A 144,179-nucleotide genomic window follows, 5' to 3' on the forward strand; every position below is an offset into this window, starting at 1 on the left:
AGACTCTCCCCCAGAGGAGGAGGAATTTTCCCATCAGCCTTAGTGGAAGGATGAAGTAAGCAGGAATGTGCAGAGGAGGCTCAGCTGCGATGTCTCACTCACCTCCTCACGGAACCCTGGGCAGTGTGGAGAGAGGGAAGGAACGTCAGTTATGGTTCACCTTGAAGAAAGGAGCTAGGCCTTCACTCTTGCAACTACGCTCCTGTGTGTTTGCGTTAAGGCCCGATTCATTTTTCTAGGCTAAGCTCAAATGTTCCCATATAAGTGAACGCTTGCTTAAGACCCTCATCTCCAGTCAGTGTCAATTTTTTCCTCCATTCTCCTTCCTCTACGAAGCAAAGAAGGACCTTGGAACAGTGAATACTCACAGCTCTCCTGGGTCCTCTGAGTGTTGTGGTTTCTGTCGATTCACAACACACCTATCTGGAAGGCACTGTCATTCTTCCGATTTTCAGATGAGAAAACTGAGCTTAGGGAAATCAAGGAATTTGCCCAAGTAGTGTTTTTGAGCTAGGGGTGGAGCTCAGCGATCTTGATCACAATTATACTATACTGCCCCCTAGCTACGGCTTTTATTTTTGTAGTATCCTAACTTTTTGAGGGCACTGTAAATAAAACAGGTTGAGTCTTCCTGCTTTTGGAGAGGACACATCCACAGGATTGGACAGGTTTAGTCTGCAGTGTTCTGCTCAATGGTTGCATCAAGAATATTCCCGTGGAGAGACTGTTTTCCTCCACCCTACGTCGGTCCTAGGGAGCCTCACACATTGTAGGCTACAGGTTAGCCTACCACGATGGTCTTTAACTCACTGCTCTTTACTCTTTGAAGCTGCCTAGAAGATGTTAAGCCTTGGGTCTCTCTGCCCTGATGTTCGTCTGAGCTTAGTGTTAACCTACATGTTTTCTTTCTCTAGTCCGTTATCAACTTGACTAGGCTAAATGTCCACTTATCAAGTCGTCTGGAACCTTCCATGGTTTTCACAGCTCTGTAGTGCCGCAGGAGGGTGTGTGTGTGCACCTTAGGGGAACCCCTCTTTCCCTCCAGGTCCATAGAGCCCACGTCCCATTCTTCATTTGTAGGACTTCTCAATAAAACAACAGATATGACATAAAAATAAGCAATAATCCCCTAACCCAAGCTGGCCACAAACTGTAGTATAGCAAGAGCCATAGTGCTGAGGTAGGAGATCCAAGCTACAGTTCTAGATCACTATACAACATTAGTTTGACAAAAATATAGAGAACACCTAGCGGATGCCAGGCCCAGTGATGGCACCGTGCTTAGAAACAAACGGGCACGGTCTGTCTCAAAAACACAGACTGAATTCTAACCTCCTTCAGTACTTCCCGAGGCCCTGGCCAAGGCTTAAAGAGGCCTGCCTATGTCCCCAGATCAAAACTGAATTGAATTTTGCTATGTTCTCTTTCTTTTCCTCTTTCATCCTTCCCATGCAATCTCTTTCCAGAAAAGGTGTCAGTCAGCCAGTTTAAGCTCTGTTATGCTGCCGTAATAATCCTCAGATCTCAGTGGTCCGATGGGTTGAGGTTGTCTTTCTCATTTCCTGGGTCCTTCCCTGGTCGGCTGTGGCTTTGCTGTACGTGGTGGTTTCCGTTCTGGGTCTGCAGCAGAGGGAACAAACAGCCTTTGGCCTGAGCAGCGATGGTCATTGGGATGGCAGGAAAGGGACAGCATGATGTGGCAAGCTGCCCAGAGGCGTGGCTCACACTGTCACTCCCATTCTATGGGGTTGTGTGGTCAATTCTGCTCTCAGTAGGAAGGTCTAACCCAACCTCAAGAGGCACTGTAAACACCTGGGAAGGGAAATATAGCCAGCCAGACCTTCTCTGTGGTACTCGGATGCTAAGACATCACCTTGCAGTGGCTTGCCACAGGAGGTCGCAATTTTCACATCAATAGAGACAATGATTGGGGGTTTGGAGAAGCAGAAAGTGGTCAGAATAAATGCTAAGAAGCAGATGGTTCTGGGTTCAAACCCAGATTCCGCCTGCACTTCTTCAAAGTTGAGAAGAACATTTCCAGGTTTTGTGTAAAGATTAAATAAGAACACACAGAGGATTGATTATGCCGTCCACAAAGAATGTTCAATAGGTGTTAACTGCTCCTTCATCCCAGCATCCACCTCCCAGCACTGGTTCCTATTTATTTCACATAAAGCACAAAACCGGCTAATAATGTCATACCTCAAAAGCTAATAATTTCCAAGTTTGCACCCAGAGGGTCAAGTTACATTGAGCTGCAAACCTTGTTGCCATTTCTCTGCTATCCAGGTCCCATTCGTGCTAACATTCCCTAAAATATCCCCGGTGGAGAGGAGATCTCCCGCGCGGCCACTCTATTTGAACGTCCATGGACTCACTCTTCCAAGAGGCACCATTTCATTTATGCAATTGCTTACATCTAATGTAAACACTTCATTCAATCTACCCATTTGCTCATGTTTGCTCAGCTGTCTTGGTGCCTTTGTGTCTCTCATTATGTTTTTAATTAGCTCAGTTGATTCTGAGAGCGGAGAGGTAAGCCAAGGTTTGAGGCAGGTTACAAGGAACAGAGGAGTGTGTGTGTGTGTGTGTGTGTGTGTGTGTGTGTGTGTGTGTGTGTGTGTGTAATATGTACCAGGTCAAATTTGGTATCAGATTAGCAAATAAATTATTTTGTTTTTTACTGGTGGTGATGGTGGTGGTAGACTTGAGTCTAAGCTGGACATTTCTGCAGAAAATGCTTGAGGAAACTACCTTTTGACGGTACTTACTGATAGCCAGAAGCCACAGCCACGCTACCAGAGGGCAGATCTCATTTGAAGGGTAGTTTAAAGAGAGCAATGTGGTCTAGCTCCAGGAAATAGTTATTGCCTTCAGCCATGAGTATTTAGTGACCATTTATGAAACTCCTATTTCTCTGGCTCGGCTCTTCTTGTTTCCACCCAACCTCCCCCACTTTGTATAAACTGTTCCCCCCTCACTTCAGTGTTTCTCTATTCCCAAGCTCGCTGCTGTCTCTAGATAGTGAGCTTCTGCTCATTTATCGACTTAGCCCCACCCTTACCTCTTAAGGGGGAAGCTTTGTCTCCCCAGGCTTACAGCTTCCTGCACCAAGCCGAACAGTTTGCCTTGCCTCTTCCCCGTTTCCATGGCACAAATGCACGTCTCTGCCGACTTGCATTGAAATGAATCGTTTATCTATTCATGTTAACTCCTTGATATTTCGCACAATGCCTGGAGTGAGCAGGCACTTTGTGATCGTTGACCGCTCCTTAAGTATGCGCGGTGACTAATACTTAAGTGTTGTCATTAAGTAGCTCTAAGCCGTACTAAGAGCTTCCAATGCCTAAGTGTAACTTTTTTTTTTTTTTTTTAATTCTTTTGCATCTAAAACAAGAAATGGTGTATAATACTGAGATCCCCAGGGAATCGGATTGGAAGGCTCTTCAAGGGCTGGGAACGAGAAGGCCCTGCCCCATGCTTCCCTCTTCTCCATCCTACAAATCTTGCCTCATTTTCAATTCATTTCCATTTTTCCCTTTTCTTTGGCAACAGATACAGAGAAAAGGACCAGAAGGTATCTTGTTTGTCTAAGGGGGTCACACTTGTCAAACACCCTGCCACTAGTACTCCCTGTGCCCAATCTTTGATTTGTAGGGTTCTTACAGCTCCACACTGGACTGTGTCCTTTCCAGGGAATTTACAATCCACGGGAAGCAGGGGAAAGACTGCAAACAGACTGCAAACAATGAAGGACCGGAACACCTTCATCTCTCTGCTTTGCGAAATCTGTCCCCAGACTTAACCATCTCCTCTTTAATGGCTAGCCTGCTCCAACCTTCCCTGCTAACCTAGCTGCATCTCCCACGACAGCAAACCATTCTTTCCCCTAGGCTGACTCTCCACTGCGTAACAGCTGCCTTTGGGGGCTTTGACTTGATAGCCTGTGAACAATCTCTTTGACTCTGTGATTAAAATCTCTAGTTTGTAGACACAGGAACGGAGATGGAGAGAAACTAAATTTAATATAGGCAACATAGGAAGTTAAGGAACATTATATCTGTACCCAGGTCTGTCCTTCCAACCTTGGTTTTAAAGTTTTCTTCCTTGCAAGGTCCTGGAACCTTTCTTGTTGCTATGGCCATTGCAATTTTGTGTGTGTGAGTTTGTGTATGTGTGTGTGTACTTTTCCATGTTAAAAATTTTAAATTAACTTTATTGTGTATGTTTAAGGTGTACAGTGAAAAATTATGAGATGAAAATCCATGATGAATAGCAAACTGGCACATCTGCCGTCTTGCCACTATTAATTTTTTTTTTGTTTCTGTTGCCAAACCAGCTACAATCTACTCATGAAGCAGGAATCCAATATGAAGCACAATTTTATCGGGTCATCTACCTTTTGAATCTCTGTGGCTTCTGGTTCTGTTCCTCAAAGGCAGCGGCTCCCCACCCCATCCCAGCAGGTATGTACGCATGTTCTTTCCCCAGTATCTTAGAATTCCAGGCCAGTGAGAAGTGTCCTGTCCGTGACTTGCCGAGGAGGTAGTGATGGGTCTGGAGCAAAATCCATGTGTGTTCTTTGTACTCTTTGCTCCGTCGCTGGCTGACTCTACTCACGTGTCTCCTCAGAGATACTCCACACTGTGGTCTTTCATGATCCTGATCCCAGCTTCAGGTTAAACCCTGGGGAGTCCTGACCTCAGTTTACCCCACCTACAAATGGCTGGCTGTACCCACCTCTTTAAATGCCTGACCCAGACTGCTCTTTAGTATTCTTCTGTCTGTAGCCTGTGTGGAGGAAGGTGGCCTTTGAGATCTCAGAGGCTGGGAAGGCTAGTGTTAATTATGTCCAATTGAGGATCCACCCAACAGACCAGCAAACCAGGCAGTTCCGACTCCCTTCATGAACTGGAGCTCTGGGACAGTCTACCCTTTCTCAGGAAGGCTGGCAAGGTGTAGGGGGCCATCTCCTGTGGGACTATGTTTTCCTTATCCACTCACTTATTTCCCAGTAGACTATGCGTTCTTGTTGTTGAGACAGGGTCCATGTGGCTCAGGGTGGCCTCAAACTTATGGTCCTCCTGCCAGAGCCTCCCCAGGGCTTAATTTATATATAAACATGCATCTAGATGAATTATTTTTAAAATTACCTATTGTGGCATGCACATGTGTGGTGTTGGCTCTTTTCTTCCACCTCTACATGGGTTCCAGGGCGTGAGTTCTGGTCACCAGGCTTGTGCAGTAATCGCCTTTACCTGTTGAGCCATCTTGCTAGCCCCTAGACTGAGTGCTTAAAAATATGGAGCCTGTACCTTATTTTCCAGCATCTTGTTCCTGGGTAATGTTACCTCTGACTTCCTACAGTGGGCTCTCAGCCCTCACTTCCGTTTAAAGCTCTCTAGCCTCTCTGTACTGACAAGATCCCCCTCTGTCACCTCTCCTGGCCTTGCTGCTACTTCTAACACTCACAGGGACGTTTTGACCTTTCACTTCTTTCAAGTCTCTGATTCAAGTTGCCTTTATTAAGGCTCACCCAGGCAGCTCTCTTTATTTTTTTATACGTATTTATTTATTATTTATACAGTATTCTGCCTGCATGTGAGCCAGCAGGCCAGAAGAGGGCACCAGATCTCATTAGAGAGTGTTGTGAGCTATACCATGGGAATTGAACTCAGGACCTCTGGAAAACAGACAGTGCTCTTAACCTCTGAGCCATCTCTCCAGCCCTAGGGCAGCTCTCTTTAAAGGACTATCCTTCTAGTGTTCCACGCAGCTCTGTCCTGACCAGTTTCCTGTGCCCCCCCCCCCATCATTCATCATTTTCTAATGTATTAAATAATTCTTTTTGTCTTTATCACCTTTCTCTCTGTCCAAGAGGGAACGGTAGTTTCTTCTCCTCTCTTCTGTTCACCGATTTATCTTAAGCACTGAAGTAGTGCCTGGTACAGTGACTGCTAAGTCTTTGTTGGACAAATGACTTGATAAACCCTCAGAATCTTACTGGAGTATCATGGAGAGAAGTGAATACTTTGAATTCCCATTGCCAGGAGATGCTTGGCAGACTGAAGTGTTCAAAGCTTGCTGAAGGAATGGAGGGAGGGAGGGGCTCACACTGTCTTAGCTCAGCAAAGTTGCCAGGGCCAGTTCTCTCCAGCCAAACTCTCTCTGTCATCCACCTAACAATCGAATGCCCAAATACTGAGCACCCGCTGTGAGTTAGTTCACAGCTGTTTTTGGTGCTGCAGGGAGAGTTCGTGACTTAATGCACTTTCTGCATGACTTAATGGCTTTCTGCAACAGCATATACCTCCCAAGGTAATTAAGTATAAAAGGACTGGGTTAGCTTGTCAATGATAACAGTTCAGAGGCAGGATCAGTGAAGACTGAAGGAAAGTCCAAAGTTTACCAGAAGTCTGAACAACCCTGCTAACCGCTCCACCTGTTGATAGCAAGGCCACGACCTGGCCAGCGAACTTGAGATGCACGGGATGACGCAGCAGGGGTAATGACAAGTTGACATGCCTTGGCAGGGAGGGGCCTCGAACCCGGGTTTCTGACGTTCCGAAGTACGCGTGTCCCCAAAGCAAGGTCCAAAGCGCCCCGGTGGCGGCCGGGAAAACCCGCTGGGTGCGCTTGTCGCAGCCGTGCAGTGGCAGAGGTTGGAAGGCGGGGAGGTCACGAGGTGCATTCCTCGGGAGATGGAATCCCGGGAGAGGGCCCGGGGCTGCCCCCGCCCTCAAGTCTGAGGCGCAAGCAAGGCAAGGCGCTCCTCCCAGCCTACAGCTGGTTCCCGCCGGCCGCAGGGAAGCAGAACCGCGGGAGCCCGGAGGTACTACTTGTCCCCGCGGAGGGATCCCTCGCACATCGCGGCAGCAGCTGCAAGCAGCGACAGCAGCGACGGGGCGGACCGTGGCGCGGAGGACGCCGGGCCGGCAGCGCTGAGACGTCGCGGGAGGCGAGGGTGGGAGGGAGCGGGCCGGGAAGTAGTTCCGGGTGCGCGGCCCCGGATGTTGGCTGCTCCCGCCGCCGCCGCCGCCGCTGCCGCCGCCGCCACTCTGGGCGCCGCTCCGGGCCTGGGCCGCTCTCCGAGGGCGCCGTTGAGACCTTTCGCGGGGAACGGAGACGCACGCAGCGGCCGGGGGCTCGGCCGGGCCGTCCCGGCCTGCGCAGCCTGAGGTGAGCACCCGTCGCCAGGGGCTTGTCCGGGCTGGGGCGGCGGGCGGGGAGGCGGGGCTGGGGCATCTCCCCGGACGCGGGCGGGGGCTGCCCTGGGCGAGTGGCGCTCGCACTGCTCAGCGCACGCTCCCGGTGGCCCGCGGTGGGCGCCGGGCTGGGCCGGGCCGGTGGCCGCCCTCCCTGGCCCGCGCGGCGCCGCTCCTCAGCTGCCGCTGCCCCTCAGCCCGACGCCGCTCGCGCCCGCCCCTCCCCCAGGTGGGCCCGCGCCGCGGATGCCGGAGCCGCGGAGGACCGCGACAGTCGCGCCCTCGTCGCGCCGTGACCTGCGCCTGGCCCGGGCTCGTCCCGTTCCCGGCGCGATGGGGCGGTTCTCCCTTCGCATTCCGGGCGCTTTTCTGCCGGGACAGCGGCCAGTGTCTCGCTGCTCGCGCGTGCCCTGCGGGGGTGAGGAGGCCCGGGCGAGGAGGGTCCCACCTTCTCTCCCGTTCTGTCGCCGCGTCCTTCTCTGGCATTGGGGCAAAGGCAGCCTTCGCATGCGGACGTGTTGCTTGCTGTCCTGCGTGTGTTGCATCCTGCCCACGTGGTAGTGTCCCGTCCCTCCCACCCCCTCCATTTTTGCAGTTGGTCAAGAGGGAGTTTAGCAGGATGGTTTGTTTTTTGTTTTTGTTTTTGTTTTTTAACTCCCTTGCCCCCGCCCCGTGATTTCTTCCGAGCAGCGTGGAGGGTGTTAAGGTCATTTTGTTTTGCCCAGGATGACTCTTGTTTGATGGAAGAACCAAGAGTTGTACTCTTACGAAATTGAGACTAGTAGGGGGACATACCAGACCTTAGTTCACTGACAATCTTTTCAACCCCGGTGGCTCTTGTTCTTTTCTCTCTACCGCTTAATCCTCTAGAGAGCAAGTGCTTGCTACTGATGTGTTGGTGTGCACGGTTTTCCTTTCTCTATTCTACCTTCTGTGTCTCTGTGGCCTAGTCCTAGTCTGTGTTGCTACAGGGCATTCTGGTTGTTAGATTCCTGAATGAGTCATGTCAGGGAGTTTGAGATTGGTGGGCTTCTTATCGCCTTCCACTGTTTGTCTTTATTTTATTTTATTATTTTTTTCTGTTTTGTTCCCTAGTGAAAAGCATGTGTATTCTATTGGGCATTAGTTATCCTCATAGCTTTTCTCTGGCAGGAGGACTAGGCAGTTGTGCTTGCTGTTCTGAAAGTTATTTTATTTAACTTTTCTGAAATGCACCAGGTACCATTGGGACGTTTTTTTAACACTATTTTGAAACGTTGTGCGCCCCCCCCCCCCCCAAATCTCTTTCAGGTTGCTTCTATCTTGCTTTGTCTTTTATTATTTTTTTAAAAAGGGTTAAGTGGTCCCCATATTTATGTTAGGAAGGAGTATGTAGATAGAATTTAATTTTTTAGGGTTTTGTTTTGTCTTTTTAGATAATCTTGAAGCTCTTTCCTCTTTGGTGTTGTATTGGACTTGAAGTGACTCTTGTCCTCTGCTTTGTGTTGCTGGGAGTTTCTCTTGTCTGTGGATGAGGTCAAGAATATTTATTTTGGCTTTCAGTTTATTAGTTTGGGTGAAATAAAACTTACTGTTTTGAAGTCACTCTAGATGTGAAAATTTTCAGTATTCTTTTGTTTTTCACACTGAAGTTTTTCCTTTTTTATTTTTATTTTAGACAGTCTTAAGTAGATCATGCTGACCTCTAACTCAGTGTGGTGAGGGCTGGCCCCGAACTCTTGGTCTTTTTTTTTCTTTTTTCCTTTTTTTTCTTTTTTTGGTTTTTCAAGACAGGGTCTCTCTATGTCCTTAGCTGTCCCGGACTCACTTTGTAGACCAGGCTGGCCTCGACCGAACTCTCAGAGATCTGCTGCCTCTGCCTACTGAGTGCTGGGATTAAAGGCCTGCGCCACCACCACCCGGCTTGGACTCTTGATCTTACCTTTACCTCCCAAGTACTGGAATTACAGGCCTGTGTTATTACTACATTGTAGCCTTAAAATGTATTTTTGATACTACCTTTTCCCTTTTTATCTGATACAAATGTCAGCATATTCTTCCTTTTCCTTCTATGTAGAGTAAAAGTATTTAAATATAGATTGTATCTGTATGCTAAATATGGGTGGGGCTGTGAAAAATAGAATGCTGTTCTGATATATTCTGAGGCACATTTTATAGTAAGGCAGTCAGCATTTGAATACTTTTGTATGTGCTGTGAGGTGAGATACAAAGGAACACAAGGACTGAAATGGGTGCCTGAAAGCTTCAACTTCCATTGAAAAAGGAGTAGAAATTATCTTTACTCTTGGAGAAGCAGCTTTATGCATCATTCATTCATGTGTACTAAATAACAGCACACTCACATTTGAAATAATGCAAGTAATTTCCAATGGTGAAAAGGCAGGTGTGTTCAGGAGATTAAAGGGACTTTTAAAGGCAGAAAAGTGGCTGGTTATGTGAGATCCCAAGTAGCTTGACCACCACAGAGCATTATACTGGTGAATAAGTATGCAACTTGGAAGATTGGCTAGGGCCCATTGGTTGAGGATCTGTTAAGGATAGAGGATTTGGTTTGGTAGGGAGCCATAGTGCTTTAAGACAGTAAAATGGTGCATATTGTATCAGAGGAAGGTTTCTGTGTCAGCTGAATGCAGGAAATGGGGAAGTGACTAGAATATTCTTGGAGAATTATAGGAATAAGATGATCTGACATAAGAAACTGGTTGTTGTTGTTGTTTTTTCTCGTGACAGGGTTTCTCTGTGTAGCCTTGGCTCTCCTGGACTCACTGTGTAGACCAGGCTGATCTCGAACTCACAAAGATCCACTTGCTTATGCTTCCCCGGCCTGTGCCACCACACTGGGCAAAGATGCTGGTGTGAAAATAAAATAATCGTATTTAGATTTACTGAATGCTTTATAATAGTCTGAGAATTTTTGTAAGCTCTTTATAAGTATATTTAATTTACTAAGTCTTCATCTTAAGGTCTGGTAATCATGAAGTGACTTAGGGCAGGTTCTTAATTGAATGCAGGTGAGGTGTAGATTTGCAGTGATGGTCTGTAAGTGGTGGGAAAGCACTTGACTAGATGTTTGTCAGGAGGGATGTAGTATAGTGGGGGAAACCTGAGGAATCTGGGATCTTACAGCAGGCTAATAGGAAAACAAAGCATTCTGAGAAGAACCAGGAAGTAATTTATGCCACAGAAGCTAAGACTAGGAAGATTGAGGTGGGGAGGGGGGTTGCGTTCCCACCACTCTAAAATGATTCCTGTGTAAATTCCTGGAGAATCAAGGGGACTGGGAAATCCATATTACTTGAAATAGCTGTGTGTGTGTGTGTGTGTGTGTGTGTGTGTGTGTGTGTGTGTGTCTGGCGAGACTTGAAGTTCTCTTCTGCCTCTCTGCCTTGTTGGTGGTGGGATGTGTTATAATTACAGGCATGAACCACCACACCCACCCTAGGAATCACTGAATTTTTATGACGACTCTTCGGGGCTTAGAGCAAACACTTAGCAGAATTTTGTTATCTTATTTTAACAAAGTGTGTAGAGTACATTCATTATATGATCCTTTTAAAAAAATAGTTTATTAATTTATTCATATTATATCTCAAATGTTATCCCATCCCGTGTATCCTCCCATTCCTCCCTCCCTCCCACTTCCCCTTACTCCCTTCCTCTATGACTGTGACTGAGGGGGACCTCTTCCCCCTGTATATGCTCATAGGGTATCAAGTCTCTTCTTGGTCATTATATGATCCTTACAACAATTCCTAAATAGTAGATTTTATTATCAGATTTTCACAGAGGAGGAAATAACTTGGGTACATTGCGAGCAATGGAAAGAACCAAGTTTTGAAGTTTCCTAGTCTGTTTTCAGACTTACTGATTTATTACTTCATGTTAATAAAAGGTAACATTTCAAGGAAGAACATGACCAGAATATGAAGATTGGATTTTTAATATACTTGGAGAAACAGTGAAAAATTATTTGGCATTGCATGGGCATTTCTTTTAATGTGGACCTAAAACAAGATAGATGCTTAGATGTCAGTGTTTTGTTTTGCTCATCCTAACAGCTTAGATAAAAACTACACACTTTGAGTGCTCTCCACTCTTAGCTTTTTCAGTCCGGTAGCTTCCTTCAATGACACTATTTAGAAATGTCAGCTGGAAAGCTAAAGCTCATTTGTACTTTTCTCTGCAGTTTTCTCCTAATTCAGATTTTGCTTCTATTTTGAACAGTTAGCTTTTCAGTCTAAGAGGGAGGTACTCTACCTCTTCTTCCTCAAAACTCAGGAAAACATCACAGTGGCATTTCATAATAACTTTGAAAATTCTTGACCATTTTAATTGGCATAACTATTTCAGTGTACAAAAAGAATCAAAGTACAGTGTTTTTGCTAAAGAGATTGACTTATACTGAAATTGGGAAAGGCATCCGCTGTACAGAATTTTTGATATAATAGAATTTGTTATAACCAGATCAGCAAAGCATTATTACTGTGGGCCATCTGTTGGGATATGGAAATAGCTTTGTTGCGAGGAACCAGATGTTGTACTTATATTTATAACAGTGGCACTCTATTTAAGTAACCTTTTGCTGATAGGTACCTTTAGCTTCTATTCTATTTGATATATGAGAATTGAGTGTTTTCAAACTGATGACTACTCTTGTACAATCAGGTCAAAAGAAATGACTTATGATGCCAAACTCTAATACTACAGTAAGAACTTTTCCTCTGATTTATTTTACCATAAATCTAACATTTTGTTTTGGTGTGATTGGACCTATATTATCACCACACTGTCTTTATTTTTCCATCTTCAGTGAGTAAAGTACTCTATGGCAGATTCAGGCTTAGGAAGAGGACTGTTAGAGTATAGCCTTAGCTGGCAAATAGCTCAGCGATTAAGAGTGCTTGCTGTGCAGTTATGAGGACTGGGGTTTGCATTACAGCACCCATGTAACCAGCCCAGTGTCCTGCATAGGCCTTTATGCCAACTCCAAGGGATCTAACACCCTCTTCTGACATCTGTTGAGCTTAAATCACAAACTTATGCACACGTTTTCCCACACACCCACACAGACAACATGAATAAACAACATGAATAAAATAAATCTGAAGAAAGGGCGTGTGAGGTAGCTTAGTCAGTAAAGGTACTAGCTTGAATTTGATCCCCAGAATGCACATGGTAAAAAGAGAGAACTGACTTCCACAAATTGTCCTTAGACTATCATATAGGCACCATGGCATGCCCATACTCTACTCCACATCCACATAAAATATGTAATAGAATATAGTCCAAGGGACTTGTTAGAGTTAACCACAAACTGCCTGTGCTGTGTTTCATTATTTTCAAGTCCTGTGTAGTGGAGAGTCTTGAGCTCAGCAGAAGAGCTGGCCATCATTTCTTGATTACTGTGTCTAGTGGAGACTTAGTCAACTGACTTCCAGTCAAAATATTCATCTGGAGTACAGCTAAGAGCTGTAACTGAATGCTTTCCAGCCAGTAAGAGTCCTACTTGGTAGAATAGGATCAATTAGAATTGGAGTATGGTGGCAGTGCATATGTATTAATCCTCCCTCCATTGGAATCTACTTTTGTCTAAGGTTGAGATCTGATCTTATCTTTTTTGTTTGTTTGTTTTTTTGTTTTGTTTTTCGGGACAGGGTTTCTCTTGTAGCCTTGGCTGTCCTGGACTTGCTTTGTAGACCAGGCTGGCCTCAAACTCACAGCAATCCACCTGCCTCTGCCTCTGAACGCTGGGATTAAAGGTGTGAGCCACCACATCTGGCTAGTCTGATCCGATATTTAAAAAAAAAAAAAACAAAAAACCATCAGTAAATCTTAGTTTCTGATGGTAAGTGTGAAATTTGTGGGAGAAGTACATTAGGGGGAAAGACTGCTGGCGTTTAATAGCAGCTTCACATTTTGTTTACAGAGAATGAATTTGGGAGCAGTTTATAGTATGATAGAAATAGATTTATTTACATTCTAGATTTTGGATGATTATTATAAAAAATAATTTAGGTAAAGTTTTTGATGCTTGGCTTTAGAACTTGTGGAAATGACTTATATAGTCACAGCAGTAAAGGGTAAGTTGCTTCTTTGAATGAAGGTAACTACTGTTGTGATTGGAAGTGAGAGGTGTTCCTGCTGTTTTCCTGGGTATGTGAATGTGTAGCACTTTACACAGGCTAGATAGGAAATGTATGAAGTAGGTAGAATTGATGGTTTTATGTATAAGTGGATAGCAAACACCATCAGAAACGATAACTTTGTATGTCAGGAAAGTGTGTTTCATATTATTTAGAGCATGTGTATGTTGCAGGGTATTTAATGTTGCCAGGATATTTGATCCCATTGTGAACTGCAAAAAACTGTCTTTTGTTTGGTGTGGTTCAGCCCTAACACATATCATTAATCCAAGAACTTTCTGTTTACTGTAAACAGGTGATTATGGTGTGCCTCGGCCCAAGCATACACCTTTAATCCGAGAGCAATCTGCACATAGGATTTAATAAAGTTAACCCCAGGTCAAGAGGAGGGGCAAGAAACCAACTGACAGGCATGAAAGAGTAGCAAGGGCTTTGAGTTGACGGGTATTTAAGACAGCCTGGATAAGAAGAAGAGGCTTTTGAGCTTTGTGCTAACAAGTTTTGGGTTTTTAAGCTTTGAGCTAGCAAGCTTTTAGCTTTTGGCTTTTCCCTCCTGGGACAAGAGCTGAGTAGGAAGGTCCGTTGGGTGCTTTCTCTACCTCTCTGAGCTAGCAAGTTTTCAGTTCAGCATCTATCTGGCTCCTGAGTCTTCATTGGTAAAAATCAAATGGTTGGGATTTTCATATTTTTATAACAACATGTGCTTTTGAAATACTTCCGTTTTACATTTGGATGACGATTGATGTTAGATTTTTGGAATCTTATAAGAGTGCTGTAATACAGGTAGGGAAACCCATGAAGTCTATTGATAAGACTTAATTACTGTTAGTAGAGCTGACACTGGAATTTCTTGTACTCCTCCTAGCTTTTTTTGGGGGTGGGGTGGGGGTTGAAGTACAAAACTAATGAAGTTATAGCAAGGATTAGACTAGGTTTTGAAGTGGAAGTGAAAGGCCATGGAGATCACAAATTATCCAGTCCTTTAGGTAAGAGTGTATCTTGGGGCTGGAGAGATGGCTCAGTGGGTAAGAGCGCTGACTACTCTTCTAGAGGACCAGGGTTCAATTCTCAGGACCCTGCATGGCAGCTCAAAACTGTCTGTAACTCCAAGATCTGACACTCTAACATAGACATAAATGCAGGCAAAACACCAATGCACAAAATATAAATATATTATTTTAAAAATTATGTGAAATTAGCGGGGACAATTTCTTGTTAAATTAGGTCCATTTCTTAATCATTGGAAGCATTCTTACTTGAGTCTGCATCTCTGCTGTTAGTACTCTGGAGATGAGATAGAAATAATCACAGTGGGAATTTAAGGATTGCTAAGTAGCAAGTCTCTCACTTGCATTCTCTCAAAATGGAAGTATATGCCAATATGTTTTAGACAAATCATACTTGTAACACACTTCTAATACAGATGTCTAATGTTACCGTCATAGATTTAGACCTATTGTCTGTTACCTGGTAGGTACAAAGACTGATCGTTTACAAGTAAGTTCTACCGAATAGAAATCAAAACAATAGCAACAACTAGACTGGGAGAAAAGTACGAAATTGTCTTTTTATGAACCTTTCTATATAGTGAGCATGTTTCATTCAGAAAATTTAATTTTTATGGTTCAGTTTGGAAAGTGACAAATTGCAAAGTCTTTGGAAGAACAGTTTAAATATTTGTTTTTGATGCTAAGAAGTTATAGAAATAATTTGGTTTGATAAATTCCTTGATTATAGTATGGATTAAGTGAGTATATTAGGTGCTTTCAGGTTTTCTTGCATTAGAAGTTGCTTATTTCAAGAAATTATTATTTCTGTCTCAGAAACAGACTAAAAATCTGAAGGTTTACTTGCAGTAATTATTTCTCAATTAAATTACCTGAAATGGCAATCTAGTTTGAAATGAAAATGAGAGCTAAGGTTTTACTTACCTGCTTCCATTCTTTAGCAGATCTTTAATAAGAAAAACCAAACTGTTAATATTTGTTTAAGATACTATTTTCAATCCAGGAACATTGAATTAATTAATTTTTCTTATTTGATTTCTCATTTATTTGTTTATGACCAGACAAGTGAAAAGCAGGGTCCCTGCCAGCACAGACCATAGTTGTTTACTTTGAGAGATGGCAGGGTGTGCTGCCCTTCCTGTAATAGTGGTGCCTGGAATTGCTTCTGATGTCTAGTTTTTAGCTGGAAAGGTGGGGTTTAGTGTGTTTGTTTGAAGAAGTTAATGCATTTAGTGGTGGAGATGAATGGCTTTAAGAGGAACTGATGACCTCAGGGCTATTTATTTCTAATAAAATGCTGAGAACCATTGATGCACAGCATACCCTTGAACCTTTGAGGGGGCTCAACCGGGTAAAGGCAGTTTGCTCCAAGCCTGGTAACCTGAGTTTGATCCCCAGGACCCACATGGGATAGAAAGAAGAAGAGAACCAACTCCTGAAAATTGCCCTTTGACCTCCTCAGGCACACACTCCATGCCCATAAATGGTGAATATAAAACAAACAAACAAACCAACCGAAGAATGCCCTTAAGGAGCATTTCTTCACCAGTCCCTTGTATTTGAGACAAGATCTTGCTATAGCCCAGGCTAGCCTTGAACCCACACTCTTTCTGCTTCACTATACCCAGTGCTTGTATTATGGTATGTGCCACCAGGTTTGATCCTCTAAGGAACATTTGTTACTGAGATGGATGACCTAGGCGTTCTGATTTATGGAAGGCCGTCAGGTTTGTTGTGATATAATGACTAACTCTAATAGACGTAGGATAGTGAGTAGTAAGATCCTGCTTTAAAAGCCAAGCTGCTCTCCCATCCCCCACATCAGTATATTTACTCTTAAATGACGGGGACAGCGTCTTCCTGTTTTTATCCTATCTGCAGTTCTGCTACCTAATGAAGGGGGACATGTTCTGAGAAATGTTAGATGACTTTGTCACAGGGGACAGCAAGGGTGTGCTTATGCAAACATTGATGGCTGTGATGCTCCTGGTGATATAATCTGATGGGATCAACACTGGGTATATGAGAAATGCTACATGGTTAGTGACTGTACTTAATTATTAGAACATGTTATAGGCATTTTACATATTCAGTAAAACAGTGCAGAAAAGGGCATTTTGTATTTCATCTTAAGTTTTTTGTTTTGTTTTGAGATGGGGTTTCTCTGTGTAGCCCTGGCTGTCCTAAGACTCTATCTGTAGACCAGGCTGGCCTTGAACTCAAAACATTCACCAGCCTTTGCCTGCCCCACCTACCCCAGTTCTGGGATTAAAATTGTGAGCCACAAAAACAAAAACAAAAACAAAACAAAACAAAACAAAAAACCCCAAACAAACGAACAAAAAAACTGAGCCACTACTACTCCACAATTATTTTAATATTGCTGAAATAGTGTGCATCAAGTTATATTTTCCCTAGTTTGGTGAAGTAAATTGTAGTTCCTAGAAAAGTTAGTCATTCAGACCAGTGAAGTTTCCCACTAAAACACTTAAGGTATGGCCATATAGCTGTTATTCCCAAGCTTGTAGTCGGTGGCAGTTGAAAGGAAGCCGGTGTGGCATGGCATACACCTGTGATCCCAACACAGGAAGAGAGGCAGAGGCAGTAGGTTTGCTGCAGATTTGAGGTCAGCCTGTTGTACATAATAGTTTGAATGTCATCAGGGGTGCCAGACTTAAGACCCTGTCTAAAAAAAAAAAAAAAAAAAAAAAAAAAAAGGGTAGCCTGTTTGTGTAGGTGCTATCTGAAACAAAATGTATTTCTAACTAATTTTTTTTCCTATGTGAGCAGTAGAGCCTGAAGTCTTCCTTTTTCCCACAAGATAATCTTTCAAGCATTTAAAAATTATTATTTTAACAGATAATTTGAGTGCGGTGTATATAAGGCATTGCCAAATGGCAGTTAAAAGGCATTTTGTCCCCAATGACAGGTGTAGATAAAGAGCCATGGATTTACAAAAAAATAATGGTTTTGCTTCTACTGATGAAAGTTTCATAAAATAGATAGTGTTTGAAATGAGATGAGATATGAACATTTTAGGCTAAGAGTGAAATGAGATGAGCTATGGGCATTTTAGGCTAAGAGAATAATCAGAAACTTACGAGATGATCTATAATGGAAGTTAGAGGAGAAGAAGCTTCCCAAACTGTATGCCAGGATATTACAAATGTTCGCTTGGCAGGTAATTGTGGGAAATCAATAAATTGTCACATTTGGAAAAATAGTAAATATCTTTTCATACACATTGACAAAGTATTGTTGAATATTTTGTGTTTTTCGGAGTGAAAAAAATATGTTTTTCTCACTTTTTAAAATACTCATTAGCAACTAGGAAGCTTCAGGAAAATAATATTCTTCTTAGTCTATATATTTATTAAAAGTGACTTCTTCTCCAAGTTAATAGACTTAGCTTTTTAGCTTCTTCAGTGATTCTGCACTTGATATGGTTTCCTTTTTAAATGGAGATAGGATATTACTGCTACACAGCCCTGACTGCCCTGAAACTTGAAGTGTAGACTAGGCTGACCTCAAACTTATAAAGATCCCTTCTCCTTCTCCCCTAGTGCTGGAATCAAAGGTGCGCTCCACCTCAGACTATGGACCTTTGCTTTCTAAGCTCTTCACTCTGTTTATGAATCTTTTCCTTTGCGCATTCAGCTATGTAAGTGCTCTTACTATACCCTGCTCAAACAGCACAGTACTCCAGTGTGAACTAAGTGAAGTGTTTATGAGGCTATTACCGTCCTTGGTCTAGATTCTAGCTTTCTAATGAAGCTTGAGACTGTATTTACTTCTTTTTAGCAGCTGAGGCACTACCCTGACTCATATTCAGTTCCCATGTGGATTTACAAGAATTATTTTTTGAGTCCATTCAGAGAGAATTCTTTTCAGTAGAGCTATCAAGTGAGTGTCACCCCTTTTATTACATATATGTTGTTTTCTCAAGGGTACTAGTCATTATTTGCTTCTTAGAATTTAAGAAAAGAAAGATAATTAATTGTACAGACACTGGAGTTGAATAAATAATACCCTAAGACAGTCTATTTGCTCTATTGGGTATGTGTAGAAGTATATAAAATATAAGCTGGGCCTGGTGGTGTGGGCCTGTAATTCCAGCTGCTTGGGAGGCAAAGGCAACAGGATCACTTATTTAAGGCTTTCTTGGGCTACAGAATAAGTTCCTTGCCAGCCTGGACAATTTAATGAGACTCAACATAAAAAGTAATAAGAGGTCTTAGGCCATAAACTTAGTAAAAGAATGCTTATCAAATGTGTGAGATATTAGGTTTAATCTCCTATACTGTTGCCTACCCTCAGTATATAAAATAAAATGAATCCTCGTTTATTGAGGTTCAACCATTGAGTTTTTGCATATACTTCACGTGTCTTTTTTTCTTTTGTGCTAATGTGCTATTTTTTGTTTTTATTTTCTTACTAATAAGTTTTTTGAGACAGGATCTCATTGTGTAACCCTGAAACTTGATATGTAGATCAGGATGACCTCAGATTCATGAGCTCTACCTGCCTCTGCTCGGGTTAAAGGCATGCACCATCATGCTAGATTCATATTCTTATACATGCCTTTATTTAACAAAATTTATAGTATTTTCTTTTTTCTCCATACATACATCCGTGTATATATGTACTTTTATGTGTATGCATTCAGCTATGTGTCTATGTATGTGTGCATACGCATACATGTGTATGAATGGAGGACCGGGCTTGACATTGAGTCTTCCTTAATCACTCTGCTCCTTACCCGGGGAGGCCTTTCACTTGGACCCGCATTCTCCTCTACTTTGCCCGAGGGAAGGCCTGTCCTCTTAAGCACTGGGGTTACAGATGCGCAGCGGTTATGCCTGCTTGGGTTTTGTGCTTTAAGTGCTTTGCCATTTCTCTAGGTGTGGGTCATTTCCCCAAATTTAAGTTGACAGTATTTCATGGAAGCCATTTGATTTCCAGCACATAATCAAATTCCTGATTATTTTAAAATGCCTTTACAATTTGGCCTTTAATTGAATCAAGATCCATGCAAAGTCCATGCATTGCATTTAGCTGTGTTTTTTAAAATTTAATTTAATTTAATCCAAACAATAGCTCCCTTTCATTTGTTTTTTGTTTGTTTTCTTTCTTCCATCTTTGCTTTCTTCCCTTCTTTTACTTTTTGAGACAGGACTTCTCTGTGTTATCTTGGCTGTCTTGGACTCACTTTGCAAACCAGGCTGGCCTCAAACTCATAGTGATCTTCCTGCTTCTGCCTCCCAAGTGCTGGGATTAAAGGCGTGCGCCACCGTGCCTGGCTGGTTTTTCTTGTTTTGAGATGGGGTCTTCACTGTATGTAGTCCTAGTGGCCAGGCAGTCTGTGATGGTTGGCATTAATTGTCAACCTAACAGAATATAGAATTATCTGGCAAGGAGGTGGGCCTGTGTGTGGGGATATATATATATATATTTAAAAATTTATTTATTATGTGTACAGTACTCTGCCTGCATGTGTGCCTGCAGGCCAGAAGAGGGCATTAGATCACATTCTAGATGGTTGTGAGCCACCATATGGTTGCTGGGAATTGAACTCAGGACCTCTGGAAGAGCAGTCAGTGCTTAACCTCTGAGCCATCTCTCCAGCCCATGAGGATTTATCTTGATGATATTATTTGGGTGGCACTGAGATCTTGGAACTGATGAAGAAGTAGACGCTTACTCATACTCTTTGCTTTCTGGTTGTAGATGCCTGTGAGTGGCTGCCTCAGGCTTCCTGTCACTCTGACTTCCCCACCATGATAGGCTATTCTTTGAACCATAGCCAGAATTAAGACCTTTCTCCCTGAAGTTTCTTTTGTCTGTGTATTTATCACAGTAACAGGGAAAGACACACAGATACAGAACTAGAACTTGCTGTGTAGCCAGGCTAGCCTTGAAGTAGCCTCTTGCTTCAGCCATCAAGTGCCGACATTATAGACATGAGTCAGCATGCCTGACCTGCCTTCTGTTTACTTTTTGTCATCATTCGACTCCTTTGTTTTTTATTTTTTTAAAAATCTGTCTCTTATACAGGACTTTTTTGTACTACTTTCAAAACATGTTGCTGACTTTTTTTCATCAGTTCAAGTGTTTTGGGAACTTAAGTTCAAAGCATATGCCAGGCATTGTTGAGATAGATGGAAGTTATTCAACATGTGTTAACCTACTAGGAACCAGAATTCTAGTGGGAGAGAACAGGTGCATAGTGAAGCAGTACAGGGTAGATTTTTTTTCTCTCCAATGAGTCATGCCTTAATTATAATAGCCTTCTTTCTCCCTTCTCTCTCTGCCTCCCTCTTAGTAATGCTATCTGTGGAGTCACTCTATCTTATCTTATCTTATCTTATCTTATCTTATCTTATCTTATCTTATCTTATCTTTCTGTCTGTCTGTCTGTCTGTCTGTCTGTCTGTCTAGGCTCCATGTAGTCCAGGATGACTTTGAACTTAATATATAGCTTGGAACCACCATGAACTTCTGATCCTTTTGCCTCCACCAAGTGATAGGATAACAGACCTGTGCCATCATGCCCTGTTTTAGAATCATCTGAATACACCTCTTTCATCAAGTGCTGATCAGAAACCCATGATTGATTGTCTCTTGGATGAATCCATATTATACCCTTCTAGTCTGTCACTCAAGCTTCTCCTGGCTCTTTTCAAAACCACTTTAATTTAGCTTTATTGTTGTGGCGCTAAGGAATTGGCTCCTGAGCCTCCCACATACTAAGCATTTTGTTGTTCCACTGGACTATCATCCCAGTTCTCACTGAATCTTGCTGCCAGTCTCAAGTAGAACTAAAACCAAGTTTATACTATGCCTGTAGCATTTTTATTCTTCAAGTTCAAAAGCATATTTTAAAGAAAAAAATGTTTGATTCTATGAACTGGTGAGTATTCAGAGAATCCTAGTTGATGCACCCAGCCTTTTTCCTATCCCCGGCATCCAGAGTTTCTGTCAGTTGAGAATGCCCTGATCAGGGTCTCTTGTTCATTTAGTGGTCTGAACCAGGGATCTCAGGTTTAGAGTTTGCATGTCAGCTGCTTTGCCATCACTCTAGCTGTTGCTGTCTATTACTTTTTGGTTATGTTTAGAAATAACCTCCTCAGGCAGCCACTTTTGGTTGAACAGGATTGAAAATTATGTGAAACCTCTTTGATGACTTTGCCTAAATTAATATATCAAAACCACCTGATAGAGCTTTTAATTGACAGACAACCTAGGTTTCACTCAACATTAATAAATTAGGGTTTCTAGTAATGGGATAGAAGTGATAGCCGGGCAGTGGTGGTGCACAGCTTTAACCCAATACGTGGGAGGCAGGAGGCAGGTGGATCTTTGTGAGTTCAAAGCCAGTCTGATCTATAGATGAAGTTCCAGGGCAGCTAGAGCTACACAGAGAGACTCTTATCTTGAAAAAATTTAAAAAAAAGAAAGAAAGAAAGAAAGAAAGAAAAAGTCAGTGGTTTTAGACTGATTTTAGATAGCAAGGAGTTACTCTTTACTCTCTAGTATTGAAGACCATAGTTTCCTTTCACTTGGGATCTATTGCAACATTTATTCCTCTTGACACCCAGAGAGTCTGATAGATTTCATTTTACTTTTCAAAGGTAGGATAGACTCTCTTGCTTTGAATTACACTAGGCAAAGCACACAAATCCAATGCCCAAGATAAAGACACAGGATCCAGAGAAATGGCATGTTAGTTTTCTAAATATAACTGAGCTCAGATGTAAAGCTCAGAACCCACTGCTCTTTGAAAGCTCATTCTGTCTTTGTTTAGTGAGTACCATTAATAGTAATTGAAATGGAGGGCTTAATATATTGGGAGTGGATAGTTTTTTAGATTTTAAATATTTCGTGTATATCAATAAAGGTGATTTGAACAAATAACATGATTTAATTGAATATACTTTTGTTATATTTTCCTTGAAAATAAACATAAATTAGAGAAAGAAAAGGCAATTTTTTTTTTTTTGATCACATGATTTGATTTTGAGTCTGGACGTTGTGGTTAAGCTATTGAGCAGCAGAGAATGACTGAAGCTTCAGGATGATCAGTGAGTTAACTGCAGACCCAGAAATAGAATCCTGTGCTCTTTGCCTGGTTATGATTTGGTTTGAAGAGGGAGGCCTGTGATTTGATTATATAATTGCAGGAAGTAAGATTTAGGGTTTGGAAGATGTTACAACTCCAGTGGTTAGCCAGGAAGCCCTCTCCCTTGTGTGTATCACCTCCTTGCCACATTGGTTTGAAGCAGAGGAAAGAAAAGAGGCCAGTCTTAAACTTTGTGCTCTTGATCTTAAGACTCTGAAGCTAATGGTAGCTCCCTGCCCCACATTATCTTGTTTGTCTCTTCTTGAGCTTGTCTTGTTTCAGGACAGGGATATATATTATGTAGGAATTAGTAGTGGCTTTCTTCATTTTTTTTTTTTTTTTTTTTAGATGTATGAATCTTAAAATTATTTTTATTTATTGTTTGGCAATTTTATACATGTAAACATTGATCATCTCACCCAACTCTCCCCTCCCACTTGCATGAACTTTTATACGTATATCTTTGTTTAGTGAGTAAAGAGTATGGTTTGGAAATAGTGGAGACTCCAGAACACTGTTGAATGGCTCGAGGGGGCTATCAGTTGTTAGGAGGAGAGTTGCTTTCTGATTAAGTCATTGTTTTACTCTCTTCCATTCTAACTTTGGATCTTGTGGCAGGTACTGTATAGGAAAGAATCAGGAAATTGGCAGAATAAAACCATTTGTGTATGGCTGTTGAGCTCTTCTCCCTAAAAACAGATATGATGGGCTACAATTCACATATCATATAGTTCACCTGTTTAAAGTGTAAAATCAGTGTTTTAAGTATTCATAGATGTGACCAGCAGTGCAATCTAATTTTAGAACCTTTTCTCCCCTTCTAAGACACTCCATAACTCCCTAGCAGCCAATCCCTACCCTCCTTTTACTTCTTCTCCTCTCCCTGCTAGCCCAAAGAAACAACTAGTAGAATCTACTTAGTAATTCAGATTTGCCAATTTTGGATATTTTGTATAAATGGAATAATGATGCATAGGGGTTTTTTGGGGTCTTTTTTCCCTTTAGCATGTTTTCAAGTTTGTATATGTTATAGCGTATATCACTGATTTTCCTCAGTACTAGATGCACATAGTACTTTAATTTTATTTTATTTTCTGAGACAGGGTTTCTCTGTGTAGCCTTGGCTGTCCCGGACTCACTTTGGAGACCAGGCTGCCCTCGAACTCACAGCGATCCACCTGCCTCTGCCTCCCAAGTGCTGGGATTAAAGGCGTGCGCCACCACCTCCTGGCCATTGTACTTTTATTTAAACATTTTTACTCATCAATTGGTAGGCATCTGGATTGATTGTTTTACTCTTTTGTTAGGATTTAATCTTCTGTTCAGGTTTTTTTCTGTGGGTTTATATATTCAAGGAGGTTTTCTTTTTTACTTTAGGAGTGGAATTGTTGGTTTATATGGTATGGTAAGTTAGTATTTAGCTTTTTGATGGGCTGACATATTTTCAGAGGAGCAACTAGATGATTTTTTAAAAAGATTTATTTATTTATTTATTCTGTATGCAGGGCTCTGCCCGCATGTAAACCTGCAGGCCAGAAGAGGGCATCAGATCACATAGATGTTTGTGAGCCACCATGTGGTTCCTGGGAATTGAACTCAGGACCTCTGGAGGAGCAGTCAGTGTCCTTAATCTCTAAGCCATTTCTCCAGCCTGCAAATATATACATTATTTAACTGTTATTATGTGTGGGTATAGGTGTACTTTATCTTTCCACTGTGGCTTCTGGAGGTCAAACTTAGTAAGTTTTTCATGACTAGTCCCTCCCGCAAACCAGGTTGCCTGCTGTGATTGTGGTTGATTTGTATTTCTTTTCTTGTGAATAATGCTGTCTACCTATGTATTTGTTAGATAGTTTCCTGTCTTCTTTCTAGCTAAGGCTGTTGAAATCCTTGCCTGTTTCTAAATTAGGTTGCTTTTTGAGTTTTGAAGATTCTTTATGTAGCATATCTGTGTTCAGAAGTGTATGTGTGGAGGTCAGAGACTGATTTTATGGAGTTGGTAGTTTATGTGGGTTCTGGGGATTGAATGAGGGTGCCAAGTTTGCAGAACCATTTTACCAGCCTGTTAGTTTAACTTTCTTCTTTTCAACACTAGAAGAAATGGGTTAATAGATTCATTGAATAAATATGAGTGCCAGTAGTCAGGTTCTGGTGATAAAAGAAATGACACAGACAAAAAATCCTTTTGTTATGAAGACTTAAACAAGGCAGATGAAATTTATAAATTATTCCCTACCTTTCTTGAGTTCTAAATTTGTGACTTCCCACTTGGACTGTATACAGTTTGTAGCTAAACTTTTTCTTACCCCTTTGCAGTCTAAGTTAATTATTTAATATGTAATTCTTCTGACCTCTAGTACTCCCATGATAAGTTAAGGACCCATGGAGACTTTCTGCTTTTATGGAAGCAGATGACATTGTAGCTTAGGCTGTACTGCTGCCTGCAGGTTCTGCTCATGGGACTGGAATGGTGATTGCTTCTCACAGAATTTCTTTTTTCCTTGCATTCGTTCTGTACATTTCTCGTGATTAAAATACAAATTGTTTCCATGACTGCTTTAATGATAAATACCTTTGACAATTTGTATAATTTACTATGCTCAAATAGCCTGAATCGGAGGTTTTTTTCATGGGTCTTAGTAAATTTTATACTTGCAAAACTTTTTAATTCAAAAGTAAAAAAAATTAAGGACTAGCTTCTTGACCTAATACTATATTGTTTTTGTTTGTTTTGTTTTTTGGGTTTTTGGAGACAGAGTTTCTCTGTGTAGCCCTGGCTGTCCTGGACTCACTTTGTAGACCCGGCTGGCCTCGAACTCACAACGATCCACCTGCCTCTGCCTCTCGAGTGCTGGGATTAAAGGCATGTGCCACCACCACCCGGCTATATTGTTTATTTTCAACAGACTTAATTCTTTGAGCCAGAATCTCTCTGTATAGCATTAGCTGTCCTGGATCTGGCTGTGTCGACCAGGCTGGCATTAAACTCACCTACCAATGCTCCCAAGATGCTGGGATTAAGTACATGAACCACCACACTTGGTCAGATTTTAATTTTTAATCTTTGGCTACGTTCAGATGCTCTCATTCAGGCTACTGTCATAGTAACCTTAGATGGTTTCCTTCTCTACAGCAGAAGTTAACATGGATCCAGAGTCACACAGTAACTTTCAGAGCTGGAATTCTAGCCGAGGGGCTTAAGCCAGAGTTCTTTGAATTACAAAGCCCTGTGTGTCCTGTGGGTGAGAAGGGAATCCTGAAGATAACAGTTCAGTTTTACCTCTGCCCCAAATCATCCATTGTTAAAGAGATGGTTTGTACTAACAACTGCCTCTCATGTATACTTGGGACTGCTTACGTGTGCAGTAATTGCACTTTCTCCTGTAGGTTATACAATGTGGTATGTAGCATGTATTGTAGCATAATCATTAGCCAGTGCGTGCTTTACTATGTATTTTTTGTTTGACTCTATATAAATTCTGATGACTTCTGTTACTTTTCAAGAGATTTTGAGAAAATGCTACTAATGGCTGTTGGTGCCAGCCCTTTAAAAAAAACATATTTATTTTTATGTACATTGGTTATTTACCTGCATGTATGTCTGTGTGAGGGTGTCAGATTCCCCTGGAACTGGAGTTAAAGACAGTTGTGAGCTGCCATGTGGGTGCTGGGAATTGAACCTGGGTCCTCTGGAAGAGCAGTCAGTGCTCTTAACTGCTGAGCTATCTGTCCAGCCCCGGTGCCAACCTTTTTAATTTTTGTTTTTTAGAGAAGACCTTACTCTGTAGCCCAGGATGGCTTCCAAGTTGCAGCACTGCCTGATGCAGCCTCCTAGGCACTGAGATAAGAAGTGTGACCTTCCATGCCTGGCTTGTTAGCACCAACCTAAACCTTGTAAATTATGGCTGTAATTTGAAGAGTTAATTGCTCAGACAATATTGGTGTTGGAGAGAAATGAGTTGTAGCTTAGAGTACCCCGCCATGAGAGTGCCTAACTTTGCTGTGAACCTTAGACATTAAGACTTTCCACATTGCTGGTTAGTTACTTGGTTAGGAAGATGGACATGTTTGTTCTGTTAGCCAAGAAGTTGAAGATTCATGATAGTGAACTAGGTGAACAATGGAGAAAACTGTAAGTTAAGTCATGGAGGCTAGAGCAGAGTAGAGCGACAAGGAGCTGGAATTGGTTCTAAGTGGGAACTGATAACCAGGGGCTCTGAGGATGTTGGAGACTGGAGATGCAATATGGAAAATCATTTTCCCTTGCCTGAGTTCTGAACTGCTTGTTAAATAAAGCAGGATGAAAAAATAAGATAAGTATTTTTTAAAAATAATTTTCTGTTTAGATAACAGTATCTGTTGAAAAATTAATTTTCTGAGCCGGGCGTGGTGGCGCACACCTTTAATCCCAGCACTCAGGAGGCAGAGGCAGGCGGATCGCTGTGAGTTCAAGGCCAACCTGGTCTACAAAGCAAGTCTGGGATGGCCAAGGCTAACACAGAGAGACCCTGTCTCGGGGAAAAAGAAAAGAAAAATTAATTTTCTCTTCAGATGAAATTTATAGGTTTTAGTATATTTACAAGATTATATAGTGATTGTCACTATCAATTATAATATTTTTATTTGTCCTGAAAGAAACCTCTTAGCAATCACTCCTTATCTGCTGTCCTCTAAGCCCACTCTCCTGACAACAACATTGTCATCTACTGTCATGTCCCTAGGTAGAGTTTGGCTATTCTGGACTGTTTATGTGAATGGAATCATAGTGTCTGACCTTTTATGTATGAGTTTACACTTAGCACAGGCTTTCAAAACTCATCTTTATTGTGATTCATGAAGAGATGCCATTCTTTTTTATGGTGATAAATAATTACATATTGTCATTGATAATATTGATATGTGCATTGTTCTTCTGTTCGTCAACTAATGGTAATTTGTTGTTATTGTTGTTGTTTATATTCTTTTAGTTTTTTTTCGAGACAGGGTTTCTCTGTGTAGCTCTGGCCGACCTAGAACTCACTCTGTAGACTGGACTGGCCTCCAAATCAGAGATCTACCAGCCTCTGCCTCCTCTGACTACAGGGATTAAAGGCATACACCACTACTGTCCAGCTGTTCTTCTTTTACTGTGAATAGCCAAATGCTATGGAATATTTATTTACAAATATTTTTAGGAATATACAAACGGACTTAGATACATATGTCTGTAAATAGAATTGCTGAGTCTATAGTAAATGAGATTTTGAAAGAGGGGTGTGTATGTGTGTGTGTGTGTTTTTCTAGGGATTGAATTTAGGATTTTGTGTATGGTAGGTAAGTACTCTCCCACTAAGCTGTTATCTTTAGTCTCCTATCAATGAAGTTGATATAGGTGACTATGACTTCCAAAGAGTTAAATAGTCAAAAATGAGTTTTGGTGAGCTGGGTGAGGTGGTGCATGCCTATAGTCCCAGCACTCAGGGAGGTGGAGGCAGGTGGATCGCTGTGAGTTCGAGGTCGGCCTGGTCTACAAAGAGAGTCCAAGACAGCCAAGGCCACACAGAGAAACCCTGTCTCAAGCAAACAAACAAACAATGAGTTTTGGCTAACTCCACAGCTCTTCATTGCCACCTACCCGTGGTACCAGACTATCGTGGGTGATGTGTGGGTCTGCAGAGCAAATTCCTGTCTCACACAGTCCTGGGTGGAAGGGGAAGAGACCAAGTCCTAGGCACTCACAGTTTTTATTAAGTCCTAGCCACCTATGAAGTTGTTTCTTTGGAGAGGAGTAGACTTAAGAGGCCAGGAGTGTTTAGAGAAGGTGTACTTCATAGAAGCCAAGAGTTAGAATCAGTGCCTTTACCAAAGATTTGAGATAGAGTACTGAGAACCATCTTAAACAAAGACTGCTATTTTATCAAGGTGATGGCGTTACTTTTAGGATTTCCAGGAGGCAGTGTTGTGTGGTTGGAGAGCTGGGGGTGCCCTGCTGGACACAGACAAGGGTTTGATCTGCACATTGGCATTTGAAAGACAATGGTAGATAAACCACTTGTGAGGTAGAACAACAGAGAAAGGTTTTATCTTGTACCTGAGCTCTGTGGTTTGACTGTGCTGATGTTTCTGCTCTATCTTGCTAAGGGTGACTTGTTTCTGTTTTTTGTTTCAATTATGAATTTCTTTATTCAATTCATTTATTTTGAACCCTTGCTTGGGGGATTTTTTTTTTTGTTTGTTTCTAAACCTAGATTAAAGGTGAGTTCCTCTTATATCCTACAGGCACTTTAAGCAAAATTCTAGCTCTGCGCTCATGTGCGAGGGAGAGATGACATTATAGTGCTGTACTAGCCCTTACCTGTACTCAGTGCCAAGGAATAAAAAGACTTTTCCTGGATTTCTCTTGGATAAGACCTGTGTTTTTTGCTTTTACTTTAAAAGGTCTTAAAGTTGCAAGTTGTAATTCTTAGAGTTCGTCAGACTGTCCAAGGACGGCTGGTTTTAGTACTCTCCAGTTTCCTTTTCCTCACCTAGTTTTGCTTTCATTCCTTATGTCAGGCCAAGTTTTTGTTCTTCTATAAGGGTTTTAACAGATGTAGCCAGCATTTTAGTTATTTTCAATGCTTAGCCATCCACCTTGTCTGTCCTCTCCTGTTAGTTTCTAAGAACTCTTTAAGTTTCATCTTTTTACCCCATTAAGTTTCTTCATCAAAGGCTATAAACTTCAGACAAAATTATTTATATATTTGGCCATTGTATTGTTTAGAAACAAGAATCAGTTCAATTAAGGTTTTGAATTTCTTCTTTTGAAAACTTGAAAGTTCTTACAACAATGTCTAAAATGCTGCCTGACAGCATTGCCTTCAGTTGCTCATGTCTTACCACACATTGTGCACTTAACTTCTTCTATCTTTTTGTAGTACCTATTAACCCTAGGCATTTGTGGGTTATCTTTGTACCTAATAAAAATATTAGCATTCTGCCATTGTTACACAGTATGGCTAATAGATACGTTCATTGTAAACAAATCTGCAATGGTTACTACATAAAATTAGATAGGTGGTATCATCCTTAAGTTTTAATGAAGAAAATAAATCTTAGCGTGCATCATGACCCGAACTACTCAAGTCCCCGTTTACTCAAGTGCTATTCTGCTCTTAGCTGTCTCATTTTAAAGCACTGCAACTATTTCTTCATATGAAGTATTAGTGACATTTGCTATGCAGAACCAATAAAGATAGCACTTTTCATTGAAGACTAGTTGTGTGTGGGAGATGATGTGGGCGTAGGTACTGGCATGTTCAGTGCTAATGGTAGCTTTTATGTACCTTGCTGGAATGCCTAGGGTTCTACAAACACTTTGGACACACACTATGTGATGACTAATCTGTTAACTATTAGGAGGCCTCAGTACCTTTTGGTGTCAAGGTTACAGCGTGTCTTCTATGTGATTGATGTGTGTGTCTTTGATACTATCATATACTTGTCATTCATACATTTTAGTAATGGTGATTCTTTTAGCTTTTAATTCTTGTTCACCATTTTAATTATAATTGTAGTTGGGTTGTAGCTTAATTTACTGTGAAGCATCTGATAATGGGCTCTTCTTTACTTTCAGATTCTCTTTGTGGCCAGATGGGTTTGTATGGACAAACTTGTCCATCTGTAACTTCATTAAGGTGAGTACTCTTTTCTTCTTTCCTTATTGGAACATCTAACATGTGAAAAGCTAGTTGGTCATGTCATGTTGCAGTGAACGCAAGGTGAGGCCCAGAGCAGTACTTAACTTTATAAAACCGTTTTGTTAAAGAACATCCTCACTCTTCTGTTGAAGTACGATAAACCACCTTGGCTGTGGGGAAACAAATACTGCTGTTTTCTGAAGTAGGGGCATTTATGCTTTTACAGAGATTTTTGAGATAGTGGGCTTTAGATCTGTTCTTAATCTTCAGGGATGATCTTGACCATAAAACAACATAGCTGTAATTTTGTTGTTGTTGTTGTTGTTGGCTTCTTAAAAGTCTAATTTGTTTCCTACTTGATTTAATTAAAAAGTACACTTTGGTTGCTTTGTAGCAGATTATTAAGAAAGACTAGATTACTGATTTTAACTTGTTTCTGAGAAGTGGTATAAACATGTTATTTAGATTGCCCTTTTCTGCATTAAACAAGTATATATAGAAAGTAGGAATTAAGTTGTTTTATACAAGCTAGTGGTTTCAGATTTTTTTTTTAAATTGCCAAATTCTTTCTTTGGACCCAGTCTCATGTTAGGCCCAATGGGTAAAGCAGACAAGTACTAAACTTTGCTAGGTTTCCATGTCCTGTTCTTTTATTGGCCTCTGAGAGATTGCTGTTGTTCAAGAGCAGGCTTTGAAAAGTAACCCTGCTTGCTGTGGTGACACATGCCTTTAAACCCAGCATTTGAATTTTAATTGAAGGCTTTCAAATTAAAATGTAGAGTATAAACTGTTAGTCACAATAGCTACTAGTAACTGGGTGCTGTAGCCAGTATCCTTTGTTGGCCTGATACACTGCCAGCATCCTCCTAACGGTCTGCAACAGGAGAGTCCCATCACTCTTAGTTTCCCAGTGAGGTTTAATAAAGCATCCTTGCTACTGTTTTGCTTTTAAGCAAAATAAGTAGAACTATTTGTCAGATACTGAGTTAGCTGAGGAGGAAATGTAAGAGACTAGGAACTAGTTATTGTCAACCGGGCTAAAATAATCCAGGAAAAGCTTCACTGAAAAGGAGACATTTGAGTGAAGAGCTGGAAGAGTGATGGAATGAGCCAGATATATATTTGGTATGTAGAGAATGAGCGTTCTAAGTAGAGGGAATCTAGAAATTGTCACAGCAGGGGGCTCTGTTATGTTTGAGGAACATTATACCGGCCAGTGTTACAGAACAGAGTGGACGAAGATTAGAGGGCAAGAGGAGAGTGAAAACACATTGCTAGTGTCATGAGTGTGAGGTTATGGTGTATGTAGGTTTGAGACAGATTCTGGTTTTTTTTAGAATGCTACAGAAGGAAAATGAACAGTGAATTTTCCTTTTTGGATTTTCAGCACTAGCATTCATGGGAGTTTCTATTATCTAGAAAACTTCATGCCATTATGACATTTCTTCCCATGAAAATACATTTTTCACCTACATAGCTTGGATGTTTTTTCTCCTTTGAAGGCAATGAATACCTCTATTGTTCTGGAAATAAATATGGGAGGGGGAGAAAAAAACCTGTCAATTTCTTTTATCTCAGAACTGCTGCAGAACTAATTTGATTAGTGATGATTTTTTGTTTGTTTGTTTTTGTTTTTCGAGACAGGGTCTCTGTGTGTTAGCCATGGCTGTCCTGGACTTGCTTTGTAGACCAGGCTGGCCTCGAACTCACAGCTGGGATTAAAGGCGTGTGCCACCACGCCTGGCCTGATGATTTCTTTTTATATGATGGGAGGAGTTATTTTATTGGTAATATTTGAAACTTTGGGAATGGTTTTGTCAAGCAGTTTTGTAGACTTTGCTCTTCCACTGAATAGAGTTCATTGAAGTATTTTATAATGAGATATCCTGAAACATATATAAAGGCTATTGACTGATAGTTTTAAATGGGAGTATATAAGTTAGGGCTTTAATTAACATTTAGTTACATTGCATAGTTGCCTAAACTTTGCTTGATAAGGTTACAGAACTGAGACAGGTCTATAATTTACCCAGAGTGTACTGTAATTCTTGTGTATAATATTCTAGAGTCAGCACCTTTTGAATATGGCTATAAATCCATCAGCTCAGACACTGAAGCCCAATGACATCAGAGACTTTCCTTTCTGTAGTGTTCTATATGACTCCTTCAAAAGCAGATTCCCATTCTCAGAGATATGTACGTGAAGAGGACTGTTGTCTGTCACTGGATTTTCTAAGTGGAAGCTGTTTTCAGATAAAAGAAAGATATCCCTTCACCCCTGTGTAAGGGATGTTAAAAACTTGATTACCTGAAACTGCTTCCTATGGCCTTCTCCAAACCAGAAACACTTGTCTTATTGTTGTGACAAAGTATCTGGCAAAAATAAAGTAAAATAAAATAAAATGGTGCCTCCCACAGCTAAGGTGTGCCTTCATACCACAGCCTATTCTAGAAAGTTCTCTAAGAAGTAGGCAAAGGCTTGTTTCTGTAGTAATTCTAAGTTTTATTACATTAACAATCAAGATTGACCATCACCTGCCAAATAAGAGCCAGAGTTCTTGGAGTAGCTTAGACCCTCCTTAGCTTCCTTTCCTTCCTTTATATGGATCACCATATGCATGTTAATGCTGTTCTATGTCAAAAAAGTGCCTGCCTTAGGTTCGATGGAAAAGAGCCATACGTATGGCAGGTGGAGGTTTGTAATTGCAGGTGTGAGTGAAAATGGACAATATATGTACATTAATTCAGGGAGTGGGATGACAGTATATGAAGCTTTTAAAGTTCTCAGGTAAGCCTGGTTGCCCGCATACATGTGTGGCTGAAGCACTTAGGAGGCAGAAGCTGGAAGGTTTCTGAGTTTAAGGCCAACACGGGATGTATGGGAAAGACCCTGTCCCTAAAATAAAAACTTTTGGGTTTTTGGTGAGGGAACATAAGGTAAATTGACTAAAGCTGCTCCCAGTGTTCTTAATTATTTAAAATAAACTAAATTGTATTTTGTAGGTGATGTTGGATCCTTGTTTTTAGAGTGCATTAATGTTGGTTGTTAAATTATAGTGGCTAGACAGGCGAGATGGCACACGCCTGTAACCCTAGCATGCTGTTCAGGGGAGGCAGAGGCAGGTGGATCTCTGTGTGTCAAGGCCAGTCTAGTTTACAAAACGAGTCCAGGATAGCCAAGGCTATACAGAAACCCTGTCTACAAAAACAAAAACATTATAGTTGCTGTATTTTAAAGCATAATGCAAAATTTAGAGAGCTAAGTGTTAATGTCATCATATATCTTATTCTGTCAATAGATAATTATGTATGAAATCTCAAAATTTCTCTAAAGTAATGTTTGTGATAAATTGATTTAACTAGGTTGTTCTTACCAAGGTTCAGTATGTAACCTAAACTGGAATTAGAATCATGATCTTCCTGCTTCAGTCACCCAGTCGCTGGAATTACAGGCACCTGCCACCATCCTTAGTACTAAATCACATTTTAATAAAAATTACAAGGCCTTGTGTGATGGTTTTATAGTCCTAGCACTTGAGAAGTGGAAGCAAGAGCATCAGAAGTTCAGGGCTATCTGGTTACATAGTGAGTCCCAGGCTAGCCTGGGCTACATGAAACCCTGACTCAAAAAACAAAAAACAAAACAAAAACAAACAAACAAAAGAAACAGGCCAAAAATTGTGATAAGGATATCCTATTCTGTGTACTTAGATTATTTTGTCACCTGTGGCTTTATTTGTGAGTTAGAAACCAAACCAGATATTTAGACAGAAGATATCTTAGTAGGAAAAAAAATCTATAAGTAGATGAAGTCGTTAACTAGGTAACAGAATGGTAAAAGTAAAACTCTTGAGGTACTGTGAAAAGAGACATTAAGAAGACAACAGCTACTCATAGGACCAGGGACTAGAGAGAAACTTAGTAATTTTGAGAGGTGCGCCTTTGAAATGCTGATGTAGAAGAGAAGTTGCTCCATGGCTGCTCTAGTGCCCTGGCTTGCAAGATAAAGTGTGTGACTGGCTGACACCTTCTGAGGAAGATGCTGGTGTTTCTGGATTGGGTGTGACAAAGCTAGATCTCAAGTGTTAGAAAAACTGAGAACTGTGTTTACTTGTGCTGTGGGCAGGACCTGGGTAAAGAAGCCAGCTGGCAAAGCAGAAGTGTGGTTTGCAGGGAATCCTAACTCCAAATTGGCAAAACAGAATAGAGGGGGATAGTGTTAGAGTTTGCAGCTGAGGTACAATGACTTAATAACTGTCATACTTGTTCCAGAAGACTGTTCAGAAATGTGGCATAAAAAGATGTTTTCTAAGATCTGTTTTAGCCTGTCTTAATGTGATTTTGGTGGAATATCTACATTTGCATAAAAACTTTAGTAGGTTTTGTAAATCTGATGAAAACATTAAAAACAGAAACCCTCAAGATTAACAAGTCTGAATCTGGTGGATTTACATCCTGAGTTTGGATGAGAGTCTGAATAGTGAGGATAACGGGTCGTCAGCATCCGTTCAGTTCCTGGGTTTGAGCAGCAAGGGCAGGGTCAGGTCCTGGTGGACAGTTTCTCTCAGAGTCCAAGTTTAAACATTTCTCAGATTCTGTTTGGTTCCTAAGTTTGGGTAAGATGGATCTGAATTTTGAGATGTACATATATTTTATATCTAAGTACTCTCCAAGAGTGAAAACTTCACAACAAAGCAGTTTTTCTTGAGCATTTACTCTATAAACAAATGTGTATATATCACATGACTTCTTTACCTAACGCACAAATACACTTGGAATTTGGTTTCTTCAAAGCAAAATACAGTAAGTACTGTAATCCTTTTACTCAGCATGTGTGTGAGCACATCTATGCTGCTGGGTACACCCTAGTTACTCTGTTAGATGTGCATACTCACATTTTATTATCCATCCACCTATTTGGGTTTTTGTTTTGTTTGTTTGTTTGTTTGTTTGTTTTATTTTTTTGAGGCAGGGTTTCTCTGTGTAACCTTGGCTGTCCTAGACTTGCTTTGAAGACCAAGCTGGCCTCAAACTCACAGCGATCCGCTTGCCTCTGCCTCTGAGTGCTGAGATTAAAGCGTGTGCCACCACGCCCGGCCCATCCACCTATTGATGAGTGTTTGGGCTATTCAGTTTCATCTATTATAAATGAAAATGCTAAGAAAATATGTGTGCACGTATATGTCTAAATTTGAGTAAATATGTAAAAGTGAAATGATTGGATCATGTGATGGACTTATGCTTAACTTTTTAAGAAACTGCCAAATGTTTCTTAAACAGTTGGGCCATTTTATATCCTCACCATCCACACTTAATTTTAGCTGTCCTAATAAGTTAGTAGGGATATCTTAATTGTTGTTTTTGTACTTTCTCATGACTGGTATGCCTGAGCATCTTCTTAGGTCGTTATTTGACATTGTGTCTCTTCTTTTTTCACGTGCCTGTTCAAATATTTTATCATTAAAAAAAAAAATGGTTTGTTTCCTTCCTGATTTGTGAGAGGTCTTTGTAGTTGTAGATACAAGTATTTTTTTTTTTTTTTTTTTGAGATGCTTTTTTACAGATACCCTGCCTTGTCTGTGTTTTCATTCTTCTGACAGTGTTTTTGAAGAACATACTTTTTTTGAGACAGGGTTTCTCTGTGTAGCCTTGGCTGTCCTAGACTTGTAGACCAGGCTGGCCTGGCACTCACAGAAATCCGCTGCCTCTGCCTCCCTGAGTGCTGGGATGTCAGGCGTGTGCCACCACATCCGGCTAGAACATAAAATTTTAAAGATTATAAAGATTCCTTTTATAATTTCTTTTACAACTTTTAGATCACATTTAGTTCTGTTATCCATTTTTTCCCTGCATTTTTGGGTATGATTTCAGGTCATCTACCTTCCCCATACAAATGAGCCTCTGTTGTTTCAATATCATTTTTTAAATTCAGTGACTTGTTTTGGAACTTTTATTGAAAAGCAACTGAAACTCTGTTTGTGTCTGGGTTCTATTCTGTTGAGGTATTTATATTACTGTAGTTTTAGAATAAGCTTTGAAAACTGCTAGTCATCTACTTTAATTGTGGCAAAACCTAATATATCTTATATTTGCCCAGTGCTAACTTGAAAGCTAGATAAGAACTGTAGTGTGCTTGAGCAGATGAAGATATGTTTCAGCAAAGAGGTTTAGCTAGGCTTAGTGACGTGTGCCTATTATCCCAGCATTAGGAGGCTGAGGCAAGAGAATTGCTTGAGCCAGTCTGGTGGGGTCCAGAAGATTTTCATGGGTGCTAGGAATCAGTTGGCCAGTGAGTAGGATGTTTCGACTTGGTAGGTTGTATCATGCTGCATGATCATAGTATGCGCTTGGAATTGGGCATTTCAGGTGGGCCAAGGGAATAACAGACTCAGGTAGAGGACTCTTGAGAGTTCTCACTACAAAGAAATAGATGTTAACAGTGATGGATATGCTAGCTGCCCTGATTTATTCATTGTTTGTACTATTAAATAGGTACATTCTGGTTGGCTTAAAATAAGAGAAAAACTTAAAAGCCTACTCAGAAAATTTAAGAGAAACATCACATTGTATTTTATTTGCCATTTTGTAGCCCCAACAGTTGAATATGATTTAGAAGCTACCAGTCTGTTGTACAGCTTTCTCACAGCAATGTTAACATATCACGGCATTTTCACTACTTGATAACACTGTTAATACCATCTCCTTAGACTTTGTCCCCCCCCCCCCCCATCCTTCAACTGGTTTGTATACGTGTGTGGTGTGTGTGTGTGTGTGTGTGTGTATATATATATTTGTGTATATTCACATTCCAGTGAAGACATTTTTTTTTTTTTTTTTTGGAGTGGCAGTGGGTTTGAGACAGTATCACTATGTAGTTTTGGCTAGGCAAGAACACTCTATGTAGACAAGGCTGGCCTCCATCTCACAGAGATCTGTACACACAGAAGATACAAGGGTAAAGTCAGTATGGCAAAGCAGAGAAACTCTGAAATGGTGGCAAGAAACAAAACACAAACAGCAAACAAGAGTCTTAGAAAGATAGGTCTCCAGGCAGAGTCTCTCAGGGTCAAATACATTTTATGGGTAGCGTCTTTACCTATGTTCATTGGTAACCATTTTATCCCAGATAGCTCTGGAACTTACATACCTTTTCACACAAATTGATTGTAGTGGTAATGAGTTAATGTAGCTGGCATTTGCTACTTTGTGGGTCCTTTCTTTATTCTACCCTTTATCACCCCCACACCCCCATCTCACCCCCTGTCACTAATAGGAGAGAAAGGATAGAAGGAAGAGAGGAAAACCCCAATCTAACTTTTTCCCTTTTGTTTCTTCTTTCACCGTGGCTACTAGCAAACCACAAACACCCCCACAACTGACCACCAACCCTGCCTATCGGAGCTCTAGCATTTATGTAACCTCTGAAAAGTTCCCAGAATTCCAAATGTCACACAATTGCAGACACTATCTGCAGCTGTCAAAACCATGTCTCTTTTAGAGCACGAGGCAAATCATGGTCATCTGCTGTGGATAGTCCGAAGCAGCACCACACCTTTACATCTGGGATTAAAATGGAAGCACATTCTTTAATATTTCTCTGTTAAACGAAAAAGTTATCTTTAAAAAAGTTTTCTTGACTAGCTTATGCTGTATACTCCTTTGGTCTCTGATTTGTTGGTAAAATTATTAGTACTTCCTAATCTCTTGGACATTAAATATATTTGAGTATAGTTCAATTTAATTGCCTTTCCTCCTTACTTTCCTCAGTACCATTTAAATTATATCCTTAAAGTTGTTTAAAAATTTTTTTGTTTAGTGTTGTGTACAGTTACAGAAAGAAGTATGAGAAATTTATTGGGGGGAGTGACAGGTGGAGAGATTGTTTTCTCTGAAATTTCTAGTATTTGATGAATTACCTTTTCAGCGAGGACTTAGATAAGATTTCTGGTCTAGGAAGATTTTCCCTCATGACATTTACAAAAATATCTTAGGAGACAGTTCTTTTCTTCCTCCCTGGTTTTGGGTATGCACATTTTGTGTCTGTCATTCAGCAGCCATATGCTTTGTTGTGTTTCTTTAAGTTTTAAAATAAATATTTACTTATTTGATGTATGAAAAAACCCTCAGAATTCCAGAATTCTCACAAGTTGGTGTTTTATGTAAATTGGTAACTATTCATATGCTTTTAGAGCAGAAGGCCTGTTTATTTAGTTTTCAGATTAGTGTTTATAGTTATAAAATTAGTTAAATTATAGCCTTTTAGGAGTCCAGATTAACTCATTTCTATTTTTAAGTCAAAGTGATTGGTAGTTGATGTAAACATGTTTACATCCACTCCAGTGATTGAACCCAGAGTCTTGTCTGTGCTGTGCAAACACTCTATCACTGACCTACATCCTCAGCTCTTGGTTTTTGAAAGTGTCTTCCTGTGTAGCCAAGGCTCACAACCACCTGTAACTCCATTCCAGGGAATACAACACTGGCTTCTAGCATCCTTGCACTGCTGCATGCATGTGGTACACATGTACTCACATAGGCCACACTTTACTTGTACACAAGAGTAAAAGCCGGTGGGTGTGATGGCAGGCACTTGCAGTCTCGGCACAAGTGAGGCAGAGACCAGTCCCTGAAACATTTCGTCCAGTTCGGCTATCTGAAAAAATGAGCTCCAGGTTCAGGAGAGAGCTTATCTTAGGGGATGTTAGAAGAGAATGGAGGAAGGCACTGACTCTGACATGTGGGCTCTACATATATGCACCCAGGTGTACATGCACATACCGGCACACGTATATGCATATACTCTACACATATGGTAATGAACTAAAAAACAATTTGGTCCTAATACCTGTAGCTTTGTACCTTAAACAGGGTTCTAACTGAGACTGGTTTGCATGAATTAATCATTTTTTGAATCTAAGACTAACTAGTTGAAAGGTAATTTGGAGAGCATCTGGAGAATAGTGAGTGTGTCCTGCTTCTTAGATCCTGTAGGAAGAGTTGGACTTTGAACTTACAGAAGGAGGAGCACAAATGACACTAGCCTGTGTAAAATGTGGCATCATCATGACGAGAACTCTGGCTAAAGATGTTTCCCTCTGTACTCGCCACAGTAGAAGAGATTTAGATTATCCTCTTAAAAGGTATTTTTTAAAAGCACAATTAATACCTTAATTCAGAAAAGATTGATTCCTTTGGAAATATTTGGGGTGGGGTTTGGGGCTAGGTCTCATGTAGCCCATGAACTTGATGCGGAATTGAGGCCGGCTTTGAACTGATAATGCCCTGCTTCTGCCTCCTGAGTGCTGATGTGATAGGGCCATGCCTGTCTTTCTGTGGCAAGCTTAAGAATATTGTCTTCTAAATACCAGTACTTCACAAAATCACCTTACAGGATTCTTTCCCACCTATTTTTGAGATAAGTGCCTCTGAAATCACATTTTTTTCTTCTGATGGCAGTTCTCACTAAATCTCATTAAAACGTTTTTGTATCTTTTGTATTGTAAGAATTCTTAGAACTTCAGTGGTGAAAGAAAAGTTATGAAAGTTGAGCTTTGGTGAGTGACCATTTGTTATTTATTTGCTGAATTCCTTATCTTGAAATAGAATTCCTTCACTTCGTATTTTCACTTAAGACCACAAGAATTTTTTCCTTTCTTGGTTTGTCTTTTGGAAAGGTCATTTCTTAAAGTTTTAACAGGACCTTCTTTGAAAAGGTTTTGAGGAAAGAATACAGAAGGCAAGAGAAGGAAAACATAGAAGGCAGTTAGAGACAAACCACACTTGTCAGGACTAATCAGGTTCTGCACCAGGCAAATGAAAACATCTTCTTTTTTCCTTGTTACACTTTTGTCTTGTCTTTCTGTAAGGGCTTTTACACCTGAGAGCTATGGATTCAGAATTCCTTTGTGGAGTAAGGAAGGCCTTGTGGGCTATTTCTGGAATCATTGTGGCATAAAGATCTTATTTGTGGGATAAGGGAATTTCCCTCCCTCTACTTTCTCCCCCTCCTGGAGCTCAAAAGTGCATTAATACCTTCCCAAGATACTCGGAGACTAATATTATTAACATTTACTGGGTAGTTTCTCTGTGCATACATGGGCTGCTAATGGAGATTTCATACCAAGATCCTGCTGCCTCTTTTTTCCTTTTAGAAAGATTGATGTTAGCAGTTGTGTGTGTATTATTTTGTATTTTAAACCCTTCATGAGTTAGAGAGAAAAAGTAAGGTGTGGGGGTGGAGTGAGGGGAAGGAACCATTGATCCCTTAAGTATTTAGTTAACATAACTCAATCTTTTCTCTCCAGATTTAACTCATGCTTTCTTTCCCTCACTTTGGAACCCGTAGATTTGTGAATATTGGATTATTTTGAGCAGAGCAGGGATTGTTTCTTTGATATTCACTAAGGAGTCTATTTACCTTCAGGATGACATCTGAACTGGAGAGCAGCCTAACATCTATGGACTGGTTACCACAGCTCACTATGAGAGCAGCCATCCAAAAATCTGATGCTACACAAAATGCACACGGAACAGGAATTTCTAAGAAGAACACACTCCTTGACCCAAATACAACACTGGACCAGGAAGAAGTCCAACAGCACAAAGACGGAAAACCTCCATACAGCTATGCCAGTCTCATCACATTTGCAATTAACAGCTCACCCAAAAAGAAAATGACTTTAAGTGAAATTTACCAGTGGATTTGTGATAACTTCCCATATTATAGAGAGGCTGGCAGTGGTTGGAAGGTAAGTATTTTATTTAAATTAATGCTTTTGTGAGATAAGCAATGATAATATTGAAAGTAAGGCTTTTTGGAAAGCCATAAAATTAAAGATTAAATTCTGAGTTAATCATTTATAGGTGCCAGAAGTGGGAAAACCTTTTAATTCTAGCAATTGATTGATGATGTGAGTGTGTGTGTATGCCGCTGTGCACACATGCAGACCGAAGGACAACCTGTGGGAGTTGGATTTCTCTTTCTACTATATGATTGCTAGAGACCAAACCCAAAGTCATCAGGTTTTATCAGCACTTGTCATTACTGAACCTTCTTGCTGACCCTGGAAATGTGTAAAGTTAGTGATCGCCTTATTTTGGGAAGTAGCGTGTTAGAGCTTTGCTATGTCATGGGACTGATAGAACATGGAATGAGAGCACCTAGGAAGCAGCAGTCAGTAGAGAGCAATACCTAGTGTGTAAGTAGGTTGACAGTGACACTATGGTAGAAAATGGTCAAATAGGATTGCATTAATATGTGGGCTTTTATAAACTTTTGTTTTGACTTTGAGATTTATAGGAGGTACAAAAATGGCACAAATGTTTTCTCCATATACTTGTCTGGCTTCCTCTACTGTTAACATCTGACAGAATCATAGTATGGTGACCAAAACAAAAAATTTATATAGACAGAATACTTTTGACCAGACTAGGCTTCTTTTCAGATTTCATTATTTTTCCTTCAATGTCCTTTATGTTTCAGGATCCCACATTGCAATTCAGTTGTCACTTTCTCTCCATTCCTGTCTAATTTGTGAATTTCCCATACTCCTAACTTTTGTAGCTTAGACGCTTTTGAAAAATAGTGGAACTTTCCTTGGCTTGGTGGTGTTTTCTCAGGTGAGAAGCAGTACATACGGAGCAGAGTAACAAAGAGGTGATGTGCCTCTCTGCTGATCACAGGCATAAAACATAAACACAGCCACAATTTCTTGGTCAGTGTGATATCTCTGGGCACTCCACTATAAGGCTAGTGTTTATTGCCTTGTAAGTACAAAGTTTTGAGGAGATGTGAAGTTTTGAAGGTATATGAACACACTATTTTCTTTTTGTTTTTCAAGACAGGCTTTCTCTGTGTAGCCTTGGCTGTCCTAGACTCGCTTTGTAGAGCAGGCTGGCCTCGAACTCACAGCAATCTGCCTGCCTCTGCCTCCCAAGTGCTGGGATTAAAGGCGTGCACCAACACACCTAACCACTATTTTCTTTTTAAACGTTGCCCATGAATTTTAGTATTCATTGCTTCTTTTTCTAATAATTACTTTTCTTTTTCCTATAAAATGAAGACTGTTAATTTGTTTTGTTCAGTGAGAATGAGTTTTCCACTGGCCATGGCTGCGCAAACTACCCTCAATCCCAGAAGTAGGAAGGCAGAGGCAAGCATATCTCTGTGAGTGTGACCAGCAATGGTCTACAAAGTAAGTTCCAGAACAGTCAGGGCTATGCAGAGACACTGTCTCAAAAAACAAACAAAAAACTGCTGACTTTTTCTGGCCTTGGAGAGATGGCACTTGCATAGGGCTAGATAGAGATTGTATTTCAGCAACCACCTGTAGCTCTAACTCCAAGAAACCCAACACCCACTTCTGGTCTCCATGGGCACCTGTACCCTTGTTTTTTCAGTCATTTATTCATGATAGTAAGTGCTTGTGGGTTTTTGGTGTTTTTTGTTTTGTTTTGTTTTTTGTTTTGTCTTGTCTGTTTTGTTTTTTGTTTGTTTGTTTAGTTGTTGTTTTTGTGCTAGTGTTATCCTTTCTTAATTTTTTGTGCTGAGCTGTCCTTTGCTTTTCAAGACACAGTCTCAAAATGTAGTATGGGCTGGCTTAACAGGTCACTGTGATTACTATGTAGTCAAGGCTGGCTTTGAACTTGAGATCCTCTGCCTCTACATGTTGTGATTAAAGGTGTGTGTCATCATGCCCAATAAAAACTTTATATGAAATTTTCACTGGTTTGTTACTGGTGATTGATCCTAGAATCTAAAACATTCTAACTATCAAATGCTTTACTACTGAGCTACATCCCCAACTCTCCTTGTCCTCCAGATCATTGCAACTTTGAGCATTGGGAATGCTTATAGGATGATTTTATTCTTTTGTTTCCAGAGTCATCATGTACCCTCTCCTTGCTAGCTCTGGAATCAACCACATTTTTAAGGACTCTTTTGATAAAGCATCACATTAGTTGCCTAGTGACTATATGCTATATGACAAGTAATCCAATTTGCTTTCTTTTACTTTATTAATTTTTCATGTCTAACAGACGAATCACCCAGTTGTGTGCATGCCACCCCCCCAAAAAAAAGAAAGAAAAAGGTTTATAGGGTTTTAGGTTTAATATTAGATGATAGTTATTACAGTTCCTAGTACATGTTCCTGCTTTACTACCTTTAAATTTACTATCTTTAGTACCTGAAAATCCTCATTTTAAAAGATTGTTGCATATATACCGTGTACCTGGTGTGCCGTGTGCTGTGGAAGATGGTCAGGTATCTTGAGGGGAAGGGCTGTGCCCCTCTGTAGCTTCTCTGTTTCTTTCACAGTGTTTCTATTTAGTAGCTTTAGTTAATGCAGTTTGAATTAAAGTGTGATTCCTGCTCAGCCTTCCTTTCATACTTCTTTTCCTATTGTTGTTGTTGTTGTTGTTGTTGTTATTTTGGTTTTTTGTGACAGGGTTTCTCTGTGTAGCCTTGGCTGTCCTGGACTCACTTTTAGACCGGGCTGGCCTCGAACTCACAACAATCTGCCTGCCTCTGCCTCCTGAGTGCTAGGATTACAGGCGTGAGCCGCCACGCCCAGCACCTTTCCCTGCTGATATTAAAGGCGTGGCGCACCACTGCTCAGCCGACCTTTTTTTTTAAACCTCCGAATGAGAACACCATTGTAAAAAGGTGATAGTACTTCATATAAACTATGTTTTCTGTTTTGACTGCCAAGCACTCTAGGTGCTTCTTGTCAAGGTTTGGATTAGGGAGATATAAATTTTTAAGACAGCAGAAAAACATGGTGTCTGCAGAGAAAAGATATGGCCAAACTTTGAGTAAGAAAGCCTAGCAGAGACTTGTGAGTCTTTATCAGTGGTTGTGAAGCTGAGTTCCTGGAGGTGCCAGATAGACAAGATAGTGAGGAAAGCACGAAGGCACCCAACCAATGGCTGCAGCTCTAATGTACTCTGGGGTTGTGTTTCCTATTAGGCTGTACAATGGGCATATCAGTTTTCCCTCTCTAAGATAAGTGAGAAATCTGGGTTTTTTGTAGAATTTCCCAATTTCCAGATGTTTCTAATTCCAGGGTTCTTCATCTGTTGTATAATAAATGTGTCTATTTTGATTTTGTGTGGGCTGTGGGCCCCCAATCTTTTCAGTTAATTTCATGGTGCTTTTGTTAATTTGAAAAGGGCTTACGTTCTCCTCTTCATTGTCCTTGGGTTTAGAAACACTAAGATACTTAGTGCAGGGTCCCTAAGGGAGTTCATCCTCTTTATTAGATGAAGATACATATAACAAGCAATTAGGAAGCTGCCTAAAAAGCTCTTCAGAGAATTGTGGGATACTGTGTTACTGTTGACGGTTGGTCACAGCTACTGTTTGTAAGTCATAATTACATCCATTTTGTCTGTGGCCTGGTAAAAAGTGTTAGCTCTGAAGGGTAGTTACTGAGAACTAATAGGGAGTATAAGATTCGAAAGTGATTGGGACTTACTAGAAAGCTACTAAGGGAAGGGAGACAGTGATTTAGTTTGAGGATGTAATGTATTTTTAAACATTTGATTATAGGGCTCCTAGTAGAGTTGGAATGAACCAGATTATAGAGATCTTAAAATATATGAAAGCCCAACTGAAGAACTTGTTCCAGTTTTTAGGAGCAGTATATAAATTTTGATTATGTTCATCATCAACCTGCTTGTCCTTGAGGTCTTATAAATTGTAAATCTGTTGGTATTTTCTTGGTGATTATTATCTAAAATCATGGTCTGAAATTCCTTTAGAAGTAGTGATACATTTTCACCTGAAAAGTATTTGGCTTAATCATTAAGATATGATGGGTGGAGTGGGAAGTGGAAAAGGATGTTTTTTCTCTAAAACTGAAAGACTCCCAGAAAGATTACCTGGTACCATCAGCTTCAGGCATACCTTTAGTATCTCTAGGATTACTATTTCATAGTCATTAAATGTTTTTTCGTAATTTTGAAACACTGAATGCCTAGAATTTATTGTGTTCACTTTTTAATTTTCTATTTTGTAGACCTAGATATATTTTTAACATTTGTATGGAGACCAAAAGCCAGGTGTGGTAGAACATGCCTTTGATCCTAGCACTGGGGAAGTTAGAGGCAGGTGAATCTCTGAGTTCAAGGCCAGCATGATCTACAGAGTGGATTCCAGGACAGCTGGAGCTGCATAGTGAGACTCCGTCTCAAATAAAACTACAACAGAAAAAGGAGACCAAAGAAAACTTTTTTTCTCCCTTGTAGAGATCTTTGTCTTTATAAATTTTCATTCTCCGTAGACTTGTTAAGCAGTTGTGTGTCCTGCTGCTTCCCTCCTTTTGAGGTGTGGAGAAGGCAATTGGAAGGGCATTTACAGTTTGTGAAGTCTGTATTGAGTGAATAGAGGATAGAAGAAAAGATTTTAAAGCAACCTCAACCTATTTCAGAAATTGAGTCACTCAGAGTAGGACTTGTCATGCTCACTGTAAAGGGTCAGATACAACTCCCTTTCAGGTAGGGGCATTGAAGGAGGTATCATTATTAAAGGTAACTCTGAATATTCCATTCTTGACTTATTTTGTAATTTGAAATAGAGGGAAAGGAATTAAAATTTTTGTGTTGATCATTTTGTTGAGGAAGATTAACTTTATAAATCATTAGGATATAGGGAAACAAAAAAGATTGATTGGGTAAAGAAGGAAACGGAGTTAAGTATAAGCAGTAGTAATTATGCCTAATCACATTGAAGAAGCTGGTATGTACGTGTGGTGGATGTACAGATGTGCTTGCTTGGATGGGTACATGTGGAGACCAAATATCTTCCACTGTCACTTCTCCAGGGTCTTTTTATTGGTACTGGAGCTTGCTGTTTTGGCTAGGCTGGCTGGCGCACAAGCAACTGGAGTCCCCTGGCCTCTGGCCCCCAGTACTGGGATTACAAATGTGCACTGCTATAGCCAGCTGTTTTATTTGCATGCTGGGGGTCCAAACTCAAGTCCTGATGCTTGTAGAGCAGACACCTTCCACTGAGCGTCCTCCCCAGCCCCTGAGCTTTTGCCTAGAGCAATCAGACAATGTCATACTTTCTAGGGATACAGCTTAAGGTCAGATACACAGAGGAGTCATGGTGTTTATTTAGTAGATTTGTGTTTGATGGTATTACTTGAGTGGAGGCATTCTGTACTTCCACTAACTCCCAACAAAGAAGGTTGGATGGAAGAATTTGAGAACAATTCTGAAAGTTTGATGTGTCGGATAGGTTAGGACAGATAAGCACAGACTAATGTATTCTCCCTCTGTCGCATCCCCCAACCCCCTCTCTCTTTGTTCTTCTTCCCACAGGAAAGGACACTCACAAAGGGACAAAAAAGATAGATAAATCTAATGTTGATTGGATTAGAGGTGCTAGTTTAAAAGAAAAAGCAGTAGAATGTTTTTAGAAATTGAATGGAACCTAGGAATCTATATGAATTCATAATGGTGTTTTTTAAAAATAATTTTCATTTTTTACTTTACGTGTATGAGTGTTTACCTACATGCTTGTCTGTACTGTTCATACATGAGCCTGGTGCCTGTGGAGGCCGGAAGAGAGTTTCAGATTCACTGAGATTGGAGTTACAGACAGCTGTGGGTGCTTGGAATTGAACCTGGGTTCTTTGCTAAAACAGACAGGACTCCTAATCACTGAGGCATTTCTCCAGCCCCGTATCTTGAGGTTTTTGATAAACTGTTTTGGGGGTGGGATTTTTCAATGCCAAGCAGTATTTCTTTAATATTTATTTACCCTGAGCCATTTTTCTCTAGGCCAGCTTGGATCATTCTAATCGCTGCTCTCCTAACTTTTCTTGGGGTTATTGGAGATAAACTTCACCCAGGTTGGGAAGCCTGAAGCAGCAAAGCCTGAAGCAGTGACATGTGTGGTGTATGTATGTATGTTTCCCCAACACGCGGGTTCAGTTATTCGTGGAGCGGCAAGGAGGGTCGCGATCTGTGAATAAAGAATGGACAAGAGAGACGACAGGGCCCAGGGAAACATTGCTTGTCAAGGGCCGTTTATTGTAAGGGGGTATTCAAATTTAAAGTGAGCTTCGGGGAGGGCGGGGGCAGAAAGGAATGCAGTGGAAAGTTACAAAATCTTCTGGGCCAGGCCCCAAGGACAGCAGGTGTGGAGTGGGGCGATTATTCAGAAGTCGCGATACACCGAATGTTCTCTTTCTCAAGGTCAGGCTGGATCTTTTGTGGTTGTCAGGCAGAATAATTATCTCAAGTATGCAGACAGCTGTGGCTTTCAGCCAGCAGGGCCTCTCAGCCACTGGGGCAGGTCAGGCAAGGTCCTATGGCTCCTGACATGTATGGGTGTTTTTATTATGCTTCTCATATGTGTTTGAACAGATTTTTGATGACTATAGAAAGAGCATTGTGGTCTAGAGTCTAGGTTGATGGGCAAGGGTCTCAGTCCTTATGAGGCCAGTTTATATTTTGTGTAAGAATACAGTGCAGAATAGGAAACCTACTAAACATAGTTGCAACATGATGAGAAACCCATGAAGATAAAGAATTTGGAGATCTGACCTAACCAGGGAAAAGTCAACCAGGGCTTCTAGGAAGAACTGATTCTGGGGGAGGGGAGAGATGCTCAGTGATAAAGAACACATGGTAATTTGAGGACATGAGTTCAGATCCCAGTACCCATGTTGGGAAGCTCTTTAACCTCCTGTAAGAGTTGGGAAACTCTTAACCTCCTCAAAGGGCTGCAACACTCTTTTGGCTTCCATGGGCTCATGTACACATGGGGCATACGTCTACAGATACATAAACATAAATACAACTAATGTTAAAAAATAGGGGGCTGGAGAGGTGGCTCAGAGGTTAAGAGCAGTGGCTGCTCTCTCAGAGTTCCTGAGTTCCTTTCCCAGCAACTACATGGCTACATAGTGGCTCACAACCATCTGTAATGAGATCTGGTGCCCTCTTCTGGCCTGCAGGTGCATATTTAAGCAGAATACTGTATACATAATAAATCTTTTTTAAAAACCTGATAGCTTAAATTAAGAGCAGGTAAAAAGAAGCAAGGCAGTAATTTTGCACACTCAGCAACTTAAGGAAAGCCTAGGTGAGAAGGACCATTAGAGCCGATGAATGGAGACAGCAAAGTAGTTCAGAGCATGTCTTTGAATGCTTGGGAATATTGGGTTTTTATATAAAATTCATTTGCAGTGTGAAATGTTTGAAAGGCTGTGAGTAAGTGACTGGGATCAGGTTTGTAATGCTAAGACATAACTGCAGTGTGAAGAGTGGCAGGGAGCGAGCGGGAACACCAGGGGGAAGGAAGGAGGCTGCTGTACCAGGGTTGCTGAGCTATCTGCTGATTGACACCGCAGTAGAAAAGATGGTGAAGTAGGTGATTCTTAGGTAGGATTTGGTCATAGGTTTGTTTGGGGTGGTGAAGGAGAGGTGTTAGGGATAAAGAAGTCACGCAGGCTAGATGGGTGCAACAGTGTAAATATTGCCGTCTTTTTAACTAAAGGAAACTGGGAGATCACATTAGGCATAAAGATTGAATTTAGTTTTAAACACGCTGAATTTGAAGGGCTTCTCTGAAAGCCCGGTTGACATTTGAAATACGTTAGATACTTGAGAGAAAGGTCTGTAGGGAGATCTAGATAAAGCATCACAGATAGTCACTGACATCCCAGCTGTAGATGAGACTGGCTAGGCAGCTAGTGCAGAAATGGAGAAAGAATAGAGCAGAAACTTGAGAATGTCTAACTTGTAAGCTTTTTGTAAGGAAGGAAAACCAGGTAGAAGGCTGTTTTATGTTTCTCCCCTAGTGAGGGGGAGTCTCTTCTGAACTACATAATAGTTTTTCTTTTCTTTTCTTTCTTAACCTTATTTTTAGTTAGTTTTATTGGTCTTCTTATTTATACAGGGTCTTGTTTTGTAGCCAACACTGGCCTCAAAGTCATATTTTTTCCTGCCTGTGTTGAGATGTAGGCCTCTCCCCTTACGCCTGAGCTTTGACCATTTTGGTTGTAGGCTTTACATTTAGATCTTTTTTTGTGTGTTTGTTTTTCAAGACAAGGTTTCTCTGTGTAGCCTTGCCTGTCCTGGACTAACTTTGTGGATCAGCCTGGCCTGGAACCCACAGCAAACCGCCTGCCTCTGCCTCCCGAGTGCTGGGGTTAAAGGCGTGCGCCACCACCGCCGGCTTACATTTCGATCTTAGGATGAGTAGACTCTAGTTTGTTTGATTGATCTTTGAGTTTACCTGTCTCTTTGAGATTTGGATTCAGCATTTGATTTCATGTTACCAGCATTTTAAAAATTACATCTCTTTTACCCCATTTTAGAAATTATTTTAAGGTTTTACAGTATTCATTAGTTAGAGTCCATCCAGGCTGCTTTAACAAGCACAACAAACAACCCCCACAGTAGACAAGATGGGTTACATACAACAAATACTTATTTCTCAAATAATATTTGACAGGTTGAGAAGTCCAGGATCAAGGTGTTGACAGATGTGACTGGAAGCTTCTCTCTGTCTTGGTTGAGGGTCCGCTTCCTGGGCTCATGGAGGCCGCTCAGGTGGTGAGCGGAGCAGAGGAGCCCCCTGAGGCCTTTTCTATAGGCACTAAGTCCTTTTCATGAGTTCCCTTCGTGATCTAATCACCTTTCAGTGGCCTTACCTTCAGATAATACCGCACTGGAATTAATAAGAGGGCTTATAAACATGGATTGTCTTTAGCACAACCTACCATCACATAGTATTAAGCTAGGCTATGTATCATGCAAGACCTTTATTCAGAAACTGCATTTTCCTAGTTTTTTAAAAATCATTTTACTTTTAATATAACTTAAAATTGTGTGTATTGTGTGTTTGTGTGCACCGTGGTCAGTAGATGGCTTTGTGAGGTTGTTTCCTCTTTGTACTCTATATCCCAGTGGTCAGATGTAGGTTGTCGTCGGCTTGTGTTTGGGCTGTCGCGCTTGGCCTTCTTTCTTTCTTTTTTTTTTTTTTTTTTATTAAAAAATTAAATTTATTATTTGTAAGGGAGAGACAGAGATGGAGAATGCAGGCATGGATGGATGTGGAGGCCAGAGGATAAATTTCTAGAGTCTGTACTCTCCTCTGCCCTGTGTTCTGGGGGTGAACGCAAGCCACCCATCTTACACTGCACAGTTTAGTGTGCCATCGTGTTCTGCAGGTGCCTTTTCCTGCTGAGCCATCTTGCTGACCTACATTACTTTTATCTGTATATCGAGTCCTTTAATCAACTACTATGTTTTCTTCAGATAGTTTTAAAGCTATTACAAGAAACTTAAAAGTCTTTTAAAATGTACTTTCTTTTTCTTTTTTTAACCATTTCTGGTGCTTTTAAGATTGTAGATCTTAATTTCCATTTTTGTTGTTGTTTTTTGAGACAGGGTTTCTCTGTGTAGCCCTGGCTGTCCTGGACTCACTATGTAGACCAAGCAGGCCTCGAATTCACAGAGATCCACTTGCCTCTGCCTCCCAAGTGCTGGGATTAAAGGCGTGTGCCACCATGCCCAACTTAAGGGATTCTTTCCCCACCCACCCTACCCACCCCAGACAGGGTTTCTCTGTGTGTAATAGCCCTGGCTGTCCTGGAGTTTGCTCAGTAGACCAGGATGGCCTTACAACTCACAGAGATCACCTGCCGCTGCCTTCCTTTGGTTTTATGATTTCCTCTAAAGGCTATTATTTTGGTAACACTGTCAGTCAGCTGGAGATATAAGAAGTACATTCTTTCGTCTTTACCTTTCTTTTTGTATTACTTTTTTCCCTGAGATTGTCTTATTTTTACTTTATGTATATGAGTGGTGTCTTGTATGTTATATCTGTCTATACACCATGTGGCCAGAAGAGGGCATCTACTTCTCTGGAACTGGAGTTGGAGATGTAGTGAGTTGAACCCATCCAGGCCCTCTTGGAAGAGCAGTAAGTGTTTTTAACGGCAGAGCCGTCTCTCCACCTCCTATGTTTCTTTTTTCAAAACCAGGACTTAACTGTATATTCCTCTGACTTGTAGTGCTCTTAACTTGCCTCCTGACTAAGGCACACACCATCACATCACACTTGGCTTTCATTGTTGTTTTTAGGGCTGGAAGTTGAACCCAGGCAGGCACTCTTCCACTGAGCTACCTTCTCAGCCCATTGCTTTCATTTTTAATAGAGATTGTAAATGTAATTGACATTTCCTGCCCTTTTTTAGTCATTTAAGATGTCACTCAGTTGTTTCTGGCTCACATAGTTTTGAAGCACACTGAAATTCTTATCTTTAGATTTCTACACATAATTGCTTTTTTTTTCTCGAAGTTGCCTTAAAGATGTCTTCCTTTTGGTTAACTATAATACAGATAGTAGTATAGTCTGTATCCCACCCACCCATTCCTTCTGTCTCTGCTTCACAAACCAATTTGGAGTGTGTGCCTGCATGCGTGTGTATGTATGTGTGTGTGTGTGTGTGTGTGTGTGTGTATGCCTATGCGCATGTGCGTGTTAAGAATCTATCCTAGGGTCTCATGCATGGCACACAAGCACTCTTACATATCTTCAGCCCTTTAGTATGGTTTTTGTTGGTGATACTTGTTTTTGAATTTTTGCTTGAAGTTCTTTAAAATTCTTGTGTTGTACAGGTCGATATCTTGCGTTTTATAAGATTTTCTAATTTGGACCCCCCCCCCCCCCCCGGAGTCTTCTAAGAATCTTTTTTATTTGTTTCAAGACTGCGGGTACATGCTAGTTCTCTTTGGAAAACATTTGCTGATCTGTCCTTAAGTTTCCCAAGCTTTTTTCCAGTGTCCAGTTTATTTATAAGCTTAGCTGAGGAATTCTTTTCTCTTCTGGCGGGGGGGGGGGGGGATATTGTTGTGATAGAACCCAAACATGTCTAGTGTGTGCTAGAGGGCTTCTTCTACTGAGCTGTACACCCTCTAGTATTTCTGGTTTTGTTTATCATTTATGTTTTTTTTAATAGTTTCTACATCTGTATTAAAATTCTTCATTTTTCAATACAAATTGTTTACTTTTCTCCCTGGGTCTCTTATTACATTAATCATCATTAGAATTTGTTTCTGACAGTTTTTAAAATTTCATCTTTCTCAATTGGGTTGTATCTCTGACAGTGATGTTTTTCTTACTCTCTCTCTCATATACTCTTTAACCAGAACCAGAACAGTAGAGATTGAAGTAAATGGTGTTTTTATTTGTAAATAGATAAACATCTCTTTTTCCCCTCAGGCTTTTCATATGAGAGACTCAGTCAGTCTTAGTAGTTGGGCTGAATTTAGGTGGGGGTGCTGACTTTGTCTTGCACACACCACAGACTTCCAGTCTTCCAGCAGTGTGCTCCTCTTGCCTTACACTTCAGCCAGGGTGTGTATGCTGTAGAAAGCACCCCAACTACTCCAGCTCGCTCGTCCTTTTAGATTTTAGGTTTTTAAGTGTTTAGACAAACATTGACCTTTTACAGACAGGACTCTCATGGAATGCTTTTGTCCTCCTCTGTCACCAAACTGCTGTTTGTTATTCAGTGTCCTGCTAGTTCAAGTCAGAGTAGCTTTGTAGCTGTGGTTGCTTGCTTTTGGATGGGAGTCTCTGCTCCTTTATGAGATGTAGCAGACCCATCTGTATGGTTTCAGTTGTCAGTTCCTAAGGTGTAGGACAGCGGCTTGTACCTCTCCCAGAGGAAAAGGACTTTGCGTCTGCTTTCCCCCATAGTACCAGTAGATCTTTGTGTCCTGGAAAAAGGTTTCTTGTCCCTCGGTAAAAGTGCTTTATTTCTATTTGTCCCCCAGAGGTAATGAAGCCTTGCCAGAGTGCTATGGAGGAGAGATTTTGCTGCTATCACTGCAGACTTAAATGTTTGTGCTTTCTTAAAAATCTACCGAAAATTGGTAGGCTTAATAGGTGGTATACTCCTTGCTATTCTGCTCCTGACATTCACTTCTTTTTTCTGTGTTGCTATGGGACACTACTCTTCTGGGTGGTTTACCCTATCCAGCCCCCCACACCCACCCCACCCCATTTTTTTGTTTTTCGAGACAAGGTTTCTCTGTGTAGCTCTGGCTGTCCTGGTCACTTTGTAGACCAGGCTGGCCTCGAACTCACAGAGATATGCCTGCCTCTGCCTCCCTGAGGGCTGGGATTAAAGGTGTGCGCCACCACCTGGCTACTCCAGTCTTTCTAATGAGCACATGGTGAATACTAATGGAGAAGAGGTTGAGAGTATTACTCCTTACCTCTGGAGTTCCTGTGACTATAAACTCACTAGCCCAGTACTCAGTCTTTGACATTTTCAGTTGGATGTCAGCCTGGTCTACAGAGAGAGTTGCAGGACAGCCAGGGTGACACAAAAAAGCGGATTTTTGTTTTTTATTTTTAAGTTAGTTTCTTAGAAACTGCTTGATGGCGGTCAGCTTGTCAGTGCTGTGCTAACGGTGAGGCAGGTTGCATATTCGCTTTCCCTGGAATAGCCTTGTTCTTAGCAATGTGGTTTCTATCCTTTAGTTTTGAGGATTTTATACATGTATATATACCATGAAATATCTATTTTCCAGGAATGCAGTCTCATTGGTTGCCTTGTATTCTGAAATCGGATTTAGTTCCAAAATAATTGACTTAAAAACAAAACAAGTGTTTAGTTATTGTTTGAAATGAAGCATTCTTTGTAGTTGCTTACATTCCAAGCAGAGGTATAATTACCATTTTTAGATTTTTAAGTTTACAGTTTGGTAGTGAGATGGTTTTCAAAATATAGTCTGTATATATCTCTTGATTAAAAAAATGTATGCAATACATTTTTGAGACAATATCTTGTTGTTGAATATTCTATATAAATAAACTTTGGAGAGGAAAGTTCTACTTATACATTCTTTGTAGACTAAAGAATTAAACATTTTTTGAGAATTTCCTATGATGTAGTTTGATCACGTTCATCCCCATCTTCTTCTGCTTCCCTACCATTGCAGTCTTACCCTCTTCCCTTAATTAAAAGCCCATTGAATCCAGTTTGTATTGCATGACTGCTCTTGGACACAGAATCTGCCTTATAGTGTGGCCTGTATTCCAGGTGTGACTCCATTGAAGAGTACTGACTTTGGCTCCTTACAGCAGTGGAATGTCAGTAGCTCCTCAGCTAAGGATAGGACTTTGTGCTGCCCTCTTCTCCTTGCTAGGACTTTGTCTGGTTTGTGCTTATGTAGGTCTTCTGCATGCTGTCACATCTCGAAATTCATATATGCTGCGTCTATCCTGTTGTGTCTAGAAAACACCTTTCCTTACGTCGTTTACCACCTCCGGCTCTTGGTATCTTTTTGTCCCTCTTCTATATAGATGTGAGTCTTGAGGAAAGGAGTATGATACTGATATCCCAGTAGGGCTGAGCACTCTGAATAGACTTCAGAATTTTATATTAAAATAAGGTAGAAATTATGCCAAAAATGTGACCTCCCCCTGTACCATTTTAAGTAGTGGCTAAATGCAGTTAGAGCCTCTTTCTACTAAACATTTGGCCATTTGAGGCTACGTGGATAAACAAAAGTTTTTTGGGAATGGAATTTGGGATATTTTATAGGGAATGAGGTAGCTTTGGGATATTTCCTGCTAACAGTCGTCTAGCCCTATTTATTCATGGACTGTTTCATAAGCACTCCAGGGCTCCCAAGTCACTTTCCTGTCACCTAAGTTAGTTGGTGGTTCGATCCTGCTGTTTGAGGAGTTCAGATCTTTTCCTGGGCTTCTGTACCCAGCATCGTTTTTAACCTTACTATTTTTTATTCTTTGACAGTTTAATGTGTCCTGATGCTTCCCACCCCAAACTCTGTCCTCCTCCAGGCCCTTCCACCTTCATGTCCTTGTCCTCCTCTTGTTTTAATAGCCTAGCATCTTTTCATGTGGTTTTTTTCTGTTACACACAGACCTTGTTTCTATATGCCTTTGTAATAAAGCAGTGGAATTTGTTTTTGTTTCAGAAAAATTGACTTTTTACATTTTACCAGTTTGTATTACAGAGCAAGGGATTTCGTGATGACAGCACTTCTCTCCACTACTGCACTCTCCTCATGTTCACCTCCTCTGTCGCTCTCTCTCCTTCCTATCACCTTTCCAAGAAATGCCTCTGAAGGGCTTTGAGGTGGCTCAGTGAGTAAAGACACTTAACCACCGAGCTTGTTGACCTGACTTCCATCTCTGGGACCTGTGCAAGGGCAATAGAAAGCCGACTCCCACAAGCTATCCTCCAACCTCCACATGTGAATAGTCATGTGTACATACATAAATAAATACAAAGATGTGGTTACCCAGGAATGTTTTGTGTACTTTTCCCAATAAAAAAGGAACAATAAGTCACCAGATGTTTTCTCTTACTTGTATTTAAATTGATTCTTACCTACACATCTTTAAAAAAAAAATTAACCATTCAATTAAGAAATAACTTTTAAAGGCAAAAGAAAGGGTCTCAGTTCTTATAGACATAGGTAAAGTGCTGCATGTATATCTTTTTCAGAAAACATTATTTCAAGATGGCTAAAGCTATTTGTGAAAGCCCCAGTATTATCATTTAAATGATATCTGTATTTGCCAGATTTATTTAAAGATCTGAAATTTATATCTACCATAGGATAGTTTGTTTTCTCTTAAACCGTTCTGATTCCAGGGTTACCGGCAGTACAGTGGCATTTTAAAAGCTTTGTTTTGTTACAGTGCTGAGAGTGAATCTGGCTTGTGTGTGCAAAGCAAGTGCTCTCCTTCTCGTGTTATATATTCTTGGCTTTTAACCCTTTTAAGAACTCACTTAAAAGTGGTGATACATGTATCTTATAAATCATTTGGACCTTGCAGGAAGGCAAAAAGAACATAGTTATCACCTGAAAGCCTATGTAGAGTAACTGCTGACATTTGACCTTCTGATTTATTTCTAAGAATACACAGACACACAAATAACCACAGTTAATGGGTTGAAATTATGATTATAAGCATTTGATGCTCTTCCAGAGGACCTGGGTTCAATTCCCAGAACCTACATGGTATCACAGAACTGGCTATAACTGTACTTTCAGGGGATCTCATGCCCTCTTCTGGCTTCTGTATGCATCGGATATGCGTGCATGTGGTATACAGACATACATGCAGCTACAAACACACATATAAAATAAATCTTACTTACACAGTTAAAGTGTGATATGTGTGCAATTTTGTGCTTGATACTTAGTGTTTAACATTGCATCCTAGTCATCTTTCTGCATCATTAAAGTTCTCAAGCAATTAAATGTGATATTTATATAATATATATAATCTGCTGAGAACTGACTATTCCAATAACTTGTTTTCATTTACAATATGCTGTGCCTAACTTGAAAACCAGAAAGGTTTAACTTTGAAGCTCATTTTATTTTTATATTTAAGCTTATATGGTGTGAGTCTATATAGATATGTGCATGTAGGGGTGGGTGCTCTTAGAGACCAGAGGAAGGCGTAGGAACCCTTGAGGCTAGAATTCCAGTTGGTTGTGAGCTGCCTGATGTTGGTGTGAGAGTAAGCTCCAGTCTTCTGCAAGTGCAGCAAGCACTTTTACCCCCTGAGCCGTCTTTCTAGCCCTGAAGCTTATTTTAAAGTTGGCTCTATTTGTAACTTACTCCAATTCGTACAACTATGTAGGTTTCTTACTTTATTTTTAAAGATGAAGTAGGTTTTTTTTTCATAGTCCATTAACCTAAAAATGGTTTTCTTCTTTAATTTCAGAATTCCATACGACATAATCTGTCACTGAACAAATGTTTCCTTAAAGTGCCTCGATCCAAGGATGACCCCGGAAAGGTAGGACATTTTCTTACATTGAAGTGATAGGTCTCTTGGCACATGAATCAAGACCTTAATCTAGTTCATTTATCAGGTGCTTTTGTGAAACAGCGAGAACTCCTGCCCACCCTGACTTAGGTGATAGGTGTTAAGGATCAGCTCTTTTTATTTTTTATTTTAATTAATTAATTTATTTATTGAGACAGGGCCTCTCTGTATATCCCTGACTATGCTGGAATTCACAGAGATCCGCCCTGCCTCTGTCTCTGCCTCTTGACAGCTGAGATTAAACACTTTGCCCCGCCTCCATCCCCCACCCCCGACTTGAGAGCGCCTTTAATGTGGTAAAGAAGCCAGTTAGAGAGCTGGGTGTGGGGGGTCAGAGGCAGGCAGATCTCTGAGTTTCTGGTAAGCCTGGTGTACAGAGTGAGTCCAGGCTACACAGAAACCTTGTCTTGGGGAGGGGTAGGAAGAAGCCTCTATAGCTAGAGCTTGTCTTGCTTTACCTAGTTTTTGCTTGGTTTTCTTAGTGTTATGTGTGGAATCAAACCTCATGTTGAGCTGCTTGTCCAGAGCTACAGTGGCTAGCGGTTACTATCTGGGGTGGAGCTGTGTTCTAATGAAATAAAAGTTAATTTCTTCTCCACCCTCATAGTTGTTAATTACCTCCGGTTAGCATTATAGTTTCAGTGTTTGATCCAGGGACTCCCCCTGTTCTGTTTGAGTAGCTGTACATACAGTCAGTTCTTTCTAAAGCTTACATTGCTAGGGTGGATCATACTTGGTTGTCAACATAAGTTGCTAGTTTGGGACTGTGAGACACTTGTGCCTGTTGGCAAGATAACATTCTTACTTGAGTGTTAGGTATCTGTTCTTTGTTAGAAAATGTTCTTTTTAATTGCACTGTCATTTCAGTTGTAGTTTTAGCTCATTCATGGATTACTGTGAAGAACATCTTTAAGTTTCCTAAGCATGTCTTTCACATGGTCCTGTACAATTCTTTTCCTCTCTTCCTTTTTTTGCCCTATTAATGCTTATCCCTTGATTGGTTTTCTCTCACTGTAGCCACTGTCAGGTTACCTTGGCTCCTACCTCGTCTCTTTTAGGGCTTGCTGTCTCTGTTCACAGGATCTTTCACAAAGCAGCCTGCAGTCTTTCAGAAATGGCTGATTTCACACCCCAGTCATCACTCTTCATTGGTACATACATAGTCTGAGTTTTTGAGGATAAGGGTCCTGTACATCATGCTCACTGCTGAGGCCTGAGTTGCTTGCACAGAGATCAGTGCCAGTGAAGAGGCACCACTAAGCCACCGAGGGTAAAGATGGAGAGCTATACATTTATTTCTTGAGTCCCACACTCAAAAGCAGTGATGTTTCATGGCACTTTCAAGGATTTGCTTTCCCAGAGGTTTTCATTAACATTGAATAGATTATTATAATAGTCTTACTTTTTACTTTTCATTCATGCTTGTAACTCCAGCATTGTGAATAAGAATTGATAATGAAAAAAATTTCCTTTGAAATAGGCTGTTTAAAAAAGAACTAGTTACTCCCCCCCCCCCCCCCTTTCTTCTTTATTTATTTATTTTTTTCAAGACAGGGTTTGTCTGTGTATCTTAAGCTGTCTTAGACTGGCTTTGTAGACCAGTCTGGCCTCAAATTTGCAGCAATCTGCTTGCCTCTGCTTCCCAAGTACTGGGATTAAAGGCGTGTGCCACTGTGCCCAGCTAGTTTGGTACTTTTTAATATCCTTCATTTAAAAGATTTTTTTTTTTTAAAGGACATGGTCTTAACGTATATCTCTGGTTGACCTAGAACTTGCTATGTAGATCAGTCTGGCCGCAAACTTACAAAGCTCTGCCTACATCTGCCTTCCTTCATGAATGCTAGGTTTTAAAATCTTGTATGACCACAACCCCGCAATTTTTGTGTGTATGACTTGGGTTGAAAATTATTTTTAAAAGGCAAATAATTTAAAATCTATGAAACATTTGATTCTGACTTAACTTAATAAAAAATTTGCTTGTTTTTGTGTTTTGAGACACATAGGGTCACACTTTGTAGCCCTGCCGGCCTAATGTTTACTATGAAGACAGGATGGCCTTGAACTTGTAGCAGGCCTCTGCTCCCTAGTGCTGCAATTGCAAGCATGTGCCATCATGCCTAGTTCTAATATTTAAAGGGAATATTCAGCAAAATTAATACCTGATTTCTAACTATTTAATGTAACTAGATTATAAACAGTGGAAAGGTCATTAAATACTTGGATGCCAGTTTTATTTTCTTTTGTGCAGAAGATAAAGCTCTTCTTTAATTAAATAGTATCCTGGAATAAGGTTGATGTTAAAAACATAGGGTTCATTTTGAAATTATCTTTTGGAGCTAGGTTTATCTCATTATGTACTTAAAGCACAAAGGGACTAGAAAAATGGCTCCATTGTTCAACACATTCCGGGGACCTGAGTTCAGTCCCCAGCCCCACCTGCATTAGGTGGGTCAAGCCTACCCCATGGCTCTAGCTTCAGAAGGCCTAACAGCCTCTTCCGGCCTCTAGGGGCACCTGCACTCCTGTGCACAAGCCTAGACACAGACACACACATACACAAGAAGACCGAACAGCCTCTTCCGGCCTCTAGGGGCACCTGCACTCATGTGCACGAGCCTAGACACAGACACACACACACACAAGTTAAAAAGACTCTTTTTAAAAAATGAGTTGAACACTGAGGTATGAGCTTTCAGCTTTTGCCATTTGTTCTAGTTTTAACATTTTGTATTCATCAAATCTACCATTGTTCTCATTAATTTATTTAATCTTACAGACTAGGTTAATAATAATACAATTGCTCTCTGTTGGGATCCCAGAGCTAGGTGTGAGTAGTAGCCATGGTTCTTAGTGACTATGGTTAGTAGTTGATGTTAGTGACTATGGTTAGTAGTTGATGTTAGTGACTATGGTTAGTAGTTGATGTTAGTGACTATGGTTAGTAGTTGATGCTAGTGACTATGGTTAGTAGTTGATGCTAGTGACTATGGTTAGTAGTTGATGTTAGTGACTATGGTTAGTAGTTGATGTTAGTGACTATGGTTAGTAGTTGATGTTAGTGACTATGGTTAGTAGTTGATGTTAGTGACTATGGTTAGTAGTTGATGTTAGTGATTATGGTTAGTAGTTGATGTTAGTGATTATGGTTAGTAGTTGATGTTAGTGATTATGGTTAGTAGTTGATGTTAGTGACTATGGTTAGTAGTTGATGTTAGTGACTATGGTTAGTAGTTGATGTTAGTGACTATGGTTAGTAGTTGATGTTAGTGATTATGGTTAGTAGTTGATGCTAGTGACTATGGTTAGTAGTTGATGTTAGTGATTATGGTTAGTAGTTGATGTTAGTGACTATGGTTAGTAGTTGATGTTAGTGACTATGGTTAGTAGTTGATGTTAGTGATTATGGTTAGTAGTTGATGTTAGTGATTATGGCTAGTAGTTGATGCTAGTGATTATGGTTAGTAGTTGATGCTGTGAACTTGATCTTATATGTAAGTAACGCATTCCTGTGCATAAAGTTGCTTTTATTTACTATTTAGAGTTTATTTATTTAATATGCTTGGGTATTTTATCTGTGTATAATTATGTTTGCTACATGTGTGCCTGGTACCCCAGAGAACAGAAGAGGTTGTTGGATTTCTTGTGATTGTAGTTACAGATGGTTGTGAGCTTCCATGTTGGTGCTGGGAAAATTGACTGGGTCCTCTTTAAGAGCAGCCAGTGCTCTTAACCTCTGAACTATCTTTCTCACCCTTTATGATATTAGAATGAAAATTTACTTTAGAAGAAAACAAAATGTTTATCTTAGAAACTTTAATGTTACCCCACTTTATAGAAGAGATAATTAGGACCAAGGTACTCTTTGTTCACGTTCAGTTTGGAATTAGAGACAAGCTATTTGGGTCGTACTTACCAGTTGCAGAAGACTAGAATAAAGTAATTTAAGGAGAATACTGCAGGACGATCTTCAACTAGCTCTTCAGTTTATCATTACAAATGTCTCTTTCCAGCCCCTAGTTCCACTCCTTCCTTCCTGTTTTTGTTTTTGTTTGCGTTTGTTTGTTTGTTTGTTTGAGACAGGGTTTCTCTGTGTAGCTTTGGCTGTAGTAGACTTGCTTTGTAGACCAGGCTGGCCTCAAACTCACAGCGATCTGCCTGCATTTGCCTCTCTGAGTGTTGGGATTACAGGTATGTGCCAGTGTGCCTGGCCCACTCAGTTTGTTGACTTGAGTTTTTTAGGTCATTTAATGTCAGAGGCATTGTTTTTGTGGCATCAGAACTTTCTGTGTTGTTCTCCTTTCCTGGTAACCTGTGCAGCCAACACAGACCCTTAGAATCTATGCTGAACAAGTTGGAGTCACTTGGTTTCCTGGTTTGTAGCTGAGTGCTTTCTCTGTCATACCTATCTTCCTTGAGATGCCAACATTTTGGTTAAGTTTGGGTATTTATAAGTTGATTTTGTTTTGTTTTATATTCCAGTATTTCCTGGTACTTAGGAAGCTTTTCCAGCCAACCCTCACCACAGTGGGAGAAAACCATTGAGCCAAGGTGGGGTAGGAGTTTTGGCTTGGGGTATGAGATGGAGTTTTTCATCTCTTAGAATCTTGTTAGCTCTGGTCGTGGCTCATTAGGCCAGTGAGGTAGGAGTAGCTGACATAACATCTTTTCCCTATGTTTCGTGGCCCGGGTTCCTGTTCGCTGTGTTAGCAAAGAGGTAAAAGCCCAATCTAGACATGCAGCGCTTGTTGAACTGCTTGTTTTGTCATGCAGGTTGTCCAAAAGCCCTTCGTATTTGGTATCTTCTCATGTACTTTGAGGGCCTGAAGTCTGTTTTTCTCTATTCTCTGAAATAGTTTTAAGTTTTAAAGAGCTGTATTTTTTACTGGTTTTATTATTTTTTTTTTAAAGAAATACAACAAAGTAAAATTTATTTACCCCCATAATTATTCTTTTTGGGAGAACATAATTTTTTTTTTTTTTTTTTTTTTTTTTTTTGTCTTCTCTGAGTTGGAGTCTTTTATCCAGGTCTATATGTCTTGCGTTTTTTGCTTAAACAATTTCCCCCTGTGTATGAGTATTTTGCTTGCTCAGTGTACCATGCTTGTGCCTAGCGCTCAAGGAAGCCAGAAATGGGCATCAGGTCCCCTGGGACTGAAGTTTCATGTAGTGAGAATTTCATTTTTGTTTTTTAAACACAGAAATGTTAATGTGAATATGTTTTTGTTCTAATCCCAGGTGTGGGATATGGGGCTGCTTCAGATTGTCCACAGCAGCTGGTGTGTGGTTTGCCTTGTGCTCTGTCAGGTGTGTGACTTTGCCAGCTGCAGTTTCTACAAGTGTTTGACTTTGGAATTCTGGGGACTCTTGAGAGGGTATGTGAATGCTAGGGCCCCCTAGAGGAGCTTTGGTGGCAACTATCACAACACAGTTTAACTGCATTATTTCAAAGGAATGTTTTGGGGGAATTGGATGTTGATATAGATTACTGTTATTTACTGATAATGACACTTAGGACATCTTATTATTTTTTTTTTTTTAAAGATTTAGAGAAACTATAAAGACTTGAGAACATAAAATAGAACATTAAGAGTTTAACAGTTTTGCAAGAATCAAGTATTTATCCCAAAGAAGGAAGACAAGAGTATACTTTTAACACTAGTCTTAATGTACATGCCTGTGGTTTGTGAGGAAGTTGACTGCTTTTCAGTGTTTTTGTATAAAGCCTGAGAGAAAATAGGACAAAAGAATAACTGAGAGTTTGGTACGATAAAAATAAAGATATTGTATTTATTGGAGTAAGTAAAAACAATTGTACAAGATGCTTTAGAGTTTGCTGTTTTGACATATATGAGTAGACTTAGTGGTTTAAATCACTATAGCTAAGAGCCCCAGTTGCCATCTGGGTGTAGGACATAATCAAGTTTAGTTGAAGGAGCAGTTTGAACAAAGATCAGGTGAATCAATGATTAAAGGACTCAATAACAAGGTCCAAAAGTAAAGAAATGGACTGGTGCTACTGAGTGAATGTCAAGGCAAAGGTCAGTTATGAATGTCAGATCAGTCATTAGACACACTGAGATGTGAAAGCAAAGCATAGCTGGCCGTGGTGGCATGTGTACTTAAATTCCACTTAGGCTGTTGGCTCTGTTTTTTAACAATTAGATTTTATTATATAATTTAATAATCTTATACAAGAGGGAAAAGGGTTAAAAAGAAACAAAAGTAAACCTTTTGATATTTGTTTTATGGGACGGATCTCTAGGTGTTTCTGGCCTGTAAACTGGTCTGGCCAGTAAATTGGTGGGTTGTTTGTTTGTTTGTTTGATTGATTGATTGATTGATTTATGTGTAAAAGAACAATGAAAAAACAGAGAATTCCCTCTAAGTATAAAGCAGGAAAAAGTTTTGTAATGGTAGTTGCGATTTTGTTGATACCCTGAAACAGCATTTTTGTATTTTTGAGTTTTGAATCTTTTCTCATAGCAGTACAAGTTCCAGAAGCCATCAGCCCCCACATTGGGCACCACTTGTTGGCTGTTTTTTTGTTTGTTTGTTTTGTTTGTTTGTTTTTGGTTTTTCGAGACAGGGTTTCTCTGTGTAGCCTTGGCCATCCTGGACTCACTTTGTAGACCAGGCTGGCCTCGAACTCACAGCGATCCGCCTGCCTCTGCCTCCCGAGTGCTGGGATTAATGTTGGCTGTTTTTTAACAGTTAGACTTTATTATATAATCTTACAATTTTATACAAGAGGGGAAAAGGGTTAAAAGGAAACAAGAGTAAACCTTCCGGTATGGGATGGATCCCCAGGTGTTTCTGGCCTGTAAACTGGTCTGCCCGTAAATTGTGGTTTTGTTTTTGTTTTTGTTTTTAATTTCTGCGTGATTTTGTTTTAAAAACTGTAGTCTCCTCCACCAGCTTTTCTCTCAGGCGTGTAATGGCTGGTCTGGGTCAAAATCCCTACCCCCTTTGATATCCAATTAAAAACACAAAGTCCCCTGGTCTACTTCCTAAATTCCAAACCCAGGATGGCTCCATCCAGTTTATCACAGTGTATCTGTGGTGTTTCTAAGAGACAAAGCCCTCCAAGACTGCTTTCACCTAAAACAAAGCTTACATACAATCCTTCGCACAGGAGGCTGAGGCCACCCTGAGCTAGGAAGTTAGATGCTTTGTTTAAACAACAACAAAAGGCTGGAGAGATTTCCTGCTCTTGCCGGCAGGCCCAAGCTTAAGTTGATAGCACTCTCATCTGGTGGTTCAGTTCACAACTGTCAATTAAATAACTCCAACTCCAGGGTATCCAGTGTTCCCCTCTGGCCTCCATGGGCAACCTCTGGCATTTATATATATATACAAAAATAAAATAAAATCTTTGAAAATCAAATGCCAGAGTTGGTAATAGGTATTCCAGTGATTTGAAAGACTCATGAAATAGTTTCTGTCCCAACCCTGCAGCGTGCTTCTTCTCAGCTGCTGTTATTTACACATGCCATATAGCATTTCTGTTACTGTGCTCCCGCTTTCCAGATTTAACCATTGTATAAAATATTTAACCTGAAAGTAAATTTTTATACCTATAAATGATGATCATTTTGGTCTACAATTCCAGAAAATTTTAGGCATGTATAGTGTAACCATTGTGATGAAGATGTATTTTATTCTGTCGGAAGTTAGGCTCCCTTTTCTGCCCCTAGCAATTACTGGTGTGTTTTCTGTTTCTTAGGAATTTGCCTTTTCCAGATCAGTGTATAATAGAACTTATATAGTAAATAGTCTTTTGAGTTGGCTTTCTTTCATTTAGCGTGATGCTTTTGAGATTCATCCATGTCATAAGCAAAACAGTTTGTTCCATCTCCCCCCCCCCCCGGGGGGGGGCGAGGGATCTGAGACAGGATTTCTCTGTGTAGCTCTGGCTGTCCTGAACTCCCTTTTTAGACCAGGCTGGCCTTGAACTGTCTCTCCCTCCTGAGTGCTAGGATTACCGGCATGCGCCGCCCAGCTAGTTTGTTCCATCTTACTGCATGTACTCCATCCTATGGGTTTCCCACACAACATGGCCATTGAAGGCTATGAGAGTTGTTGCTATTAGATCGTTAGATTCCTTTCTTTTAGGCTTACTCTAAATAATAATATTTTTGAGATTTTAAAAAACCAAAGCAACTAATAGTTATATTAAGCTGCTGTTTTAGTGGCTTACATATTAAAGATAGGTGAACTGGGTGTCTCTTACATTCAGAATGATACAGTAAAACATACTCAACTATAAAAATTCTAAAATAATTAGAGTACTGATTAAAGAAAAACATTTAGTACAATACTTTTACATATGTTTAACATTTAGAGAAGTCATTTATTAAATCAATATAGTAATTAAATATTTTAAATCTATTAATTTAGGAATAAATTACTTACCTGTCCTTTTAGATATCATTTACTTAATTTGATAATTAATGCATTTAAAAGTGATGAAATCTGCATTTGTTCCACAAGAATGTTCCAGGAACCTAAGTTGGCATTAGGATAGTTGTTTATATAGTCATTTACTCAGCCAGCCAAGCGGTCTGCCTTTGAGTGCCTACTGTGTTTGATCATTAATAGTCTCCTTTGTATTTGAAGAGAGTGAGTGGCTCTGGTGCTGAAAGTAAACACACCTGACAAAAAGATGATGTTGTTGATTACATTGAAGCAATGGGAATAAACCAGACTCAAACTGGCAAGTATAGTTGCTTTTTATATGGGACATACAGATTGTAGTAGCATCCTAAGATTCTGTGGGGAAGAAAGATGGCTACATGTAAACTGTGAATGGGAGAGAAAGATTACGATGTGATGTGAAGCTTTAGAAGTCAGGGATAAAAGGAGTCTGGTATCATTTCTGAAGTTCTTGAAAATAGGTGTGCATTGAGATAAAAAATTTATGGATTTAGACATTGAGATTTGCTAGCTGCTTGGGATAGGAATTACTTTCTCTGGAATATAAAGTTACTACTGTTTCTACCTAATCATGTTTATTAAGAGTATTTTCAACCTGAAGCTTGTTAAAGAAAGCTCACATCACTGTGTGATGAAGCAGAGTACTTTGAATTAGTAGAAGAGAGTACAAAGAGAATTATAATGAGAATAAAGTTATTTAAATTACTTGTTGATCTTTGAGATACCTTTATTTTTTCTGTTTTTGTTTTTTGTTTTGTTTTGTTTTAGTTTGTTAAATCGTTTTAAATAGAAGCTTACTACCGGTCAAGCTGGCCCAGAACTTGAGTCAGTCCTCCTGCCTCAGACTCTCCCAGGTGCTGGAACTATAAGCGTGAGCCACTGCATTTGCTATTTCGTTTTTAAGAAATCTTCATTTTCCTGGTGTTCATGGATTAACTATGTCATTTTAGCACACCCTGAAGTTTGTAGTGGATTGAATTTTGGAAACTGTAGTTAGTGAAAGCTGTGGAGTTCCAGTTCGTGATGTTTGGGACTATAGACATTAAGCTCTTGTGTTCTCTCAGGTTGGGGATGGTGTAGGGTGTGTGCGAGTGTGCTTTACTGTATAAGTGGTGTTCCTGTGACCTGATATTTACATTTTGTATAGTACTTAGTAGAGCCCAGAGCTCTTTGACATGCCTAATGTTGATTCTAGATGATCTCTGGTCAAACCCGGCCTTAGATGGTGATCTCTGAGTTTTTCATAGTTTTTTTTTTTTTTTTCCTTTTCATAAAAGGGAACTTGTAGAAATGTCCTTGTCAGGCACATGAGTGTGCATGCTTTCTCACTTACAGGACTGGCAGCTCTTCACCATTGGTTGTTTATTATTAAGTCATGTTCTATTTTATGAATATATAAAGATGGCTTGTCCGTTTATTTGTTGGTAGACAATTTGAGGTCTTTTCAGTTTGGGGCTGTTATTAAAAAGAAATTACTAAACCGGACATGGTGGCACTTGCCTTTAATCCCAGCACTCAGGAGGCAGAGGCAGGTGGATAGCTGTGAGGCCAGCCTGGTCTATAGAGCAAGTCCAGGACAGCCAAGACTACACAAAGAAACCTTGTCTCAAAAAAAAAAAAAACAAACAAAAACTACTAGGAAATTCATCTACATGTTTTCTTTGAGTCCTCTTAACTACTGAGTGGAAAGATTGCTGGGTCACAGGGTCAGTGGGAGATGGTACTCATCCTTTTTTCCTTGTGGCTGTGCTACTTTAATTTCTCACAGCAATGCCAGAGACTTCCCATTAATAGTTCATCATTAGGGATGGGTTTAACTTTGAACGTGAAGCAGTATCTCGCCATAATATTGATTTGTCCAGTCTTAATCACCACTGATTTTTAAAAAGCATCTTTTCATGGACTTGCTCATATCTTTTCTGAAGGTTCTCTAAAGTCTTTTTAAAAAATGTTTGCTGGCATATTCTTTTATATATTTTATTGAGTTCTTATACTTCTGTCTCCCTTCCAACTCTTATTCCACGCTAATCCCTTCCAGCCCCCCAACACTAGGTAGGAGAGAAAGAAGGTTAGAAGGGAAGCTACTTCCTGCAGCAACAGCAACCAGGAGCAGTAAGGGGGAGCAGCAGATGCCTTCTTTGGAGCGCCCCAACCCCTCCTGCTCCTCTCTGGGCTCTAGAATTTATACCCTCTCCAGAGTCCCCATACTAAATTAGCTGCAACTGGCAAAAACACCCCTGCTAATGCACGAGGCAAATCATAATCACCTACTGTGAAGCAGCCTTTTATCCCACACCTGGGATTAAAAACAAACACATAGGGTTCTTTAAGAAACCAAAGCTCTCACTACAGTTATCATTACTGAGTGAGCATGTGTGCGTGTGTGTTATGATATATGCTGGGTCAAGGCATTCAGTATGTGTGACAAACATACTATCATTGAATTGCATGTCTCAGCACCCACGTTGGACAGCTCACTACCACTTGTAAATCTAGTCTAGTCCTAGGGTATCTGACACCCTACTCTGGTCTCTGTGAGCTGCAAACACATGGCGCACGTACATGTGCACATAAACTAAAATAAATCTCTAAGAAAGAACTCTAGTGGCTAGCATAGTCTAAAGGAAAGCTAGCATTCAAGTAGAAATTAGGAGACAGGAATTCATTCAGGCAATATCACTGACTTTGTTTTCTGACAGTGAGTTTGCTATGTCATACATAACTAGTATTAGATTAGAGGTCTCTAATTCCTTTTACTCTGCCTTAGTTACTGTTTTATTGATGTGAAGACCATGACCAAGGCAACTCTTACAAAAGGAAGCATTTAATTGGGGTCTTGGTTATAGTTTTAGAGGGTTGGTCCATGATCATCATGGTGGGAAGCAGTCAGGCATGACACTGGAACCGTAGCTGAGAGCTTTACGTCCTGATCTGCTGTGAAACCTCAAAGCTCACCTCCAGTGACACACCTCCTCCAGCAAAGCTGTACCTCCTAATCCTTCCAGAACAAGAGCCTGTGGGCCTGTTGTCATTGAAACCACCATACCCCTCCTTGCAAATACATATTTTGTTTAGATATGACTTGTATACTATTCCCTTTTGTTTTGCATCATAAAACCTGGTAGTTTCAGCATATTGTAAAGCTGAACTCTAGGACATTTCCATTTCATCGCCTTGAAAAGTACAACAGTTTCCATTAATGCTCTCCCCCCTCCCCCTTTCCTCCCGTTTTAAGCTCCTGGCAACCATTTGTTTATTTTCTGTAATATGAATTTTCTTAATCTGAATAGGCCATACAAAATATTTCAAGGTTGTTTTCTACTATTCTTTATTATTTGTAAATTGTTTATAAAATAACATGTAAGACTTTATAATATTAATTTTTCTGGATACATTTGTAAGTAAAGTTGTGGTAATTGGTTCATAGTTTGACCATATCAAGGATTTGAATAAAGATTATGGATCAGTACATGATCTTATTGTAACTTACGACTATCAAAACATTTTTTTGGTCTAACTCACAGAGATCTGCCTCCCGAGTGCTGGGATTAAAGGTGTGCACCACCACACCCAGCTTGACTATCAAAATATTAAAGTGTGTTTGTTAGAAATCAACATGGTGTGTTGCTCAGAATAATCTCCTTGTCAGCATGCTTGGAAAGATCAGAAGCAATATAGATATGACTAAAGTAAAATTTGAAAATATCTCAGCTACTACTAAATCAAGTAGAAGGAACAAATGACCTAATTTAGGATACATAAATTTCAAAACACCTGTGTATTCAAAACATTCACATATATTTTCACTGTTAGTAGAGCACATATGAGGCCCTGATCTCAGTCCCATAAAAGCAGCCTCCCCATTCAATAGTTAAGCTAAAATACATTCATATAATTATGAACATATGAAGATTTCCTACAATTTTGAAATAGGTGAAAACAAATAGAAACTGTCCAGCTGAAAAGTAAATTACCTAAAATGAAAACTTCATTGACCTGGCACATTGGAGATAGCAGAAGAGAGTAAGTTGGTGAATCAGGACTGTCTAAAAATCAGAAATGTGTCCCAAACCAATTTTTAAAAACTCCAGTAAAAACCTTCAGAAATAAAAAGAGAAGCAGAGAAACCCATAGTCACTGGCAGTGAATGTAATGGGTTTCTGAGCAGGTTAATTGAGTAACGAGGCAGAAAAGCAGCTAAGGCTCAGAGCCACACCTTCCAGGTCAGGAGTGATTTCTTGTCTAGTGCATATGGGGATGCTCACGAAGGTAAGCCACATCATAAACCAAATTTTAGTAGGTCTTTAAATGGGAACACTTTCAGATGAACAAGCAAGAAAATGAAATGAAATTTATTTTTTAAAAATATCTCTGGTCAAAACAAAATGACAGAAAATTTTGGAAAAATACTTTGGACTAGGTGATAGTAGAACTGACCATTTTGAGGATTAGTCAATGCAATATTTTGAAAGAAGTTTATAGCTGTAAGTGCTTTTATAAGTATTTCTGTAAGTGTTCTAAGGTTTACTGTAATAGACAATTAATATCATTTATTTCTTTATCTTTAGGGTTCTTACTGGGCAATAGACACCAATCCGAAGGAGGATACACTGCCTACTCGGCCAAAGAAGAGGGCACGATCTGTAGAACGGGTAAAGCTCATTATCATGATTCATGAGTGTTGAGCATATCAGAAATGTAGACTCTTAACAGTTCGTTTCCAGTAGAGGAGGTGTAACCACAAGCAAAGTAAGATTTCGTTTTGTAGTGTTACGTATTTTCAAAGCACTTTTCAGACCCATTTTGTTTGAGCTGCACAGTTTGAGCAAGGGGAAGCAATTTAGGAATTGCTTGAAGGTTTTGCTCTGTTAGGACACACCTGCTATGTGAGACTCACACTCCAGGCATCTGCACTTCAGTCTGCTAGTTTTGCTCTGCACCTCCAGCACTGAGGATTGATCATTTAAATAGCAGCCATGTCACAGATGCTCTTCTGGTTATTTCAGATTGTCTTCATTGTCTTCATAGTGCTTTCCTCTGCTTTCACCCATATGGTGGTTGCTTTGTATATAATAAGACCGTGTGCCTGTGTTGATAGGAATCTATGGTTAAAGCTAATTTCTAAGAATGAATGAGAAAAAGACCTTTGGTTGATATTTCACTTATGTATAATAATATGCATAGTCAACACTTCAGCTGCCATCACATGTTGACTGCACCTCAGTTTTCCTCACCTTTTACAGTTGCAACATTGCAGCTAAACATCTATATACATCCTCTCTTGCTGTGGGGCTCACTTCAGGTGGGCACTACTTACTAAAGCTTTTCCATGTGTTTGCATTTGTGGTGTTGCAGAATTTTTATAAGTTCTTTTATAAAATCACACATACTTTATATTAATTTTTTCCTATATTGTCTTTTTTATTGTACATCCCCTTAAAGAGAAATAAACAAACTTCGTATCTCTAACAAAAGTATTTTACACACCTAAAATGGATATTAGATAGTTTCAGTGTAAATCAGGATGAAAAGATTGTAATGTGAAGAAAACTGAGTAACTGTGTGGGGAAATACATTTGACACATGGCTGCCTGCTGCTGGTAAAGGAATATAATTTCTAAGCCTCAAAGACACGGACGAAGGGGACACAGATGGGGACAGACACGCACGCACGCACGCACGCACGCACGCACGCACGCACGCACGCACACTGTCCAGGACAGTCAACACTACACAAGGTTGATGGTAGAGAAGCAGGTACTTTTGAATGTGCAGTTAAGACTTCGTACTTGGTAATTCAATTTTCTACTATGTGCTTTTTAATTTTCACTTTAAGATTAAAGTGGAAAAATTTCAAAAACAAGACATTCACATGGATGACATTTTCTCAGTACTGCTGATGCTTATTTTGGCCCAAGCTGTCTGTTGGTTGGCAGTGTTGGAAAGGAACCTAATGGGAGGAGATGAGCTGAGAGTAGGATACATGTGATTAGGGGGACACCTGCTTAATAAGTATTCTGAAAGAGCGTTCTGTAACATCATCATAGCTTCCTGCCCTGATACATTGATGTTTTCATCTGGAAATAGCCTTGGGGGCTGGTTGTAAAGTATTTTAGAGGGTTTTGTAGTATATATTGCTTTTATTAGAATACTATTTGTTTTAAATAACCATTGTATTTTATTTAAGGAAACACCTTAGATCATGTTCTGTTTTAGGAACATTTGTGAATCTAAAGTATCTTAATTTAGTTTATCACAGAACAGTAAAATTAGGAACAAAGACAGGTTACATTATGAAGTTGTGATCCATCATTCTTTTAAGTTAGGAAAACTTACTTTAAATTGCTACCTTATGATTTAAGATATGTAGCTTTTGCCAGGTGCAGTGGCGCACACCTGTGGTCTCAGCACTCAGGGAGGCAAAGGCAGGTGGATCCCTGAGCTCCAGGCTTAAGGCAAGAACTGGAAGGTGGACAGATAATTAGAAAAGGGGCAATCTTTCTTTCTTTAAATCACTTCATTTTATTTATTATTTTGCTTGAATGTATAGAAAGTCGGGGCACACAAGTGTGTGTGTGTGTGTGTGTGTGTGTGTGTGTGTGTGTGTGTGTGTTTGTAGATCAGAGGACAACTTTTGGGATTTACTCTGTCTTTCCGCTACACTGCTACAGAGTCCAGGGTTGAGTCAGGTCATCAGGTTTGTGTGGCAAGTACTTTTTCTTTGATGTGCCATCATCCCCTTGGTCCAAGAGGACATTCGTCTGTGGTTAGTCTGTATCTGGCTATGTTTTTAAGATTGTTGTCATGTTATTGTGACTCAGTGTCTCAGTTGAGTCTGAGAAAGAGTAAGGATGTGTTTGATGGAAAGGTAAACTGAGCAAAGGAGGGAATATAACCTATATTTCTCCTTAGAAATGCAACAGATATTTAGGTTGTATAAGAATACCTGCTGTGCACTATTTTCAGAGATAATGCATGTTGCCTCCTTTGTGTAATAGTAAATAACACCTCCTAGGGGATTTAAAGCAGAGAAGTCCCTGTACACAGCAGAAGATTTTGTGTACATGAAACTTAGCACCTGGGTAGGATTTTGTTGTTTTTACACCATTTATGGATAGTTTGTGTACAGCTAATTGTGTAAAGTTTTATTACTTGAATGCTTTCATATCTGTACTACTTGTGAAATTATTACAAGTTTTGTTAAATGAACATTTTCATTATTTCCAAAAATTTTTCTACTCAGGCTGCCACTAATCTGGGGAAAAAAATCTATCTTAACATTTATTCCAACACATGAAAGTGTTGTAGTTCTGCAAATATTAGGTATTCTCCTGTCAGGCGAGATTTTAGTTTTCAGCATAAAGGACATGAATATTTCTAGCTAGACTTACTCCTGGATATTTTGTTTCCTGGTACTATTATAAACTGAGTTTTAAACATTTTCAGTTGCCTTTGCAAGCATATAAAATTGATCTTTGTTGTTATTGTTGTTGTTATTGTTGTTAACCTATCCTATGATCTTGTTAGTTGTAATTACCATTTTTAGAAGACCTGGAATACACTGAATAATTACATGATCTACAAATTCTGACAGTTTTCCTTTCCTTCCAATTCTTTTTCTTTCCTCTACTGTGTTGGAAGTTACTGCATTTGTAAGCCACACTGAGTCTTGCTCTTTTGTTCCTATTTGACATTTGCTGCTTTTTTATTGGAGCATTTTTTTTTTAAACATTTGATTCCTTTGGTTAGTATAAATCTATAGTATGTTTTTGTTTGAAACTTTTTTTTTTGAGTTTAGATGTATTTTAGTGTTCTGTGCTAATTTATCTATTGACTTTTTAACTATACCTGCTTATATGTTTCTATTTAAAGAAACAATAATTTCACATTCATGCTCTATGTACTATTGACTTTTTCATGTAGGCATCTTTGCTACTTTTCTTACCAGGATTCTCCCCCGTTGTAATATTGTCGGTATACATTGACAATTCTTACAAAGACAGTGTTATACTTTTTGCATGGATTTTAAAACCTACAAGGAAAATAATAGTCTTCTATATCATCTTCTGTTTCTGCTGCTTTAATGTCTACCTCGAAGTCCCAACTTTTCTCAATACTATAATTTTCCTTTGGGCAAAAGAACTTTTAGGCATATCTTTTACCAACAAATTCGCTTATTTCCTCCCTCTCTGAAAGGAATGCCCTTTTCTTATTTTAATTACATAACTGCGTGTATGTGTGCAGGGGGTGGGGTGGGATACATGCTTGCTTTGTAGCCTAGGCAGACTTCAAGCTTACAAGTCCTTGCATCAGCCTCCCAGACACTGGGATTAACATTATCACCTCACACCCAGAGCATTGCTTTCTTGAATACTTACATTAATAAAACAGTATGGATTGGCTTATGTTTGTTGGCTGGAGTTTTTAGATTTTTCACTGTGATACTGTCATTTCTGTTGAGAAACCTACAAATCATTTTCCTATTAATGTTCCTCTGTATGTAATATATTCTTTTTCTTTGGGTGCTTTCTGTGCTTATTTTCCAGAATCAATTAGATGTATCTAAGTAAGATTTTCTTTTCCCTTTGAGTTTGTCCTTATCATGGTTCACTGAGATGCTCAAATTTTCAGATTGTCTTTTGCTAAATTTCCAACTGTTAAATCATTAATTAATTTCTTTGCATTTTTTTCTGTCCCTTATTCTATATTCTTCTCAAAATCACACCAACTAGTTATTTCTTAATTGTATTGATTCATGGTGTTTACAGTGGTATTTTCATGTGTACATTGGTCATGAGTTGCTAGTGCATGAGTTGATTGAGCCTTCTACTTGAGATTGAAAAAGCAATTTAAGGAAGAGTTTGTTTTAGTTTCCACATATGAGAGTAAACATTATACCTGTCTTTCTCCTGCCTTATTTCACTTAACATGATGTCCTTCATTTTCTGCAGATAAGATTTCATTCTTCATGATTAAAAGATTTTGTATATGTATAAATATATACATGCATATATGCACACTTAAATGCATATTGTATTTATCCACAATTGCTGATGGCCATCTCTTAGCTATTAGAATAGCTCTGATGAATATGGACAAATAATAGTGTATTGACTTCATTGTTACATACTCAGTGAGAGCTGAGTGATGTGGCTCTGAATTTAATTTTGAAAATTGTTTTCAGATTATTGTTGTTGTTGTTGCTATTTTGGATTTTTTCAAGTCGGGGTTTCTCTGTGTAGCCTTGCTGTTCTGGACTTGGTTTTATAGACCAGGCTGGCCTGGAACTCACGGAGATCTGCTTGCCTCTGCCTCCCTGAGTGTTGGGATTACAGGTGTGCACCACTGTGCCTGGATGATTTATTTATTTTGTTTTAATATGCACGAGTGTTCTGCCTGCATGTATGTCTGTGCACCACATGCATGCCTGGGACCTAGACCTACAGACAACAGTTGTAAACTGCCATGTGTGTACTGGAAGCCATACCTGGGCCCTATGGAAGGACAGCAACTGCTCTGAATGTCTGAGTCAACTCTATAGCTCCTGATTTTCATTTTTGAGGAAACTTCATTCTGATTCTTGTATTGGCTTTATTCATCTTGTTGCTGCCTATATAAGCATTCTTTTGTTATTATATCTTAACAGCATTTGTTGTTTTCTGTGGTTTAGTAAGTAGCATTCTGAGAGGTATCGCTTTATACCTTTACTTAGAAATTTTTCGTGTCTAATCATAATTCAGCCATTGTTTTTATATATTCTTTTTGTTTTGTGTTGCGTTTTTTGAGACAGGGTATCTCTGTGCACTCTAACTGGGCTGGAGCTTGCTATGTAGACCTTGAGTTCACAGAGATCTTCCTGCCTCTGCCTCCCAAATGCTGAAATTAAAGGCATAAACCACCACATGTGGTTTTTTTTTTCATGAATTCTTTTGAAAAGTGTATTTTTAGAACATTTACCACCTTTTAATTGGACTAATTGTTTAGATATTTACTCTCATAAGATGAAAAGCGGGCAGATACTTTTCCAGTTGTGTGGATGTCTCATCATTCTATTCTGCTTGCTATGCAGAAAGAAGCCTTTTAGTTTGGTGTGATTCATTTCTTAATTATTGTGTTTTCTGTGCTTCTATAGTCCTATCCAGAAAATCATTAGCTGTGCCAATATCTTGCAACATTTTCCCTATGATTTTCTTCTACAATTTTCAGTTTTAGGTCTTACATTAAGGCCTTTGACCCATTCTGGGTTGATGTTTGTTGGTCTTCAGTTTCAGTGTTCTGCATATGGACAGCAACTTCCCCTGGTACCATTTATTAAAGGAGCTGTACTTGGTCTGGTGTGCTTGGGCACCTTTGCTTAGACCTGGGTAGCTGTATGTCCTGGTTTGAATTCTGTTGCTTTGAGAAAGACCATGACCAAAAGCAACTTGCAGAGGAAAGGATTTATGAAGTTTACATATCCCCATGACAGCCCATTAGTGAAGGAAGCCAAGGCAGGAACTCAAGCAGAAACCATGGAAGGAGGGATGCTGCTCCTTGGCTTGTTCTCTGTGTCTTGCTTTGGTGGTTTTTTTTATGGAACTGGGGACCACATGCCCAGTGGGCTGGACTCTTTCATCAGTCGTTAATTAAAAAAAAAAAAAAATATGCACACAGGTGTACCTGCAGGTCAGTCTGATTGGGGAAATTTTATCAACAAGTTTTTTTTCTTCCCAGATGACCCTCATTTATATCAAGCTGATGGGAAAAAAAAATTAGCCAGCACACTGAAGATGGTTGAATTGTCTGTTCTGGTCCATTGTACCAAATGTCTGTTTTTATATTGGTACTGTGCTGTTTTGTTTCTTTGGCTCTGTTATATGTAATGAAATCAGGTGTTGTGCTTTCTCTGCCTTTGCTCTTTTTGTTCAGAATTGCTTTGTTTAGAGTTGCATTTGTGTGTTTGTTTTCATATGAGTTTTTAAGTTTGGTTTTTCCCCCTGGTTCTGTGAAGAATGCTATTTTGTATTTTGATGAGTCTTGCATTGAATTTATAGTTACATTGGGTAGTGTGGACATTTTAACAGTGTTCTTACTTATTCAGGCAACAGGACTTTCTGCCTCTTGTATTTCCTTCAGTTTCTTTCTAAAGTACTTGGTAATTTTCATTGTAAAATTTTTTCTGTCTGGGCATGGTGGCACACAAATCCGAGCACTTGGAAGGCAGAGATAGGCAGATCTCGGAGTTTGAGGCCAGCCTGGTCTACAAAGAGTCCAGACCAACCAAGGCTACACAGAGAAACCCTGTCTTGAAAAACAAAACAATAACAACAACAAATCATCTTGATTGGCTTGATTAACAGATTGTAGGGGGTGGGGGCTATTAAGAATTGGATTGCTTTTCATGAGTTCATGTAAATTCATTATTGGAGTATAGAACAGCTACTGGTTCTTAATATATTTTTGTATCCTGTATTTATAAAGAGTACTTATCTGTTCTAATATTTTAGTGAAGTCTGATTAGATCCTTTGAGACTCACAGCTTTCTGAAGCTCTCTGCTTTCTCTGGTTTTTGTTTGTTGTTCAGGTTATATTGTTCCTATTGATGAACCTTTCTGTTTACTAATTCTTTTCTTCTTTCTTTTCCATTCTTACATAAAGCCTATCCTACTGATTATTTTTCTCCCACAAGTAGTAGTAGTCTAGTTTTTTATTTTTATGTTTTTATTTCTTTGCTGAGCTTTTTCTTATTTTTGTAAAAAAAAAAAATGTGTTTTTCATAAGCATCTTAATAGTTCATTCCAGCATCTTAATCTTAGATGGGCATCTATAGATCTTTTCTTTTCTTTTTTTTTTTTTTTTTTCCATAGTGTTGGTTTCTTGTTGCTTTGGGAGGTAGGATGGATCCTGGACAAGTTACTGTTTTTAAATGATGCTATTAGTTCCAAGTGGGAGCTTTAAAGAGTTGGTGCAGGGCCCACTGATGGCAGTGGCAGCGTGTGTCTTTAATCCAAGCACTTGGAAAGTAGAGGCAGGTAGATCTCTATAAATTCAAGGCCAGCCTGGTCTCTAGATCAAGTTCCAAGACAGCCAAGGCTATACAGAGAAACCTTGTCTGGAAAAACAAAACAAAAGTCTGTGTTCTGTCAAGGCTTGTAAGGGTGAGATTTTTTTTTTTTTTGCCAGAGACACTGCCACCATGGTCACGAATTATTCATATTTGCCTTTCTTATGATTTTAACACTGAGGTTGAATTTTTGAGACACACAACACTGTTTCAATGCAGACACCATTGTGAAGTGTTTTGGAGATTCATGGTTAGTGGTGCATAGGGCATATTATTTAGGGTATTGTTTTGTCACTTTTATGTACAAGCAGTAATACTGCTACTATAATAGGGAGGCTTAAACTAGAGATACTTATTTCTCTTTCAGGTGAAGACAGAGATATAGACGGAATCAGAAGGATACATGGTCCTGTTGCATTCAGTCATTTAGATGTCCAGACTTCCTAATTTTGTTTTTCCAGGGCTTCTCAGTTACTGCCTAACTCAGCTTTCAGGCTAAACAAGACTTTCCCACCATATGTATACATTCCCATGCATAGTGTGAAGGCGAGAGATTACAGGCAACCAAGCTCTTTTCAAAGAAATGCTGCAGAAGTTGCATGTATTACTCAACATTGCATTGACCATGACATAGTCACATGGCCACTGCTAACTCTAGATAAGTCTGGGAATGGTAGTTTCTGGCCTGCAGCTACGAGTAGATAACTGTTGCTGAAAGGAGAAGTGGGGAAGGTTGTTAGAGGCCAGCTCCACCCTACACTGCCCTGTCATGAGACTCACTGAAGTGTAAAGGAGTAGCCGTACCAGCTGACTTGGTAGGAATAGGTCAGTAGCATGCCAGAGTACAGTAAGAATGTAGAAGGGGTTTTAGTAACTACTTATTTTCATATTAAAAAAAAAAAAGCACAAAACTGGATATTGGAGAATTTGATAAAATCCCTTCAAACTGTATCAAATTGTTGGATATATGAGCTAATGATTGTTTATTTTGTTCTTGTATTTTAGGCCTCAACTCCATATAGCATAGATTCAGATTCTTTGGGAATGGAGTGTATTATTTCGGGAAGTGCCTCTCCAACTCTGGCAATCAACACTGTGACTAACAAAGTAATTCCACTTTTTAAACATTTTTAAATGTCCTTGAGTAATATATTTAGTTTGCTTTTATAATGGCAGTAGTTATGTATGGTGAAGTTCAAAGGTGATATAAATTTGTTCACTCTATATGTGACAGCTTGAAGCTTGGCTCTAGAATGTTTTGAAGTGTTGCACACATGCCAGGTCTGGTGGGGCTGTCCTGCAACTACAGCCACACAGGAAATTGGCAGGAGGATCACAACTTAAGGGTCTGCCTGGGCATCAGAGGGAGATCAAAGCTTCCCTGGACAACTTAGTTAGACTTTGACTTAAAAAAAATATGGGCTGGCAAGATAACTCAGTAGATAAAGGTGCTCCCTGCCAAACCTGAGGCCTTGAGTTCCGTTCTGTAGAAGGAGAAAACTGATTCCTTCAAGTTGTTTTCTGACTTTCATGGGCTCACCTGATTTCCCACTACATACCCTAAATAAGTAAATATAATAGTTTTTAAGGAGCTATAAATACATAGCTCAGTGTTTTCCTAGCATGTGTGAGACTTGGGTACAGTCCCTAGTAGTGCCCACTCCCAGTAATGATGATAATAAATTAAAACAATTAGAAGAAAATACTTGTTGGGAAAAATTGGAAGGTGCTACTGAGAACTTATGTGCTAATTTAAATTTTTGACTCTGCCACTTCCACTTTCTGAGCTAGTATTTTCATTTATAAAATTGTTTGAAAGTTTTTCCAAATATGTAGCTGAAGAAAAAAAATTGTCAAATTTTATGTAATTTCTCTGTCTTACTTTCCTTTCTTGCTGATTTTATAAAGTACCCTGACAAGTAACTTGAGGGAGAAAGGATTTACCTTGGCTTACAATCCAAGAGTACAGTCAGTCAGTCATGGCAGTTAAATCAGGGCTACAGAGTGATGAGTTGGTTTCTCCATTTTATGTGGCCCAGGATCTGCACCCAGGGACTGGTCCTGCTCACAGTTAAGTCGGCTCATCTAATGCGGACAGTCACTCACAAGTGTAGTCAGGCCCCATCTCCCAGGTGACTCTAGATCCTGTCAGGTTGACAGTGTAGTCGGCACAGGAGTCAGCAATCCATTAAAAAAAGCACTTTGCATAATTCTAAAAACCTTAGAGAGTCCATTGTAATGGTGATCAGCCAGTTTTGTGATATTCAAGAATAGAAATAGACCCAGAAGTCCCATTTGACAGTCTGCTGTACTTTTGGTGATGCTGGCAGGTAGGTACACACGGTGGAGTGCAGATGCCTCCTCTTTACAAGACAGTCTGTGTCCTACGGACCACAGGAGTCTTGAAGCTGTGCATCTGTTATTCACGCTCCCACGCTGCACCCCTCTTTCACCTGGTCCCCGTAGCTTTTGCCCTCTTTTCTTTCAAGTCTGTGTCTGCACTGTTTTGCTTTTCACGCCCCCATTTTTCTCATGCATATATGTAAGGACAGATGTATATATCATTCCATCTATGAGGTCTATTTGTAGAAAGGCAAAGATTGTCAAGAACTTATTCACGGCATAATCAGAGTTCAATTTTGAAAGGACACAGGCACTGGAGCTATAATTTTTCTTCCCACATGGCAGTCTCTGGAGTAATCACTGTCACTTAGCGGGAGGAAGTGTTTGCTATGTTTCCTGGTGGTGGTTGAGTTCTGTAAAGTCCTGACAGTTTGGTTACTCATCTTTGTGAATTGGGCCTAGACTTCTGTTGTATATCTAAATAGCATCTCTAGTGATGGACAGCTAAATGGAACAATTTCTGATGCTTTTGCATTAGTCTAAGTGATGGTAAGGGCCTAACCATGGCTAGCTAAAGCTGTAATAATCCAGGAAGCAGCAGTGTTAGGACTGTCTGACTAGATGATGTTCAAGGAGCTGCAGTTGTAGATTACCACACAAAGCATTCTGACTGTCTTTCCCTAACCAGCCCGTGCAAACACTCTAGCATGGTACATGAGGGGCCACAGAGGAAGGAGGCAGTGGAGACAGACAACTAGTGATTAAGGGACCAGGCAAATACAGGGGATGAGATAAATTTTTCCTTGGGGACATTTCCTGCTTATCAGCCCATGACAGCGGCCAGAGAACCACAAGCAGCCTGAGGCAGGCCTGTGCGAGAGTTGCGGAAGCCAGAGGGAGGACACGCTGAAATGAATGGGTATTTAGCAGAAAAGATCCTAAGGAATATCAGAAACTGAGTTTTTTGTAAATAAAATCCACTTTTAAGTATTTATTAAATCCCAACTCTGTGAGCTTGGACTAAGATATAAACAAAATAGACGCACCACTGGCCAGAATCTAGCAGTCTTCCCCAAACAGGGGACCAAAATTGTACTTCACAGTCTTCAATGAGAGCTGTGGTGAATACTGCTGCCAAGTTATATTAGGTAGCATTTGTTCTGTAAGTCAGGACAGACCATGATAGGCTAGCCTCAGCTTTTGGTAGAGTCGTGGGTGATTATCTTTTTTGTTAGAAGACAGCTAAATTCCATTTAGAGATTATCCAGAGCTGTAATTTTCCACAAATTAATGATCAAAGTTCATGCTTTATGTACCATTGCTCCAGGTTATTTAAAAAATAATAATAAAAGAGCATACCAGTGTAATAAGGAAATATAATAAATCTCAAAAGTAGGGAGGGAAAGGAACTAAGAAGAAACGGGAAGAAAACACATAGTATTTAAATCCAGCTATAACAGAAATAACATGAAATGTAATTACATGCAATACTTGGCTTAAAAGATAAGAGTTTTTGACTGTATGGGAGAAAATCCAGCTTTACACTACTTATAAAAGATTAATCTTAAGTGAAAATTTTTATTTTGTTATAAAGTGATAATTTTCATAAGTAAAATGAATTTGTATATATCTAATAGCATACCCTCAGAAACTGACAGGAGTGAAAGGAAATGGATAAATCATTATTCAAAATGGCAGAGTTTAGCATGTCTATAAACTCAGAACAAGAAAATCAGTATCATGGTTACATAAAAAATGTTCCATTAGAATTGTAGAAAATTTGAACCCAAATTTAAAAATCCAAATTCTGTACAATGTTGTACCCATGGAGTAGTTACCAAAATCAATCACATTATGTTGATTTATCTTAAGTCATACAGAAGATCCCAACAATATTTGGAAGGCATGTTATAACATACAGATTATATTTTCCAGTACAGTGGAATTAGATGTCATAGCAAAAAGATAGTCAACAGGTCTCTCCAGAATTTTTAAGTTAAACAGTATGATCCTAACTTTCCCATAGATCAAAGAAATGTGATATAAATTAGAAAATAAGTCAGTGAATTACAAGTGACTTCAAAGACTGTGAGATATAAAGTAATAACAGGGCTCACAAAGGTTAAATATTAATGATTTAGGGCAGGAGGATGGCTCAAGTGGTTAAGAGCACGTGGAGTCTCACAACCATCTATGATTTGATCTGATGCCCTCTTCAGGCATGCAGGTGTGCATGCAGATAGAGCACTTGTATACATAAAAATAAGTAAATAAATGTTTAAAAAATATTAATGATTTAAATGTCTGGAAACAAGGAAGACAAATGCTGCCAAGAATGATAGTAATAAAAATGGAAAGTTGGTGAAGTATTTTATATAAAAATGAATCAACAAATCCAGAAGCCAGAGAACATTTATAAAGACACAAAACACATGTCTGGAAAAGGTGAAAGTCATAATGTTTGAGGTAAGAAAGTACCAGACAGCAGCTGGGTGGTGATGATACACACCTGCAGCTGTAGTGCTAGGTGGGATGATACACACCTGCAGCTGTAGTGCTGAGTTGGATGATGCACACTTGCAGCCCTAGTGCTGAGTGGGATGATGTACACCTGCAGCCCTAGTGCTGAGTGGGATGATGCACACCTGCAGCCCTAGTGCTGAGTGGGATGATGCACACCTGCAGCCCTAGTGCTGAGTGGGATGATGCACACCTGCAGCCCTAGTGCTGAGTGGGATGATGCACACCTGCAGCCCTAGTGCTGAGTGGGATGATGCACACCTGCAGCCCTAGTGCTGAGTGGGATGATGCACACCTGCAGCCCTAGTGCTGAGTGGGATGATGTACACCTGCAGCCCTTGTGCTGAGTGGGATGATGCACACCTGCAGCCCTAGTGCTGAGTGGGATGATGCACACCTGCAGCGCTAGTGCTGAGTGGGATGATGCACACCTGCAGCGCTAGTGCTGAGTGGGATGATGCACACCTACAGCCCTTGTGCTGAGTGGGATGATGCACACCTGCAGCCCTAGTGCTGAGTGGGATGATGCTCACCTGCAGCCCTAGTGCTGAGTGGGATGATGCACACCTGCAGCCCTTGTGCTGAGTGGGATGATGCACACCTGCAGCGCTAGTGCTGAGTGGGATGATGCACACCTACAACCCTTGTGCTGAGTGGGATGATGCACACCTGCAGCGCTAGTGCTGATGGGATGATGCACACCTGCAGCCCTCGTGCTGAGTGGGATGACGCACACCTGCAGCCCTAGTGCTGAATGGGATGATGCACACCTGCAGCCCTAGTGCTGAGTGGGATGATGCACACCTGCAGCCCTAGTGCTGAGTGGGATGATGTACACCTGCAGCCCTAGTGCTGAGTGGGATGATGCACACCTGCAGCCCTAGTGCTGAGTGGGATGATGCACACCTGCAGCGCTAGTGCTGAGTGGGATGATGCACACCTGCAGCCCTAGTGCTGAGTGGGATGATGCACACCTGCAGCGCTAGTGCTGAGTGGGATGATGCACACCTGCAGCCCTTGTGCTGAGTGGGATGATGCACACCTGCAGCGCTAGTGCTGAGTGGGATGATGTACACCTGCAGCGCTAGTGCTGAGTGGGATGATGCACACCTGCAGCCCTTGTGCTGAGTGGGATGATGTACACCTGCAGCCCTTGTGCTGAGTGGGATGATGCACACCTGCAGCCCTTGTGCTGAGTGGGATGATGCACACCTGCAGCGCTAGTGCTGAGTGGGATGATGCACACCTGCAGCGCTAGTGCTGAGTGGGATGATGCACACCTGCAGCGCTAGTGCTGAGTGGGATGATGTACACCTGCAGCCCTTGTGCTGGTCTCAAAGCAACAGAGAGGACCAGGAGGCAGAGAAGTAAGAAGGAACAACCAACCCATAATTGGAGAAAATTAACAATCAGACTAGAAATCACAGGGATGGTGGAACTAGTCTAGGAAAGATCATTAAGACAGTTACAAATGCTGTTCACAGAGAAGCCAAAAAGACACATTGAAAAAGAAACTCATGAGTTGTCATTTATAGATAACTCATTGTTTATATAGAAAATCCAAAAGAATATACAGATAAAACCATGGTGCTTTAATAAATAAATTTAGTGAAAATGTCTTGATAGAAGACCAGCATTTTATCTTAAAAAGCAGTTATATAATTACATACTAGCCACAGACAGATTTTTTTTTTCTAATTATATTCATTAACTGTGAAGAGGAAGTTGGGCACACAGGCCCACATTGCACACATGTGGAGGTCAGGGCAACTTTCCAGAGTTGTTTTTCTCCTTCAGCAATGGAGGTTTTAGAGATTAAACTCAGGGCATCATACTTGTCAGTAAATGTCTTTTCCCATTGAGATAATCTCACTGGCCCAAGCATTTTAAGAGAAACATTTAAGCTAGCATTAAAATATAACAAATACCTAGAGTTAAATAAAAGATGAATTCTACATGAAACTTTATTATTGACAGAAAATAAAGCCATAACCAAGTAAATACACAGTCCTTATGCAAAAGAAGTCATTTTTTCTTGGTTGATGCTAATGTGTTGTTAGTCAAAATCATGATGTGCTTTTGGGGGAGGGAGGGAGGAACAGATGTAGAAAAATGACAAACTGAGAAATATGGGAAAGCAAATGGTTAAAAAGCCGGGGAGTGGAGGCACAGGCCTGTAATCCCAACACTCAGGAGGCAGAGGCAGACAAGTCTCTGTGAGTTCGAGGCCAGCCTGGTCTACAAAGCAAGTCCAGGACAGCCAAGGCTACACAGAGAAACCCTGTCTTGGAAAATAAATGACCAAAAAGAAAATAATGGGCTTGGGGGATGGCACAGTTGGTAAAGCAATTTCCCTGTGTAGTAGTTATTTGCTCATTCGTATGACAGAGTGCCCGTCTAGATTGAATTTAAAGGAGGAAGGGTTTGCCCTCATTACAGTGGGATACCATGGCAGCAGGGATCAGCTGGTCACATTGCATCAGCCGCCAGAAAGCAGAAAGTGAACAGGAAAGAAGTGGTGTAGCACTGTAGGATCTCAAGTTTCACAGCCCTGAAGGCCTCACAAATGGTGGCACCAATTGGGGACCAAATGTTAAACATGTGAGTCTGGCCGGCCGTGGTGGCACACGCCTTTAATCTTAGCACTTGGGAGGCAGAGGCAGGTGGATCGTTGTGAGTTCAAGGCCAGCCTGGTCTACAAAGTGAGTCCAGGACAGCCAAGGCTACACAGAGAAACCCTGCCTTGAAAAACAAAAACAAACAAACAAACAAAAACCCAACCAAATAAACATTTGAGTCTGTGGGGGACATTTCATATTCAGACCATAGAACCTTGCAAAGATGAGTGAGTGCCTGAATGAATCTTAGAACCTTTGTGAAGATGTTGGGCATGGTACTGTGCATTTGTAGCCCTCATAATGAGATGGAGAAAAGAGCCCTGCATTAGTGGCTCGGCAGTCTAGCCTAGTTGTAAACTCTAGATCAACGAGAATCACTGTCACAAAGAGGTGGACAACACTGCTGAGATTGGCACTTGAGGTGTGTGCGTGTGTTGTGCGTTTGTGTGTATGCACACACTTAAAGGAGGATTTAGTTTTCCAAGAATTAAGCAAGAAAAAGTTCATTATAAATAAAACTGTGGTACTAACATAAGACTAGACAGACTCTGAATAAGATCCAGCAATGTCTTAAATAAGTGTACAAGGAAAAATCATCTTCTGTGTAGAAAATTCAGTTCTTGATAGATCTGAAGTCTAAATTATAAAAGATAATGATAAATTTCTCAATCAGATAAAATACTTTAATAGGAGGAAGGCAATAATATTTAGAGCAGATAGTGCAATAGGAAACAAGGCTTTGTCAAAGAGTAACCATAAATGATTCTAAACTAGGAAAACTGTAGGTAGTGGTAGATGTCCATATAGTGGCAGGAGACTTGAGGGTGGCTGCCCACGTGGATGCTTAGGAGCAGCAGCAGCAGGGCTTGAGGAAAACTGAGGTAGTGTCATCAGTTCCCAAAATGTAGTCAGCTGTGGATGTCTGAGAACGCAGTCTTTTGTGGTAAGGCCATTGAGGACAGAACTAGCTTCATAATAGCATATTTATTGATTTTATATTTGTATTTTCACTGTTAGGCCAAAACCAGAGGTGAGTAACGTTAGCTACTGGCATTTAGTTGAGGCAGTGATGCCCTCTGTACTAGTAGGCCATTGTATTCTTCACTGGCACAGATGTTGAGCTAAACAAAACTTAAAACTAGGTTTACCTTGGTAAAGCAGAAAATGGTTTTATTAAATTGTTACCACAAAGCACACATTTGTGGGGAAGATGCAAACACTTCCATGTACTGAGTACAGCAAGTATCTCAAAGCATGTATTTATTTGGTTGAGTTAGAAGCTACTGTGTTCATGGGTTGCTGTTTTCACTCAGAAGAACAACTGGCAGATTATTAAGTTTTGGCAAGTAATTTTTTAGAAATGAATACAGGGATTTTGCTGCTTCAAGGCAAACAGCCAGCATTATCTTGAAAGCTGAGCTTTCAAACAAAAAATCTAGAATTTTAGGAGACCCCACTACAGTAAGTCTGCTAGCTTCCTACTAAGATGTTAGTGGGATTGGGTGATGTTAGCAGGTGGGTTTTTTGTTTTGTTTTGTTTTTGTTTGTGCTTTTATTTTTGTTTTAGTTTTATATTGTATAGTGAAATATGTCAACACTTAGACTGTCACTTACGAAATCATTGCCAGGCGTGGTGGCACATGCTGTTAATCCCAGCACTCAGGAGACAGAGTCAGGCAAATCTCTGTGAGTTCGAGGCCAGCCTGGTCTATAAAGCAAGTCCAGGACAGCCAAGGCTACACAGAGAAACCCTGTCTTGAAAAACCAAAAATGAAAGAAAGGAATCAATCATTATTTTCCAGATGACATTATGTGTATGTCAACTGTCAATTCAAAGCATAAGGTAAAACAGTAGATTTTACTGAGTATAAAAAGTTATTTGGCCAGGTGGTAGTGACACACGTCTTTAATCCTATTACTCAGGAGGCAGAGGCAGGCGGATCCCTGTGAATTCGAGGCCAGCCTGGTCTACAAAGTGAGTCCAGGACAGCTAAGGCTACACAGAGAAACCCTGTCTCGAAAAAGCCAAAAAAAAAAAAAAAAAAGTTATTTGCCAGGATTTCTAATTCCATACTGCAACTTCAGGTTGGTTTTGTTTGTTTGCAACTTCAGGTTTTTAAAATGTGATACATGGCATGTTTTGATGTATCAAAGTCTGTCCACAGTTACATGAAAAGTTCATTAGTGCTTTCTGTGCTTGTACCTAAGCAACACAGCAGCAAACTGCATGTGGAAGCAGCTAATGAGACTCCTGCTGCTTTCTATAAAGCCAGACATCAAGAATTTACAGAAAATATAGAACATCACTCTTCATTTTATTTGTTTACTGGAATGAAAAAAAATTTTTTAAAGATTTATTATGTTGTATACAGTGCTCTGCCTGCATGTACCCTGCACACCAGAAGAGGGCGTTGGATCACATCATAGATGGTTGTGAGCCACCCATGTAGTTGTTGGGAATTGAACTCAGGACCTCTGGAAGAGCGGATGATGCTCTTAACCACTGAGCCATCTCTCCAGCCCCTGGAATGGAAAATTTAAAGCTAACTTGTAGTTAGATTAATGGCTATTTAATTAATTAATTAAAATTATGTTATAATTTTCAATATGCCAGGTATGCCAATTTTAAAAATTGTATCACATCCATGGAATTATGAGTATGTGTTTTTACTATCAAAGACACTCCAGTGCCTATGTTTTCTTTAATAAGGAAGCATACTTGTATGCATATATTGACACATACACCATATATAAAACTACACATGATAGATTTTTTTTATTACCTTCTGATATTAAATGTTTACTAATTACACTTGCTAAATTTATTTTATGTTCTAGATAGACATGTATTTTAGATTGAGAGCAATAAGAAAATTGTTTCATAGTGAACAAGGAATTAACATTTGAGAGTGAAGTTGGCGCAAACACTGAAGGAACGACTGCTGGCATTCTGTGTCTTGCTATAGGCGCAGTTGTGGTTTTGTAGTGCTGCTTTACACTCCTCTTCCTTGTAGGAACTTTGTATTCAGGTATTGCTTTTCTTTTGATTCCAGGTAACATTATACAACACAGATCAGGATGGTAGTGATAGCCCTCGAAGCAGCCTTAACAACAGCCTCTCAGACCAGAGTTTGGCGTCTGTTAATTTGAACAGTGTTGGAAGTGTTCATAGTTATACACCGGTAAGTCCTGATGAAGTTGGTTCTTTGTTGGATGTTCATTTAGTACAAAAATTCAACCAAACGTACTTGACATGCCAATTTAAAAATGCAGAGATAGTCTAGTCAAGTGGCTCTGTGTATTTCATTCCCAGGATCCATATGGTGCAGGGAAAAAACGGACTTCTGCAAGTTATCCTCTGGCCTCCACATGTGTGTCATGGTACATGCATGCCCACATATACATATGAATAAAATAAATGAAAGAAGAAATAGGTATTTCTCACTAATCAATAAGTTGAGCCAATAAAGCAGACTTATTTTTCATTCAGTCTGGAAAACAAAGTCTCGCTGTGAAGGGACTTATGCGTGATTATTTGTAACTCTTGTATTCATTTGTTACCTCCTAGGAGAAGATGGCTCCAGGCCACAGGGCAGTCTAATGGAGGCATCTTCTCCATTGAGGCTCATTTTTCTCAGATGACTATAGCTTCAAGTTGACAAAAACCTACTTAGGGAGTTCCCTGGTCTCCTCAGTCGTCCAGGCTCTCTTATCGTTCAGGTTTCCTGCAACCTTTGGTCCTACAGTGGCCGATCGTGGTGACGCTGGGCACAGCCCCTCTCAGCCGGGTATAGATGGGTTGAATAAGGCTCAGTGGTGGCCCTGGTTCCAGCACCAACTCAGAAAAATAAAAGTATAATGTCAGGACACCAAGTCCCGATGCCATTGATTAGAGGAAGCTGGGGGGGGGGGGAACCTATGTAGCTCAACATTCATGTCCCTTATATGTAAAAGTATAGCACTTGCACGTGACCTACACAGTTTACTTATTTTAAATACTTTAGTATTTCAATGACTTAAATACCTAATGTGCATGTGATTTGTAATAGTTGACTCTGTAATTTAGAGAATAGTAGAAGAGAAAAGATCTGTTACAGAAGAATTTCCCCCAAATATTTTTTATCTGTTTCATTGAGTCCACATAGAACCCACGATGTGGAGAGCCTACTGTACTTAGATGATTAAAGATAATGAGATTGTTATGTAAAAAGACTTAAGCAAACATTAAATAATTTTAAGTTCCTTAAGTTTAAAATGTCTTGATAGCAAAGAAATCAAAGAGTAGGACTTAGTATCATAAAATAAGTAAACATTGCGCATTTATTTTGAGAATATAGCTCAGAAAACAGAGTGCTTGTCAAGCATGTATGAAGCCTTAAATTTGGCAAGTGGTACAAGTGTGTAATCCCAGGATTTGGGATGTGGAGGCAGAAGGATCTGAAGTTAAAAGGCCATTTTACATTCCAGCTCGGATACCTGAAACCCTGTCTCCAAGAAGGGGGCGAGGAGGTGACAACATTTCTAAACTAGAGGACAAAAGAGCTAACATGTCACGCCTGTTGTGAGAGTGTGTCAAACTGTTCAACTAGACATTATGGGTTGCTATTTTCATTTAACAACAAAATGTCACCGCTAGGAGGTGGTGGCTCACTCCTTTAATCTCAGCACTCTAGAGGGAGAGGCAGGCAGATTGCTGTGAGTTCAAAACCAGCCTGGTCTTACAGAGCTAGTTCCAGGGCAGCCAAGGCTACACAAAGAAACTCTTATCTCAAAAAATAAAAATAAAAAAGAAAAAGGAAAAGGAAAAAAAACTAAAAATAAAAATAAAAACAAATGAACAAAACCCCCCAACAACACTAAAAGTGTTGGTCAAATAGTTCTTAAGCAGCAGTGGGCAGTGCTCCTTTTTACAAGTCCATAGCCCATGAATCTAGTTTATATGTGATTAAACAGCTTTATTACTTACATAGATTAACTTTAAAATCTACATAAAACTTAAAAGTATGTGGTTGTGAATAAGTAATATTATGCATTATAAACCATATCAGAGTGGTGCCAGTTCCCTCAGTTTCACATGGGAGTGTCAAACCAGAATACCCATGTGACAGCCGGCATGAATAATGGGCTGCTGTAGCGGAGGAATAGGTTTTATATGGCAGCTGAACCATTTTATGACCTGTAGTAATAGCCATGTGGGGAGTAAGACAGACAGCGATGCCTCACCGCACCAGGGAGATGCATGAGAAGCTGTCCTGTGGTTGCCTCACAAAGTAGAAGGACATCACATGCTTGGGGATTATCACGAAGTATGCCGTCAGCATCCTGCCATTTAGCTTTTTCTTTACGATTTGTGTGGTTATGTGTAAAGTCACCAAGATGCAACTGATGGAGCTACTCCCTTTCATAAAAACTTCTAAATTTAAAAAATTTTTATTTTTGTCTTACGTGCTATGTATAGGTATTTGTATGCATGTGTGTCTGTGGACATGCATGTGGAGGCCTGAGGACTGTTTTCAGAGTCTTGTACGGCTCTCCACCAAGGACCCGCAGCGCTGTTCTGTACTGTTTACCTCTTTGTTCTCATTCCCTTCAGCCAACCCCTTTTCCTGAAAATAAAAAGTGCCATATATCTGCTGATGGCATTTGACCTTACATAAGGAGGTTGCAGACATGGAGGCAGTGTTGGTAGCTTTATAGTACTATACAGCCTGTAGAAATCATGACAGAGAGACTGAGAATTCCAGTCCTATCTCTCACATGAATCCTTTCCACAAGTCATTGAATTTCTCATATTGTTTTCTTTTATTTAGGTGACTACCCATCCAGAACAAGTCTCTCAGTCATTAACGGCTCAGCAGCAGCCGCAATACAACCTTCCAGAACGAGATAAACAACTACTTTTCACAGAATACAATTTTGAAGATCTCAGTGCCTCATTTCGGAGTCTTTATAAGTCAGTTTTTGAGCAGTCACTTAGTCAGCAAGGTGAGCTTCTTTTTAAGTGTTCTTTTTTGGGAGTGGGGTAGGGGGTAGATGAATTATTTCATAGGCCAGCTGTTAGACTTGCTAATTTTAGAGCAGTTACGATGAGGTTGGGGGGAGGTTGTATTATGCCACTTGTGGCTTATTGGGCTCTGTGTGTGTTCATGTAGTGGCAAAGGAACAGCACATTAATTTCAACCTGCATGCAGAGTTTACTTGATTACAGTGGCATCCTGGAGCACTGTGCTGAAGAATTTTCACACCACATCTCTGGCATATGGAATGGTGGAGTGGTAGGGATTAGACACAAGAATACATGGATTTGGGGTTTGTTCTGACTAGCATTAACAGTGAGGTAGCCATTGGAATTTAATAGCACCAGGTATTAATAGCACTTTTTAAAAACTGCATGCATGCATGCGTACACATGACTTTCTTACATATGCCTTGCTCTGTAAATACTACTATTTTGAGTGTCATAAGAAGAAATCTGACCATAAATTATTGGATCCTTTATTTTTAGGTTTAATGAGCATCCCTTCTGAATCGTCCCAGCAGTCCCACACTTCATGTTCCTACCAACACTCTCCTAGTAGTACAGTGAGCTCTCACCCACACAACAACCAAAGCAGCCTGCCCAACAGTCACAGTGGCCTCAGTGCCACAGGCAGTAATTCGGTTGCACAGGTCTCACTGTCCCACCCTCAGATGCACACACAGCCCTCTCCACATACACCCCATCGACCGCATGGTTTACCACAGCACCCACAGCGCCCCCAGCACCCAACGTCACACCCACAGCAGCACAGCCAGCTCCAGCCACCTCACTCCCAGCACCCCTCCCCACATCAGCACATACAGCACCATCCAAACCATCAGCATCAGACGTTAGCACACCCGCCACCCCCACCCCCTCAGCCGGTACCCTGTAATTCTGGTAAGTTTCTTCTGCTTGTGTTTGAATAGCTGTGAATTAGACCTGTCCTTTGTTATTTGGGCCGCATGTAGTACTTACTACTAAAACCCTTTTTACTTTTTTTAATCTTCACTTACCATAGTTCTGTAGTTACGCTTCATTTGATCTGTGGGTGACATGAAGATTTTCTTAATTAAAAAACACTGGAAACATGGGCAAACTCAGCCCTTCTTACAGTTCTTAGTTTAGATCCCTCTATATCCTGGCACTGCTTCTAGGGAGATGTACAAGAATGGAAGGCACGGTCTGTTTGCAGTCTTGCAACGCCATGTAAGTGTGAGAGAAATAACACAAGTTATGCCATAAGGACTTGTATTTGAATCTTCAGCATGGCTCTTATGACTTTGAGTAAATAACTTGTTGTTTGGGGGTTTTGTTTGTTTATTTGCTTGGTTTTGTTCTTTAGGAGTTTTTCAGCAGGTGGTCTAAGCTGGTCTCAAACCTGTGGTTTACTTTTTGTTTTGTTTACTAAAACAACAAAAAAATGAGTATTTAAAAATCTATCAGGCCAGGTGTGGTAGCGCACGCCTTTAATCCCCGCACTTGGGAGGCAGAGGCAGGCAGATCGCTGTGACCAGGGTCAGCCTGGTCTACAAAGCAAGTCCAGGATAACCAAGGCTACACAGAGAAACCCTGTCTTGGAAAAAAAAAATCTATCAACAAATACTTTAAAATATTTTTTGTTTGGCTTTAATGGTTGGTTTTGCTTTCCAAGTTAATAAGTTATAGTAGAGTCTATAATAGAACTGAAATTTTTCAATAATAAAATTGAAAATAATGGAATATTTTCTAAACATTTATTTTTAGATGCATGCCTTGAGAAAGTTGTATAATAGAATTAAAACTTTCAGGGACAAGGCAGGCGGTTTTGCATGCCTTATAGATACCAATATATTCTTCAGAAACTTAAGCCTGTTCTTTGTATGTTTTGAGGGAATGGTTGGTTAATGAACGAATTGGGTGGTTTTCAGGAAATGGAAGTCTGGTGCCAGGGAGAAAAAAGGTCCAATTGGAATTGAAATGATTAGTGATGCACCCTGGTTAGGCTTCTTTGCTAGTGACACTTACAGAGAGAAAGCATCCCGGAGTCAGAAGTAATCAGTAATCATAGTGGCTATGATAATAATTCATTCATCTGAATTATATATCATGTGTGTGTGAGGTGGGACTAAACAGATTTTCTTTAATAGCGAGGAGTCTAAGGAAGAGAACAGGAATTGAAGCTACCTGAGTACCCATTGTGTACTAGATAGCCCAGATACATTATTATCCTTCCAAATCCAGTGTAACTTAGCACATTTTATAGATAGGAAAAGCACATCTCAAAAGAGCTGAAGCAGTTTGCATAAGATCACACTGCCAGGGAGTGGTGGGACTTGGATTCATGACCTGACTTTGACACCAGGTATTCAGAAAGGTAAACCCAGCACCGTTTTTGCATGTTTTCATTTCTCTGGAAGACTGTGTTAAGACATTTCTCATACCTAAGGCTGTCTAAGTTTGCTAGCATCCCTTCTCAGTGTATGATCTGATCCAGTCCCATAGGGTGGAGCATGTCCTTATGTTGTGTTGCTTCTAAATAAGAGCCATCCTTTATAACGTACAGAGAGAATAACTCTGCTGGTGTAAGATGTTGAACCTGTCCATAGCCTCACCAGGTGCTCCACCAATTTATCCCCAGCAACAATGGTGTTACTGGTCAATAACAAGATGGGGAAATGAAAGTTGAAAGAGGCAAGAACAATCATTCGCATGAGAATTTCCCTGCCTGGTCATTATTTATACTGTACAAATAAAAGGGCCAGTACCAATTTCATTTATAAGGTGATACAGCTATTTGTAAACTGCCAGAATAGAGATTAGAAGACTAGTATTGAAGTGTTAACATCATTGCTGGCATCTTTCACTACCTGTCTGGTTGCTGTTTCTTTTACTTGTAAAGTGAAAAGAAATGAAAAGTTTATCTGCCTGTCAGTTCAGAGGAGATTGAACCAAGGCCCAGTACAGTGGGGAAGCATCCCTTTCTCAGACTGGACAGAGATTAGGCAGTGTGAGACATAAGGCCACACAGTGTCGTCCATATGTATTCTTCCAGTAGTCACTCTCCCAGAATTAACAGTATTGTCAACATTACCTTCTAGGTGTTTCAAGTGATTGGTATGCAACACTCGATATGCTGAAGGAAAGCTGTCGAATTGCCAGCAGTGTTAACTGGTCAGATGTAGACCTTTCACAGTTCCAAGGTAAGGCTTGGTCCCTTTCACAAAGAACCAGTTAACATGAGTATCTCCTGTGCAACATTTCCTGTCTGATGTGTTGGTATGTGTCCACTCTCTCAGCACTTAGTAAGCTGAGATACAAAGATTGCCAAGAGTGAGCCAGATAACAAATACTCCTCTTGCCAGAGATATGTAATAAGATTCTGTAAAGAAAAAAAAACAATAAGCAGGGTGTGGTGGTGCACACCTTTAATCCCAGCACTCGGGAGGCAGAGGCAGGCGGATTGCTGTGAGTTCAAGGCCAGCCTGGTCTGTGAAGTGAGTCCAGGACAGCCAGGGCTACACAGAGAGACCTGGTCATTATTTATACTGTATAAATAAAAAGGGCCAATACTAAGTTGTATTTGTAAGGTGATACAGCTATTTGCTAGGATAGAGATTAGAAGTCTAGCATCTCAAAGGGAGGAAGAAACACACACATACACACACACACACACACACACACACACACACACACACAGAGAGAGAGAGAAAGAGAGAGCGCGCGCGTGAGAGAGAGGCGTGCAAGCATCATCTTCTTATATAAAGGCATTGCTTTTACAGTGTTGTATTTTTAAAAGACACTTATAAAAATTCCTAAAAGACATTACACACAAAAGTTCTGCAAGAATACTAGCTATGTTTAAGAATCAGGTTTTGGATAGTCTATCTCCCTGCCACTGCTGCACCCACTTCTGTGTTTGTGTGGGCTGTTGCATTTGAGGCCATAGAACAACCACAAGGGTTGTTCCCCAGTGGCTAGCCACCGTTTACTTTTTAGTTTTTTTCTATTTATTATATGTGTTTGAGAAATGCTGGCACATAACATGCATGTTACAGTATATACATGTACAGATCAGACGATGGTTTTTGGGAATTGATTCTGTCCTTTCATGGACTCTTTTTTGATTCTTTGAGACAGGGTCTCTCTGTGTAGCCTTGGCTGTCCTGGACTTGCTATGTGGACCAGGCTGACCTTGAACTCACAGCGATCCGCCTGCCTCTGCCTCCCGAGTGCTGGGATTAAAGGTGTGCGCCACCACATCCGGCCTTTTCGTGGACTCTTAAGGATTGAATTCACATCATCCACCTTGCCCAGCAAGCACTTTACCTGCTAGGCCATCTCTGGCCTAATTCATGTGTTTGTGTCATATATGTCGGTGGGCTTGCACATGTACAGGCCAGGGTTGAGGCCTGTCCTCTGTGCCTTCTCCACCCTAGTTTTGAGGCAGAGTCTCTTATTTACCCTGAGGCTCACTGTTCTGACTTGAATGGCTGACCTCTGTTATGTCCATGTTTTCCCATGTCCTCTTTGTATTCTTTCTCTTGCTCCACCCTCGGCTTCTCAAGGTTACAGGCATGTGCTGCAGTACTTGGTTTTTAGCCAGGTTATGGGGATCCAAACTCAGGCCGTCATTTTTGAGACAAGATCCTACACTAGCCTGGAATTTACCAAGTAGGCTGGCTGGCCAGTGAGCCCCCGGGATCTGCCTTCACTTTCCCCAAAACGCCAAGATTACATGTGTGCCCCATTTGTAAAACATGGGGCTTCGGGGGTGAATTTGGGTGCTTCAGGCCTAGCATTTTGAGCCCCTTGAGTGATCTTACTTATCTTAAAAATACCACTTTTTGCATGTGCAACTCACCACATAATCTGAGCTGAATGAATGGAGACTGAGGGTTGGGGTGTCAGGTATTGATGTTTCCTACAATATTTAGATTGTGCTCACTGTATTTCACATGCTTTCCTTACAGGTCTGATGGAGAGTATGAGGCAGGCGGACCTCAAGAACTGGTCGTTAGATCAGGTTCAGTTCGCTGATCTCTGTTCCTCTCTTAATCAGTTCTTTACACAAACTGGCCTTATCCACTCACAGAGCAATGTTCAGCAGAACGTCTGTCACGGTGCCATGCACCCAGCAAAGCCTTCCCAGCACCTCGGGGCAGGTATGACTTAAATATGCTCACTGTGTCTGTAAGAAAGGAGTGATAGCAGATGATTCATGTGAAATATATTGTTGAAATTTGAGGCAAGGAGCCAGGCATGGTGACATAGGCCTTTAATCTCAGCACTTGGGAGGCAGAGGAAGGTGTCCTGTGAGTTCAAGGCCAGCCTGGCCGACAGAGTGAATCCAGGACTGCCAGGGATACACACACCGAAACCCTGTCTTGAAAAACTGAAAATTTGAGGCAAACGGCTTATCTGTTGTGATTTGTGTGGATTATTTACTGTTGTCCTTTCTGATATCTAACTTTTTATTGTTATTAAGCAAGTCTCTAAAAGATACTTTTTTTAAAAACATGGTTATAAAATTGTTTCACTTTAAATTTGTGTAGACTTGCAGCGAAAATTAAAATGTTCCATCTTTTAAGGATGTTAGAAGTTTAAGGTCCATTTGAAGAAGTATGCAGGCTCTGTAATGAGGGCATAGAAAAAAAAGAAAAAAAGAAATCATGGTGTCCTCTGTTGTGTGTACCCCCACCCCACCCCCATGAAAATGAAAGTGTTAGGAATGTGCCAATTTCAGCAAGGTGTCCTGGAGGTGATGGCCTGGGGCTTAGAAGCCTGAGTGTCTGCTCCCAATTCTGTCAGGTTTCTCCTCTCTGTTTCCCATGTGTGATAGAAGGGATGTTGGGCTAGGCCATCTCTGAGGCCGTCTCAAGCCTGTACACAGGTCTGGCTTTCCTGTAGCTACTGAAAACTTGGGAATAGCCAAATCCAGTGTGCTTTACCTTATTAATAGTATGGATCGATCTTTCTTCCCTCTTAGGAAACGTAGTAGTTGCTTTTCAGTTTTATTACATTGCCTGAATTCAAGTGTAATTTCTGTGGTGTAGGAGCATGGCTTTCTGCCTTAAGCATCCCTTGAAATCCCATTTGAATGAGGCCTATGTGTCTGTCTCTTCTGCAAACTTAAGGTACATTTTAGTCACCTTTGCCTGGCTTAGCTGTGCCCTTGTGCGTGTCTTTACTGTTACTTTGCCTTGGTCACTTGGTGAGCCCCTGCTCACTCACATGTATAGTCAAGGGGAAAATTCAGAGCAGCATAGAAATGGATGAGCAGCAGCAAAAGCCTTTGAGTCAGGACATCTGGATTCTAGTCCTGGTTCTGCCACATTCGTGCCCTTGGGCAAGCCTGCTTAACTTTTATCTTCCTTTGACTTCTGTAGAAAGAAGAGGTGGTGTTCTGTCTAGCCTTCTGTGTGGGCAGCACGAGGGTCAAATGAAGTCACAGACGTGGGAATAATTTTGAACTTTAATGAAGTGACAGCTGTCAGTGTCCTTGCTGTGAGCTTATGGCAGTGTGCTCAACACCTAGAGTAGCGCCCGTTGCAGAAGCCAGCTCCATTTCAGAAGGATTTCTCTCCCTCGCTCTGATCACCTTACCTCCTTGGTTTCATGTAGTAACCATTCCATTAAGATTCTAGTACTAGCTTTGTTTTGCTGGTAGTGGTAACAGGTTTTCTCCTTTTGTTTTTAATTTGATTAGGAAATTTGTACATAGACTCCAGGCAAAACCTCCCTCCCTCGGTGATGCCACCCCCTGGTTACCCTCATATCCCGCAGGCGCTCAACACTCCAGGAACTACGATGGCAGGTAGCGTCTGTGTGCTGTGTTTGCAACCTAGAGTTTTAACACTGAAAAGCTTGAGGCTGCTGTGAGAGGGTATGAACTCTCTTTATGGCCTGGAGTACAGAGTGTCTTTAAGGACTTTATTTTGACAAGACTTATTACAGTTTTCAGGGGCCTGTTTTGACTAGCTTCTGTGGATTCTGTTCTGCTGATTGCAGAGACGTAATCCACCTATAGTATCCAGGCTAAAGGTGATGAGTTGAAGGTAGCCAAGAGACTCCGGCACACTGTTAGAACTGGAAGGAGTCTTAAGGATCACCTAGATGAGAAATTGGCGTCAGGAGAGAAAAGCTGCCCAGAACTCCTGGGTTAATGAGCAATTAAACCAAGACTCAGGCCTTGACCTTGCCCTTTACTTTACCTGTCTGAAAAAGGGCAGTAAGTAATGTGTGCCAGTGAGGGTTTTGTGAGACCTGGAGAGAGCTGTGTGTCGGGCAGTGGGGAGGGGGCTGTACTCAGTGATATGTCCTTGAATGAACTGGAGGACACTGGAGCGTACCTGCTGCTGCACTCCCCACCTCAGCCCATTAGTGATTTGCAGGTACTGTGCTGTGTAGCTAGAGCTCAAGCCGGATTGCCAGTCTCCTGCTTTGGCTTCAGATTATATTTTTGTTAAATAAAGACAATCAACATTTCTGATAGAGTGTAATATACTTAAAACATAGCATTTTATAAAATCATATGTTAAAAGATTCATGAGAAAAAATGATTAGCAAGTAGCTTAAATTTTTGTTTTTAGAGTACAAGCAACAGTGATAATCCAGTAAGAAATTTAGGCCAGGCATGGTGGCGCACGCCTTTAATCCCAGCACTTGGGAGGCAGAGGCAAGCGGATCACTGTGCGTTCGAGGCCAGCCTGGTTACAAAGTGAGTCCAGGACAGCAAGGGATACACAGAGAGAAACTGAATTTTATGCTGTAAAAAAAGAATTTTACAGCATTTCAAAGGATATCCTTAAGTTCTAGTAAGAGGACTGCTTTTAGCAAATTTTGTTATGTCTCAGTCTAGCTTCATTGGTACACCAGTGACTTTTTTTCTTTCTTTCTTTTTTTTTTTTTTAAGTTAAATTTTTCTTAGGTGTATGGATGTTTTTGCCTGAACATTTGCCTATGCACAACTTGAGTGCCTGAGGCCCAAGAGGTCAGAAAAGGGCATCAGATCCTCTGGACTTGGAGTTATAAGCCACCATTTGGGTTGCTGGGAATAGAACATGGGACTTGTGAAAGCTCTTTTAACAGCTGAGCCATCTCTCTAGTCGCCTGATAGCATTGTTAATTGAAAACATGTTAGAACAGAGCAGACTAGTGAAGCGGTTGTCAGCCTTTTCCTAATGCCTTCTTTACTGTAGGCCAATAAAATGGAAGAGTGTTTTTGGAGTCAGGTGGACTGAGTTTGTTTGTTTAGTTATTTTTTGAATCCGTCTGTGTAGTCTAGGCTGGCCTTGAATCTATGATCATCCTGCCTCTGTCTTCTGAGTGTTTAGGATTGAAATTACATGTGTGTATCATTATACCTGGATTTTTGTTCAACTTCTTGTTGGAGGCTTTTGGGTGGTTTCCAGGCAGTGTACCTGTGTCCTAGCACATAGGACATCTCTAGGAGCTGTTGGTGTCTTCCTGACTTTGCTGCCCAGGTCACTGCTGACCCTGTTCTCTTCTTTCCAGGCCATCACGGAGCTATGAACCAGCAGCACATGATGCCTTCCCAAGCCTTCCAGATGCGGCGCCCTCTGCCTCCAGATGACATCCAGGACGACTTTGATTGGGATTCAATAGTGTAGGCTCGTTTCTGCGAGACAGCAGACTCCAGCATCCTTTCTGCTTCGTGAAAGGAAGGATTAGAGTCCAGTTGAGAAAACAAAGCGATGTTACCAGTTCTATCTAAATTCCTTTCGAAGACAATCAGAGATTCTAGCTGGGTAACTTACTGCTTTTATCCAACCCAAGCAAGAACTACATGTTTGTCTCCCCGCCAGTGCCCTCTGTAGCTCCTAACTGTTGTGATTTGGACAGCTTTTTGCATATTTGTGTCAGTTTGATGTTGACCACAAGTGCCAGACTGATTTTTCAGACAGAGCCTATTTTGCTGCAAGCAGTTTTACATACATATGTGTAAATATGTGTACAAACATTATTGAAAGGCTTCCAAGTTTTTTCTAATTGGATTACTATGTCTTGACAAGAAAGTTACTGTCAGTTTTTATTCCTTGTTAGGCCATTTTCTGCAGGATGCTTTCAGACAAGATAGGGAGCAGAAAGGAAATCGGTTTTTCAAAGCCCAGTTTCCTTTATTTAATCTTCAGAAATAGGAGTAATCATGAATTCCACTGCATAAGTCAAGGAACCTGGAGTTGGTACTTTCAACAGTGCAGAGGGCCTGTTGTTCCTGAGCAAGGTTGTAGTGTAGGGAGTTGTCGAGTGTGTGTTGTGCCTTGTTAGTGTGTTTCCTCAGCTGCGTTTTGACAGCTCTGATGTGTGTGCGCTGATTGAAACTGGGTATTGCTTGGCTCTTCAAACAAATCAGTGTCTCCGTACTCACATATTTATTATTCAGAAGTGTTATTTTAATATTTATTGCTACTTTCTGTGAATGCACAACGCTGTTGGATTCACTAGGGAAAAATTTGTCTGAAAGCATGGTTATTTTTCTGGATAAAAGTTTACAGACAAAGACAATCTTTATCATCACTCCTTTTACCAGGTGAATATGCTTCCTGTCTGTCTTAGCCTTCTTGCCGAGGGAGACATAATAGCTACATAGGAATTTCCTGGAATTTGAATTAGAGTCTATTTAGGCAACAGGACACGGAGGCAGTGTTTATACAGCAGTGTCCTCACCGTTTCAGGTGATGCTGGAAGGGGCAGCAGCTCCAGAGTCTTTCTGCTTCAGTCTTGAGTGCAGTGACTGCACGACCTGATGTTGGGCCTCTGTGCGCCCAACCAAGAAGCACCTCAGAGCTTTTATCAGTTGCTTTGTTTTGTGTCATATCACAGCTTACATGGGTTGATTGTTTTGATTTTACAATGAAAGTAGAAGAAAGGAAATTCTCTTCCCCACAGCAAATATATTTTTAATTGGTTCTTTATAGAGTGGAAAAATCTGTGTTAGTGAGGAAGTAGATTCTGTCAAGTCAAGAAGAAATAACTGCTCACCAGTTGCTTGTTAATGTCTGGGCTCAGCAATGCTAAATCATGTTAACTAAGCCTCAGCGAGTCTATGGTTGAGTAATTGCTACTTGAGCAAAGAGGTGTGTGAGTCTGTGTGTGAAAAAGAGAGTATTAATGGAGTATTGCCTTGAATGAGTCACTGGGAAGCCATGGGGAGAGCTGGGAAAGAAGTGAGAGCTTTGTGCTTCTCTGTTGTTTGGACCCCACTTGTCATGAAAAGGAAGCTCAGGTACAGCCCCTCGAGTCAGTGAGAACAGCAGCTAGCAGGCCTCCCAGAAGGGCCAGGCAAGATGAGATGGCTGCCTGCAGAGGAAAGCTTGGGAAAATGAGGTTCCCATTAGTTTACTCAAGTCACTGTTTTCTAGACACCAAAACTGCTGCTCCGGACTAGGATTGCTGCTCAGCAGTGTGCACTTTAGATGAGCGGGCGTGGGAGGACTGCAGTCTCTGAGACAGCATGGCTTGATGATGATTTTACAAATTATGTGAAGCTAATTTCCCATTTGGCAATTACTTAACTGATTTGCAGTGATCCATATATTTATGAATATTTAAACTGACCAAGAATGGCACATGAGGATAGACTCATCACCCTTCTGTCACTCCGAGTTCCCAGGGCCTCAGAGCAGCCCTGTAGTCCGAGGCCAGGCAGGCTACCTGGTGGGTGCAGAGTCCCTCTAGTGGCCATTTCTGTTGGTAATGATACAGAGCAATTTCTCTTGGGCTTTAAGTTGACTAGAGACTTTGGGGTAAAGACTAATAAACATACATAAAGAGATGGGTGCTCTGTCCAGGAGAAGAGTCCGACTGGCATTTGTGGCAGTGTTTGAAATGTAAATGTATTCCTGTGTGTTCCTGTAAATATTTAATACGTGTCTCTCAAATGTCCTTTGAAGTGGGAGGGCATCGATCTTGGGATAATTTCAAATGGAATAGAGTATTTTGCTATGTTCATTGAGAGGGTGATGTGTACATACCTATATTGTATATATGTGGTGACATGCATTGGCTTTTGTGCAGAAACAACCTGCTCTCTGTGCTGCTGTTGGACAGTCAGTGTTTTAATGTTTCTACAGTTTTCCTATTGCACGATTTCATATTCTGCCAATGGTGAGTGGCACCCATTCTTTGTAACCGTTTAGTGCTGTAAAGAAATATTCCATGTGTCATTAGGATTGTCGCTGCCAGAACTGATATGCATGGATGGCACTTAAAATAAATATATTATGATAACTGTATTTGCAGCCTGATGGTCTGTGTCATTTGCTACTTTTGAGGAAGCCAGAATGGAGCCTGTGGCCAGGCTATGGAGTCCTTGGAAGTTTTGAGACAGTGCCTGGGTGTTGCGCCTTAGCACTGAGCTTAGTGTTGTTTAATCTCGGTAGCTCACTTTCCTGAGCAGACACCTGAGGCTAGCTCTCCAGAAAGAAACTCAGTGATGAGGGTTTACTGAGGATAGACTTACCCAAGATGAGGAGCAATCAGCACCTGGCCAGGGAGGTCACCCCGGAAGTTTCCCTGGTGAGGAGCAGTGGCTTAGCAAATGCAGAGAAGGCACTGCAGGTCAGCCCTCAGAGGGCCCGAGGCCAGCGGTTATCTCTCTGACACTGGTGCTCCATGCCGTGGCTTGGGCTGGAGCAGAGTGGAGATGGTAGGTTGAGATGGGAGCAAGGTTTGAAAGCCTTAGCAATGGACAGGCAAGAAACTTGGGGACCTGCACATGGATGTGAAGAGAGAGTAGCGCTTCCTGCCACTCTGGCAGTCTGTCCAGAGCATCTAAGTTATCCTCCACAGCACTGCAGGAGCACCAGTGTCTGGTTACAGGTGGGAGCAGGATCTGAAAGAAGAGCGTCCCCAGCTTTTACCTCTAATTGTGGACTTAGGATGGCTCTGTCTGGGGCAGGCTCCAAAGCTCCTTAAAACTTAATGGTTTGCCAGAGCCAAGGTGAGTGAGTGAGTGAGAGAGAGAGAGAGAGAGAGAGAGAGAGAGAGAGAGAGAGAGAGTGTGTGTGTGTAGAGAGAGCAGGACTGGGCTGTGTTCTATTGCAGGCAGGTTTTGTTCACTTGGTGCTGATTGGTATGCAGGTGGAGTATGCCTCTCCTGGTCAGAGGAAGCAGAAACACAGTCATTATGCTACGTGTGTATTTCTCTCACCTTTAATGTGTTACTCTGGGGCTGCTCTATACATACGCCCCTTACCAGCTGGGTAAAGCGTCCTGGACAAACGATTGGAGCTCAGGAAGTCTTCATAGAAGGCATTCAAAACGGCACCCTGGTAAGGGCCTTAGAAAATGGTTAGTGCAACCATATTTTGTTAAGCATTCAGACCCAGTAAGGAAGCAGCTTATTTCAAGTCTTACAGCTACTCAGGGAAAGCTAGGAGAAGGTTGGAGAGTCATTGGCCTAACAGCAGTTCAGACTTCCTGTACACAGCCTGCAGGGATGGCTCAGGAGGTAAAGCCAGCCATTTGCCCCAGGACTGATGACCTAAGTTCAGGCCCTGTAACTAGTGCTGGAAGGAGAGAACCAGCTCACAGAAGGTGTCCTCTGACCTCAGCATGTACCCACTGTCTAACTTGATCTACTGTGACCTGATGGTATAGCGATGTCATGGCCCTGCTGTGTGGAAGAGGAGACAGCTCTGGAGAAGTGAAAGGTGCTACAGCAGAGGGGGAGGGAGAGAGAGAGACTGACTTTAAATGTAGAGTGCCTGTACAAGGTGGAATATTCGTGAGCAGAGCATCTCACCATGAGTGTGTGCCTGTGGCTTGTGTTGGGTGCTGTGTGCCCTACCCTTGGAGGCAAGCCAACAGCCTCTTTTGGAACTTCAGGACAGGCTGCAACCAAGCAGAATAGGCAGCATGTTGGCTTACTGAGACAGTCCCTGCATTGGTTTCTTCTGTAGTAAATTCAAGAGATTTTTGAGCTTTATCCCTGTCCCATCCTCACTCGCCCCAGTCTGTTAAATTGACAAGTCACCATGAGAAAAGCAACTGGCTGCCTCAAAACCATATTCTTGCTCCATCTCACTGCAGTTGCCAGCTCTTGAGCAGTGTCCCAGGAGTGCAGGATGGATGGTTGCCGTTTCTTCGTACTTGCTGCTTACCGTTCTTCCAAATACCTGGGCCTGATAGTGGAATTCCCAACCTCAGCATCTGGGCCAGGTGTGGTGGCAGAGCTGGTAATAATTGTAGCAATAAGGCTGAATTCCAAAGCTAGTCCAAGTAGCCTAGAACCTCTGTTCTTAGGAGGTTTTAAGGCTGTCCCAGATCTTTCTAACTGCCCCTGAGTTGGGGGGAGGGGGGAGAGATGGGAGGAAGGGGTAGTGCAGGCAGACAACTTGGTGGCTGAGTGTGATCTATATTTGTGGAAGACCCTCGCTCCTTTCCCACCACCTATATTGGGTGGCTCACAGCCACGTTTAATTCCAACTCCAGGGGATCCAGTGCACGAGTGTACATACACATCATTTTAAAATAATCATGTAAAGCAAAGGCTGCAGGGAGTGCCTGTCATCACCAGGGGGCAGCACTGCCAGCTGTATGCATCTTCTTTGCGGAAGGTTTCCTTCAAGTGCAGCCCCTTTGTAGACCCCAGAGTTTACAAAGCAAGAGGAGCCTTTCCCTCCCTGTCTGAGTGACACTGCTGACTGGAGATGCCCCTTGCAGTTCTCGGCTTAAGCAGCATGTGGGGCCACTCCACGGCTGCCTTGGCTGGACCCTAATGAAGCTCACCACCCCTCAGAAATATTACCCCAAACCTTCTGCCCACCTAGCCCCAGCTGATGAACATTCTTCCCACAGGTGTGGCTCTGGCAGGCACCACACCTTGGCCTCTCAGCCCTGCCTTTGAGCCTGAGCGGGCCTGGATGGTGCCCCATGGAGCGCTGTCAAGTGTGTTATGGTTATTGCCACCATTTGCCAGTTCCCTGCCCGGTACTTGACAGCCACTATCTGCCTCAGCGCTCCCAGCCACCTTGTGGGCTCAGTGCCACTATATGCCTTTTACTGCTGGGTATTGCCACTTCGAGAGGTAAAGTGTTGGCCCAAAGGTCACTGCCGTGTGAGGGGAAGACAGCCCAGATCTGCTTCATTCTGGTCTGTACTGCCCATAGAGGCTGATAATCTTCCACAGCAGTCCCCGGTGCCTTTGACCTCCCTCTCCACAGCCGGGTGCTATCCTAGAGCTTGCCCATGTTTCTATCTCCCTATCATGGGATGTCACCTCTTTGCTCTCAGGCCCCCCAAAAGGTCAGAGGGCAGCTTCCTGTCCTACACAAGTAATAAAGATGTCAAGGCATTTCTTAGCTTCCCTTCCCATGCCTGAGCCATGCTCAGGAGGCAGGAATGGTCCTGTTTTCACTAAAGCGTGGGTGTATGGGACACTGCAGCTGTGTGTGAGTAACACAGAGGCAGACACCATGATGGTTGACTGGAATGTCACTATGTAGTCTGAGTGGCTGTAGCTGATTGTGTGTGTGTGTGTGTGTGTGTGTGTGTGTGTGTGTGTGTGTGTACACACAAATGCGGATGCATGTTTGTGTGGGTTGTGCATACTTACAGAGGCCCCAGACTGAGGTTGGGTCAATGAGACAGGTTCTCTCAGTCATACCCAGGCCTCACTGACAATGGCTAGTTTTGCTAGCCATCTTGACTTGGGAATCCGATCTCCACCTTCCCAGGCTGCCAACCCAGCCAGCCTCTATGTGTGTTCTAGGAGGTGGCTATGTGTGTTCTGGGGGTGGCGAGGCTCCTCAGACTCTTCAGAGCGTCTCTCTCATTCTCCAGGGTCCTGTATGCTAGGCGACACTGAACTGGGATCAGGCTACATAGGCAGGGGCTGTCGGAGTTGGTCCCTGTAAGTCTCCCACAGATACTTTTTCTCATAGTCACATTCCTGGCTTGTCCCTCTCGCTGTTCTCCTGGGTAGTGTGGCTTTGAGCTAGATGACAGATGAATACCACCTGCCCAGCCTTCCTTTTCCTGGCAGAAGCGGATCCCTTGCCATTTGGCCAATGGTCAGGATCTCTCCAGACCTCAAGGGCCCAGCACAACTGATTGCTTAAGGCAATGAGAACATGGACTTTGGAGTCAGGTTCTAGGATCTGTTGTGGGCAAGACACTATCTTCCTGAGCCTCAGTTTTCTCTTAAAACATGAAACAAAACACCGTAGCTCAGAGTGGTGTTGAGAAGGCGGCTGGAAAGCACATGGTGTCTGGGCACTGTACGGAGATCCAGAGGAACGTCCCTCCTTCCCCTTCCTCTGCTCTGACCCAGTTGGCAAAACAGCTGGTCCCCTGCCCCTTCCCCACACCTGCCGAGATGGAGCATCCCCTTCCCTCCCCTAAGTTCACCAGTTCCAGCTTACCATCTGCCCTTAGCCCTCTGCCAGTGTCTTTGTGCACAGTGGCTCTGCCAGGGCCCTAAACTGCTTCTCGGAGCCCTGCTATGCTTTAGCCTAGACCAGCTCTCCTCTCCTGTGCCCCCAGGTCTACAGCTATCAGTCAAAGGTCACTTCAGATATCACTGTCGCCATCAGGCATACTGTGGCCTGGCCTCTGGGACCTGAGCGTGGGCGTTCCTCCCACAGCTCCCAGCGTGTCCCACAAAGAATCCAGTGGGGTCTGTCCAAGTTGTTTCTAAGCTTGGACTCCTTTTGGGGGGGGGAATGGAGGGGGTATGGGTGGGTGTGAAGGGCGTTCCTGGGGGTGGACACTCAGCTGAGTCTCTGCTTCCTTCCCTCCAGGGTGGGAGACAGTCTTAGTGAGATGCTTCCAGGAGGGGAAGGAAGAGGCAGCTGCTGTATGTGAACGGGAACAGATGGTGACCGGGTACCCACCATCTCATCCGGGCCAGCCACAGGGGACTGATGACTCAGCTGGGCAAACAAGCGGACACACCCTCTCCACTCCCCAGCTGCCCCCTGAAGCATCAAGGGAAAGCGCCCACCAACCTGGGCCCGGAGGAGGGAGGGGAAACTGGGCTTGATCTCTGGCCAGGGCCTCCAAGCCCCACCAGCTGCCACTTCCTGTGTGACATGACAAGAGCACCCTGATTATCCATTTTCTCAGCGTTGTGGGCATCGCTGACTCTTGGTGGGCCACTTCTTTCTTCCCTCGAAGGGGAAGCGTGTGTGAGGCCAGGAGCAGTACAAGAGGCCCCACATTGCACTGGGCAGTTCAGGTTTTTCTTTGGCATTTGAGAAAATTGGATTCAGTTCTGGAATTTATAGCTATATGACCACAGTTGTCACCAAATCCACCTGGCAGTAATCTGAAAAATTGTGCCTTCCTCTGGGCTGATGGTGCCAACAGCTTGTGTTTACATGTGTGCCTTTCTGCCATGCACAGTCAATACAGCCGGACCCAGTAGTTAGGTATGTACCCTTGGAAAGTCTTAACCTCGCTGAACTTCCAACTCGCTGCTCCCACCCTTTAAAATGGGATTATACAGTTATTTCTTTTAGCCAAAACTGTTAGGAGGCTCACAGATACGGGAATTCTCAGACAGTTATGGCTTCTTACGGGTTCTCATGGCAACCAGAGATTGTTGCACCCTCTAAAGCACATTTACAAGTTTGGACTAGAATGCAGACTACACCTCTCAAGGGCACACAGACCAGGCTTAGTGTCTTCGGGCTCTTGCTGGGCCTCGTTCCTGAGGGTCTGAGGGCTTACAGTCTGTGTGGGCTTACAGCCCGGCGTCCTACAGCAGGACTGTCTCCAGTGGGCCTGACTTTAATGGGCACTTGAGAATCACAGTGATTCACGCACACACACAATCTATAAAACAAATCTGTTGGCCAAAAAGAACAGTTAGTTATCCTTGGGAAGCTCGGGGTATCCCAGCATCAGGCAGAACCCCCTAGCTTCCAGCATTGGGGTTAGGGCCAGTTATGTTGGGAGTCATGTCACTCATATTCACAGCCACAGAGGCCTGGAGCTTGGCCCAGCCAGTTGCAGAATTGTTGGCCACAGCCAGCTGCTGTGCTTGGGACATGCTCTGCCATTTTCTGAATTTCCTCCAGCCATGGTGGCATCCACTGAATTCCAGGCCTTGTCTGAGCACTGGGCATGCAGCTTGTGCTATGTGGCTATGTGGCTATGTGGCTCCAAGTGTGATGAGAATGCTTCCAGAGCACAGAAGAGTAGAAATGCTCATGACTCTGGGGCTCGGGGGTGGGGGCCTGAAAGTTGCTAGAAAGTCTTGAAATCTACAGTGGAACTGTTCTTTTCACCCATCTCTACAGAAGCTGAGGCTCAGAAAGGTCATGTGACTTTTAAAAGATGAAGCTGGCACCAATCTGGGGACTGCCTAGCTCTAGGGCCTGAGCTCTGGCCTCCCCTCCCACTCGCGTGTAGTGCTTTGAGGTTCTGGTTGAATGGTACACTTAGCAGGGGCTGGATCGCGACAGACAGTGCCAGCCAGGCAGCCTGGCTTTCCTCCGAGGTTTGGGACAGCAGGTGGTTGTCCTTTCATGATACTGCAGCTAGGGCCAGGAGATACGGTGTGGCTCGGAAGGCCGCCTGAGTACACTGCCTTGCCAGAAGAGGTGGTCTTGGATTAGGGGGAAACCCGAATAGCCTCAGAGTCATGAAGTGACAAGGCAAGGCACGCAGGGGACTGGGGATAAACCTCGGGGTTCAGGGTACAAGCTTGAGGTTCCAGGAGAACAACTAAGGCCCAACTTCTGGCAGCTTCTATGAAGGCTGAGGTCATAATATCCCCTGAAAAGAAGGCTGGGGATTGAAGTCAGAGCTGGCCCTGGGTTGGGCAGGGGCCAGAGTGGGAAAAGGGAGAAGGATAGATTTCTACTTCCTAAAGCCTTTACTTCCTCTTTCCCACTGTGAGGAACTGCATCAACCTGAAGGTCAGATGGAGGCAGCAGGAGAGGAAGCCCTCCCCCTCCCCCAATCAGGGCCACACCCTAGGAGGGAAGACAAGAGCCACCTTGAGTCAGCAAAAAGGGTTCCTCTAGCCCAGTCCCCACCCTAAAGCCAAATCAAATCCCAGCATGGCCCTAGGCTCCCACGTCATCCCAGACCTAACCCAGACCATAAACCCAGCCCCACCCCCATCGCCTGCCTCACTGCCAGCTCTCCTCAGCCCTGCAGCCCACTGTTCCTTAGCTATCTCCATCTCAAGCTCTATCCTAACCAGCATCCACTTCCAAACCTAACGCTAGCAGTCTCCATCCCCAAAGCCAGCTCACACTCTTAACAGGAACTCCCATCCCCTGACGCCACACCAAACTCTTCCCTAACTCAGACCCTGACCTGGCTGTGTCTTGTCTTCACCCCTCTCACCCCCAGCACACCCCTGAACAGTCCCCCTGCTTTCTGTCTCACCACATCAGTCCTCCCATTCGCAGCATCCCTGCTCAGCACTGTTGTTCAGCCCTTAAGGTCAGTCACCTGACTCTCAGCAGAGGTCAGTGGGGAGCACATGGATTGCACATATATTGTCTGTGGACACACATACACACACACACACACACTGTTCCCTGAAGTACACACGTACCTCCTCACAAATACATATAAACAGGCACACTTCAGGATATGTACACATACACACATGCATACATTCCCTAGCATATACACATCTCCATGTACACACAGACACCTCAGCACACACAGATGCACCCTTAACACAGACACATACTCTTTAGTGTACACCTGCATATGATCAAACATATACACACACACACCTCAGTGTGTGTCACACTCTGGCACACAGATAGGCAGACGCATCAGTACACTCAGTGCCTACACACAAACACAGCTTTGCACACATACCTTTCAGAATACCTACATATATACCCTTCAGTGCATACCTCAACATATGCACTCATACATGTCAGTGTACGTGTACACATACACCTCAGCATACATGCAATATGCATCTCAGTGCAGGCAGGCACTTGCCTAATACCCCACAGTGGTAGGGTGTGAGGGCAGGGCTCAGACAACAGAGGTTCAGTCTAGCTTAGGACAGTATGGCAGGACCAAATGTTTCCTGCCCTTGATCCTGGGTCAGGCACTTGCTAGTCCCTTCTTACTAGGCTCCTTCCCCCTCCAGGCCTTTGTTTAGTTCTGTTCTTACATTCAGGGATGCTGTCTCTCACCCTGGTTATGCGGCCAGTGTGGTGGAACAGCAGGAAGAGGCTCCAGGACAGCTTTCTCTAGGGCCCTGGGGCTCATGCACCCTAGGTCCTGCGGTGAGCATACGGGCATGCTCAGGAACTGAGTGGAACACTCCTAGACTTTTCCAGCACCAGGGCATCTGTCAGCTGGGGAGGTATTCACATTGCTCTGCACAGAAAACCCGAGACTTGGAGGAGTAGCATCTGCCAGTTGCTTAATCCCAGTGGAAAGCAGGCCGGTGGCGGGATTTGAATGTGTGCCTGAGAATGGCAGACACCAAGCCTGGAATCTGTCTGGGTCTTGAATTCCCAGCCTCCCCTTTCTCCTTTCTCTGGCCTCACTTACTTTTCACACACCCCTGTAACATTCCAGGCCCAGCTCATCTCTTCTTCCTCCCAACTCAGCCCTCTGTGGATGAGAGACGTCTCTTTTATGCTCCCCCACCCCCATGCTAATGGCCCCGTCTCTGCTGTCATTGTCACAGTCACCTTTCTGGGCCTCTTTTCTTCAAGGGCAGGGTTGGGCCTGCAGGGCCTGGCCCTCAAGTAAATGCTAGTAAATGCAGCACCCAGCCCAGCTGTGGGTCAAAGTAGTGCCCAGGGAGGGGCTGGGGTTCTGCCAGGCTCTGATGGTCTCTTATCTCCTGGGCTCCATTGGCCTTATCTGATGGAGTGCAACAGGCAGCAGATGAGGCTGACAAGGCCCAAGGTTACTGAGTAACTCTGGCCTCTTTAAAAGTCCCATTGTTTACCCCAGGTACCCAGCACCAGCCGGGCAGTTCCCCCGCACTGTACACTGCTGCCATGAATGCGTGCTTGCTGTCTGTGCTGTGCCTCCTGGGTGCTGTGGCTGCCCTGGTAGGAGGGGTCACCGTGCAGGTATGGCCCCATCCTTACTTGGCTTGGCCCATCTTTGGAATCCTGAAATGAGGGTTGGCTTTCCTCTGGGATCCCAGCCATGCACATTTTCCCCCTTCAAACATTGAGGAGGAAAAAAAAAAATTAGGGAGACAAGAAATAGCACATGGGAAAGATGGTAATGGAGTGCCTGCAGTCTGGCTGCTCCTGTGTCCCACCATGACTTAGCAGCACCAGGGAGGAAGGGTTGGTGGTGGCATTTCACGGAACAAGAAATGTGAGTTTCTCGAAGGTTCCAAAACAGCCAAAGCCAGTGGCTGGGGAGGGAAGGGAGGTGACTGGACTCAGATCTAGCTCTGATTCCTTCATGTTGCACTTGCCTGGAAGACCAATCTTGGTCCCAGGCATCGATTGCACCCGTGGGGGACCTGGATGGTTGGGCATGCCTACCGGTGACACCGGACACAAGTTGGGTTGTCAGCCAGCAGGTGTCCTGCTCCTGAAAGGCTGGAGGCTGGAGGTGGAAGCCCTTGGACGGGAAAAGACAGCCTGGATTAGCATGGCCGCAGATGATGATGCCAGCTCACACCCATGTGGCACCAATCGCATTTCTGCCTCTCCATATCTGCCTCCCCATACCTCACATGAAAGTGTGGAGAACTTCAGGCTTCTAGCAAGCCCAGGGGCACAGAGGCCTGTTCTCACGCTACCCCACACAGATCGATCCATCGTCCCAAGCAAGCCACCCAGGCTGGGGCTGCCTGCATCCTGGCCTCATGCTCTGGCTGTCTCTTTCAGGATGGAGACCTTTCCTTTCCTCTGGAGTCAGTGAAACAGCTTAAGGACCTCCATAAGGTGTTGGAGCCTGGGCTGAAGAGTCACAAGAAGTTTGCTCCCAGGCTTCGTGAGCCTGTGGCACAACGGCTGTGCCGCCTCTCTGCATTTCCGGAAGCACTAAGGCCTGTCTGCGAGAAACCAGATGCTGAGGAGATCCTGCTGAGGCTTGGTGAGTGACTTGTCAGCTAGTGTGGCTGGGACATTTCTGATTGGTGGTGTGTGAGGAGGAGATGTGTTCTGATTGGTTAGTTCTAAGTGGTACCTGCTCAAGCCTCTTAGAAAGTGTGGTTTAAAGGGGGCCCTGAGTCCCATCTTCTGGTCATAATAACTCTATCCCTGTTCTGGTTAGAAGCTGCACTCTGATTAGCTGGCTTCTGTAATTCATATGTCACATTTGAGGCATAAAGCCCAAAGGGTCATAGGAGAGCAGCGGCCTGCTGGGATTGTCCTGGTGGCTGGTGACAGATATCCAAACTCTGTGAGGGAAAGGTGACTGTCTTTCACCTTCTCTCTTGATCAGAGGCCATTGCTCAGGATCCAAACACATGTGAGATCTGTGCCTACGCTGCCTGCACTGGATGCTAGGATGACATCACTTGCCTTCCTTCTCAGCCCACATGGAAGCCCCTTCTACCTTCTAGAAGTAGAGGAATGGAAGAACTCGCATCCCCAGCATCTCAACCTCTCCTGGCCATGGCAGGGAGGAGGTTGAGGGAGAGAGCTACCTGGGGAAGCCCTGCCTGGGGGCTTTGCAAACCCTCAGCCAATAAACCAGATTCTAGAACTCTGTGTTTTTGCCTCCATTCCTTCCCTTGGGGTTCAGTGTGCAAAGCAGAAAGCTCCATTTTCTTGCCGAGCTCCTGGCCCGAACTTGCGACAGCTACAACACACAGGTACAAGGCACCACCAGAGCAGGTGGAATGTCTCCTGGGACCACTAAGCAGCTAAGCCGCTTGTGAGGGCAGGAACCTGTCTGAGCTGGTTTGGGTGTCCCGTACTACTTAGGATCTGGCTGCCTCAGACCAACAGTGTTGCCTTCTGCCTTCCTATGACCTCATTCAAAGCAGCACCTCCAGTCCTGTCCTCTTCCTGTTAGGCTATCTGCCTAGGCTCCGTGGCCACCTCTCTCGTGGCCTTTCCTCATCCTCCCCAAGCAGAATGTGTCCTGTGGTCACCTGTTCCTCATGCACAGCTCCAGCCACACTCTTGATGACTTCTGTGCATGGGGCAGTTGCTCCAGCCCTGCTTGCTCAGGGTTAAGGCTACCCCCAGTGATGATGGCCCAAACAACAGTGTGAGAGGGAAACCCAAGACTCCAGGTCCCAGCCCCTGGTCTTCCACATCCTGTGTGTTGTTAGGGAAACCACTTCCCTTCTCTGTGCCTCTCTGTAACATGGTCTAGCTCTAGATCCTATGAGTGATGCATTTCAAACTCCCAGGTTAGACCCAGTATAAACACAAGAGGAATTTTTTCAATGGTTTTTAAAGAAAAAGAAACAGAAACAAAAGGAAGCAAAAAAAAAAAAAAATCAAGGGTCAGGCTGAGAATGGTTTAAGTGGAGATGACCGTCGTACACAACACAGGAATGAGACCACTTAGCAAGGATATAGGGGACCTAGAAAGAAGAGGCCACTAGGGTTTGCTCTGGGGGAGTCAGTGGAGGGGAATTGCCATGTCGTGGGGGCGGGGTGAGGTGGGGTAAGGGGTGGGCGATGGGGAAGCTCAGACAGGCTTCCTGTGGTCTAGGATGCTGATGACACCTCCTTCTAGCTAATGCCTGCAAAGGAGGAAAGCTTCTTTGTTATCCTGGGATCTGCAGTGAAATAGATGAATTTCAAAACCAATACCAAGTAGGATAGAAGAGAAACTTCTAGAAGGTAAGAAATGGGGGGAGGAGCACATGGAAGCACCGGAGTGGTCCAGTGTGCACAGTGTGGAGCTTGGGAGGCAGACAGGACTACTGGGCTGCAGGCTGACTCTTAGAAGCCACGCCCCACTTGACCTCCTTGTCTGACACCCGGCTTGACCCAGTGCTTCCTCCCGGGGGGTGCCGGGGGATTTGCTGAACTGTGTGGTGGATAGAGTCATTTAATGCTTCAACACGACAGCCAGCTTCATTGTGTGTGACTTTGGGCGGTGAGACTCGGTTTCCCTGCCTGCAAAATGGAGATCGTAAGGACTGCTTTGAACAGGCATGATGCCACATGTAATCCCAGGACAGGTCAAGCAAGGGCCACAGGGTCAGGAGTTCAAAGTCAGCTTCAGCTCCTAGCCTGGAACCCATCACACAAGCCAACAAACGTGAGAACAAAAGTCAACTTTGGAAAGTTGAGTGAGGATTGCACAAAGTAATACTAAAGAGTTCTGTAAGGTTCATCTATTTTAATTTTTAATGTGTCTGAGAAGGGTGTTGATCCCCTTGGGCTGGACTTCTGGGTGAGCCACTAAGTCTTGGGTGCTGGGACTAAACCCCAGGTTCTTTGCAGGAGCATCAAGTGCGCTTAACACAGAACTATCTCTCCAGCCTCCTGAAAGAGTTCTTAAAGTTTCACCACCCCTGGGGCATCCGGCCAGTCAGAGAAGAAACCAGAAGAAAATCTGAAAATTACCTTTGAACATAAAAAAACAGAAGCATGGCATGCCAGCTCCAATGGGCACAGTGGTGGCCGGCAAATGTACAGCAACGAGGACAGGCGTGGGAGAGAGCATCTCAAGTTAACTATCCGACACCACACTCGGGGAACGAAGAAAAGAACAAACTATATTCAAGTTTTGTAGAAGGGAACTAAAAAAAAAGAAAAGAGCAGAAATAAAAGAAATCATGGTAACAAAACAAAAAGGTGGGCGGATGTGCTTTTCTAACCTCCAGAAGGCACTTCACACATGAGGTGCACAGACACACATGCAGACAAAGCACTCGTACATCCGAAATGATCAAAACAAAAAATGAACAGTGAGATAAAAGTATCAACAGGGGCATCCTTGTCTTGTTCCTGATCTTAGGAGCAGAGTTTTTGTGTTATTTATTCCACTTCCCTGTTCTCTTTAGATGCCTTTATTTATTAACTCACTTATTAGGAACACATGTGAGTGTCTGCGTGAGTTTACGCGCACCACGTGAGTGTGGGTGTGCCACCATGTGGATTCCGGGAGTCAAACCCTGGTCCTCCAGAAGAGCAGCCAGCTTTCCCTTTTTGCTACTTTTCTTTGACATGGTACTGGAAGTTCTAGTCAGAACAATTAGACAAGAAAACAAAAGTACCCAACTCAGACAGTAATAAATATAATCTGTTTGCTGATGACACAATCTTAAGTATAAACCTCCAAGAAGCTCACCTAAAAACTCACTATAACCAACAGACCATCCAGGGAGCTTCAGGATAGGAATTAATTCACAAAAGTCAGTATCACATCTCTATACTAACAATAAGCTCCTCAGAGCACAAAATCAAAACAATCCTTTCACAATAGTGGTGATAACAACAAAGACAACTATGAAATAATTTAAATAGGAGTTAAAGGAGCTATATGCTAAGAAAAAAATTAATGAAAGAAATCGAAAGGCATCTCATTTATTCATGGGTTAGAAAAATAATGTTAGAATGTTCACAGTACCCAAGGTGGTCTATGGATTCAATGCAAGCCTTATCAAAGTTTCAAAAAATTTTTTTGCTGAAATAGAAAAAAAAAACCTTAAAGATCATATGAATTCACACAAGACTCGAATATCCAAATAATTTAAAAAAAATTTTAAGACAATATTTCATGTAGTCCAGGCTAGCCTAGAACTAGTTATTTCAGTGATGATGACTTTGAGCTTAGAATTCTCCTGCCAGGATCATAGATGTGAGCTACCATGCCTGGTTTGTGTGAGATTGCTGGCTGCCAAACCCAGGGCCCTGTGCACACTAGGCAAGCATTCTACCAACTGAGCCATATCCCAGTCCTAGCCAAAGACAATCTTGAGCAAAATGAACAAAGCCAGACTCATTACATTATAAAACTTTAACTGAGACATGCCCTCCATAGTCTTAGGCATTTGAACAGGTGGTCCTAGTTCATGGCGCTGTTAGGAAAGATTTGGAAGGGGTAGCTTTGCTGGAGGAAGTACATCACTCAGGCAGGGCTTTGAGAGCTTACGTCCTTGTCTACTTACAGATCGCAGTCTTTGGTTATGGTAAAGGTGTGAGTTCCCAGCATCCTACTGCGGTTCCATGCCACTCACCTTCTGCCGCTCTTCCTCACCATGAAAGACTCTTATTCCTCAGGAAACTTAAGCTGAAAAACTTTCTTCTGTAAGAAGCTTTGGCCATGGGTATTTTGTCACAGCAAGAGAAATGTAACATGCACACTACCTTATCTCAAAGTCTACTGCAAAGTTATAGTAGTCAAAACAGCATGGTATAGACAACAAGCAAAGGGGGGTGGGGGAGGAAGAGATAGAAACCAAAGGAATGCACACACTACCAGGGGAGAAAAGTCGTCATTAGTTTACTCAGCTATGAACCTTGTGAGCTACTGGTGCAATAGTGGCATGCATGTTATGGGAATAACCAACCGCTTTCTGATTGGGATTTAAAGCCTACTCCATAAGATAGAATTCATGCCTGTTAACTGAACCCAAAACCTCAGAGCTGACTAGGACATAGGCCATAGGGGGACAACCTGATGCTATTTCCCTAAACGGAAATAGTACTAAGCTGCCCCCCAAAGTTCTTACCTTTGTGCTTTGTGCATCTTTCAGCCCTCATCAGAGAAATGTCTTCTTTTATTTTTCAGGAGATGGTGATTAATACAGAGACCAGTCATTGTGCAGCGAACAAGCAAATATAGAGTGCTCTGAATGGGCCATCTTTATCGAAGACCCCACTCTAAGGCCCAGGGATCGTCACAGAAGAGGGCCAAAAGATTGTAAGAAGCAGAGGGAATTGAGATCTGTGGCAAAAGCAGTATTTACCAGGCAAGACAGCACAGTTGCACACCGGAACTTACAGCAGCTGGGGCTGTATGCACACACCTTGCACAAGGTCAAGGCAGCCGTGGACTGAGGAGGGGCTTAGGAAACCCTGCCCCTATCTGAGGATCTATTGGCAGGGATAGTTTTCTTCAGGGATGCTGCTGCCCCTGAGAGCTTACCCAGGCTCCGGGAGATTACCTACACTCAGTCCATATAAACATCACTAATGGACTCAGTGGGTACTGAGGCAAAACCAGAGAGAGAGAGAGAGAGAGAGAGAGAGAGAGAGATGGAGACAGAGAGAGAGAGAAAGAGACGGAGGCAGACAGAGAGAGAGAGAGAGAGACAGAGAGACAGAGAGAGAGAGAGAGAGAGAGAGAGGTGGGGGGCGAGGGAGAGGGAGAGAGAGGACACACAAGAAGTTCGTAGGAAAGTGTGGACAAGGATAGAAGAAGAACTGCAGGAGAGGAAATGGAGAGAGATTGGAGCCAAACACATTGCATGCATGCATGGATATTAAATAAAATATTAAAGAAGAAACCAATGGGACAACCAGGGAGCCCAGAAATCAATTCACAGCTAATCTTTAACAAAATTACCCCAAATCACACAAAGAAATGATAGATTCTTCAATAAATGGTGCTGGGAAAACTGGATCCCCATATGTAGAAGAATGAAACTAGACTCTCACCAACACACACACACACACACACACACACACACACACACACACACACCAGCTCAAAATAGAGTAAAGATTAAAATGATGATGCCAAAGGCAAGGCCCATACATCTCCCCTGTGTGGCGAGAACACAACACACACACACACACCAAGTAAGGTCAGTACACCCAGCAGGTGTCTGCTCCCCGGGCGGAGTGCCTACAGGACACTGGTCTGCGACTGGTGCTCTCTTGTGGCCTGAGCCATGGAAGGTGGGGCCTAGGGAGCTGAGGCCTTGATTCTAGTCAGCAATTGAGCTGGGAATTCCCGGTACGGGGTTTCCCACAGGGCAGGTTTGCTACTTGGCTTTGGCTGAGCATCAGGGAGAGAAGACTGAACGATATGTATTAGAATAAGGCGTTTTTTGTCATTGCTCTTGTCCATGAGCCCCCAAACACAGGCCCTCCCCAATACAGACAAACAAGAGGGCTCTGAACAGCTAAGGAAACAGTCAACATGATAAAGAGGTGAGTGGAGAAAAGTATGTGTGTGTGACCTATGCATCTGTGAGGGATTAACACCCAAAACAGAAAATAATTCAAACAGTCCAGAAAAGAAAAGATGAAACTGTACAATGGGTGAGCACCCCAGGAGACACTTCTCAGGAGACATGCAAATAGCCAACAAGTGAAGGTGCTCAGTGTCGCAAGCCATGAGGAGAGGATGCATAACCCCGCAATGCATCACTTTACACTTCTAGGAATGGGAGTTTTTAAAAACATGGAATAGCGTGGGGGACGGAGAGATGGCTCAGTGGTTTGGTTCCCAGCATCCACATGGCAGCTCATAAGCATCTGTAACTCCAGTTCCAGGGGACCTGACTCCCTCCTCCGACTCCACGGTCACCAGGCATCTATGTGCCTGGTGCACAGGCATATATGCAGGCAAAACATACATATAAAATAAACAAATATACAAAAAATGATGAGATAATGATAGCGTTAGAAAGGCTGTAGAGGGGCTGGAGAGATGGCTCAGCAGTTAAGGGCACTGACTGCTCTTCCAGAGGTCCCAAGTTCGAGTCCCAGCAACCACATGGTGGCTCACAACCATCTATAATGTGATCTGATGCCCTTTTCTGACCTGCAGGTGTGCATGCAGGCAGAGCACTGTATAAATAATAATAAATAACTTTTAAAAAGAAAAAGAAAGAAAGGCCGTGGAGCAAAGGGGAGGTGATGATTCTATAGCTGGTCTGAAGATGTGGCTCAGCTGGTGGAATTCTCAGCTAGCGTGCAACAGTCGGTGGCGCATAAACTGGCCGTAATGGTGGATGTCTATAATCCCAGCACTGCGAAGAAAGAGGAGGCAGGAGGATCAGAAGACTGTGGATGTAATGAGTTGGAGGATAGGCTGGGATAGAGGAGATCCTATCTTATAAACAAACGAATGACTATGGGGAAAGCCGTGTAGAGGTCCTCCCTCCAGTTACAATGAGAACTGCCATTGGCCCAGCCGTTTCCCTTCTGGGTGTAGCCAACGGACATGAGTCCGTATACTGTAAGGCTGTCTGCATTGCTATCTATGGTCAGCACTGTTCGCAACAGCCAAGACTGGCGCTATAGAAAATACATTATGTACTCAGTGGCCTAGCCCTAAACAGAGGGGAACCCTGTCACCTGTGACAAAGACGAAACACGGGCATGTTGTAATGATGAAATAAGCCAGGAACAGAAAGACAAATGCTGCACCACCTCACTTGGAACTGGAATTTAAAAAAAAAAAAGACTCAGTCACGCAGAGAGAAGAATGGCTGCCAGGGACTGGGGAGGAGGAGGAGGAGGGAGAGGAAAAGAATGAAGAGAGAGAGGAAGAGGAAGCAGGGAAAGAAGAGGGGGAAGCGATGGAGGAGAGAGTGGCATGGGTGTGGTGGGAGTAACTGACCACTTCCTGAAGGAGAAAGGTAAAAGCCCCAGGAACTAACGCGGGGGGCATGTTACATTTCCTGCCGTACAGTGTGTGTGTGTCTGTGTCTGTGTGTGTGTGTCTGTGTCTGTGTGTGTGTGTCTGTGTCTGTGTGTGTGTGAGAGAGAGTCTCTGTGTGTGTGTGTGTGTGTATGGTGTGTATCTGTGTGTGTGAGTGTGTAAGTTTGTGTGTGTGAGGTGTGAGTCTGTGTATGTGTGTGTGTGTGTGAGTCTGTGTGTGAATCTTTGTGTGTGTGAATTTGTGTGTGTGAGAGTCTGTGTGTGTATGAATCTGTATGTGTGAGGGAGTATGGTGTGTGTCTCTGTGTGAGTCTCTGTATACGAGCCTGTGTGTGCCTGAATGAGTCTGTGTGTATGTGTACGTGAGTCTGTGTTTGTGTCTGTGTGTGTGTGTGTGTGTGAGTGTGAGTCTGTTTATGTGTGTGAATCTGTGTGTGTGAGTGTGTCTGTGTGTGTGTGTGTGAGTGTGAGTCTGTTTATGTGTGTGAATCTGTGTGTGTGTGAGTGTGTGTCTGTGTGTGAGTGTGTGTGTGTGTGTGTGTGTGCGCGCGTGCGCTTGCAGCAGTGCAGGTTCCAGATGGTTCTCCAGTGGCAGTTCACTGGAAATCTCCACTGAGTGGGTGGGGACACAGCCCATAAAATGTGTACAGACAATGTTTGGGCTCAAGTCAGACTTGAGAGGTGGCATGGTGGTACACAGCAGGGTAAGAGACATGGTCAGAGCAGGGCTGTAGTGTTCTACTGGCAGAGACCTGAGGTACCAGGCAGAGAGTGAGAAGGAAGAGCAGGGTGGGGCAGTAGGGTCTGGCAGCTGTGTGTGGACTCCACTGGCCCTTGGCACCCACTATTCCCTCCCAGATGCTCAGGTCAAAGGCCAAGTAGCAAACCTGCCCTGTGGGAAACCCTGTACTGGTAATTCCCAGCTCAATTGCTGACTAGAGTGAAGGCCTCAGCTCCCTGGGCCCCACCTTCCATGGCTCAGGCCACAACAGAGCACCAGTCCTAGCCCAGTGTCCTGTAGGCACTCTGCCCGGGGAGGAGACACCTGCTGGGCGTATTTCCCATTGACCTTGGAAGGGGCGCTGTGTTCCCACCACACAGGGGAAATGTATGACAGGCACACTGAGCCTTGCCTTTGACATCATTATCCACAGCCAAGGGTAGGTAGAGGCAATAAATGACAGGGTGTCCAGAGCCTGGACTGTAGCACCCTGGGAAGAAGTTGCCTGCCACGTTTGTGACTCTGTGGAGACATTCTTTTTTTAATACAGGAGCTGGCCATTGCAATGTTACTTCTTCAGGCTGACGAAGACTCTCTGAGTTCTCATGCTAAGGGTTTAGAAAGCTGCATGGAGATCTAGAACACACTGGACACTCAGAAAAGGGGAGAGTGCCACTAGGCTGTGGAGAGCAGTCTCCTGACGGTCACTGGAGCTGGGGAGGGCACCAGTTGATGGCGCCCCATCTCAAGTATACAGTTGCCTACTCCCAACTGTTGTGTCAAGAGCTGTGGTCCTAGAGCTGGAATGCCTTGTGTTAGTCCAGGGGAGGAGAAGGTCCTGTGAGCCTGGGCGACTCTGGGGTCCCTCATCTGGGAAATAAGTGTCATGAGTCAGTTCATCGGACTTGGGTACGTGGGTGGGGAATTCCTCTGTGAAGTTTGTCCTGTCTTTTCTTCCCACCCGGCTTCCCAAGATGCCACACCCACAGCCCAGAAAGGAACACGTAGACTCTTGACTTTGTGGGTAGCATCTTTATTCAGGTGCAGCTGCCCAGGGGCCACGGATATGTCAGCCTGGGTCCCATTGCTTTGTCACGGATCCAGCTATGCTGGGAGGGTGGTAATTACGTCAGGGGTGCCTGAGTATGGACAGGGTACACCAGGCTGGGTGGTGGGGTGGGTGGTGGTGTAGGGAGTTGTCCGGAGTGGGCTCAGGACACCCAGAGCATTTCAGCGGCAGCCCGTACAGGCAACATTTATACACAGCTCACATTCGTCGGTGGCGATGGTCTCTGTGCAGGGAGAAAGCAGGTTAGTTGAAATTGGACTTTGGGGTATCAGTGGTCACAGATGCTGACGCAGGTTGCGGAGAGGAACTTGTAGGGAGAGAGCCTTGTGACTTCCTCATAGAAGCTTCTGCTCTGGACTCAGAGTGAGGGAGCCAGCACCTCCTTTTTCAGGTGCTGTCCTTCCTAGTAGAAGCTGAGCAAGGCACTTCCCTCCTGGTCTGAGGTTTCTTATCTTCCACATGGGCTGATCAGCCTGACCTGAGTGCTATAGGAAAGATCCTGGACAAAAGGGACAGATCGGGACCTGCCCAGAGCAGGTGCCCAGTTACTGTGCAGACCTTCTGGCTTCAGCTTAGCTGTCACCTACCTCCCTGGGGAGCCATTTTCAAGCCTGACGTCATCAGATGTATCAGATGCACGTGTCTCTCGGAATCATATCTGTTTCTTCCCAGAGCCCCTCCCTCTCCCCCCTCCCCTCCCCCCCCCCGACTTGTGAGGTCTTTGAGGAACTTCCCAGGGCTGTGGAGGTTCTTTTGTACCTGCCTCAATGTACCCAAACTGGGGCAGATCTGGGGAGGACAGGGTTGGGACCCTCTGAGCATCCTCTCCACAACCACTGGGTTGCTTAGCAGAAACAACTAATAATGAAGAGGTGGGGAAGGGGATGGAGGGGCAGGAAGACCTGAGGGGTGGGATCCTTACTCAAGTCCTTGAAGATGCTGGTAGCGTCCTGGGAGGCACAAACAGGCTGGAGGTCCAGGGGCAAGGCTGAGTTATGGCACACAGCGGGCAGGAGGCTACCGCTTGGCGACTGGGGATTGGACATCTGCTGCTCCTCCAACTCTACCAGCTTCTTCACTGATTCCAGCTGTACTTGGAAGCCATGGTACTATGGAGGAGAGAGGGGTGGGAAAGCATCAGGCCCTGGCTAGGAGCAGGCAAGTGCCATGAGATTGGGGGTCAGCAAAGTGCCATGGGTCGCCCAGAATATTCTCTGTGCTCACAGTAGAAAAGAAGCTTGTGAGGAGGAAAGTGGAGTGTTACCTTCTGACCTGCCACCAACAGCATCAGAAGCCTTCGTCACAGGTTGTCCCACAGGCTGTGGCGCACTGCGGGTCAGACCCCTGCTTGTCTCCGTCCAGCTGTGGACCTTCCCCTGTGGAAGCCTGGCCACTGGACTGGCCAGCTAACATGTCCCTTTCCTGCACTGGCCTGGTGACTCTCCCTGTGCTGAGACTGATTCAGCCCCTCCTAGACCAGTTTATTCTCCTGGAAACCGCTCCCCCCACTGCCCCCATGCCCTCTCAGCCCCCCCCCACCTACCCCCACCCCACCCCTAGATCGAGATGCCAAACTATAGTCACACAGGTTTAGCAAGACCAGAAGCATCCTGCCACACCATGGCCAGGCCTGATTCCACGCCCCACCAATCTGATAGTCCCTGGAAGGACACTGAAGTCCATGTTCCCTCTTCCTGGCCTTTGTTCTGCCTAGAACATGTTCGCCTGCGCCTGGTACCACTTATCCTTCAGTGAGCACAAAGGTTCCCTGGCAGGAAACCGCTCTGCGACTTGCCCAAGTGGGTGCACACAGGGTAGGGAGCAAAAGCGGGGTCCCCATCCCTCTGTGCCTCTCCTCTAGAACTGACACCCCTCCCCCAATCTCCTTCCATGCTGTGACCTCAAAGGAGAGCAGAGCTGAGTAAACAGTCACATCTTGCTGTCACTGTTGACACTCCTGCAGCCTCCACCCAGCAGGTGTGTCAGTCTAGACAGGCTGCTGGTCTGAGCCCCCAGGTAGGTCCTTCAGGCAAAAGGTAGGCTGGCTGGGGTCTCACCTGGATGTAGACACACTGTGCACTCTGCAACAGCACCAGTAGGACCACAGGAGCCCACAGTTGGCTTCCCGACATGGCTCTGCTTTTCATTTCACACCTCTGGGCTCCTGTTCCCTCTGCCGTCCACCTGGCTGCCACCTGCCTTCTGGCCAGCAGCCCCTTATAGACCAGGGTCCAGAGCCCGGGTCACTTATTAACTGTCTGCCTGGGGTGGGGTTGACAGAGGCCTGGCTCTTTGACAAATTCAGAGTCAGTTCCCAGGAAGCGGGGGTGGGGGATGGGGAGTAGGGGGAGTGGAGGGGTTGAGGGGGCGATGATGATGATGATGGGGAATCCAGGGCATGTGGGAACGTGGTCTGCCAAGGGCCTGACATGAGTAGAGCTCAGTGGGAAGGCCTCGGACCAGTTCACTTTCCATTCTCCCCTCCACACCTGGGAGGAGGGGACGGTGAGGAGTCAGGAAAGTGACACCAGGTGAAGGGATTTGCCGCAGGCCACAGTGACCCCACACACACGTCTTTAGTCCAGGCCAGCCCATAGTTCTTTGAGTGAAAGATGGAAGTAGATCAGGGTTTTCCAGTATTAACTTCACCCATGTCCGGCATCCTTCCCCAGAACTATAGAAAGACCAGTGTTGTAACCAGTTGTGGCCTGCCATTGCCCATTTGTACCAGAGTACCCCCGGGTTGTGTGTGACTGTATCAACCGTACGTCTTAGCAACCGACATGGTGTGAAAGAAAGAGCTCAGATCTCACGGGAGGTGACGAGGGCTCAATGCCGGCTCTGGGGCAGCTGCTGCGTGTGTGTGTGTGTGTGTGTGTGTGTGTGTGTGTGTGTGTGTGTGTGTGTGTGTGTGTGTGTGTGTGTGTGTATGTGCAGTCATGTGACATCTGCTTGAGGTTTTCTTTACTCTCTGCTCACACAAGCCTATCAGAAGCCATCACAAAGGGGGCTGTGGGCACGACAGACTCCAGCCCTTGAGTTTCCCTTCAGTCCCTTCATTCTTCTATGCCAGGTCCCTTACTCTTACAGCCCACTGCCCAGTGGGCAAAGACCAGGCCAGGGAGCTGGTGCTATCTGATGGTGCTATCACCATGGCCAGGCCTAGCAGCCATGGTCCTGCCAGGGCTCAGCTGGGCCTGGTACAGACTGGCACACGGCTGGTGTCCTAGCATGAGCCTACCTGGGCACCTGTAGTCACTGAGATTGGATGGTTAAGTGAATGCTATGACGTGTTCCATCAGACCAGTCCTGCTCGCGCATGGTGTTCTATACACTCCACCTGCCGAGAGCACCCTCCACTTCACTCTTATCTTACACTGAACTAGATAAAAGGCTCAAGTGAACTTTGGAGTTTCTTTCGTTGCTTTGAATCCAGAGTTCGGCCTTTAGTCTTTGGAGTCTCACATTCTCTTCTCTGTAAGATGCTAACACCTGTCAGATAACAGCGGCTCACGTGCTTGACTATGTGCGAGTAACGCAAGGCATGACGAGGCACTCCGCCCATGCTCCCTTGGGGAGGAGGAGGGATGGGACAGGCATTCTGTCCAGAATCTGTGCTCGACCTGTGTTGCTACAAAAAAAGACGCGTGTAGCTTAGAGGCAGGGAGACGGGGCTTGAACCCAGACTCCGGCAGCTACCCACCATGTGACTTTACTTATCCTGGGCAAGTCACAGTTTCCTCATCACTGAAGTCAAGAACAGGGAAAGCTAACTAACAGCTCTTGTCTTAGGAAGCCAGGGATTGTCCCTGTCCCCAGATCATTTCACCCACACGTGTTGCAGCACCTGCGACGGAGCATGGCTTATGCCACCTGTTTTTTGTTTTGTTTTGTTTTTCTTGCTGTTGTTGTTGTTTCCCCAATGGAATCCTCCCAACAAGCCCTGTCTGAACTGGGAGTGAAAACAGCTTTGACTCCTGGCCTTTGCAGGCTAGACTCAACACCATTCTATCCAGAGCACTGGGCCGGGGCGGTGGTGGCGCACACCTTTAATCCCAGCACTCGGGAGGCAGAGGCAGGTGGCTCACTCTAAGTTCAAGGCCAGCCTGGTCTACAAAGAGAGTCCAGGTGAGCCAAGGCTACACAGAGAAATCCTGTCTCAAAAACAGAAAACAAACCAAAGCAGAGTACTGGGTTCGCTCGGCCGTGTCACTTCAGGTAAGTGATACAACCTCTGAGGTTTCAGCTTCCAAGTTGCAGAAAAACGACTGGTTCCCCAGTGCTTGGCGTTGTCATGAGCCCGCTTGATTGTTGCTCTTCTTATGGCACGAGCTCCAGGGATAAGGGCCAGGCTCAGGCCCTGTGGTGGAGGCTGCTTTTCTCTGCCAAGCCACTGGTTCCTCCAGCTAGGACCATCGTTCCCAGGCATGAGTCATGGCTTCCTCTCCTACCTGACACGACTCAGACTTTCCAGCCCACCTCTCCTAATCTCCTCATGAATGACCCATCATCCATTAAGGCCAACTTGAGCACAGATGCAAATCCTTACTGCCACCCTAACCAGCTCATTTGCGTCACCCGCTGTCATCAGGAGCCTTCCTTCTTTACGGACTTGGGAAGCCACTGCCACACAAGCCCGTGGGAGCACGCACACGTGAGGATGGGGGACAGTATACCCCTGTAGGTTTAGCTGCTTCTTCCCCCGGCCCCCTCCCCCGCCACATTGAGTCTTTGCTTGATGTCTATCTTTACGACACCTCCATCCCCCAGGGGGCACCTCTCAGAGCTCTTTGTCCACTTGGCTCTGAGCATATGGGCCTCCCCCATTTTTCTAACATTTCACTGGCCACATCTTTTCAGTTTCCTTGCCTAGTTGCCCTCTTCGCTTGCCCCCTAAGGTTAGAGCTTGCCAGGGGCACCAGGACTCGCCCTTGGGCCTCTGCCCTCTTCCTACAGCCACTACTTTTGGTAGTGTCATGCAGCTTCAAGGAATTTCATGTCGCGCCTGGGACTGCCTAGCCTGACCTCCCCCGCCATCGGTCGTCTTCCGGCACCAGAGAGGATGTTACCATGTGCCCAGGTGATCAGGTCAAAAGTCAAGGAGCTGTTCTCGACGCCGCTTCTTCATTCACCAAATCCAATGCAGTCAGTCATATTGACCTTTAGAATGTCCTCGGCTTTCAACCAATCAGGCCTTACCTCCTCCCCAAGGAAGGTCCAGGCTGTCAGCCTTGGTGTAACAGCAGCATTAGGCAGAGGTCTCCAGGGAAACAGTACCCGCAGCATCTGCTCATTGTCCGTCTGTCAATCAATCATCGATCTATCTATTATCTGTTTTCCATCTAGATTTACCCTGAGAAACTGGCTCGTGTGATTCCCAGGACTGATGGGTCTGAAATTTGTCGGGCAGGCTGACGACAGGCTGACAATTCAGTTAAGAGCTGTTGTCCTCGCAGGCTGTGGTGAAGTCCTATCGTTTTATGTTGTTCTTGTGTCTGTTTTAAATACATCCCGGACGTCTTCAACTGGGGTGTGACAGTTTCTAATTTTGCTCACTTCTGCCTGGTTCCTCAATGTGATCGAGCCACATGCCTCCCTTAGATAATCGTTCTCTGGTGACCCTACGGAGCAGTTAAATATAGCCTGGCTGGCTCAGTCGCCCCTCACACCCTGTGTTGATAGAACAGACATCCCTGTAACCACATTCCAGTCAATGTCACCTTCAGGGACTGGAGCCTGAGTCTGCTTTTGTGTTTTATGGTTTTTGTTTTACTTTGGACTAAGTTTCACTGTGTAGACCAGGCTGGCACGGAACTCACCGAGTTCCCCCATGCCTCTGACTCCTGAGTGCTGCTGGGACTTACAGGCCTGCGCCACTGAGCTCTGCAGCACTTGCCTGAGACACACCATTTTAAAGAGAGGTTCTCTCTGTCTCGTCTCCTTCTGTCTGTCTGTCTCTCTCTCTCTTAGCTCCCCATCCTCCCCCGACCTGCATGTGTGTGGCTTCTTAGAGAAGACCCCGGATCTGTTTCCATTTGGTAGTTATCTCTACTAGTCACTGGCAGCTGTTCTCAGAGAGGACTCCCCTGCCCCCGCCCCCCACCGAAAAACTCTGGAATCTGAGATCTCAGGGCAGGGTAGCATAAAGAAACACAGGTGGAGGCCCTGTGTTCAGACTCCACGCTCAACTTCTCCTCTGAAACCCTTAATTTTTGCTCTTAAGATTTTCAGCTGAAGCTGGTTGTGGTGGCGCACGCCTTTATTCCCAGCACTTGGGAGGCATAGGCAGGTGGATGGTTGTGAGTTCGAGGCCAGCCTGGTCTACAAAGCAAGTCTAGGACAGTCAAGACTACACAGAGAAACACTGTCTCAAAAAACCAAAAAAAAAAAAAAAAAAGATTTTCGGCTGAAGTCAGGTATGGTGGCTCACGCCTTTAATCTCAGCACTCACGAAGCAGAGGCAAGCGGATTGCTGTGAGTTCAAGGCCAGCCTGGTGCACAAAACTGAGTCCAAGACAGCCAAGGCTACACAGAGAAACCCTGTCTCAGGGGGAAAAAAAAAGATTTTCAGCTGACTGAAGCCCCCTCACCCGCCAATACAGTATGGGGGGCAATCTGCTTTACTCAAGGCTTTATTGAATATCAATATTGACCACATGTAAAAAGGATAGTTTTAGAGGAACATCTAGACTGATGTCTGACTGACTGAGCAACGGGACCCTGCAGCCTAGCCATGCTGAACCCTGAAATAAGCCGTCCTGAGCATTCGAGCTGAGTCATTGAGCCCACATTTACCCCTCCGCTGGCCTTTCTCCCCACACCAGTCAGAACGGGCCTGTGAGGATCTGAGTCAGACCATAGCTGCTGCCCCTGCTCCACCTGCATACAGATTCCCACCTCACGCCCCAGCAAAACCCAGAGGCTTCCTTCCATCCCGGCTTTCTTTGGGCACACTCTTCAGCCCCACAAGTCTGTTCTTTACGCTTCCGGCATCATCACCCCTCTAGCTTCCATGCCCCCCCCCCCCCCGCAAACATGTCAAGGACCGTGTTTTATTGAACTTTAGGTTAGTATGCCGGCCAGTGGGTTTCCTCACGGCATCTTCGTATACAAGTATTCTTGTCCTATGGCCTCACTGCTGCTGGTTCCAGTCCTGGCTGCTGTGAACAGTGCAGTTACAAAAGGTTTGTATCTCCGTGGCACACGGACACTCAAGAGTTGTAGAGCTGGGTCGCACGGTAGATCCAGCGTCTATTTCTTGAAGGGCTAACATGCCGTCTTCCATCCGCACCAGTTCACACGCCCATGAGCAGTGACTGGGGCTTCCTCTTTTCCCACTGTCTTGCCAGCCTTTGCTGCCATGTGGCTTCTTGATCATAGCCATTCTGACTAGGGTGACAGAGACTCTCCAAACAGCTCAGATTTGCATTTCCCTGATGGCTAGTGACATTGAACGCCTTTTCAAGTATTTATTGGCCATTTGTAGTGTTTTTTGTTTTGTTTTTTGAGAAATGTCTGTTCAGCTCATTAGATCATTTATTGATTTGGAGGATGTTTTATTTTGGGCCCTGTGTCTCAGTGTCTCTGTCTGTCTGTCTGTCTGCTTGTCTATCTGTCTGTCTCTGTCTCTGTCTCTGTCTGCCTCTCTGTTTCTCTCTCTCTGTCTCTCTCTGTCTCTGTCTCTGTGTCTGTGTCTCTCTCTCTCTCTCTCTCTCTCTCTCTCTCTGTGTGTGTGTGTGTATGTGTGTGTGTGTATGTTGAGACAGGGTCTCACTAGCTAGCTTGGAACTTACGTAGAGATCCATCTATCTCTCCTCTAGAATTCACCTATTTGTGTTTAGGTTTTACAATTATGTTTACCCAGGATTCGAACGCCATCTGTGATGAGCAGATAGCTTTCTCTCATTCTGTCTCTTCACTCAGGCTGTTGTCTGTGCAGAAGCCTCTTAGTTTAATGAATGAAGCTTTCCTGTTCGACCCCCTTTGCCAGTGTTAGGATTAATTCCTGTGATGTTGGAGTCCCTCGCCATCTTGAAATGTTTTACTCATGTCCTCACTCATCAAGAGCTCCCACTCACTTTGAATTCGTTTCTGTGCTGGGTGAGAGAGATGGGCCTGGCCATACCTTTCCCAGCACCCGGTGCTAAGGAAGCCAAGTTTTCTGCAGTGTATGTTTTAGCAACTTGTCAAAAATTAGGCATCTGTAACTGTGCGGGTTTAGTGCTGGGCGCTCCACAGGACCCATTGGTCTGCACTGTTTTTTGGGTCAGCATGATGCCGCTCGTAACTATGGCTCTGCAGTATAATATAAGATGAAGCATTGTGGTCCCTCCAGCCCTGGTGTCTGCTAAGGATTGCTTTGTGTTTCCATATGAATTTTAGCTTTTCTTTTTCTAGTTCAGTGTAGAATCCCACTGGGATTTTCATGGGATTGCATTGGGTCTGGATTGTGGTCAGCCAGGCAGCCACCTTCTCGGCATTCATTCTGACAGCACAAAAGACGTTTATGTATGGGATTTCCCCCTCGGATATTTATTTATGTATTATGTATACAGTGCTCTGCTTGCATGTACTCCTGCAAGCCAGAAGAGGGCGCCATATCACATTACAGGTGGTTATGAGCCACCATGTGGTTGCTGGGAATTGAACTCAAGACCTTTGGAAGAGTAGGTGGCGCTCTTAACCACTGAGCCATCTCTCAGTTGGTCTATAGGAAAGCTACTGGATTTGTACACGGATTCTATGTCTAGTGCTTTGCTGAAAGTGTTTATCAGGTCTAAGAGTTTTCAGGTGAAATTGTAGGGTTTTTTCAGTTCAGGATCATGTCGTCTGCAAATAGGTGTAAGTGGCGTCTTCTTTCCCTACTTGTGGTCCCTTTGGTTTCTTTTTCCTGCCTCACTGGTCTCCTCTCGATGGGTCAAGTCCTGCAGTGAGTGTGAGCAGAGTGACGGAGCACTGTGTGAAGCCCAGACCCTAGGCTCCCCCACTTAGTATAACACTGGCTGTAAGTTTGCCACGTAGCCTTTATTATATGGAAATCTGCTCCTATTTCCAGCTTCTCCAGGGCTTTTGTGGTGTCACACTTTGTGAAAAACTCACCAAATCTCTCCTACTTTGGGTCTTTGCTCGTCACTCAGTTCTCTGCTCAAATACCATTCCGTCAAAGAGAGCTTTTCTGAGCCTCCTATCTTGGGAGTTTCCCCTATGACTCTACATGCCCTGAATTTTCTTATGGCATCAGTTGTCTGTCTGTCTGTCTATCTGTCTGTCTATCTATCTATTTTCCTTTCTTTCTAGCTATGTATCCAACCATCCACGTCACATCTTTCTATTGTAACAAGCTGTTAGCATTAGTAATTTGTCTGTTTGTGTTCTCCCAAAATAACTCCTGGCACATGATTGGTGCTCAGCAAATAAACACATACAATTTAAGCATCAATTCCACCCCTGAGTGTGTGTTTAGTCTGGGGAGTTCCTCACCTCCCAGAAGCCACAGTCACCTGTGCAGCTCCTTCCTGGCACATGATGGCTGCTCCAGAAACTGTTATTATTTTCACATTTGGGAAACAATTCCCAGAAACCGATCCTTTTGTATGTCATGTGCATCGAAGACTTGGGCTCTCAATAACTTAGTAACTAGCAGTTCCCCATGGCAGCATCGCCTAAGAGGTGTGACAAACACCTGGGACCAGAGCCAGGATGCAGCTCCAGCGGCCACCTGGGCAGGAGAGGCAGGGAATAGCGAGAGAGACCGCGTTCTAGGAGCCAGTCTCTGAAGCCAGAGTCTGGGGTTTCCTGTGTGCCTGCGCATCAAGACTGCAGAAACAGAGGAGCCCAGGACAAAGCTAAGGTCATCCCCATGCTGAGCACTGCCCTTGACAGAGGTAAGGAGCAGGGATGTACAGGGCAGACATTGGCGTTGGAGCTGAGGCCCTGGAGAAGGACCAGCAGGTGGGGAGGGGTGGGTGGAGCCCAGCATGGAGGCTGTGGTTGACACAAGGAACCATTTTTTGACTGAAAAGCCCTGGTCCAAGAAGTCACTGGTAATCTTAGAAGACGGATTCTGAGGACAGGCAGCATAAAAACCTGCTTAGAATGTGCTTAGGAAAAAATCTGGCAGAAAAACAAAAAAGAAAACCAACCAACCAACCAACCAACCAACCAACCAACCAACCCAGAGCGTTTATTAGATATTTTAAACCAAAGGGAAAGGCAGACATAGGAGGGACGGTGGGTCCAAGACCCTAACTGGGCTGCCTTGGAAGACACTGTAGGAAGCTGTAGAAAGCAGGTGTGGCAGATATTTCAGCAGTACCTCAGAGAAGTGGGTGACCTAAAATACAGATTTATCTTTGTCATGGCTGCCAGGAAACCCAGAACCAAACTGTGGCCTCAACATTAACATTACTTTGAACCTCATTCATCTGTGTCTTCCTCTGACTCGCTCCCCTCTCCCTAGGCTGTCTTCACACACTGGCACGCGCGGACAAAGACACACACACATGCACACTCACGCACACACGCACACATGCACACCCCTTTAGGTGTATTTATATTCTCTCCAAGGTTCAAGGTTTTCGGCTAAGTTGTGGGGGATGGGTCAGGTAATTGACAACCACAGGAAGTGGGTCAAGGCTGCCCCCTCGTGGTAAACACAGAACACTGCAGGAGAATGACTGAGGCGGCCTCTACAGTAGTTACTGCAGTGAGCTCTGTCTCTGCCTTGGTGTCCCACCCACACCTGGGAGGGGGGAAAGGTCAATGTCTCCCTCAATGACTCACTACCTAATTTTTTGAGACAAGGAAGGGTGGGGGCTGGAGCCGGGACAGGCAGGCCTGGCACCACTGTCTGGGAGCTGGTTAATTGATGGAAGGCCCGGTAGGCCCCATGATCTGTGGAAACCTCCTTTCTTCTTCAACCATCCTGCCTATCTGCAGCAGCAGTCTGGAGGCTGTGACTGGCATCAGACCGAGTTGAAGTGCCACTGCTGTGGGATTATGGGTAAGCAACTCCTTCCTTGAGCACCAGCTCCCTGGGATGATAGATGGAGGCCACGCCCCTGACCGGGGAGCAGGGCAGTGAGGGGATAGGCTTCCAGCGACCTGCACCAAGGGCTCATGGGAAGTGTTCTTCTGAGCATGCAGGTCCTTCACACATCAGAACTGCACCCCCCCACCCCGGGTGTGGAGGACAGGGCCACAAGGAGGGTGCTGACTCGACAGAGACCACACAGGCAGTTATGTGGCCATGTCACCGGGCTCTGTCCTCCCTGCTGGACTCTCAGATCTTTGACAGCTGTCCACGCATCCTCTTACCTTCCAGATGTCCCTTCTAGGGGCTCACACAATGACGGGGGGTGGGGGGGATGGGGAAGGAGGGGGGCCTTCCAATGCATGAATATGTCACCTGGAAGGTCTTGGATTCCTGGAACCTTAAAGAGGCGACACAGATGTTGTTTCACGTGATTCTCTTGCCACCAGCATAGGACGTGGTCACGTTCCACTTTGAATTCGGCCAGCAAACATGAATCAGGCTCTTGACTCGTGTCGGGCACCAGGGCTCAGCCGTGGACAAGGCATTCCTTGCCTGCGGAAGGCCTATGGCCGAGGAGGTCAGATGAGGACAAGATGTGGCAGAGACAAAGATGCTGGGGATGTTGAGGAGGAGTGTTCAGGAAGTGGGGAACAGCGGGGATGGGGGGGACCCAGTGAAAAGGAAAGAGGCTTCTGAGTCTTCTCCAGCCACAGCTGACATCTCAGGCCTGGGATTGCTCCAGAGTCCACCCTGCTCTGACCTTAGCCTTAAAGCCAGGCCAGACTCTTGGGGGAGGGGGGCTGATCCCCAGCTGCCCTTTGGGAATTCTAGCAGCATTGGCTCCCACCGTGGAATGGAGTGCCACCTCCGTACACAGCGAGACTCCATCCTCTGAGGAGTTCAGACTTACTCCCTCATCTCTCAGAGAGCCCTGCAGCCAGGCAACCCTACCCATGCCCACAGCCCATGGCATCTTTTCTGACTCTGGAGTTCTTTGTACATAGTACCCACTCTGAGTGGCTGAGGAAACCCTGTAGCTGCTGAGTCAGGGGCCTGGGTGCCAAACAAGATTGAGCACGGTAGGTGGGGCTGAAACGCAAATTCCCCTGCACTTAAGGAGCCAGGGCCAAGGCACAGCTGTCATGTATGCGCCATCGAGTCTGTAGCTGCGATCACTGTGAAACTTGATTGCTCTGTCTTGGGGACCTCTCGGAGTCCAACTCCACAATAAAGCCAATCAGACTAAGCCATCAAATGTCAAGTAGCAGCTAATGAGGCATTCATGGGCCTGGGAGAGAAATCAGGCAAGCTCTTATTTCAGGATTATCCCTCCCAAATATTGAATCTGAACTGTAAGCAGAATTCTCTATAATTTCCACTCCTTCCCCTGGCAGGGACCATTGGCATTTACTGCACGCACACATGCACGCACGCTGTAGCTTTCTGGAGAGAGGCTTGACAGGCAGGCAGACTTGCTGCTTCCCAGAGGGGTGGGGGGAGGCCTGCTCCTGGGGCATCAGCAGAGAGGAAAGCAGGCAGAGCCTGCTGGGAATCCCCCCTCCCAGGCTCTCTGGGAAACTGGGGTAGCTTGACTGCCAAGTGAGTCTGGCAACATCAACACCTACCACGGAGGAGGGGAGTCTGCAGCGGGGGAAAGAGACGTGGCTACTTTTCTCGTCAGTGTGACAAAATACAGGGCGAAGGCAACTTGAAGGGAAGGAAGGGGTTATATTTTGGCTCTCAGTTTGAGGTTATGGTCCATCATAGCACGAAGGCACAGCGGCAGGAGCTTCAGGCCTCTAGCCATGGCAGCCACAGGCAGGAAGCAGAGAGGCGGAGAATGGCAAAGGCTGGCCTCAGCTGGCTTTATTCTTTTTGTCTAGTCCAGGACTGTCTGCATTTAAAATGGATCTTCCCTCCTCAATTATCCTACTCTAGAAAACTCCTCGTAGACATGTCCATGATGATCCTATAGCCTGTCAGTCTAGTTGACTGCCAAGCCTATCCATCGCATCCTCCCGTGAGTGGGGCTGACACTATAGAGTGACCACTCTCTGCCTCTCCATCTGGGGCCTGCAGACAAGGCTTGTGCCCCTTGGACATATCCAGCTGGGATTTGGGTTGGGAGAGAGAGAGAGCTTGCTGTCCCCTCTGTCTCTGCTATGCTGTGATGCAGAAATCTTTTATTCTGTCCTCTGTTCCTTTGAGAATTTAGATCAACACAGTCACTCCTATGGCAGAGGTTGCAGGGTGCCCATCTACCCCACGGGCCCCTCTCATCCTGAAGGGTCTGCCGCTGGGTGGCAGCTGTCCATCCTGGGAGGCTTGCAGCTGTCTCCAGTCTTGTGCCTGGCCTTTGCTGGTAGAATGTGAGAGCAGGTGGCCTGTGCCACATGGAGATCTGTTCTTATGTCCCCTTCACTGATGGGTGCCAGGCTCTGTGAGGTGGAAGGACCCAGGGTTGAGAAATCAGCATTTTGGGGTAGAGCCAATGACAGAGGCTGTAGTAGACGGCTCCACTTCTCACAGTCTCCACTGCTTTGTCTACTGCACGAGATCTCGAAGCTTCCCCTATAAAGGCAGGTGAGTGATCTCAGACACAGTGCTGACCTCTCACTGCTGTGGCTGGTGCAAGGCTCCTCCAAGCAACTCTCTCAAGAAATCTTGCCATTTCTGCCATCTCTACACAGACATTCTCGGTAGTTCACCAGAGCAGGGAAGACACATGAATGCAGCCACAGGACCCAGGCTGTGCAGCCTTCAGGCCCCAAGTGCACCGGCCCTTCAAGCTCACCTCAGAAGTCCAGGGCCCACTAAATGCTTGTTGCTATCAGCACTGAGGTGGGGGTGGGGGCTTGAGTTTGTGAGTTGTATGCCCCAGGGCACCAGGTGACTGACTGGTTTATCTCTTTGCAGACTGGAAGTGAAGGGATGCTGTGACCAGGTGATGGGTCAAACACTCCCATAACCTTTAAGGGCTCTGCACTCTGGAATTGCCTTGCAGTAGGATTGTGGCTTACCCCAGTTACAACTCCAGTGCTTTAATGACACCTTCCCTCTTTGCATTAGGGTGAAAGGGCTCATAAAAAGCTGGCCTGAGCATGCCACCCCGCCACCACCCCCCCCCCCTTCTGCATGTGAGTGGCACTGGGCTTCTCTCCTGTCCTCAGCTTCTCCAGGAAGCATATGACATCACTGCCTTATGCTTGCCCCTTTACCTGGAACACTCCTTCCCCACAGCACAGCTGGCTCCCTACTAAAGTGTCCTTCCTTCCAGCAAGTGTTGCTGCCCCAATTCTCAGAGGCTGTTTTGATTAAGATGATTCTGCCAGGTAGATGGTCACAGAGGCAATGCAAAACCAAACCTCACTACTGGAGAGAGCCATGCAGTTGGCATGGGTATGGGCATCCAGAAGTCTCATGTGCTTCCAGAGGGAATGTGAACAGCACAGGCATTTTGCAGAGCAGTTTAGCAATTTCTTAGCTAAAACGTTAAATTTATACTTACTTTCTGATTCCGCTGTTTTCTGGATACACTTAGCATCTATCCAAGAGAAACGCAAACGCACGTCTCCACAAAGGCTTGACCGTGAGTCCTTATGGTAGGTTTATTTGTTTCTTCAGCAAATGTGTGGACAAACAAGCTTGTGTATAGTCACACCATGGAATACTACTCAGCAATGAAAAAGACCATGGGAGCTTTGCGATGCATCTCAAAAATATTTATGCTGCATGCAAGATCTCTATACCTCCATCATATCCTGTACAAAAAGAAAGCTATTCCACACTGACAGAGAGTAGAAGGCTGGTTGCCTGCATGTGGGGAGAGAGGGAAGGATCCCGTAAAGATAGAAGAAATGCAAGATAGATGGGTATGCTCAGCATTGTGACTGTGGCAGAGACTCACTACAGTCTGTCTTGGCTAACCTTGGGGCTTGTGTAGACATTATTTCTCAGGAAGCTGTGAAGACTGAAAACCCTGTGAAGAGTGAGAGGCTTGGATATTAATGGCCTGGGAGAATCTAACTCCAGCTGCCTCCTCAACAACTATTTTACAAATGAAATCCAGAGCTGGTGTGCTCCAGGCTCAGTGGGAGAGGTGCCTGCTGGGACCCACGCACGGTAACTTGTCCCCTGCCCTTTACACGGGTGCTATGGCATGTGCACAGGCGCGCACACACGCACAAATATGACGAAAATCAAATGAAATGAAATCTCTGGCATAGACCAGGCCCCGGACAAAACACATGTGGTTTGCTTTCACAGAACAGGGCAGAGCTTGTCCCCTGAAGGGCTTGAGCCAGCAGTGCCGCCGTCCCCCACCCTCAAGTGGACACGTGGGGAGAGCCTTTTTCATTTCAGTTCCATTTTCCACTGTTCTGGCCCTTTCAACAGTGAACCGAGTTCGTTAACCCCATTCACGGCTGGACGGTGTGGAGAGGCACACACAGCACACAGATGCTCTTCGTTAGCTGAGCCACCTACTGGAAGTGCTGAGAGAGGCAGGTGTGTGTGTGGTGGGGGCAGAGCCTGCGTGTTTTCTCTACAGGAGGCTGAGCTGTCTCACGCATGTGGCAGCTCGGCTCCTATGGTGGCAGATGGCACACCAGTCGGGCTGCTTGGTGGTTCATCTGTGCGCCTGCACTCCTTGTATAAACTAGAGGGGAAAGTTTAGAATATGTAGTTTTAATTTTAATTACCCTGTATATGTGTGTGTGTGTGTGTGTGTGGGGTGTATGTATGTGCAAGAATAGGTGTGTATGTGCGTATATGGGTGTGTATGTGTGTGAAATGTGTGTGCGCGAGTGTGTGCACACATGTGTGTATGTGAGTGTGTGTATGTGTGTGCGCATGTGTGTATGTGAGTGTGTGTGATGTGTATATGTTAGGCATATGCTGGGGACCCAATTCAAGCCTTCTGGAAGAGCAATGTTCACTCCTAACTATTAAGTCATCACTGCAGCCCCATGAGAGGAGATTTTGAAATGATTCTCAGAAATGCTTTGTGACAGATACAACAGTTGGTCAGATGAGCAGATGTTTGACTCTCTGGGTTCACGCAACACTTTTACACCCTGAGACTTCTCTGCGGCCCTCCAAATTGGCATTTTAAAAAGCATATATGGCCTGTGGAGCTTGGCTCTCTGAACTATCTGGTGCCATCCTTGTCGCCCCGGTGACACTCGCATCAGCTGCAGTCATGACCGAGCAGATGACCCTTCGTGGAACCCTCAAGGGCCATAATGGCTGGGTGACCCAGATTGCCACCACACCGCACTTCCGGACATGATCCTGTCTGTGTCTCTAGACAAGACCATCATCGTGTGGAAGCTGCCTAGGGATGAGACCAACTATGGTATTCCACAGCGTGCTCTGTGAGGTCACTCCTGCTTTGGTAGTGATGTTGTTATTTCCTCTCATGGTCAGTTTGTCCTCTCAGGCTCCTGGGATGGAACACTGCGCCTCTGGGATCTCACAGTGGGAACCACCATGAGACGATTTGTAGGCGATACCAAGGATGTGCTGAGTGTGGCCTCTTCTCCTCTGGCAGCCGGCAGATTGTGTCTGGATCCAGAGACAAGACCCATAAAGTTGTGGACCACTCTGGGTGTCTGCAAGTACACTGTCCAGGACAAGAGTCATTCAGAATGGGTGTCTTGTGTCCACTTCTCCCTGAACAGCAGCAACCCTACCATCGTCTCCTGTGGATGGGACAAGCCGGTCAAGGTATGGAATTTGGCTAACTGCAAGCTGAAGACCAGCCACACTGGCCACACAGGCTATCTGAACGTAGTGACGGCCTCTCCAGAAGGCTCCATGTGTGCTTCTGGAGGAAGGACGGCCAGGCCATGCTGTGGGAGCTCAGTTAAGGCAAGCACCTGCACACACTAGGTGGCGGGTACATCATCAACGCCTTGTACTTTACCTCCAACCACTACTGGCGCTGGGCTGCCACTGGCCCCGGCATCAAGATCTGGGACTTGGAGGGCAAGGTCATTGTAGATGAACCGGAACAAGAAGTCATCAGCACCAGCAGCAAAGCAGAGCCACCCCAGTGTATCTCTCTGGCATGGCCTGCTGATGGCCAGACTCTGTTCACTGGTTAGACAGACAGCCTGGCGCACGTATGGCAGGTGACTATAGGTACCCGCTAAAAGCTGATGACAGAATCTTAGGAATAAAACTGGCTTTCTAAAAGAAAAAAAAAAAAAAAAAAAAAGCATACATGGTCTCTCAGAAAGCTCTGGGACCAGAGCTCTGCCACCTACTCACTGTGTAGCTTGGGTAAGGAATGCGGACCCTCAGCGTCCACATCTGTGACATGGGTAATTCATAGGCTCGTTTGACAATTTCATGAGCCCCTGGGTGAAAGTCAGGGGAAGAGTGACCCTTGGAGTCAAGTGCCCATGGTGGGACTCTGGGCATGTGATTTCTTCTTAAAGAGTCTACAGCTGAGATGGGAAGATTTGGTTCTGATGGGCTTTCCAGGAGGCAGGCCCGGCCCAAATCATTCTGGCCTTCTGTACCATGGGGTCTAGAGAAGACAAAGAAAGGAGCTTAGGGTGTGTGCCCAGGGCCACAAATTGGGAACTGCATGAAGACTTGGATTCTGGCTTTTCTCTCACACTGGACGGCTCCCAGAAATATTTCCTTTTAAAGCCAACCTGGACGGAGAGGCATGACACCACCAAGGAAGGCGAGAAAACTGAGCCTCCCTCTGCTCCCGCCCAGAAAGCACCCCATGTGGAGACGAGGCAGGAGGAGGCCTTAGCTTCCAGCTTCTTGCACATATTTGGAGAAAGTCTTGGTTGACTTCTTTGAGCACATTTCAAACCTCGCTCCTTGGAGGGTGACCGCTGGGTGCAAGGCCATCCAGGATATGTTGAGAATTGCCCAGGAGTTTACATGTATACACAGAGCTCAGCCTGGAGAGGTTTTCTGGGACCAAGTAAATAGAACCAGGGACATGTGTGGCTCTGCATGCTAACCCGAGGTGGAACCCCTCCCCTCGCAGTGCTGCCTGTTGGTCTGACCTGCTGCTGGGGGCAGGTGTAGGGGACCCATCTGCCAAACTTGTTCCTTCCCTGGGTGAAGTTTATGCTTTGTGCACAGGGCAGGAGAGGAGAGAACCCGGTTAGCCATAAGCTGGGGAGGCTTGGATTTGCCCATTGCTCTGTACAATCAAGGTAGGATTTGATGTGATTTGTATCTGTACTCACCCTGGAAGAGGATGTAACTTCTGGGGTCCCAGTGACTCTGGACCACTTTCTTCTCTGAGGTCATCTTAGGAGGAGACTTATCCAGCCCCCAGCATCTTAGCCCTAGGTGCTGCATACGTGCATGCGTGCCTGTGTATATGTGTGTTGTGTTACTATATTTGTGTGTGTGTTGTGTGACTATACTTGTGTGGGAATGCATGCGTGTGCACACACCTGGGAGGGGGGAAAGGTCAATGTCTCCCTCAATGACTCACTACCTAATTTTTTGAGACAAGGTCTCACTCACTGAATCTGGAGCTCACTGATTGGCTAGAATCACTGGCCAATGGACTTCCAGGATCTGTCAGTGGCTCCTCAAGTCCTGGGATCACAGATGAGAGCTGTCATACCTAGCTTTTCCATTGGCTCTGGACAGCACAAAGTCCCCAGCTGTCCTCTGCTCAAGTCTGCCACAACTGTGTCATGGCTCTGATTGGCACAGAGCTGCTAGATTCAGCTTAAGCCGATTGTGACTTCTCTGTGGACAGGCACACTGGGCACTTAGTGGCAATAAAAGGACAGAGAACAGTGCAGTCTGGTTCACAAAGCAACTCCAGGACAGCCAAGGTGAACACAGAGACCATGTCTCAAAAAAAAAAAAAAAAGAACCCTCCCCAGATGGGGGCGCTGGGGAGGTAGCTTTGTGATCCGCTTACTTCATAAGCCACCTGGACGGACTTCAGTTCCCAGAATCCATTTTAAAGCTGTGGCAGTAGAGCAGATGTTGATAATTATAAGGCATCTCTGCTAAGGTATGGGAGACAGAGACAGGGGAATTGCTGGAAGCTCATGGCCTACCTAGCCTGGCTTATGCAAACAGTGAGAGAGACCTTGTCATAAACACGGTGGAGGGTGAGGCGAGGGTGAAGAGAGACTGGGATGAAAGATGGGGGCCTCTCCCAAGCTGCACAGGGGATCCCTACTCTGGAAGGCCAGCTAGGATTTCATCTCCTCTGCCAGAAGTTCTTCCCCACAAGGCTTTGATGCTTTGCAGGCTAACATTTTGGAAAACCTCCCAGTTGGTTTTCCTGTCTTAGCAGTTTGCTTCATTGCAGCAGTTAAAGATGGGCCGGGGCGCCCCAGCTGTGCTCCAGGGAAGAACAGCGGGAAGACTTCTTCAAACAGAACATGCCATGACCTCAAGCCAGATTCTGCAATCTGTAGAAAGACAGTTGCACCCGAGCAGCCAGCGGCCACACTGCCAGGTGGGTCCAACCCGTTGGTTGTTAAGCAAAATTTATTACGGACAGTGGGTCACCTGTTTGCGTGCTGTCTGGCTGACACTGATTTGCAGGGCAGTTGAGAGTCATATAGATGTGTGGGGGTGACTCTGAGGCCTGCATAGTCTTGAGCATTTAGAACCTAGCCCTTCACAGATAAAAGTGTGTAGATCTCAGCTGTGCTCATTTGCAGCAGAACCCAAGCTGGGAGTACTCACGCTACGGTGAGGGACAAGGGGAACCCTAAGAGGAAGGCTTTACCACGGGACTTGTTGGCTTCTCCCTCAGAGCTAATGCCACCTGCCTTCTGGGCTCGGTTTGGGGATCTTGAAGGCACCCAGAAAGTTCTTCTTCTTCTTCTTCTTCTTCTTCTTCTTCTTCTTCTTCTTCTTCTTCTTCTTCTTCTTCTTCTTCTTTTTGGTTTTTCGAGACAGGGTTTCTCTCTGTAACCTTGGCTGTCCTGGACTTGCTTCGTAGACCAGGCTGGCCTGGAACTCACAGCAATCCGTCTACCTCTGCCTCCCGAATGCTAGGATTAAAGGTGTGAGCCATCACTGCCCGGCTCAGAAAGTTCTTGAATTTGGGTGGATGCTGCCCCAGGATGGTTCAGTGATGGTGACCCAGTTGTGGCTGTAGAGGTTCCTCGGGTGGACCCTTAAAACGCTTCCCTGAATCCCTTTTATTTCTGACACTTTGGAAAGGAGTTTCCTCATTTCCTCTTCCTCCCTTACAGGGAGCCCCCCTGCACAGTCTGAAGCCTTAGCACCTGCTTGGCCAGCCAGCTGACTGTGCAGGCAGGCACTAGAATCCATCCACAGCTTTGCCCTAAGCATGTAACTGGTACAATACTAAGTAGGTACAATGAAGGAGTAACTACCCCCTAGGCACGCTGGGAGACCGCTCAGCCAGCACAGGGCTGGAAAAGCTGGGCACAGTGGCATGGGTCTGCTATCCCAGTGCTTGAGGGGCAGGGAGGAGACAAGAAGATGCCAGGAGCTTGCTGGCCAGCCAGTCTAGCTGAATGGGGAAGCTTCCAGGTCAGTGTGAGATGCTGTTTCGAAAGCATAAGGTGGAAAGGTGATGAAGGAAGACAGCCAATGTTGTTCTCCGGACGCACGCGCGCATGCCTACATGCACACATGGGCCTGTACACGTACACACACACACACACACACACACACACACACAGAGCTTTCCCAGTCTCCCTGTTGTGGGTCCTTTATTATCTCAAGGCTCTTATACCATTCTTATGAAGGCGGATTTCCCACTGCAAAGAAGACCAGAAAGCCATTAGCAGTGTGGCTGTGTGTGCAGGAGCCCTAGGGCCTTCCAGCAGAGATGGGCTCTTGACGTTGACGTGTCCATGCTGGCCTTCGCACACCACCGGCTTCTCCGACAGATGAGCATTTCCAGGGGACAAAGACTTTCTCACACAAGTTTCTGAGTTGGAGAAGTGAGGCCACCGAGACATTTAGTTGGATGCGGGAGCTTGAGGGTTGGCATCTGCAAGTGTGGACTGGAGCTGTGTGTGGCTGGAGGGAGATCTGGCTGAGGTGGCCTTGGACATCTACAAGGGACATGGGGTGGGGGGGGGGTGGGGGTGTGGAGGTGGGGGTCTGGAGATGGATGGTTGAGATATTTTTATGCTTTCATGTATTCATAGCAGCAAATAAAAAAAAAAGAAAGAAAGAAAGAAAGAAAGAAAAAGAAAGAAAAGAAAAGAAAAAGAAAAAGAACTGGTGTCCACCCCGGGATGCCAGCCTCTAGTTTCCAGACACAGTGATACACACATCTTTAATTCCATAATCCTAGCATTCAGGAGGCGGAGGCAGGTGGATCTCTGTGAGTCTGACGCTAACCTGGTCCACAGAGTGAGTTCCAGGCCAGCCAGGGCTACATAGTGAGATCCTGTCAAAAAAGGGGACAGAGGCTGTCTCTGTGACAATGTTTATTATTAGCTATTTATAGAAAAACGAAGGCTGTACAGGCGCTATCCACACAACACCCGAGTCACCCAGATTGCCCTAAGCCGATGTGCATATAATATCTGCAATGTGTGGTTAAAGAGAACCCAGAATTGAGGGAGAGACTGGGGGGGGGGCGTAAGAAAGATGGGAGGGAGAGGGAGGGAGAGAGAGGGAGATAACAAGGAGATGGGTTTGGACATTTAGCTGAAACGGAAGGACTTGAGTTTGGGGTTACTTGGTGCTACATAGGAAGACTTTGTATGGGAAAAGAAAAGCTACAACTAAATAAAAAAGGCAAATAGAGTAGCCTTGACATTTTTACCATAATCAGATTGTCATCGCAGTAAAAAGTGATGTTTGTTCCTTGTTCAACAGTGGCTGGGTGTCTGCAAAACATCTGTCATGCGTTTTCTTCTGGAATTCTGATGGCCACCTGGTGAGGTGTTCATTCGCTGAGAGGCGTACCCACACCAGGCACCCGACATGTGAGGGCGAACACAAAGGGACACTGAGCGCCCAGCTTCAGGGAGGGCACGGCCAGTGCAGAGGGAGCATGAGGAGCCCCAACTGACAAGGTGGGAAGAAATGTGTTGATGGGGTTACTCAGGACAACCCAGATTCAGTTCCGGGTGCCTGTCCACCCTGCTGCTGTGTCCTTCGTAGAGGACCTTCCCTGTGGCTCTGGAGATGTTCCTGCACTGTCAGCGCCACAGCTGCATCACCCCTGGATGCAACTTCCCAGGGTGAGACAGTGACCAAGCTGCTTGAACGTTGTCATGGGGACGCCCCGCATGCTCTGCTTTCTTGGTGTCAGTCAAGAAGTCAGCTCTGGTCAGGTACGGCCCTGGTGGTTAGCTCTCAGACGCTGCAAACCCTGAAACAGCCTCCTAGTGGGGCAGTGAGCATTTCCCTGAGCTGTTCACAAAGGCAGAAATGTGTGTACGCATGTATGCACAAGCGTGTTTATGGTTTTATCGTATGTGTGCTTGTGTGTCTGTTTGTGAGAGAGTGTGTGTGTCCACATGTGTGCAGGCACATTGCGATCAGAAGACAATATCAGAGGCCCATCCACCATGTTTTTGAGATAGGGTCTTATCTCTTCTTGGCCCGGAACTTGGCACGTAGCTTCTGCTGGATGACCAGTGAGGCCCAGGGAGACCTGTATCCTCCATCGCCGTCTTGGGATTACAAATGTACTCCATCACACTTGGCCTTCTTTTTGTTGTTGTTCTTGAAGAATGGAACTCATGTCCTGCTTGCCAGACAGGCACTTACTTCACCAAGGGAGCTACACCCTCAGCCTGTCTTTCTGTGACTTTATTTATTCTTAAGTGTGAGGTATATATTTCACAGGGCACTTACGTTTCCCCTCTCACCTTGTCTCTGCTGAGGAAAAGCAAGCTGAGGTGGTAGCTAGGAGCCCCTCCTCACTAGAAAACAGCTGAGGTACTGACCCCTCAGGCCCAAGGCTCTGGGTCCAGGCTGCTGTGGTGTGTGCGAGGCCCC

The 144,179-nt window shown here is 43.5% G+C and overlaps 2 protein-coding genes and 1 pseudogene across 3 annotated transcripts; 2 read left to right on the plus strand and 1 right to left on the minus strand.

Moving 5' to 3' along the window:
- The first annotated feature begins 7,051 nt into the window (after positions 1–7,051).
- On the plus strand, positions 7,052–100,463 carry Foxj3 (forkhead box J3). 2 transcript variants are annotated; one of them, XM_051171843.1, is made up of 13 exons: positions 7,052–7,179; positions 30,069–30,129; positions 40,556–40,880; positions 56,879–56,953; positions 69,985–70,068; positions 78,465–78,566; positions 87,994–88,122; positions 90,751–90,925; positions 91,446–91,859; positions 94,040–94,141; positions 95,912–96,103; positions 97,648–97,755; positions 99,456–100,463. In XM_051171843.1, exons 2-13 carry the CDS (start codon positions 30,086–30,088, stop codon positions 99,569–99,571), a joined length of 1,866 nt encoding a protein of 621 aa, XP_051027800.1. In that variant the 5' UTR covers positions 7,052–7,179; positions 30,069–30,085; the 3' UTR covers positions 99,572–100,463. The 2 variants fall into 2 exon arrangements, with proteins under 2 accessions (XP_051027800.1, XP_051027801.1); XM_051171844.1 differs by lacking the exon at positions 78,465–78,566.
- A 20,822-nt stretch (positions 100,464–121,285) lies between these two features.
- Guca2b (guanylate cyclase activator 2B) lies at positions 121,286–123,363 on the minus strand. Its single transcript, XM_051171861.1, has 3 exons — positions 123,250–123,363; positions 122,115–122,301; positions 121,286–121,415 (listed from the first exon to the last, which is right to left on the minus strand). Exons 1-3 carry the CDS (start codon positions 123,337–123,339, stop codon positions 121,354–121,356), a joined length of 339 nt encoding a protein of 112 aa, XP_051027818.1. The 5' UTR covers positions 123,340–123,363; the 3' UTR covers positions 121,286–121,353.
- Positions 123,364–137,266: 13,903 nt separating this feature from the next.
- On the plus strand, positions 137,267–138,382 carry LOC127211793 (receptor of activated protein C kinase 1-like; annotated as a pseudogene).
- The last annotated feature ends 5,797 nt before the right edge of the window (positions 138,383–144,179 follow it).

This window comes from Acomys russatus, chromosome 29 (assembly GCF_903995435.1).
Source record: "Acomys russatus chromosome 29, mAcoRus1.1, whole genome shotgun sequence".
Taxonomy (NCBI): Eukaryota; Metazoa; Chordata; class Mammalia; order Rodentia; family Muridae; genus Acomys; species Acomys russatus.

Bases quoted from the DNA above. Each gene is read 5' to 3' on its own strand.
- Guca2b (XM_051171861.1), bottom strand. From the start codon at position 123,339: ATGAAAAGCAGAGCCATGTCGGGAAGCCAACTGTGGGCTCCTGTGGTC. The intron at 122,302-123,249 runs GTGAGACCCCAG...TCTCCTCCATAG, and splicing joins CACAGTGTGTCTACATCCAG to TACCATGGCTTCCAAGTACA. The intron at 121,416-122,114 runs GTAAGGATCCCA...CTCCCTGCACAG, and splicing joins CAGCATCTTCAAGGACTTGA to AGACCATCGCCACCGACGAA.
- Foxj3 (XM_051171843.1), top strand. From the start codon at position 30,086: ATGGGTTTGTATGGACAAACTTGTCCATCTGTAACTTCATTAAG. The intron at 56,954-69,984 runs GTAGGACATTTT...CTTTATCTTTAG, and splicing joins CCAAGGATGACCCCGGAAAG to GGTTCTTACTGGGCAATAGA. The intron at 90,926-91,445 runs GTGAGCTTCTTT...CTTTATTTTTAG, and splicing joins GCAGTCACTTAGTCAGCAAG to GTTTAATGAGCATCCCTTCT.